Genomic DNA, 144,179 nt, shown 5'->3' with positions numbered 1-144,179 from the left:
CAAAACCTTTCATCTCAATAACATACACAGCATACATTGCTTGCTAAACAATGATGGTAATTTTATGACATTGCAACAATTGTGTAATAAATACTTCAATATAAATGTTCTTATATTTTATGGTATTACAAGATCAGTAAATACATACATGATACAATTAGGCATTAATAAAGACCTGCACCTGGAAACAACAAACAATACAAATATATCTATTAACAATCTCTTTTCATGTAAAAAAGGCTCAAAGAAATATTACTATGTAATAAGTCAAACCGATGAAAGCTTAAAAGTTATTGACAAGTAGGAAGAGGAACTTTTAATGGATATGAACTGGCCTTGCTTATTTATCAGAGCACACAAAACTACTCCAGACCCTACACTTAGATGGTTTCAGCTTAGATTGCTCCACAGAATTCTACCTGTTAATACTTATTTACTCAAGATGCATATTGTTGACAACTGTCTACGTACTTTTTGTAATGCCGAGCCAGAATCTATCCAACATCTGTTTTGGGACTGCAGGGTAAGCAAAAACTTCTGGAAAAGATTTTCACAATGGATTGAATCCAAGTGTCCACATACTGGCAAGATAGATCTTACTTCAGACCTAATTCTTTTTGGCTTTTCAAAACATTTCCATACCGATGTTATTTTTGATCTGATACTCTTATTGGCAAAATTTCACATTTATAGATGCAAAATGAAAAATAACCAAACAACCATTACACATTTCCAAAATGAGGTTAAATATTATTACCAAATAGAAATATATAGACACTTTAATAAAGCCAAACAGACTGAATTCTATAGGAAATGGGCTCCTTATGAAAACCTTTGGAAAATATAAACATTTGCTATTCCAAAACTGTACTAAACATATATCCTGCTTTCTGTCTTCATAAATACTAAAGCTTCTAGTGAGTGTGAATGTGTGTATGGATGTGTGTGAATGATACGTACTTTCTTAAAAAACCCTGGTCATGTATTTTGACTCTTACCAAAACATGATGTACTTCTTCCAGGAAGCAGGAAGAAGTGTTCGTTCGTCTCACTTGAGGTACCTGAGATCTCTGCTTCTTCTTTATGTTTGAGTCAAATTATGTGACAAATTACACTGAAATGATTTGAGAAATTTTTTTAATTGTTTCAACACAGATATTCCGCCCTTTTCTTATGCAATTAAACTTTTTTGACCATGCCCTTTAATTCTCTCAAATCATTTCAGTATAATGGTGACATATAAACTATACACATATTGCATGTGTCATTTTGATTAATATTGAGAATCTTTGTAACTATTTAAAAAAAAGAAATCCTTGCTGCCATTGATCGGTGGGCTGGGATTTTATCGAAAACATTAATTGTCCCTGAAAATTCTTTAACAAAAGATTTATGCTTCAGACATATGCATGGGATACTCACATGGACCATAACGTTTTGTTTCCATGATAGAAGGGTCATTTTATTACATAATAAGTGGTTTCCTAGAATAATATGCAAATCTAGACTAAGGATTTATATCCGTGATACAAACACAGTCTAAACACAGCACATTGCAATAGTCTGTCTATTTCTGTTAACAATCTCCTTTGAAACCACAAGGCTTAAGGTGTTGAAACTGTCTAATACTTTACTGACCCAAATATTGATGTCTCCCGTTAAGGTAACGATCACCTAGTATGGTGACCTATCTTTGGTTATTGGTGATCTATAGCCCATTTTTCTTGTGTACTATTATTAATTGTTATGAATTTTATGATGATATGCTAGTTTTAACATCTATATCTGTTTTTATTGTCCTTTGTCGACAGATTTTAATGTCTATATTTATGTATTACTAATGTGCAACTTGATTTAGTCACGATATGGCTGAAATATTGCTCACTCACTCACTAAGGTAACGATCATAATCTGAATGTGCCACCCAATAACAGCCATCTGACTTAGCCAATCTTTTTGAGATTCACTGAGCTTATGTCATCGCACCCTTTCCACACGGTTTTGGTCCAGTATCAATGATACACTGTCTGGGCATATATTCAGTATTTGTCCTGTGTGAAATCTAGTCATTGACTCATTGTCCTGGTCTACTTGTTAGGGTAACCATTAACTGTTTCGTTAATATACGGGTCACAAAAACATTCCTAACTACTTATACAGGATATATTCCGTAACCTCTGTATATTTGTAAGTGAGGAATCAGAGATATAAGTTCTGTATTATTTTATGTCACGGAACCTTGTCCACCCGATTTCCAGGATAAAACCTACCAGAACATAATCATAGTATAAATGATAATATAACTCCACAAACATGCGTGTCAATGATGTTTTTATTCATGTCATACAAGTTTCATTAGCAACGTTTATGATCAGACGTTATTGACAATGCGCATGAACCTATTATTTTCGATCCTAGCCCTTGCCGCCCAGAATGGGGAAGCGGCCATTGCGAAAGATATCTTGGTCAACGGCTTGCTTATGAACTGTTGTTGAGTGATGGTGGCAATCTGTCTGAAGTTTTGGTTGTTCCTTAAATCATTTCCTGGTCTGTATCCCTGCCTATATCCTCTTCCGACATGGTATGTTGGGTATGTGGCTGATGCCATCACCACCACCAGAACCAAACAAAGAGCAAAAGCCAAGGCTTTCATGGTTGATACTGCTGTCAAAGAAAATTATACAATTTTAGGTTACCATAGGTTTAGGCTATCATACTTTCAAATAAGTTAAAATTCAACAAATGACACATTTGCAACATAGATAAGGGTCAGAGCACAGTTCCTTGTTTAGCATATTTTGACGGTTTGTAGGAACGATGAAGTTACTTAAGCATAGAATGAGAAGCATATAAATATTTGTTTTTTGAAATGAACATTGTCGTCGACAACCAAATATGATTTTGATCTATATTTAAAAACTGATGCTCCAATAATGAGTGCAGATGTTGGTAGACTGGGTGAAAAGACGTTGCTGGTTGTTTGCTTAAAAACTGCTAGCTTATCTAACGCACAGAACAAAGGAAATCATTTTTATCGTGATCCCAGATAAGTCCGGGAGGTTTTGATTACAGGTTACAAACAATCCGCGATTATCCGGCAACAACACATCGAGATTACGTCCTAATCAGAGTGACCGCACATGGTATTACAATGTCAGACAGACGACCGAAAAGGAAGCTAAATGCCCTGTATTAGCTTGTAGTAAATGTGTTATGTACATAAATTGTCGTCAGTTCATCCAAGTAATTTCCTATACCTTGACATACCCCTTTCACTATCTGTTTGGTCAAGACTGCCAACATACAATTTTATATCTTATCACTTTGCAACATGTATGATGATATGCTTTGCGTCTGCAAGTAAATCTACCAACGCTGTTCTTATGTTGTTGTGTCGCTCGTCACGCCGAAGACCCGGGTTCGATTCCCGACATGGGTACAATGTGTTAAGCTCATTCCTGGTGTCCCCCGCCGTGATATTGCTGGAATATTGCTAAAAGCGGCGTAAAACCATATTCACTCACTCACTGTTCATTGTATATTGATATCGAAGTGAAAGTAGGTGGAATCGTATATTGTACTAGGTCATTCATATTATATGGTACATATTGCCTATTAACCTTTATACAAGGGTCAGATAATTCATCGTTGTGTTTTTCTTTAGCTAATAAACAGCACATGTTATTAATGCTTTCAAGCCTGCATATAGTGGTTTGCTAGCCGATAAGTTGATGCATTACCTCGCTATAATTCGGTCTTATGCCCCATATAAGTACGATGTGTACAATGCATGTATACGTATCCAGACAACATAGTGTTACACTGTTTCCCATATTCTCACTTGTAAGTAAAAATGTTCAATAAGAAAGATTCTCGAGAGTCAATGTCAAATAATATTGTCACTCGTCCCCAGCCCATCCCTCCTCGCCCCATGCACACACAAAGTTTATCTTCACTTGTAAACAGCGGAACCGCTGCACTTGTACGCAGATGATTCAAAATTAACATATCGTTGTTAGTTTCAACACAATCAGTAATCAGCATCGGTAGAGCAGGACATGTTTCCCCCTTTAATACACAACTGGTTTACGTTGAATACCCGATTCACAGTGATACATTTATATAATTGTTACTACTGTATATTATTTAGGACCACGCAGAATTACGCTCATGGGTCTAACAACGGACAATAACGGCTTAAATTTGGAGAGATCCCCCTTAACTTAATTCCTGACTCCCTGCGAAAGTAAATAAGTCGCCATGCACTACACATGTCAAATCTTAATGTAGGTCTGTCTTCAGCAACCCATGCTTGCCGTAAAAGGCGACTATGCTTGTCGTAAAAGGCGACTAACGTGTTCGGGTGGTCAGGCTCGCTCACTTGGTTGATGCATGTCATCAGTCCCAATTGCGTGGATCGATGCTCATGATATTAATCACTGGATTGTCTGGTCCAGACTCGATTATTTACAGACCGCCGTCATATAGCTGGAATATTGCTGAGTGCGGCGTTAAACAACAAACAAACCAAACCTAATGTAAATTATACAGTAAGTGCAAGTTCACTCATTGAAGTTATTTGCTGTTTAAATGTTAAAGTCCATGTATTTATATTTTTTCTGTTAAAACAACTGAAACAGTTTCTGATTTTTTTCAGCGAAGGGCATCCCCAATTTAGGTAGAAAGCGTAAGCTTCCGAAATTGAGCCTTGGGTTCAATTTCAGATAAAATATTTTCAATGAGAAAGTTGTATTTTCAGTTATTAGGACCGAGGGTTACATACGGGAAGTCACGGTAAACGTAAACCTTTGTTATTACTTTTGAAAGAGTCAATGGTATTATCGGGGCAAATATGTGTATCTGCAGTTTCAGCTGGCAACAAAACCGTCTTAACTCCACATCTCCGTGACGCATCTACCAGGACAGTGATCTCACCAATAAATCTCTCACGTTATTTCGACATATGTTTAGTGAGAATCGCACAATGAATAAATGTTACATGCCAATTTTATTTATCTCGTGCATATGGGAACATATTATATATCTACACGATTTGGGTGGAACAGTCATGTCAGTGCCAGATTTCCCTGTGAAATACTCCGGCAGTCACTGTAAGTGATCACCATACTTACGAATCTGCGACGATGTAACGAAGTAACGAATGAGAACTTGATTTCGTTTTACGTACAAACGCTCAGGCTGGATATTGTGGTCCCGTTTGTAAAACATTTGACATGTTTATTAATACTCAATCATTTAGTCAAAGATTTATGAATATTGTTTGCAACATCAAAGGATAAGTTTCGTTATGTAAACGGATAACTTTTAAACACATCTATTTTGATTGATATACACCTCACTTGATAATTTGACAGGTTGCTTAATACTCGGTAGAATCATCTGTCTTTGTTAATTTCTACAATCTTGGTGTCAAAAGCGGATGATGTAGGCAATTCCATGACAAATGGCGATTTTTCCATGAATTGTTTGTATTTGAATTGTTTCTTAATATATTTTAGTGCTGTTAAAATTGCGTTTGCTTCTGCTGTGAATATTGAACTATTATCTGGTAGTCGTGATGATATTGCTGGATCCAATGACAGTGGCACTAGCAACTGCGCCACCATCCTTGGATCCATCTGTAAATATAGATTTATGAGTGTCATATGTGTTTGTATTCTTGTTTATAAACGAGTGGATTTGTATCTGATTTCTTTAGTCCAGGAGGCGAAGAAAACAGTTGTTTGAGACCTATATATCGTGTACGTTAATCTTAGCAGCAGAAACGGCAGATTTAATTCATATTCCAAGTGGTGGAACAAGAGATGTTTTCTTATTGTAAATATCTTCGTAAAGAGGATTTAAAAGCTGGATTTGATTGATTAGAATTATAATTTAGTGATGTATTATAAAGATAATTTCAGACGGCTTTGTTTAAGAGAAGGCTCAGCCGCTTCAACAGACAGACTTGAAATAGGAGAAGTGCGAAAGGCTCCAAGGCAAAGCCTCAGGCCTTGGTGATGGATAGTATCTAGTTTTTTTAAAATTACTTTTACTCCAGCACAGACGATGGAGCCGTAATCAAGTTTGGAACGGATCAGTTATCTATTCAAGTGTTAGAGGGTTTTTTTATCCCCTCCCCACTTAGAATTAGAAACTACTTTCAATAAATCGAGCGCCTTCAGAATTTACCTTTAAGGTATTTTATATGCGGTAAGAAAGTGAGATGGCTGTCAAAAATAAGTCCCAAGAACTTGGCCTCCTTTACCACTTTGACAGGGGTGCCTACAAAAATAGTTCAGATCTTTATGCGGCTTATATTTTCTGCAGAAATGTATACAATTAGTTTTTTATTTAGAAAATTTAAACCCATTTTCAAGGGACCGCTTGTGAATTTTATTGAGACAGATTTGTAACTGCCTTTCTATGGCATGCAAATTCTTACCACGACAAGAAGTATTAAAATCATCCACGAAAAGTGATCCATCCCCTGAATCACTTAAAACCTTGGACAGACTATTTATTTTATTACTAAACAAGGTGACAGACAAAATACTGTCTTGTTGGACGCTCTGGTCCTGATGATAATGGTCAGACAGGTTTGAACCAACTCAGACTTGAAATGAGGTAAACGACCTCTCAAACTGCGTCATGCTTGCAGGTAGTATCGTATGCTTTCTCAAGATCGAAGAAAATTGATACTACAATAGAATTTTTAACAAAGGATTCTAAACGTCCGGATTTTGAATACAGGCAGGGTTAAAGGCCGGACAAGCCGCAGTCGGCAGTTATGTCAGCTGAGGTTGACAGTAGCACTGCGGTGCATCACAAAATTCACAGTATTTATGGCAATAGGGGCCAAGAAATTTTGTGAGTATATACACAATATGTGTCATTAAATTGTCTTTCTGCTGTGAGGGATAGGTTTTTAAGGTTAGGACTTCTTCATGCCAAATTTATTGTTTATTTGATATGACTGTAGTGCATGTGCATTGGTGTCACCTATTTTCGTGACATACTGGTAAATACCTTATACACAGTTGTACTTTAGTACTTTGCTTACGTGAATATTTAATGAAATATCAGTAAATGTGCCAGTTTGAGATATTGGGAAAAATATCTTAAGGTTGCTTTATTTTATATTCAGCTTGAACCGTTTCAACGTTTCAAAGTACAACGAATATGATGATGTGTTCAAGTGTATCAGCCAGGACAAGAGAATAAATGAGTGCAAGATAAACCCCCTTTTGTCAACTTTACAACAATACACTGAATTAAAACTCTAACCTTTAGAATAGAAAGGCGAATCTTTTCCTAAAATGTTGTAGTTAGGCATGTGAAAAAATGCAGTATATGGGATAGCCACAAGAGCATGCATGATGCGTTATCTAAGATGTGTCTTTTAAGCCGATGGAAGTTTAAATCACTACAACCGAGTCCGGGGCTATAAAGGATTATGTGACAAAATCTGGTATCATGGTTTAATTGTATCACTGTGTAGATTCTATTATTTTTTAAGGATGTAAATCACGTAACTTCTAATGTAAAATACGTCAGTCATTCAAACCACTATTATTTTCCCATAGATCAACGCTTAAAAACAGTTATCAAGATATATTATACGTATTTGTAGAAATACATAATCTTTACATTGAAACTGCCATCTTGATGTACTATTCTGTATTGTATGCCATGATGTTCCTGTACCGCCGCTGGTGGTTAAATTAATGAGAAATTGTACAGCGCCAAGCGTTCAGTGCGCCAACGAAGTTTTGCAAAGTAGAAATCAAGAAATCCGAATATTTATCAAATTTCTTATTGCTAGAACATATGCATGTACAACAAGTGGTATAATCGGAAATATATTACATGTTATATGCACAACCGGATGCTCAAAATCACAATACAATGCTAATATCCAATATTTGTGTTCCAGCGAGACACAGACTTTTTCAAAGACAATAGGATTAAATTGAGGATTAAATTACACTGTTTACGTAGTGCGTGATATAATCCTTTTCATGTCTAATTAAAAAGAATGAATCTTCAAAAAGGGTAAGCATGCCCAACACTACCGGTAGCACCTGCCATTATTGAATAGTATTGTTTTAATACACTAATCAAGCCAAATACTGACACGTTGCTTAAGGATTATATCCCCTCGCACTTATGAGTTCCAAAGTGGGAAAGGCCAGCCGCAATTGCTCAGGCAGAAGGTAACCTCTTAAACACTTAAAGAAACAACAACAACAAAAGGTTATCAGAATACACTTGAAATTTTCCATTTGTGCCGTTTGGACAATATTCATACCAACAAATGTAATAAGCCAGTGTCAAAAGTAAATAAGTCAAATAAACAAAGATGGCGGATGCAGTAACATTTCAAACTTAAATCAGTACTTTTAAAAAAGGAGAATAGCTTCAGCGCACCCGACTACCCCCAAGTGTGCGAGCAATACTGCTACAAACGTGCAATGTCTGACCTTTTTCCCATGTTGAAGCACATTGAGAAAAGCTTACCTTGTACTTACTTACCTTTTGTAAAACATAAGACATTAATAAAACATATATCCCCGTGAATATATTCGGACGGTGAATAAACATTCATAGTTTTTTTCACATGAACAACTGTAAAACATCTCATTCACTTATCATTGACAACGTTATCATAAAAAAACAGCCGTCATCGGAGTATTTACAGTATTTCTGTGTGACGCCGCACCCCTCGTTATAGTGCAAGTATTTGTGATAGAAAACTTATGATGTTCGGAAACATAAGATCAGACAATAATAGTATTGTGTTATAAATAATATTAAAGGCAAGTTTGATGCTAAAAGCTCGGATCGAAAACAAGTTAATCCGCGACGGTTGTCCGGAAACACGATATTCTTCGGAGTGTTTACTTTTAAATATCTGATGATGATTTTTCAGAGGACTACTGTTTTAAAAAACAATGAATACCGTACAATTAAACCGTACAAACCAAATTCAACACTTGTAAGTAATAATAAAATAGCTTTCATACTATGTGCAATCCACTCTGTTGACTAATCTTCTATGCGCACGAGAGCATGTTACAAATCACGTCGCCACTGTATCAGTTTTATTTGTAACTTGCTAATAATATTGATCGGCATTTTGCACATACAACACGTTTGTAGAACAATACATAGCAATTATCCCCCTTTACCAACAGTTACAAGGAAACATAGTGCTCAACTTAAAACACTTCATTTTGCACATACAATTATTTTATACGAATACATAACAATTATGTCCCTTTACTAATATATACAAAGAAAAACAATGTTTAATACATCATATATACAAATTTGTGTATTTTTTTATATGTCATATATACATACTTGTATAATGTGTATATCTCATCATTCCAAACTTGTATATGCTCTGGATCTTTCAAAAGCATATACAAGCTTGTATATATGGATTTGTTTTGCAGTGCGTTGCTTTCAAATGTTAGTTAATGATGTCTGAATGATGATTTCGTTTACAATAACCAATAGATGACTATTCAAACCAGCTGATCATAAATCAAAGAAAGATATGTGTTCAAGGATAACACAATTTTCAAAAACATGCAAAGATTGTTTAATTCACGTCATACATGTCATATGCGCAAGAGTTGGAGTCCTGCCTTATGGACAATGTCTATGAACCATCTTAATATCCAGCATAGCCCTTTCCGCCATAGTAGGGGTAGCCGCCGCGACGATAGATATCTTGGTCAACGTTTTGCTTGTTGAACTGTTGTTGATTGATGGTGGCATACTGTCTGAAGTTTTGGTTGTTATCTACGTCATTTCCCCCGTATCCCCCATATCCCCTTCCGTATGGGTATGAGGGTTGGTAGAAGGTGGCTGAGACCATCGCCACAAACAGAACCAAACAGAGTGCAACAGATAGGGTCTTCATTGTTGATGATTCTGTCAAGAGAATTGAAAGGTTAACTGGCTGGTCAATCATGATGCAGCGTAAAACTAAATTTCACAAAGTTGGTGTCAAATGTGATTATAATTTGTTTATGTTTGTGTAAATTGGTTTAATATTTTATTCGGTAGCTGAAGCATATGGTTGATTCAGTTGAAGATCATAAGGTCTTCTTCATCAACTCATTGTACCACGACATGAAATATTAAAATCATCTATAAACAATGTCCAATCAATATTTTCGATCAAAACCATGGCAAGGTTATTTATTTGAACACAAAAAAGAGTAACTGATAACATACTACCTTGAGGAATTCCCATTTCCGGATTAAATACGGATCCCACTCTGACTTGAAACTTCCTGTCGTCTAAAAATCGTGCAATGAAACCACGCATGCGGCCACGAAGGCCCGTGTTGTGCTGATCTTTCATACTACTATACCTCCATGTTGTATCATAGGCTTTCTCCAAGAAAAAAGATGGATACAACATGTTGTTTATTAATAAAACCATTGCGGTCAAACGATTCCAATCCCCCTAGATTATCAATAGTGCTCCTTTGATGTCTAAAACCAGATTGAATATCCGTTATAAGATTATTTGATTCTAGATACAAGACAAGGCGCCTATTAATCATTTGTTCCAACGTTTTGCAGACACAGCTAGTTAATGCTATTGGATGATAATTAGAAGGATTTGGGTGATCTTTACCTGGTTTGGGGATAGGACTGATAGTAGCATGGTGCTAAACGTTCACGCCAGCTTATCAGTAATTTCCTTTTTAGATGTTAATGTATCGTTATTATGTTTGAGATGTTGAATACTGTTTGTGGATCCTTTACCGTTTATTTTTCTGATCATATTCCAAAATTTATTGAGGGGAGTACGAGTATACATTTTGGAAACAATCCTTCATCAAGTTCTTCGTTAAGTGTCCTACGAATTCTACGAGCTTTTGCTCTTAGTATTTGAAGCTGTGATAAATTGTCATAGCAATATAAATTAGTCCTTCTGAAAATGATAATATTGGGTCAGTATCATCTTCCCTTCCCTCCACAGAACGCCTAAAAGGCTAGGGCGACGTACGTAAGCGGGTTTCTAGCAAACTAACACCAAAGGGATACAGGAATGTTATACTCTAGTAGATCCAGTGGATCATCAAGATTGGCCCATGAGCCACCACCTTCTGGGAATATGCTCTAGGCAGGGATGTGAAACAACTTTATGAACAGAAGATTATTCAAAAAGTAAATGTACAGTGTGAAGACTTAATAAAAACTTCATACACAGGGCTTGACATGATCAGCCGATTGATAAAACAATGCACATTTTACAACCCGTCAAGGTGAAGTTAGGGTCAAAGTTGTGTTGGGCAAAAGCAACTCTGTTCCTGACTCCAGTGCCCTCAACTACCAGAATCCCTTCCTTCACCGACAAAGGGGCTCAACCCACGGCAAGCGGGTTGCCCAATTCGGTCAACTTTTACGACCAGCAATGGGGTGCTTCCCCAGGTCCCCACGGGAGCAATGTGCAAAGAAACCCAAACAATCCTCCAATGTTGACGAATGTATTCAACCTGAATGAGGAACACCAGTACATGTCCAGACCGATACGTATGACGTCACACTGTTAAATTTGTTTCACTTGCGAGACGTAGATTCATCTACGGATGGTTTAAATATTTCATGTTGTGGCAAAAAGATGAGTACCAGCAAGAGACAGTTGAAACTTAGTCTCAACAAAATTAGTGAGTGAGTTAAAGCTTTATGTCACATCGGCAATATTTCAGCCATATCGTGACGAGAAATTTCACTTATTAATACATATGTTTTAACTGAATTAAAACCTGTCATCGATGGACAGTAAAATTACTAGAATATCACAGATTAATATTTAAAACTAGCATATTTCTACACAAAAAGATTGGATTGTTTTAGATTCTAGGAAAGGATTGAGCTTGAGAGGCTCTCCATCAGATGAGTCGATGACGATAAACCTTGCCCAAGTTTCTTGTTGCCTTAAAACTGAAATATCTTCATTAAATGTAAGAAGATCAGCCTCTAGCCGCTTCTTTTTATCATTTCTTGTGGAACCAGAGTGTGTTTGAGCCATGATGTAGGTAATAGGATTCAGCACCCCCGCTCCCCACCCACCATGGAGTGTCTACAGTGGAATCGAGGCTGCAACACCATACTCCAGCAAATACAACACAAACAGCTACATTTGTCTACCAAAAGAAATGTCCAGCTGCATCGGCCCATGACAGAACATTGGAGACATATAGAATTCGGAGGTTGACATCACCAGATTGGCCCATGAGCCGACGCCTTCTGGCATAGGACTATGGGCAATATTAAGATTTGTATTGATATATTTTCATATTTCATCATCAAAAATGGTCTGATATGATATTTTATAAGTGACACGTATCCATGCGCAGGGCATGGCGTGACCAGCCGATTGATAGAATCGGGCCCATTCTACCACCCGTCTAGGTGAAGTTAGGATCAAAGTAGTGTGTTGGGCAAAGGAACACGTTTCCAGGAACCAGTGCCCTCAACTACCAGACTCCCTCCCTCCACCGACACAGGGGCGCAACCCACGGCAAACAGGTTGCCAAATTTTGTCGCCTTTTACGACAAGCAATGGGGTGCTGAGGAAACATTCTCTCCCCGGGTCTACACGGGGGTAGAGCGATTGGCGTTACCCAGCACTCACCACGAGGAGGTTGCTCTTCATGAGTGCCTGGTAAAGACAGAGGTAAGCCTAACATTAATTAAAAACCCATCTGAAACAAATCAACTTCTTTTTTCAACAAGAATAACCAGTTGAGAAGCACGAATGACACTTACAAATCTATATTTACAAATGGTTCCACGGACGATGATGCAGTTGCCAGCATCACTTTTATTAGATCCAGGACTATACCATCACGACAACAAGATAAGTTTCATTTTTACAGTCAAATCACATGCCATTTTCAGAACTCTCAAATATATCGTAAAAAATCCAAGCATAAACAATATATTATATTTTCAGACTCTCTCTCGTGTCTTGCGAATATTAGATATCTATATATCATGTGAACATCCACTTTTAATCAATTTTTTCACTATACAATGATCTTGCTACTGACCAATACGACACCGTTTTTTTAAACCTGTAGTGGCCATTCTCGTTATACACATGAATACCTATTGAAAGGTCAGATTCATCCCTTGTGATGAAAGAATCATATAACATTTACTATTCCTATTAAATATTACTTTCATGTTATACTGCTCTCAAAATCATGTAGACTATTTGATGAACTGACAATTCATATGAATATCATTTTTTTACATTCATCACAGCACTAATGTGCTCATAAATAACATTTAAAACTTTTGATATGAGAAAGTCTATTTGATTTTTGTAAGTACATTGTGCACTTTGGGCAAACGGAAAATCGACATCAGTCATGGAATTGCCTACTCATCAGCTTTTGACACCACTAAAGTAATCTCTGTTTAACAAAGGCAGATGCTTCCACTGAGTAATAATAAACCTGTCAAACGATCATGTGAGGTATATTTTAATCACAACAGATGCGTATAAAACGTATGTGTTTACATAACGAAAACCAACTCTTCATTGTTAAAAAACAGAATGGTACATTCCTCCAGGGCACATAATTCATAAATGATTGAGTATTAATAAACATGTCAAACGATTTTAAAAAACGGGACCACAAGATCGAACTGGAACGTATATATAACGAAATCAAGTTGTCATTCGTTACTTCGTCTAAAACGTCGCTGATTGGTAAGTGTGGTTGACTTTCAATCCATTTTAGCATGGAAGTGGAACTTAAAGCAAACATTCACATGTTAGTCTTACAGCGACTGTCTGAGTATTTGACAGAGAATTATAACATTGCCATGACTGTTCCACCCATATCGTGTAAATATATCTTTGTTCCCATATTCATGAGATAAATATAATTGACATGTAGCATTTATTCATTGTGCGATTCCCACTAAATATGTGTCAAAATAACATGAGAGATTTATTGGTACGATCAAGGTCCTGGGAGATGCGCCAAGGAGATGTGATGTTAAGCCGGTTTTCTTGCCAACTGAAACTATAGATGCACATAGATGCACCAATTATACCAATAGCTCTTTCTCAAGTAATAACATTAGTATATATTTAGCGGGACTTCCCGTATTTAAGCCCAGGGCCTAATTACGAAAAAAAACCACTTTCTCATTTAAATATTTCATATGAAATTCAACCTAGGGCTCAGTTCGGAAGCTTACGCTTTCTTATCGAAGTAATAAAGTAAACCAGTTGTTCGCGAAAATGGTAAGCATGTCCTGCTCTACCGATTCTGATCACTGATTGTGTTAAATTTGAAAACGATATGTTAATTTTGAATTACATCAGCTGCGTATACGTAGTGCAGAGATTCCGCTGCTTACAAGTGAAGAGCAACTTTGTGTGTACATGGGGCGAGAAGGAAATACCACTTAATATTGTCTGTAAAGGATCTCTCTTATTACGTACAAGTGAGAAATAGAGATGTGAGAAATCGTGTTACATTATTTATATCGTCTCGATACGTATAAATGCTTCAGATAACAGACGCAAATTGCACTCATATTCGGCATGAGAACGCATTTTAGCGTGATAATGCATCAACTGATACGCTGGCCTACCACCACTTACGGTCTATGAAAGCATTAATTGAATTTGCTGTTTAATATCCAAAGGAAAATACAACGATGATTTATATGACCCTTGTGTGCAGGTTAAAGGGCAATTTATGCAATATGTCATGTACATGTAATGTGCATGACATAGTACAATATACAATTTCGCCTAAGACGTTCGAAAGCATTGTTCACATGACCCATGTTTCATGATGACACACACAGTTACTTGGATGAACTGACGACAATCTATGTACATAACACATTTATTACAAATTACTACAGAACATTTAGCTTCCTTTTCGGTCGCCATTGTAATAACATGTGTGGTCACTCTAATTAGGACATTTCTCCATATGTGTGGTTTATCCAAGATGCCGAATAGTCGCGGATTGTTTGTAAACTCAAATTCTCGCGGGGCTTCTCTGCGTAGTATTTGCAAGTTTACTGCTAACCAAGGAATTATGCTCTGACCCGTTTTCTGTCTGAGCGTGTCCGTTGGGGCTAGCGAATGTCATAGCCAAGTATTCTCGAAATGATCGTATTTAATCATATAGGTAAGAAATCCCAGGAAAATACTAGGGTGGCTGCACATAATTAACAGTGATGTATACATCATTCATACTTTTGGAGTGGCGGGGGTGGGGGGCTGCTGGGTGAGATAATGGACTTATGTCTGGAAAGATCAGTAACGGCCCATAAATACAATGTATGTAGCAAATATGTCACGTATTGAATTTAAATTTAACTGAACGTATCATCTAAAATTGTATCCTTTACTTTGACAAACAGATATATCAACCATGAAAACCTTGGCTGTTGCTCTTTGTTTGGTTCTGGTGGTGGCAATGGCCTCAGCCACATACCCAGCCTACCCAACATACCCAATTGGAGGAGGATACGGAAGAGGATACGGACCAGGATACGGGCCAGGAAATGATGTATGGAACAACCAAAACTTCAAGCAGTATGCCACCATCAACCAACAACAGTTCAACAAGCAAAACGCTGACCAAGATATCTATAATCGTGGCCGTCCCTTCCCCATCCTTGGCGGCAAGGGCTGGAATGGATACTAAGATGGTTCATGCACACTGTCCATAACGCAGGACTATAAACTTTGCTAATGTCACTTGTGTTACATGAATAAATAAATCATTGCCACACATGTTTATGAAGTTACATCATCCTTAAACTATCAGTTATATTATGATTTATGTTCTGGTAGGTTATATCCTGGACATCCATAGTGGACAATGGTTTGACAAGGTTCCGTGACATAAATAATAACGAACTTATATCTCGGATAATGCACTTAAGTCTCTCTAACGGCCCCTTAAATATGTTGCAAATGTGTCACGTGTTTAATGTGTACGTAAATAAAAGGAATCATCTAAAATTGTATCATTTTCTTTGACAAACAGAGATATCAACCATGAAAACCTTGGCTGTTGCTCTTTGTTTGATTCTGGTGGTTGCATTGGCCGCAACCACACACTATCAACCCACATATGCATACGGAAAGGGATATGGATACGGGGGGAATGACCTAGTATAGATAACTACCAAAACCTCAGACAGTATGCCACCATCAATCAACAACAGTTCAACAGGCAAGTTGTTGACCTAGATATCTATCCACGCGGCGGCTTCCCCACCTATGGCGGCAAGGGCTGGACGACTGGATAATAAGATGGTTCATGCACATTGTCCATAACGAAGGACTATAAACTTTGCTAATGTGACCTGAATGACATGAACGAATAATCATTGCCATACATATTTATGAAGTTGTATTATCTTTAAATTATCATTTATATTGATATTTATTTATCCTGGAAATCGGATGGACAAGGTTCCTTGACATTAGATAATAAAGAACTTATATCTCGGATTCCTCACTAATATATAGAAGGTTACGGTAAATATCCTGTATTAGGAATAAGTGAGTGAATGAGTTAAGATTTATAGTCACATCGGCATTTTTCAGCCATATCTGACTAAATCAAGGTGTACAGTAATACTATACTCACGCGCAAAAGAAACGCAAGTGGTTTTAAGCAAGTAGGTAACAAACACGGAACCATAAATTGATACGAGTTTAAACATGTAGTGAATCCTGATGGTGTTATCAATGTTTTTGGTTGCATTTCGGAAGCCCCGAGTAAAAACGCAACATAAAAAACGAACCGACAAAACACACCATTTTAATGAATATGTTGGTATCATGCACCCATTTCTCGCGAAATCGAAAATGCACGAACTGTAGTGGGTATAAAACTTTGGCCGATTCTTGGACCTACCACTCCTTGGTCAACAATGCTACGCCTAACTCAAATTCAGAGAAACCAGGCTATCGGACGTTTGGGAGCTGGAGAGTCTGTCCAAGATGTTGCCTGTCATTTCAACGTTAACATAACCACAATTTACCGTCTCCTACATCGATACAATGCTTCACAGACCACAGATGACCTTCCTCGGAGCGGTCGTCCTAAGGGTCACCACACCTCGACAAGATCGGCAGATTACCCGTCAACAACAGCGACATCCGTTCCTAAGTGCAAGTGAAAGTGCTCGACAGACAATAGGAACACATAATCGACACATTAGCCGGGACACTGTGATCCGACATCTCCGTTCCGACAACCTCAGATGTCGCCGACCAGCAACTCGTCCTGTTCTCCAACCACGGCATCGACAAGCACGACTTTAGTGGGCACAGGGTCATCACAATTGGCGTCATCGTGAGTGGAGGAGTTTCATCTTCTCTGATGAAAGTCTCCCATGCAGACGAAAGAGTCAGAATTTGGCGGCGTCGAGGTGATCGTTTCGCTGACAGAAACGTTGTCGAAAGGATTCATAGGGTGGACCTAGCGTCATGATATGGGCAGGGATTGGACTTAATGCGAGACTTGGTACCATGTGCTTTCTGAATGTTGGTCAAGGTCGGGGACACGGCGTCACTGCTCAGCGGTATATCGACCAAGTGATCAGACCCCACGTTGTTGCATTTTATGCACAATATGATTGTAGTAGGTGTTAATTCTGCAGCTTGTAAATATGTTAGTATTTTTAGTGTAGATAAAGTAACTTGTCTTTTCTATTTCAGCTTGTTGATTCAACAGAGGGTTGTGTCATTTGTATTTGCTACTGATAACTTTCTACTGGGTCAAAGGTCAATGGTCTAGTCTATTTTACTTCCAAGGGTGTTTTGTTCCATTGTTTGCTTGTCATTTGGGTTACCTGTTGTGAGCCAATTAGTATACCTTTCAATTCAAATCCCTTTCTCACCTGCCATTGCTAATATTATGCCGCACACACACCTGCACTGCACAGCAATGGATTGAGCATCAAGTAATCAAGGTTAGTGATCATAATTAATCTGTATCGATCTAAACATTATAATTTCAATCATTAGTTTAAATCAAGTACATAAATAATAAAATAGGTTTTAAATAACTTGTAAACATAAACAAACGATAAGTTGAGTGTATGAGGTGAGTGTGATGAGATTAGGGTCTGATTCATGAGTATTGTTTATCTATACATATATTTTATATTTCAATGCATTGTTTATTTGGTATTTTGTGTATTTTGGTATTTCTAGACTTTGTACATATCTCTCTGGATGTATGCATGTATTTATTGATAGTTGTATGAATGAATGACTGAAGTTGTATTTCAGTGTTGCATGTATATGCCGTGATTATATATGTTATTTACAATATTATAATTAATATTGTATCTGTATTTAGGGTCATGTGACTGTCGAATGAGATGACTGGCAGAAGGCATGTTACACTCTCGTGTCACACACAGGGTATGTTTTGTATATAGTTTATCTATATAATATTTTCATGTTGTGCATTCATTGTGCATAATATGATTATGTAATGATTTAATGATTTCCATAGTTATGCGTTTAATAATGTGTAATTATATTGTCTTTGTATATCAAGGTACATCTGCACTGATTAGATATCGAGGCAGAAATATATTTGCGTATCTGCTGTAATGATGTAATCAGTTATTAAGAAGCAGATCGATACTTTACATTTAATGTGTTATTGTACATATATTCTGAAACATGTGATATATTGTGATTTTAAATTGTTTCAGGAGTGTCTTCTTTATGCCTTCAACTGAATAAACTGATATTCTCACAAACCCGTGGACTGTAATCTCTTGCGACTAAGAGTTACACATAAGGTCTACAACATCAACAACACATTTTCCAGCAGGACAACGCTCGTCCCCATGTTGTCAGAGCTACCATGGCCTTTCTGAAACAACACAACATCCGTGTTCTACCGTGGCCAGCCCTCAGCCCTGATCGGAACCCCATCGAACACTTGTGGGATGAGGTTCAAAGGCGTCTGCACAATGTGCGCCCAGTCCCTACAACTGCCGATGAACTACGCACAGCTGCTCTTGAAGTGGGCAGGAGGATACCTAGGGCCTTCACAAATCGTCTGATCCACTCAATGTACAGAAGATGTGTGGCAGTGATCAATGCTAATGGTGGTCACACCAGGTATTGTCTGACATTTTGGGTATTGACCCGAAACTGTGTAAGACCTTAACATTTGAAAAAAACCAATTATGTCATCTGCCTTTTAATCCATTAAACTGTCTTCAGTCAAATTTTTGTCAATCTTGCCCTGTTAGTTGGTTGGTTGGTTTGTTGTTTAACGCCGCACTCAGCAATATTCCAGCTATATGACGGCGGTCTGTAAATAATCGAGTCTGGACCAGACAATCCAGTAATTGACATTGACCGTCTCTGTGGTCTTGTGGCAGAGCGTCCGCCCGGAGAGCGGAATGTTCGGGGTTCGATCCCTGGCCGCATCATACCAAAAGACGTTAAAAGATAGAACTTGTTATTACCCTGTCTGGCGCTCGGCATTAAGGGGATAAAACAAGGACTGGTCGGCTCGGAGTCAGTATACTGTGTCTGAGTGGGGTATTCATGTTAAACTATGGTATCTCAGTGAGCCAGCACTATAAATCGGCATCAGTCCTGGCTAGTACAAGCAGCCACACACACATATACACGTACATGCACGTCGCTATATAAGTGCAATAATCTTGGACGCGACGTTAAACCCAATTTCACCTCACCTCACCTCACCAGTAATTGACAACATGAGCATCGATCCACGCAATTGGGATCGATGACATGCATCAACCAAGTCAGCGAGCCTGACCACCCGATCCCGTTAGTCGCCTTTTACGACAAGCATAGTCACCAAGTATGGGTTGCTGAAGACCTATCCTACCCCGGAATCTTCACGGGTCTGCCCTATTAGTGTTTCTTGTCTTTACTGTTGAACATAAATAACATGCATGTATACTGCATACTCGACTTGCGTTTCTTTTGCGTGTGAGTATACATACATATAGACCATAAAATCTGTCGACAAAGGACGGTAAAAACACTAGATTCTTACAGATATAGATTTGAAACTTGTATGTTACCATAAAAATGTGACTATTTATAATGATACATCATACAAATGGAATATAGATCACCAGCAACTAAAGTTAGGCCACCACACAAGGGACCATGGGGAATTATGGTACATCTGCTTCCTGCATGGTACCCCAGCAGGAATTACACCATCCCTCTGGCCACTGGTGATTATTAGTAAGTTTAAGCCAAAACATTAAAAACCAAAAAGTATTATACAACTACAATCACAGAGAAATGTAAAATATTTGAATGAAATGGGTCTTACGTACCCTTTCAGGAGGACAGTTATTTTATGTTACATCACCCCCCTTTGAAGGAACTGCCACTAACAAACTCAGTTATTAATTCATTTTACCAAATTAAAATCACCTACTTTTTACAATACATAATATCAAAATTCATCAGTTGACTCAATGTCTTTTAAAAACCCAAGAATGAAACGAGAACTGTAATTAAAAAGATCCTCTATGGATGAAACCTGGAAATAATTACCCCTTTGGATGGGAAAATCAATGCAGTCAAGCGGGACATGCTTGACCGTGATTCTTTCATCAACAAGGGTTACAAAATGAAGGATCTTCACCTTGCAATAAATATCCATGTGTATAAAGACAAGGCCAATGCGACATCGTCGCATAATGACCTCATCAAATCTGGACTGACAACCCAAGTAGGTGTAACCGATAGCTGGTTTTATTGCATGTAATTTATTAGTAACTACTTGAGTGTTCCACTTCTTTTGCATTCGATCTTTGATATAGCATGTAATTACAGGCTTTGGGTCACTGTATGGTATTAAAAGTGGTGTCACAGATTTGTTGAGTGCTGCCTTTGCTGCAGCATAAGCCATAGTGATACCTGCGATTCCAGCATGACTGGGCAACCAGCAAAAGATTATGTCGTATTGGCCAGTAGCAATATCATTGCATAGTTCTAAAATATCTCAAATGAATGGATGAAATGAAGAGCTCAATTTTATTGCCTGTAGACAAGATAGTGAATCTGAAAAGATGATGAACCGTTTGAAGCTTGACTGTTTTTTGAATATATTCCAAAGATGTTAATATTGCTTTGCCTTCAGCGGTGAAAATTTAGCAATGTTCTGGTAATCTGGATGATACAGTTTTGGATCCATTAACAACAGCACTGGAGACTTTTCCATCATCATTGGGTCCAACTGTAAAAATGGTGAGTGAGAGGTGTGAAAGAGTGAAGGCTACCTCTGGTATGACAAGTTGCCAAGGAGAAGACAAAAGCCTGAAACTGAAACTGATTCTAGTTATGTTAGTGATTGAGCTAAAATTTAACGTCACATCGGAAATATATCAACCATATCATGATGAGACAAAATTATACATTCATAACAAATATATTTAAACTGTATAAAAACCTGTCACCGAAGGACAGCACAAATGACTAAACTATCACATATTGTATTTAATACTAGTCTGAGAGTATGTTATAAACTATAATTCAACAATACATTATAAAAACGGGCTATTGATCGCCAGCAACCAAGGTTAAGCTACCGTACGAAGGACCGTAGGGACGATACGAAACTGTGAAGATCCGGGTTAGAATAGGTCTTCAGCAACCCTTGCTCGTTGCAAGTGGCGACTTGGCTTGTCATAAGCGGTGACAAACGAGATCAGGTCATTGCATCCCAATTACCTCGCCCCTGTGGGCTTGCCCTCATTTCGCCTACACCTCATTTCGCCTACAATAATTCAAATGCTTAATTGCCTCACCCCTATTATATGAATGGGCATTGTCCATCTCAGGCTGTTGGCATGGAGGTTCAAAGTGAAGTTTTTACAAACCTATGACAACTTCTGACAACTCTTGTTTGACTTGGTCAATCTGTTAATCCTTAGTTGTTTTGAATGTGCAAGTAAATCATGTTTAGTAAATAAATCTTATCTAATAATTAATGTGTAAAGAAGCCAGTCATCGCTTCTCACATTGTTTGTAATTGTTACAATTTGGTTAGTTCTTAGTATTGGTTTAATTAAAGGAAATTAGATGTCTGCTCAATTGTTGAACTGTGTTTGTTGTTATTATTGCATTGGTATATGTGTACCTGACCTATCAGCTTACTAGTCAGCATCAAAATGGCAAATCTTCAGAGAGCGGAGTTTGTAACATCACAAAGACGTGGCCAGCAAGTACTTTATGCAGGCTATAGATACAGACTGAATGTCAAGCGTCAAGTTGCTGTTCACTGGAAGTGTGTCCACACAGGTTGCAATGGTAGATGCAGCACTATTGCAGAACACGTCGTGTCTACAACTCCTCACAACCACCCCCTGTAGAGAATGAAGAACACATCAGACTCATAGGTCGACTCAATCAGCGTGTCCAGACCGACATTTCTCCTGCACAGCAGATATACAACGCAGAACTGGATCAACTTGATGAAGAAGTAGCTGCGACTACCCCTTCTTTTGCAAGTGTTCAAGCTTCCCTGTACAGAAACAGAGCCAGGACTATTCCTCAAGTTCCAGAAACCAGAGCAGCAGTCAACTTGGAAGGAACGTGGACACAGACAGAAGATGGAAGAGACTTTCTGTGCATCAATGACGGGGAAGACGACAGACTACTGGTGTTTGCTACCACTGAGATGTTAGAAATCATGAGTGACTCAGACAGTTTTGTTTATGGATGGTACTTCTTTTTTTTTTGTCCTAGCTTGTGGCTCCAAGTGTATATTATTCATTGTCTTGTAAATGGTAAAATGTATCCTGTTGCTTTTTCGTTGCTTCCTAACAAGACCAAACAGACTATGTTAGACTATTTAGGTTGTTGAAAGACACAGTAGGAACCAGAACTGGTACTAAACTTTCTCCAGAGGTGTTTCAGACTGATTACGAGTCAGTAGTCATAAGTGCCATCGCAGAAGTTTTTCCTGATAGTTATGTGAGGGGTTGTCTGTTTCACTATTTACAAGCTTTGTGGCGTCAGGTAGTTGAGAGAGGTCTTGTACGAGAATACACGAACAATCCAGCAATTCAGTCCCATGTTCGACGTGCCGCAGCCCTGCCACTTCTCCCACTTGACCAGGTACAGAATGCATGGGTTGAGGTGATGGAGCAAGGACCTGATGATCAACAGATTGGTGATTTTAACGACTATGTCACCAGCACATGGGTAGATGAAGACGCTAGATTCCCCTGCCATATTTGGAACCAGCACGACGACACCGGTCCCCGATCCAACAACCATCTGGAAGAGTTCCACTGTGGACTGAAAAAGAGAATGCCCCGATCTCACCCTAACATCTATCAGTTCTTGAAGGAGATCAAGAAGATTGAAAAGGCAGACAGACGCTCCAGGAAACAAATTGATTTTGGAGGATCATGCAGACCCCGAGCTCGTGTTGACAGACAAAGGGACGAAAGAATTGAAAGACTAAAGACACAGCTTCTTAGTGGAAGAAAAACTGTAATGCAATTTCCTGATGCCGTTGGATATGTACTAAAGCTACAGTAATCATGAGTCATTATGATTATTACTGCATAATGTAAATATCAGCTATTAAACAATGTTTGAAGCTTCAAGATTGTCTTGTCTGTTTAACCATCTTTTGGGTCAGTTCATTATTTTAGAGGTAACACAGCACTTGACTTATGTGCAGTCAGCTGTAAATTTGTTTTGATAAGGGTGTAGGCGAAATGAGGTGTAGGCGAAATGAGGACAGCCCCCCCTGTGGGCACTCTGGGTAGATAGGAATGTGTTCTCAGCATCTGTTAGCCGTGGATTGCGCCGCTGTGACCATGGAGGACGGGATTCTGGTGGTTGAGTGCCCTGGAGCCAGGAACAGGTGTTCCTTTTGCCCAACACACCACTTCGACCCTTACTTCACAAAGGCAGTTTCAAAACTTTTCCATCAAAGCAATGCCTTTTCGCTATGAAACATTCATTTTGATGTTGTAAATTTTGCCAAAAGTCCTGGCCTACGCTGCAACATCGTCCTTGTTGACACTCAAGGGCGGGTGGGGAATAGGTGTAGTGAATTATATTATTACTTGCCCGTGAAGAGATCACCTGTTTAATAAACATACAGCTGTATTACACATTGTGTAATACCAAAACGCGTGCTTGTGTACTCTCGGAACACGTTTCACGAACAAATATTGAAAGCTCTCGACATCCCTTGGCTTATTCAAAGACATTGCGTGTGGAGTTGATAGATCACAGAGTGGAGCTTAAGCACACGCGATGACCCCAGCAACCTTGTTGCTAGGGTGACGTCACTAGGCATTGTTTCGCCGATGGGTCTTGCAACAAAATTCCACAAATTACGTCATCGGGTATAGTGACGTTATTGTAAGGTTTGAGGTACAAGGCCCGTTCCACAAGGCGATCGTATTGTAGCGCAACGACAGTCATTAGTCTAAGTTAAAGTATGTGAGTTGCGAATGTCTTAGCCCTACGATAATTTTGTGAATTCTAAAGATGGACCGTTGTATGGTATTAAATTCATACCTTTCAACTTTTGACGTGTTTGAAGTATTATTCTGTTAAACTCAATTGGACTTTGCCGTGGATCGTGGATACTCAACAGTATAATTCTAAAAACGTTGTAAATGGCAAGTAATAAATAAAATACTAAACTCGCTCCCGTGTAAAACCAATTTTATGAAACTCGTGAATAGTTGTGGTATCTGACTCGCTTTCGCTCGTCAGATACCAGAACTATTCTCTCGTTTCATAAAATTGGTATTACACGGGAGCTCGTTTAGTATTCTATATTTATTACACCATGTCTCTACACACAATCTTGTTCATCAAAGAATAACAAACGTGCACACATTTTTACTGCATTTCTACTGTATCTTGACCTCGGTTTATCGTCATTGCATCTGCTGATGGCAATTCATTAATTCTAAACCCATTTGTCATCTCCAAGTGCTTTGAAGGTGCCTGCGGAGTAGTAAAAAATGTTACATGCCTTCGTAACGGTTCACTCCTGGTTGAATGTGCACACAGACAGCAATCTGTCGACCTGCTGCGATTACAGCAGTTTGTTAGCATCAAGGTTGTCGTCTCTGTGCACAGGGCACTAATGGACTCCTGTCAGGGTATCATTAAGGATTATGCTCGTTGTGTCGCTGACATGAGCGAAGAAGAAATTGTTGCTGAACTAAAAGACCAAAGCGTTTCACCTAAAACAGCTGTTGCTGTTCGTGTAACACTGCACATTGTCTTTACTTTGTGCTAACTCTATGTTCCTCCATCTTCTAATCTCCATCAAACTGAACTTCAGGCGCTGTATGACCAGCTTGTATCTACCCCAAGCCCTGTATAATTATTTGGGACTTAAATGGGTATCATCCATTTTGGGGTAGTGCCAATACAAACAGTAAAGTGAAGCTATTAGAGGATTTCATTTGTAACAACCATTTATGTATTTTTAATGATACTTCTTAAACCCATTCACATACAGGTACCTACTCATCTCTCGATGATCTCTTCTCTTACAGACTCTGATCTTCTTAACGAATTTGAATGGTCGGTCCACGATATTAAAACCTGTTACCCCCTTCCACAAGATGGAACTTTTCCAAAGTTATCTAGGCATTTTTTTAAATACTGTCTTCAAACAAATTAGCACCTGCTCTTTTTACTGACGTTTCTGATCCAATATAAATATTCTCTGATGAACTGACCTGTATTCCACTGGAAATCCTCACATCCGTAAACCTTGATTCAACATTGACCGCAAACAAGCTAGGAAGGCAAGAAAAAGTATGAAAGGCAACTGAAATTATGTTTAAATAAAATTCATAAATGGTCCCTTGAAAAAGGTTTTAAGTTTTCAAAAGCCAAGACCAACTGCATTCGTTTTTGTAGAAATTATAAACCTCATAACGACCTTGATTTGATTTTGGATGGAGCTCCTTATAAGGTTTTAAAAGAGGCTAAGTTCCATGGTATCATTTTTTACCATCACTTGCCATTTTTACCGCATATGAACTGTTTAAAAACTAAATGCCTGAAGGCACTCGATATATTGAAAGAAGTTTCGAATTCCAAGTGGGGAGGGGATCAGAAAACCCTTCTCCATCTGTACAGAGCACTCATCTGCTCTGAACTGGATTATGGCTCCACTGTCTATGGTGGAGCCTGTAAGAGTAATTTGAAAAAAAACCTCGATTTTATTCACCACCACGTCCTGAGGCTTTGCCTTGGAATCTTTCGAACATCTCCTACTAACAGTCTTTATGTGGAGGACGATGAGCCTTCATTGAAACAACGTCGTCTAAAATTATCCTTACATATCAAACTAAATCATATTCCAATCAATTTGACCCAGCGTTTGACAGTGTCATTAACTCCCTTTATGGGGACCTTTACGAAAAGTAATCATCTCTTGTCTTACCTTTGGGAATAAGAATTCAACTATATATTGCTGCTGCAAAAATTAATCTTGACACTGTAGCCCCAACCCAGCTTCTTGCTTCTCCTCCTTGGCAGTCAGTAAAGCCAGAGGTAGACCTAACTTTAACTGAACGTCAGACATGTTACAAATCAACTTCTTTCTCAACAAGACAATAATGAATTAAGAAACACATATGATACTTACAAATCTATTTTAACAGATGGATTCAAGGATGATGACGCAGTTGCTAGTGCCACTATCATTGGATCCAGAACAATATCTTAAAGAATAACCAATCTAAATATCGGTAATTCATAATTTCTGCAGATTCTCTTTCTAGAAGGCTTAAAATATGCCATTTAAGCATCCACTTATAATCCAAATCGTTGAACTACATTATGATCTGGTCACTGGTCAAGTCGACATCGTATTTTGTTTGTTACCGAGCTATGTTGGTATCTTTGGTAATACAATGGCCGATGCTGCTGCACAAGCAGCATTCAACAAATCTGTGACACCACTTCTGACCCCATACAGTGATTTTAAGCCAGATATTAGATGTTACATCCGAGATCTAATGGAAAGGAAGTTGGATACACAGGTGGGTATCAATAAGTTACAAGAAATTAAACCAACTATCGGTTATACATATTTTGGTTATAAGTCCAGAATTTGAAGAGGCCATAATGCGACGATGTCGTATTCATGGTATTAGCCATAGCAGGTATACACAAGAATATTTACTAAAAAGTGAGGATCCTCCATTGTGTATCCCTTGTGAAGAGAGAATCACGGTCAAGCATGTCCTGCTTGACTACATTGATTTTCCCATCACAAGGGGTAATTATTTCCATGTATTGATATCAATAGTCTTGATAAGTAACATTCTCAGACAAAAATCGGTTTTCCAAAATGTGCCACAATATTTCAAATTTTGGAACCACCAGCAATTTCATTTTCCTATACGAACACGATTTTATCCAGTTTGTTCAATTATAGGAAAGTGTTGCAGAACGTGGACTTGGCAGCTCATAATGTCAATTTCACTACTTGTAGCTGCCAAGATTCACCATATTGCCACCAACCTGTAGGTCATATAAATCACAGATGACTTATCTATTGTTGAGAATGAGTGAGTGAGTGAGTGAGTTGGGTTTAACGCCGCTTTTAACAGTATTCCAGTTATATCGCGGCGTATCGGCTTAATGTGGGCGGAAAGCCCGAAGTGATGCAGGTGTCAGACGTTTACCACTTCGGTTAAACCCACGAGCACGGGTATGATGCTGACAAACCTAGAAACATAATCGGGGCGAACCGGGATTCGAACCCACAATCAAAGGTTTCTGGCGTGCCAAAGGGACGCAACTCTGGACAGGGAATCGCGGCGCCTCGAAATGGACACTTAGGCTGTAAATGTCATAATGTGAAATGCTGTGTTAGACAATGGTACAACTGAACTCTGTTACGCATGGATTCCTAAACGATATGTACTCAACACTGTACAAAAGGGAAGTAGTTCAGAAGCTATAATTCTTTAAATATAATGCGTTGTTTCAGAGTGCCATTAAGTCACTCTGTGACAATATGTTCCTCTCGTGAAAGCTACATGTACATGTTGTGTACTGCCATAAGCCGATTTGAATTGAAGGATTCCTTATCTGTTATAAGAATATGGACAATATTCTGGTTCTCATGTTGATCCGATCATTTACTCTTTATACCTATATTTATTTTCCTGCCATGTCACTGACAACTTCAACTTCTATATCTATTTCCGTTTCACCTTTCAGCTAAAAAAGTTTCTCCGTTGTCTTATTGGATCAATTGATCTAACGGATCATTTCTCTACTTATGCATAGCTATTTCAGAATGCCCTCACCAATGGGAGTTGGTCCAAAGTATATTAGCCCAACTTTCATCTTCACAAGCATGAAGTATATTGTTGGCGGTGACTGATTGGTTCGCCAGCAATTGATTGATTTTAATTTGAAAACCACTGTCTACTTTGGGCTACAAAACCTTGGCGCAAGTCATGAAATCTGAGTGGGCGATTAAGAATGATTTGCTTCTCTCTTATGCTTACACATATAACTGAAGACCTCGAGGCATAATAAAATTGTATTTCAGAAGGGAAAACGAAAAAAACCTTTACCGTGAATATATCGTTTCAGGTCGGTGAGTTTGATTGTCCTTGAAGATAGGCATAGAAAGTTTCATATATCTTACATGTCGTCCTATGGTTAACAACTGTATGGAGGCGTGTATGGACGTTGGGAACTGCTGGTCCTGTATCGTTCTAAAGGATAAGGATGAACAATGCATATGCAATTATTGTTTGAAAGAATGTTGAAACATAGAAGACAATAGAAGTCAATACATATACATCAACATGCGTTCATTTACAGACAGGGGCGGTCGGTTAGCCTAGTGGTTAAAGCGTTCGCTCGTCATGCTGAAGACCGGGTTCAATTCCCGACATGGGTACAATATGTGAAGCCCATTTCTAGTGTTCCTAGACGCATTATGCTGGAATATTGCTAAAAGCAGCGTAGAACCATACTCATTTACAGACAATGTTACAGACAATCACATGCTGGCATAGTCTGGACAATATTTAAGAGATATATAATGTTTCGTTCTTCACTAGTAAGTTTCATTTGTACAACTCTCGATTCTATTATTCGAGGTAAACATTTTGTTAAATGTTACAATCTTCCCTTTTCAAAAGGAAATTTGAGCTCCAGATTTTCAACATATATTTTCTTGTGAAGGAGTTAGTTTCCTAATTCTAATTTAGTTTGAACGAAGTCATTAAATGAAAGTCTTTGTTGACTGATATGTTTCTTTGACCTCTGACCGCCTCCGTGGTCTAGTGGTAGAACGTCCGCCCGGAGAGGGGAAAGTCCGGGGTTCGATCCCCGGTCGCGTCATACCAAAAGACGTTAAAAGATCGTACTTGTTGTTACTCTGTCTGGCGCTAAGCACTAAGGGGCTAAAACAAGGACTGATCAGCTCGGAGTCAGTATACTGTGTCTGAGTGGGGAATTCATGTTAAGCTGCGGCATATTATCTCAGTGGGCTGGCACTATAAATCGGCATCAGTCCGGACGAGTACAAGCAGCCACACATGCACCTGCATGTACGTCGCTATACAAGTACAATAATCGTGGACGCGACGTTAAACCCAATTTTACCTCACCTCACCTTCTTTGATTCTAGACTCAGTTAATGCTTGCAAGTGTTGTATACTGCTTAAGTTGTTATGTATTCATTGGTGACCTAATCCCAGGGGTCGAAAAATATGCATGTAAGAGGAATGACAATATTTCAACCCAATAGAACGCCAATGGGAAAAGGTCTGATATACAATTAAGTGCGCGAGTCTTTCTAATATGTAATACGTTTTCGGTGCATACTGTCATGTTTGGCCAAACTATTACCATTGACTTTCACATAAACCAAGGCCTGATGTTCGAGTTTTGATGCATTTTCGACAGTTTTGAAGCATTGGTGTTTAATACCAAAGTGCATACTTACATGTGTGTACTGCGGGAACAGGTCTGAATATTGAAAACTTTCAACATCCCTTGGCTAATTCAACGACATTACGCGTGGAGATTATAGATTCCTGAGAGGAGCTTATGCACACTCGATGACCCCAGCAAACCTGTTTGCTAGGCTGACGTCACACGGCATCGTTTCGGTGTGTCTTGCAGCAAAACTTCTCAAATTACAGAGGGAATTGTGCGTGATTGCTTTGTGGTGCAAGACCCCGTTCAATCCAGTTATTGACATCATAAGCATCGATCCACGCAACTGAGATACGATGACATGCATCAACCAAGTCAGAGAGTCTGACCACCCTATCCCGTTAGTCGCCTCTTACGACAAGCAAAGTAGCCTTTCATGCACACAAAGCATGGGTTGCTGAAGACCTCTTCTACCCTGGATCTTCACGGGTCTAGTATGTATGTGTAATGCCCATTAACATTATTATTAACTATTATTTTGAAGGGTTATTTGGTATACTTTAAGATTTGAGCTCCATGCGCGAATGTGGCTGTCGGCAGGGCCACAGTGAACAATGTTACATATAGGTTGGGTCCTCTCAATGGCCAGTTTGCTTGTATAAATGTGTAGTTTCATGAACATTTTGTGAGGACATCTATTGTGTAGAAATGTGATTTCATTTGCTTATTCTTGTCTTTGACCTTGTGTGCTATGGGGTAATTATGGATCGACCTCCTTAATTCCGGCTTGGTTATTCTTGATCTGGTTTAGCTCATTATGGATTAGGTGTTATAATTTCATTATCGGGTTACCCGTGAAGATTCCGTGGTAGAATAGGTCTTCAACAACCCATTATTGCCGTAATAGGTGACTATGCTTGTCGTAAGAGGCGACTAACGGGATCGGGTGGTCAGGCTCGCTGACTTGGTTGATGCATGTCATCGATCCCAATTGCGTGGATCGATGCTCATGATATGAATCACTGGATTGTCTGGTCTAGACTCGATTATTTACAGACCGCCGTCATATAGCTGGAATATTGCTAAGTGCGGTGTTAAACAACAAACCAACCAACCAACCAACCAAATCATTATCGGGTGACAAATCCAATGTATGGTTCTGATGTGATGTCAAATACCAAGGAGAACTGTTTAGCTTTAATATGGATCGACCTACTTAATTCCGGTTTGGTGATTCTGGATCTGGTTTAGCTCATTATGCAATAATTTTATATTTGTCCTTGTTTACTTTGAAAACAGATATACCAACATGACGTCACTGATAGTTGGTCTCTGCCTGGGGGTTCTGGCGGTTCTTGTGTCTGGTCAAAGCGGCTTTTTTCGCCAACCCTTCCTCCCTACAGCAAACTACCGACCCTACAGGCTACACCAACCCTTCCTCCCTACAGCAAACTACCGGCCCTGCAGGCTACACCAACCCTTCCTCCCTACAGCAAACTACCGGCCCTGCAGGCTACACCAACCCTTCCTCCCTACAGCAAACTACCGGCCCTACAGGCTACACCAACCCTTCCTCCCTACGGCAAACTACCGGCCCTACAGGCTACACCAACCCTTCCTCCCTACGGCAAACTACCGGCCCTACAGGCTACACCAACCCTTCCTCCCTACGGCAAACTACCGGCCCTACAGGCTACACCAACCCTTCCTCCCTACAGCAAACTACCGGCCCTACAGGCTACACCAACCCTTCCTCCCTACGGCAAACTACCGGCCCTACAGGCTACACCAACCCTTCCTCCCTACAGCAAACTACCGGCCCTACAGGCTACACCAACCCTTCCTCCCTACAGCAAACTACCGGCCCTACAGGCTACACCAACCCTTCCTCCCTACGGCAAACTACCGGCCCTACAGGCTACACCAACCCTTCCTCCCTACGGCAAACTACCGGCCCTACAGGCTACACCAACCCTTCCTCCCTACAGCAAACTACCGGCCCTGCAGGCTACACCAACCCTTCCTCCCTACAGCAAACTACCGGCCCTACAGGCTACACCAACCCTTCCTCCCTACGGCAAACTACCGGCCCTACAGGCTACACCAACCCTTCCTCCCTACAGCAAACTACCGGCCCTACAGGCTACACCAACCCTTCCTCCCTACAGCAAACTACCGGCCCTACAGGCTACACCAACCCTTCCTCCCTACGGCAAACTACCGGCCCTACAGGCTACACCAACCCTTCCTCCCTACGGCAAACTACCGGCCCTACAGGCTACACCAACCCTTCCTCCCTACGGCAAACTACCGGCCCTACAGGCTACACCAACCCTTCCTCCCTACAGCAAACTACCGGCCCTACAGGCTACACCAACCCTTCCTCCCTACGGCAAACTACCGGCCCTACAGGCTACACCAACCCTTCCTCCCTACGGCAAACTACCGGCCCTACAGGCTACACCAACCTTTCCTCCCTACGGCAAACTACCGGCCCTACAGGCTACACCAACCCTTCCTCCCTACAGCAAACTACCGGCCCTACAGGCTACACCAACCCTTCTACCGGCCACGGATATATCTCGACCACCACTACCTACCACACGGTAAACATAAAGGCCACTACCCTCAAACAGGGCAGCAACAACCTATCTACCCACAACGAGTGAAGCATCAACAAGCCATCTACCCACAACAGGGGCAGCAACAACCAATCTACCCTCAACAAGGGCAACAACAACCCTTCTACCCTCAACATGGGAAGCATCAACAACCAATCTACCAACAACAAGCAATCTACCCTCAACAAGGGAAGCATCAACAACCAATCTACCAACAACAAGGACAGCAACAACAACCAATCTACCCACAACAGGGGCAACAGCAACCTAACTACCCTCAACAAGGGCAGCAACATCCCAGATACCCACCGCAAAATGGCAAAAGCACCAATAAGCAAATCCACAACCCAAATCAGAAGGGTTCAACACCAAATTTTAAGAAACATGTTCATGGCAACTCTAAACTTGGTAAATGATTGTAAACGTAAAAAACGTGACCTTTTCCTGAGTAAACAAATATGAAATTGGCAAAAACTGAAAGGTACAAATGCCTAAAACCAAACATGATATACAAATATGTTTCCAATTCGTTAAAGATGTTATTTGTCATATATTTGAATGAGCAATAACATTGTAATGGCATTATATATTTTTTTATTCTACGGTCAATATTTTGTCTCGGGCAATATACCCCAGTTAAATTGTTTTGCCTCCTGCTGTATACTGTTTGTTTCAGTTTGTGTTGAGCGGCTGGATGGTGGTATCTCCAATGTATGCAGAGCAACAATAGACAAGAATATAATGACCCACTCTAACACAATCCATGCATCCGAACAACAGGGAGATCCGTGTACCTGATACACTGTGACACTTCAGTGTATAAAAAGTTCTTCTTTATATTATAATCCGTTGTCAATCGTACGAAAATTAATGACAGCAAACGGAAAGTTCAACCATATGTTTTATTTTTATCAACACGCAACAGCAATTTCCAATCAATCAACATGACAGTGTCATGTCCTGAGGACAAAGAGACGGTTAAATCTTCTTGTCTTTATACCTGTAAGAAGTTTTATTAAAACTTTAAAAGGTTTGAGACGAAGGGTCGCTGTTAGAAAATTCTATATGCCGTCATTGTTGAATTGAATGCTATTTATTATGGACCCCTGAATCTGAGGTAATAAATGTATGTTGTTTAACGTTGTATACAGCATTGTCACAACGGCCTGTTAATAATTAGGGGCGGTCGGGTGGCCTATTGGTTAAAGCGTTCGCTCGTCACGCCGAAGACTAGGGTTCGATTCCCGACATGGGAACAATGTGCGAAGCCCATTTCTGGGTTTAAGGATCAGCCCAGCCAGGGTGTGAATATCAGAAGCATGAACAAGTAGAATTTGAAACCTACACTTATATAACCTCGTAACCCCACAGATGTCGTTATTGGTATCTATATGGCTGTTTTAGATTGCCCAGACCTGCAATTGAGTCGACCGTACTTTCTACATCAGCAAGAAAACCGAAGACTACATGATGCAAAGCTGTTAGTTGTTAGACACATAAAAATAAAATATGTTTGACTACGTTTGCTGGTAAGATGCTTATGAATTACTTCATTCTACATTTTACGTTATATTTAATGTAACTTAGCGAAAACGTCAGATTGGGTCAGGTCTGTAAACGTACCATGACCCTGCATTTAGAATAGCCTATTGCAGATTCCTCCCAAATGTGATCTGGCCTAAAGTATATTAGCTCTATTTACATCATCCCGAACATGACAATTGTCTATGGACAGGAACTGTAATATTATTGCGGCAATAACAAACAAAAATATTTCCTTTGAAACCAACGCTTTTGTCGGCCTTTCAAATCAGAAAAATGCCATATATTTAAGATAAACGCACTTGCACAATTAAATGAGTGAGAATGCATATTTGTTTGTTTTTTCGTATCCTTACAATTGGAGACCTGAAGGCATCATCGAACGATATTTAAGACAGAAACACGAACAAGACTTCACAACACAGCGACCTTGGACGTCGCTGCCGATCGGTGAGTCTGAGTTTCCTTTACAGCCATGGGTTTAACATACACATATTATATGTCTAGACATATTTCACACCTGCATACAGCTGCATGTTTACATGGTATATTCCGGCTGTCCTTAATCCTTCTAATAGAGACCGCCTCCGTGGTCTAATGGTACAGCGTCCGCCCAGAGAGCTGAAGGTCCAATGTTCGATTCCCGGCCGCGTCATACCAAAAGACGTTAAAAGTTGGTACTTGTTCTTACCCTGTTTGGAGCCGGCATTAAGGGGCTAAAACAAGGACTGGTCGGCTCGGAGTCAGTATTCTGTATCTGAGTGGGGTATTCATGTTAAGTGCAGCATGGTTTCTAGGTGGCAGGGGATAGCATTATACAATCGGCATTAGTCTGGACGAGTACAAACAGACACACACACACACACACGCAATAATCTTGGACGACGTTAAACCAAATTTCACCTCACCTCACCCCCTTCTAATAGAAAAATAATGAATGTACAATTGTGGTTCGAAAAAATGTTTCCATTAAAAAAAATACTGAACTAAACCTTCTTTTGTTGTGGCACCAACAAGAGGCAACAGAAAAACATATACATAGAGGTGCACAGAAATTCATAGACAGTTCCCGAGTTGTCCTGATATATGGGTTTTCCTCCCATTTCCCAATAAGCTAACACGCGGTGATTTATGTACTGTCAAAAGCTGCGCTCAACCACGCTCTCTCACCCACACATATATACACATTTACATTCTTTTGCAGACAATGTCAAGTAGGCACATCTTTATGATTAGTAAGACATCTTAACATAGTTGTGACCATTTGTGCTTCAGTAGTGAGTGACGTTTGTTCTGATTTCGCTTTTTTAGGGAAGATTCAACGGAAACATGTTGATCAATGTGTGATCGTGGTTAATACATTCAAGGCCTCAGTAAAGCTTTCAAAATGTTTTATGGTAGACGTGTGGAGGACATTTTCAAATTTGACACATCAGTGATAAAAATTACGTCCTATGCAATTTCCCAATTTTGACTTGTACCACATGTCCTTGTGTTTTTGTCGGGTGAACAATTGACATGCTTTTGCATGTGGTTGTGACGGGTGCCACAGGGGGCAGGATAGCCACACCTTTTTGCGGACACCTTGTATCATTACAATTTGATAGTGATTCATAAACAGATAGTGATTCATTGTCGCAATAGTACAATCGGTTCGGCTTCTTATGAATATGGAAAGGTTTTGTCGCTTTTAAGAACATTCAAATATTGCGTGTTTTTCCTTCAGAGAAATGGTGGTTTTTTTATCTTTAACGAGTAATGTGAGCTCCTGAATTTCAACAGATGTTATCAAAAATGTTCTTGTGAGGAAGTATGTTTTACATCTTAATTCACTTTAACGATATTAGAAAATATAACCTCAGTAGAGCATTCACAATTTGACATCTTTCTTTGTTGAGAAGCATCTTTGAGTCTATATTCATTTAATAATTGCAAGTGTTATATGCTTGAAGCTGATATTATCGTGCTAGTTTTAGCTTTTCTAGATTCTGTAAGGTGTGAATGGTATTTATATTACCAGTTTGTTATGCAGAAAATGAATGCCATTGTGACGCATTTTGGTCACGTGCTACTTTAGGCATTCCAGCCTTTGGGTATCGCTCGTGGAACAAATGAACGTTTGATAATGATACCAAAACATTTATTGTGAAAATGAATATATTGTGATGATGCTTTGCAAGTAATTGTTCCCCCATGCCTTGACCACAATATCCAATATCGCACGTGTATATGTGTAGTTACATGAACATACTGTAGGATGTCTACTGAGGAGAAACATCGGTTATTTCTTTTGCCATCCGTGTATGACCAATCTGATCAAAGATTCTACTCCGTAATATTCCAAAATGAAGTGAGCTTCAAAACCCTGTGACCTTATTTCTCTGAGCTCATCCCTGCTAAGTGACTTTGGATCTGGTTAGTTATTCTGGTGTATGAAAGTCCAGTTTCAACCCTGGCCGAACTAGGTTGGAATTCCTGGTCTCGATCGTATCGCCACCTGTCCCTTCTATGCCTCTCCTATGGACCAATCAGATTCCACCTCTCGTATCACTTGCATTTGCTTCAAACAAAATGACTGCGCCCAATCAAGACAATCTGATCGATAATCAAGATATATGTTGTGATAAAACGAGTCTTACTTCCCAAAGTGCATCAAATCACGTGAGCACCCTGATTACGCCCTAATCAATTTGAACTAGAACTATTCATTTCAAGACCTGCAACACAAAGTACATGAGTAAAGCAAATTGTGTAAAAAAGTCTTAACTGCTTTCGTGCTGTTTTTCATTGAAGATGTACTCGGTGACAACACGAACATAGGGTAAAATAAGCATTTAGGTTCACGGACTTATACTAAGATGTAAGATTTTGAAAGCATGAAAAAGAAAAGAGTCAGCTTAGCGTCAATGTGGAGCCAAATAGTCCAGTAGTTCAATACATGCATGATATATCATACACAGCTAATGGAATTATTCATTAATATTTGCCCTTTTTATACTTTGATGACAGAAATATCAACATGACGCCATTGATAGCCTGTCTCTGCCTGGCCGTACTGGGGGTTATGGTGTCAGGACAAGGCCCCTTGACCGGCCCAAACTACTTCCCTATAGCGAATTACCGGCCCAACAAGCAACACCAACATTTCTACCCGTCAAGAATATATTTCGACCACCCAGGCCATTTTCCACCGCACGGGAAACACGACGGCCAATATCCCCCGCATGGGAAGCAACATGGCCAATACCCAACGCACGGGAAGCAAGAAGACCACTATCAAACGCACGGGAAGCATCAAGGCCAATACCCAACACACGGGAAGCAAAAAGGCCAATACCCAACGCACGTGAAGCAAGGAGGCCAATACCCAACGCACGGGAAGCAGCAAGGCCAATACCCAACGCACGGGAAGCAGCAAGGCCACTACCCAACGCACGGGAAGCAACATGGCCACTACCCAACGCACGGTAAGCAACAAGGCCACTACCCAACACACGGGAAGCAACAAGAACACTACCCAAAGCACGAGAAGCAACAAGGCCAATACCCAACGCACGGGAAGCAACAAGGCCAATACCCAACACACGGGAAGCAACAAGGCCAATACCAAACGCACGGGAAGCAACAAAGCCACTACCCAAAGCACGGGAAGCAACAAGGCCAATACCAAACGCACGGGAAGCAACAAGGCCAATACCCAACGCACGGGAAGCAACAAGGCCACTACCCAACGCACGAGAAGCAACAAGGCCACTACCCAACGCACGGGAAGCAACAAGGCCAATACCCAACGCACGGGAAGCAACAAGGCCACTACCCAACGCACGGGAAGCAACAAGGCCACTACCAAAAGCACGGGAAGCAACAAGGCCACTACCCAACGCACGGGAAGCAACAAGGCCAATACCCAACGCACGGGAATCAACAAGGCCACTACCCAACGCAAGGGCACCAACAACCCTACTACCCACCCAAAGGGCATCTGGGACCCAAGTTCCTCCCAAAAGGGCAACAACTCCACTACCCATCACCAGGGTCACATCAACCCCACTTTTCAACAAATGGGCACCAGCAACCGCAAAACAGCAAAAACAGAAATAAGCATATCAACAACCCCAGTCAGAAGGTTTCGACACCGAAGACTCCGGCTGATGACTGACAACTCTGAGTTTGGAAAACAAGGGTAAAAGTAAGAACATTTATCCTGTGTAAATACTGAAATTATCACATATGATAATCGAAAGACATTGAAAGAAACCAAAACTAAAAACGACGTAATTTTTTATGTGTTTGAGTACCGAGTACGTATAAAAACACATTATTTTTCATGGTAATGTGCGTGCGGGCTGACGGGCGTGTGTGTCTTGCACGTGTGATAGCATTCACACTCGTTCGCGGAAAGAAAAAAAACTATATTACGTAGCTCTTATGACAGCACTTGCTATTTACAATCTGTAACACAGAATCAAGTACGCTATCAAACCACTGACTGAAAGAATGAGCATTGATCGGGGTTCAATGGTATGCATGAGGCACTGGAGCGTCATCGTTGATGTTGACCGGTCATGTAGAATGGTCTGCGTGGGCAGTCCTCCCCATATGAAATAGACAAGTGACTGCCAACGGCTATATATAGCGGTGTGTACATCTCGAACTATATCAAAATCCCTTTAAAAATTAATCTGCACGTCTTTGTTTTCTTTCAGTTCGTGCTGGTAATGAACGTTCCGCATATACATCCGCATGCAGTCACATGTCTATTTCAAATGGGGAGGACTGCCCACGCAGACCATCTGTCGATCCTCAGTCGGTTTGTAACCACGTGATCAAAACTCAATGATGTTACTTATCGCCAGCAAAATGGCTATTTCTTGAAAGCACACTTTGCAATTTTTGTCATTATTGTAAGTAATATTCCTTATCGGCGGAATGGCTTGTTTTCACTGTATAATTATTAGCACACATGCAACTGTCTTCTTAATTAATAATCGCGATATATCGCTATTCTGTTTCAAGTGACGAGGGCTAGTGTGTGTTAACTGCCAAGCACAACAAAGTATACACTTAAACACTGGATTAGACCAAACAATTACAAATGTACAAAACGTCATCACGCAGACCCGTCGATAGATACTAGTCCTCATTGACATGAGCGTTCGCTCGTCACGCCGAAGACAAGGGTTCGATTCCCGACATGGTACAATGTTTGAAGCCCATTTCTGGTGTCCCCCACCGTGAAATTGCTGGAATATTGCTATAAGCGGCGTAAAACCGAACTCACTCACTCACTGACATGATGCATGTAATATCGCCTATGGTATCTGTATCAAATACATCACCATCGAATAACCATTTCGTGTTTGTTTTATTTTTAGCCACTATCAAAACAGTTAGTGCTTACTTTTTTTAGCTCGGCAGTTTATAAGTCACTGACTATCTGAGCCATTCCTGAGCCTGTTCTAACGACAGCCTTGATATACCTCCAGATTCCTGAGCTGGTTCGTTGTGTGTTAATACGTACTGGCTTGTTTCAGATTCACCATCCCTGACTTAAACCCTATGTCTATGCAGCAAGAAAATCGAAGATTACATGATGCATATCAACACGGCAGTGACTATGTATATATGATTGTTGTTGTATTGAGACTTAATAAAGCATATCTGATTACTTGTGTTGTTTTGATGCTGATTCATTTACTTATTTCGACATCGCAAGTATTACAATGTTAAGTAATGAATAGATGATGACGAAAACAAACAAGCGTATTTTCGATGCGCATCAGTGACAACTTCGGGCGGTACAATAGCAACAGATTATCAGGATGAACAATAGTATCCACAACAGCACACAACAGCTTTAACTCTTCACTGCAAGAGGTGACAAAGTCATGCTCGTCTGCAAGCTCCTCACAGCGATATGTCGTTCGCGGTGCTGTCTAAACTATCGCTGCCACCAGTCAAAACTCCCCACAGTGATAGATGACCACAACCATGCTTGGAGTTGAACTCGCAGCCGATTGACCGTTATGTTTACAAACAAGTGACGACTGTCGTGACGCCGAATACACTTACCCCTGCTAAATTACTTTTTTAGTTTGTCAATTTGAATTTCTATTTCATTAAAGCTATCATGTAATTGATACATTATAAATGTAAGGGAGAAGTTGGTTGGTTTTCCGTTAGTCTGCAATCTCGAACCAATCTGATTATACAAACAACAAAGTAAATTCATGTGGAAAACACGGTCAGTCGTAAACCTTTTCAAAATGAACTATGATGGCATTCCCAAAGACATAAACAAAAGTATGAACGTGACTACATTTGGGGTTAGAGGGCAAATTTCAAGATTCTTGTAATGGCCGCGCCCACACTGGTAACAGCGTTGTTACCGAGAGTGTAACGAAGGTGTCACTCGCTGGGTAGGAGCTTAGCTCGTCTGGTGATAGCTACATGCATATCCAATTAATACATTATTTTCTTAATCCATATTTGTGTTGTGTTATTACTCAGTGTTGTGACAGCATGAATGATTCTATCAAAGGTCTTTTCTTATCAATTGTATAATTTCTACTCAAATGGGCGGCCATTCGGTCAATACAACACATCAATTGAAATAAAAGTCACAAGCTGCAAATAACAGACACACATATTACGATAAACGTCATCATTTGCATTTGGATATGGAATGTCAAAATACAAAACAAATATCAATGAGCGAACGGAGCGAACCGGGATTCGAATCCACAATCATAGTTTCAATGAACAACCTTGACAAATCATATAGATAGCAAAGAAAAGACGCCATATGAAACAGCGTGTACAAAAGAACGTCAGTGTTCACAAGGACACCAAACGCTAAAGGATAACATTCTCAATAAAGAAGACCAGGGGGCGCTGCTTTTAGTATACCATTACGAGTTTAATTGGCTAATTCCGACGTGTATATATGATAAATGCATGTTGCGCAACACGGCGCCGAGGTTCACAATGTATCATTACGTCATTCCTCGTGTACCCACTGTATGACGTCATACACATGTTATAACCATATATTGCGAACTTAATGCATCCATGTAGAAGTTTTATTAAGTTCAGTAAACTACTGGGAAGGTTAAGAAGAGGCCGTTTGCACTTGGAGCCTTCATTGCTTGACTGTCAATGGCCAAGGGGTAGGCAGTCAATCCCAAGTATCGAGGCGTATACAAAGGTAGTCGGTTTATATACACGCACAGTTCTGTTCTCCAACCATGACTCGTACACTTAAAGATGACGTGGTCAGGGTGGAAGGAGATACTTCTGACCAACACGTGTCAGTGGTCAATATACCCTTCTGGCAAGGGACCGCCTCCGTGGTTTTGTGGTAGAGCGTCCGCCCGGAGAGCCCCGGTCGCGTCATTCCAAAAGACGTGAAAAGATGGTAACTCTTGTTACCCTGTGAAGCACTCGACATTAGGGGGCTGGTCGGACTATAAATCGTAATTTACCGTGACGATACAGGTGGTAAGATACTAAATCTGTACGTCACACGTGTGTCGTACAAAGTTGACCTCGTTTTATTCGCTTTGATTGGATAACCGTGACCTCTGTCACATCGGAATTACTTTTTTCATTCATAAAAAAAATCGCAAGACGTCATTAGCTTTCTCAACTATACAAAGCAGAACTAAAGGGATCTCACGAAATCGAGAGCCATTTACACACACTTTATTAAACCAAACAAGATCCCCACGCGCATTTAATTCGCTCTGCATTCTATATTAGTTACACATAGAGCTACTGCAGACATTATATAATCGACCCATGCATATCCATGTGCAATGTCTACCGATGGATCGAGGGTCCCAATGAGCGTGACGCACACGACCACTTTTGCGACTTTCAATTATATTTGACATTAAAGGTAATTAAGCGTGGTAAATTGAAGTCAATTTAAACTATCTGGATAGATATCAAGACTTACGTTCGATGCTCCGTTTGCGCCATTAGTGCCACCATTCGAAGCGTATTTTGTGACATTGCTTCATGAATGAACGTACACGACTCTATGACCAGATCACTAGTGGTGAACATTTCCGATACAAATAATTCAAAAACTCCGTAGAAGTTTGCCTGACTTCTCATTATGTGATCCAAAACATCCCAAATGTGAACAATAACATTCCCTATCTCTAGCGTAAAACGATGTGAGTAGATCACGGTTGTCTTTTCTTATTCCATTGGTGACCTTGCCCTTCGATCGTTCGAAGCTGTCACTAACAATCAAAACAGACTTGATTTTCACGTCTTCAGTATAGGGTGGTACAGTTAACATGAATGTCTTTGTCGAACGCTCTGATTTTCCTCTTCCAAAATGGTACGGACAGGATATAAATTCAGCTGATAGATCAAGGAAACCGAACCATTTTGAATGCACAGACGGGACCCCGGCAGTGCGAGTGACCGACTAGCTGTTGGTCCGATATTCAAAGCGCGGCGGTAATGTGACTTTTCAAATTTTCTTATAGGTGTCCTGCGTACTTTCAACAATGCGCTTGAATAACCATAAGTTGAAGAAATTCTTCTAACAGAATCTTGAGCGTAGGGGCTAGTATGTTTACAAACACAACAGCAAGAGCAAGTTGTTATTGCGTGTGCATAGATATGCCAGCAATGCCCATATTTGGGCATATATCAATATTCACGCACAACCAGATTTTGCAACCGGTTTAGTTTGGTCTGTCAACGAACGAAAGTTATTATGTATTTACACCTATATATAGACTCGTGAACTTTCTGTGGTATCTGACCGAGCGAAAACGAGGTCATATACCATAGAAAGTCCACTCGTTTCGTAGAAAAGGTATCTCACAAGAAAGAGTGTAGTATTCTCTATATATTTTATGCGTAACATTTGATTATTATTGCATGCTGGTAACCTACATTTCTTTGATGTAATGTTTTTGACCGACTGGTCGCCAATATTATTAGGGTAACGCTTTTTTCAGGGTATTATCATTTGCAGAAGCCCGAAGTCTCCCATTAACCATTATAAACTACAGTATCGGTTTTGAAACATTTACTGCAATTAACGCAAATTTCACTGACCCACTTTTACAAATATGGAAACGTCATAGAGAACAAGCTCGATGACGTCACTATTGAACGTGACGTCACTTTTTCCTATCCATATGACGTCACCTAAAAACGGGCGTGATAATGGCCCGTCGTCATGCAATGTGAGGGCATTTCCAAGTTACAGCGGCCCGCTCATTTCTGATAACTTGCGGGCGGTTTAATGATAATTCTATCCATTTCAGCTATAATATAAGGGCAACGAGTTTTTTCCATGGCATTTTCATTTGCAGAAGCCCGAGTTCTCCAATTAACTGCCAGACGAAGGAGGGCAGTTGAAAAGACCAGGGGCTTCTGCAAATGATAATGCCCTGAAAAATAGCATTACCGTTATTATAGCTAAAACCTATGGCACGGGCTACTTGAATTTAATGGATGAAATAAATATGACCTCATCCATGTTGGGTTCATCATTTCTTTGACAACATTACGATAATGACTAACTGATCAGCAAACGGACCATGGCTCTACTTTATGAATAACGTATTTCAGACATACACTCACCGACAACATTTGGCCTAAAGTATATTCATCCTCAAAACCAATACCTGTACCCATGGAACTAAGTGAGACGCCATACAACTGGAACATTGTTTCGTGAGCCAGTAATAAACAAAACACATTCCTTTCATTTTGAAACTAATATTTTTATGGCCTTCCAAATGAGACACCAGCAAAATACTGTATATTCAAGAAAAATATACTCTGTGAGCGATTGAGAAATCACATTTAGTTTTTATTTGTATCGTTACAGTTGAAAACCTCGAGGCATTAGTGAATGATATTTAAGAAGGACACGGGGACAACAGGTTATTTACCTTGAACAACGTTGCAGACCGGTGAGTTTGAACTTTCCTTAGATAGACATAGAAAGTTTCATGTGGCCTGTTTTTGCGGGGGCCCTACCGTCTATTTAGAGTCATATTTGATGTGTACATTCTATGTACTGTTTGTCTTTAAATGCGATATTGAATGGTAATTGAGAACTCAAGGAAACTCGAACAGCAGGTAAAGTAGACTTTCAAAAAGAGTATGCAATTTCTATTTTGATACTAGATTCGATGTAAACATGTTGTTGTTTAAAAGAAATGGGCAAATAAGAGAGATCTTAAAACAAACATCATTCATGTTTCATACCATGCATTTCATATCGGGAAATGGGTGTATATTTCAGCCGTCCCCTTTAAACGGTAATTTGAGCTCCCCAATTTCAACAAATGTCATCAAATAAATAAAAGCGACAAAACACTTTCCATATACATATGAAATCTCTGCAAAAAACAGAGTTGAATATACGATTATATGTGTGTGTGGGGTGGGGGGGTGGGGGGGGTGGTAACGGCCTGTACATCATTGAGCCTGGACCCTGAACACCATTGAGCCTGGACTCGACAATAAAGTGATTGATTTAATGAGCAGCCACATAATAGCGACACACTATCAACCAAGTCCATTATACTGCTTCCAGCAACCACCAGAATTTGCTGTCGATCAGTCCGCAACCCGGAATCCCTAATATCAGATGATGGCAATGACTTTCCCGCTAGATTTAACGATTGGGGCAAACGTCGAACGCACAATCTAAGTATCGCTTCACCATCAAATTTAAAGAGGCTTACATTATCGTTACGTGTTACTTTAGGTCTTCCAGCCTTTGACTATCGTTCGATAGCTTCCTTTAATCTATGCACTGTGACTATAGGAATAACAACTACAAAGCAGGTTGGTTGCAAGTGGTCCTTCGCGCCATGCCAAGGCTCAACATCAGTCAGGATAATAGGATACAACCCAAAGACCTTAAAACATGATGCCCGAGCATGAAATTCTACCCGAGCTATCTGTTTCATACAAATTTCATCAGCTCCGTAGTACGTATAAAAATGATAGGGGAGACAAACTTGGTGGGTGCGATGCATGCTAGTATACTCAAGAGAGTTCCTTCAGCCTTCCCCAAGGTTAGTCAAGATCAGCACTATTGAACCCAAAATTTGAGCCCAATGGAATCTGTTTCGGAGGATCGGGAGATGATCGAGACTGATTACTCTGGCGTTGACATTTTATATTTAAAACAAAGCTGAAACCTTTGACATATTATTCCGGTTAAGGATCATTGGGTCGATGTGCATCTAAACATGATTTTCATCTCACTGGGGAGTGTAAAGATTTCGCCTGGCAGTCAAATTGAAAATGTCAATTTTTGCCCACTCATTGTGAAATGTCCTATTCAGTATGTGTGTGCGTTTTATCATCCAAAACTGGCTCCCACAGGAGATATCGCTTGGATTAGATCAAGCGATATCTACACTGTAGATATCGCTGCAATGAAATTACATCACAATGCTTTGCAGACCATTGTGACGTTACTGGTTACCATGACATCACAATCAAATGACATCACTAATGGCACTGCTACTGAAGCTGTTAGCAGTACTTTTTACACTGAAGACACTGCTAATTACTGTCTACAAATTGAAAAAGTTGGAAGAATGATGTTGGATGATAAATAAAATCTCACCCTCGTGTCTTTTGATATCAAATATATCAACACTTGTTGATAAAAGTGGCAAAAATCCTCGGCAAGCCTCGGAATTTTTCCACTTTTATCAACTCGTGTTGATATATTTGATATCAAAAGACACTCGAGTGAGATTCTCTCTATATATAAATGTTTATTTTGTTGTGTATTGTGGCATATTGTTACACAATTTCAAGATATGAGCTGCATGTGCTACTGTGGCTGCCAGAAGGTAGATGGCAATCATGGTTAACACATGGCTGAGGCCTCTAAATGAGGTTAAGGGTGGCTCAGTCGTCTAAGGCGCCGCAATTCGTTGAACAGAGTTGCGTCCCTTGACCACGCCAGAAACCTATAATTTCGGTTTTGAATCCCGGTTCGCCCTATGGTTCTAGATTTGCCAGCACCATACCCGTGCTCGTGGGTTTCACTAAATTGGTAAATGTCCGAGCTGCATCACATTAAGCTGACACGCCGTGATATAATTAACATAGTGTTCGAAACGGCGTTAAACATAATATCCAATATGGCACGTGTATATGTGTAGTTACATGAACATACTGTAAGGATGTCTACTGGGGAGAAACAGCGGTTTTTTCTTTTGCCATCCGTGTATGACACGTCGTAGCGCCACCTGTGGCTACAAAGAGTTATGTCCCTTCTATGCCTCTCCCATGGACCAATCAGATTCCACCTCTCGTATCACTTGAATTTGCTACAAACAAAATGGCTGCGCCTAATCAAGACATTCTGATCGATAATCAAGATATATATTGTGATAAAACGAGTCTTACTTCCCAAAGTGCTTCAAATCACACGAGCATCCTGATTAAAAGATTTAGAAAATATATGTTGACAAAGAGTTCACATACTTTGCAAATCTTGTAATCGACCGAAATCTGCATGACAATTTCGATTTCGTTGCGCGATTTTGATTGGACTATGCATAGACTCGTTCGTCCAGCCGAAATGTAACTCCATAATACCAACCTAGTTCGACAAGGGTGGAAACTGGACTCTTACAGTCAGTTAACTCACTTGCCTCGGGAAGATTGTTTAGGGTGAAGTAGGACAAGGGCCATTTTTGGCTCAAGTCGGGCAAAATGTTTAGAAATTGTTTAGTAAGTTAATGCATGTGCACTAATCAATTTGAACTAGAACTATTCATTTCAAAAACACAAAATACCCAGGTAAAGAAAATTGTGTCAAAAAGCCGTATCTTAACTGCTTTCGTGCTGTTTTTCATTGAAGATGTACTCGGTGACAACACGAACATTGGGTAAAATAAGCATTTAGGTTCATGGACTTATACTAAGATGTAAGATTTTGCAAGAATGAAAAAGAAAATGTTAGCTAGCGTCAATGTGGAGCAAAATAGCCTAGTAGTTCAATACATGCATGATATATCATACACAGCTAATGGAATTATTCATTAATATTTGCCCTTTTTATACTTTGATGACAGAAATATCAACATGACGCCATTGATAGCCTGTCTCTGCCTGGCCGTACTGGGGGTTATGGTGTCAGGACAAGGCTCCTTCGCTCGCCAAAACTACTTCCCTATTGCGAATCACCGGCCCTACAGGCAATATCAACATTTCTACCCGCCACAAATATATTTCGACCACCCAGGCCACTTTCCACTGCACGGGAAACACGACGGCCAATACCCAACGCACGGGAAGCACAACGGCCAATACCCAACGCACGGAAAGCAGGAAGACCACTACCCACCGCATGGGAGGCAAGAAGGCCAATACCCAACGCACGGGAAGAAACAAGGCCAATACCCGCCACAAATATATTTCGACCACCCAGGCCACTTTCCACTGCACGGGAAGCACGACGGCCAATACCCAACGCACGGGAAGCATGAAGACCACTACCCACCGCACGAGAAGCCAGAAGGCCAATACTCAACGCACGGAAAGAAACAAGTCTACTACCCGACGCACGGGAAGCACGACGGCCAATACCCAACGCACGGGAAGCATGAAGACCACTACCCAACACACGGGAAGCAAGGAGGCCACTACACACCGCACGGGAAGCACGACGGCCAATACTCAACTCACGCGAAGAAACAAGGGCAATACCTACCGCACGGGAAGAAACAAGGGCAATACCCAACGCACGGGAAGAAACAAGGGCAATACCCAACGCACGGGAAGCATCAAGGCCAATACCCACCGTACGGGAAGCACCAAGGCCAATACCCACCTCACGGGAAACAACAAGGCCAATACCCACCGTACGGGAAGCAACAAGGCCAATACCCACCGCACGGGAAGCACGACGGCCAATACTCAACGCACGGGAAGCAACAAGGCCAATACCCACCGCACGGGAGGAAACAAAACCAATCCCCACCGCACGGGAAGAAACAAGTGCAATACCCACCGCACGGGAAGAAACAAGGGCAATACCCACCGCACGTGAAGCATCAAGGCCAATACCCACCGCAGGGGAAGCAGCAAGGCCAATATCCACCGTACGGGAAACAACAAGGCCAATACCCACCGTATGGGAAGCACCAAGGCCAATACCCACCGTACGGGAAGCACCAAGGCCAATACCCACCGTACGGGAAGAAACAAGGCCAATACCCACCGCACTGGAAGCAACAAGGCCAATACCCACCGCACGGAAAGCATGAAGGTCTCTATCCACCGCACGGGAAGCAACAGCCTAACCAGCGTAAACACAGTCAAACTCAGGAAAAGAATATCAAGAAACTCGAACATAAGACCAAGAAGCAAAAATATTATCAGAAACATGTGAAGAATCCCTCCTATACGCAACATGGACAAGAACCTCACTTTACTCCAAAAGGGCATCAGCAACTCCACTATCCTCCACCAGGGCATTATAACCCCATCTATCCCCCACGAGGGCATCATAACCCCTACTATCCTCCACGAGGGCATCAGCACCCCATCTATCCTCCACGAGGGCATCATAACCCCTACTATCCTCCACAAAGGCATCAGCATCCCATCTTTCCACCACAAGAGCATCAGCATCCCATCTATTCTCCACTAAGGCGTCAGCACCCCTACTACCCTCCACAAGGGCATCGGCATCCTCACTATTCTCCACTAGGGTATAAACAAACACCACAGGGACATAAGGTACTCCCTCCCCCAACACAAGGGTATAAGGAGCTTCATTCCCCACCGCCACAAAAGCATCCGGAGCCTCTTTCCCCACCGCTACAAGGGCATACCGAGCTTAATTCCCCACTGCCAGAAGAGCATACCGAGCTTAATTCCCCAGCGCCACAAGAGAATACGGAGCTTAATTCCCCACCACCACAAGAGCATACGGAGCTTAATTCCCCATCGCCACAAGAGCAAACCGGGCCTTATTCCCCACCGTCACAAGAGCATACGGAGCTTAATTCCCCACCGCAACAAGAGCAAACCGGGCTTAATTCCCTACCGCCACAAGAGCATATGGAGCTTAATTCTCCATCCCCACAAGAGCATACCGAGTTTAATCCCCTACCCCAACAAGAGCATACGGAGCTTAATTCCCCACCGCCACAAGAGCAAACCGGGCTTAATTCCCTACCCCCACAAGAGCATACGGAGCTTCATTCCCCACCGCAACAAAATGATACGGAGCTTCATTCCCCACCGCCACAAGAGAATAAAGAAGTCCATTCCACTCTGCAAAACGAACAGACTGTGGATCCAAACAAGGGTATCAACGATCCTTATCAAGTTGAAACGATCAACGCTCCCAGTCAAGTTGAAACGAAACGTGCACGTGGATTATTTGGATAAATATAACACATCCCGAGTGAGTGAGTTAAAATATACAAAATAATAATTTAACGTCGCATCGGCATTTTGTTGGCCATATAGTGACTTCTTATCCTGAGCAAAAACGGATATGAAATTGTCACGTGTGTACTTTAAAAAAATAAATTGCAGGGCATCAAACAAAATACGATGCAAGTTTTTAATGTGTTTTCAGTTCATTTAAAAAATGTATAATTTGCCGAAACAATAACATAACGAACAAAACAGTTAGGGAATGTGAATATTTTTGTGATAATGTTAAAAGTTATAAAGATTTAGAATGAAAATATATCCCATTTTTTTGTTCTGTATAAAACTGTTTGGTCTTCTTCATATGAATACTTTGTTTCGTACGAAATCCTAATGGTGCCACTTTCGTTGCATAATTATTTATTTTTTCATCGACATTTCTCCTTATTTCAATTATTTACTCAAAATTTCTAATTTCTTTCTCGTCACTTCGAGTTTGTTTTTGTTGCTTCGATTATTTTCTCGATACTTCAGTTATGTTCTCGTTATTTCAAGTTCATCTCAAAAACTCAAAATTTCGAGAATAAAAACTTCTCGTTATTTCATTAATTTCTCGAAATTTTGATTTTTCTCTCGTTATTTCTATTATTTTCTCGTTATTTCAAGTTCACTTCAAAAACTCGAAATTACAAGTTTCTTCCTCGTTACCATAATATGTTCAATGGTTCCCCGAAATATCAAGAAAATAGTTGAAGTAACGAGAAAACACTCAAAATCCTTAGTTATTAAATGAACTTGAAATATCAAGATATCAAGGAAATAATCGAAGAAAATAATTGAAAAAACGAGAAAATAACCAAAATTTCGAGTTTTGGAAATTAACAAGATATAACGAGAAAATGATCGAAGTAATGAGAAAAAAATAAAAGTAACGAGCAAATAATCGAAGTAACAAGAAAATAATCGAAAGTTCGACTTTTTCAGAAATAAACATGAAATATATAGAAATTATTTGAAGTAACGAGAAAATATTTCGAGAAAATAATCGAAATAACAAGAAAACTATCGAAATGACAAGAAAGAACTCGACATTTTGAGTTTTTGAAATAAACTGTAAGTAACGAAAAAATAATCCAAGTAACGAGAAGAAAATGGAAATAACCAGAAAATAATCAAAGAAACAAGAAACATAAAATTTTGAGTTTTTTAAGATAGACCTAACAACAACGAAAATAATCGAAGTAACGAGAAAATTACTAGAACAACGAGAAAATACTCGAAATTTCGAGTTTTTGAGGTGAGGTGAGGTGAAATTGGGTTTAACGTCGCGTCCAAGATTATTGCACTTATATATAGCGACGTGGATGCACATGTGTGTGTGTTGCTGCTTGTACTAGTCCGGACTGATGCCGATTTATAGTGCTAGCTCACTGAGATACCACACCGCAGTTTAACATGAATATCCCACTCAGACACAGTATACTAACTCCGAGCCGACCAGTCCTTGTTTTAGCCCATGAATGCCGAGCGCAAGACAGGGTAACAACAAGTACAATCTTTTAACGTCTTTTGGTAGTGACGCGGATCGAACCCCGAACCTTCCGCTCTCCGGGCGGACGCTCTACCACGCGTAATGTCGTTGAATTAGCCAAGGGATGTTGAAAGTTTTCAATATTCAGACCTGTTCCCGCAGTACACACATGTAAGTATGCACTTTGGTATTAAACACCAATGCTTCAAAACTGCCGAAAATGCATCAAAACTCGAACATCAGGCCTTGGTTTATGTGAAAGTCAATGGTAATAGTTTGGCCAAACATGACAGTATGCACCGAAAACGTATTACATATTAGAAAGACTCGCGCATTTAATTGTATATCAGACCTTTTCCCATTGGCGTTCTATTGGGTTGAAATATTGTCATTCCTCTTACATGCATATTTTCCGACCCCTGGGATTAGGTCACCAATGGATACATAACAACTTAAGCAGTATACAACACTTGCAAGCATTAACTGAGTCTAGAGTCAAAGAAGGTGAGGTGGGGTAAAATTGGGTTTAACGTCGCGTCCACGATTATTGTACTTATATAGCGACGTGCATGCAGGTGCATGTGTGGCTGCTTGTACTCGTCCGGACTGATGCCGATTTATAGTGCCAGCCCACTGAGATAATATGCCGCAGCTTAACTTGAATTCCCCACTCAGACACAGTATACTGACTCCGAGCTGATAAGTCCTTGTTTTAGTGCTTAGCGCCAGTCAGAGTAACAACAAGTACCATCTTTAGACGTCTTTTGGTATGACGCGACCGGGGATCGAACCCCGGACTTTCCGCTCTCCGGGCGGACGCTCTACCACTAGACCACGGAGGGGTTCCTCGAGTTTTTGAACTAAACAAGAAATAATGACAAAATGATAGAAGTAACGAGACAGAACTCGACATTTCGATAAAATAACGAGAAAGAACTCTAAGTTAAGAAAAAAATGGAAATAACCAGAAAATAATCAAAGTAACGAGAAACTACTCGAAATTCTGAGTTTTTTAAAAATAAACAAGAACAACGAGAAAATATTCAAAGTAACGAGCAAATAATCAAAATAACGAGAAAATAATCGAAATTTCGAGAAAATAATTGAAATAACCAGAAAATAATCAAAGTGACGAGGAAAAAATTCGAAATTTCGAGTTTTTGAAATATAGTCGAAGTAACGAGAAAATAATTGAAATAACGAGAAAGTTCGATTTTAAAAATATAAAATTATGGTACCAAAGTGGCATCATTAGGCTTTCGTAGTCTCGGTCAATCGTTACATGATAAATTGTTATGCTACCATTGCTGTATATTGCTGTAAAAACGTGTCACGTCTATTGACAGCACGCACATACACACACTGAACTGAAATGAAGAATTCAAAATGTGCCCCACCAACCCCTACCACAACCACTATACATCGCTGTAAGGAAAGTCTATATGAGATTATCGTTATATCTGATACTATGGATGTGAGAAGAGAATGTTGTTTAATGCCGCAGCCAGCAATATCACGACGGCTGTAGATAATCTGACCAGGCAAACCAGTGACTGACAGAATGACCATTGATCCAAGTCATATCGGGGAACAGTGACACGTAATCTGCTAAGTCACAGTGTCTGACTATCCGCCTATGTGCATGGGGATATCCGCCGCCAGGGTGTATCAGTTTGACGTTGGAGGAGCGCCCGAGCGTCATGTTTAATTACCCTCTTGACTCACGGAGGTATTGCTTTGACTAAATATCTTTACTGGACGCTTTGAGATTCACATTGAGAGACCATTTTGACAAGATAAATGATTACTCAATCGTTAAACTAAACTTGATGCACATGATTTTTTATAAAATTGTCACATTAATTCAGCCTTGGGGCATATCATGCATGCGATCACATGAATCAAGATTACTTATCTTTTAGACATGACAAAACACATTTAACATTTCAACATCTTGCTTAATGAGGCCCTTGAAAAACATGGCTTTCTCCAACACCATAATGATTAACATGAAGCCTTAGCTTCGTCGACCGCCTCCGTGGTCTAATGGTAGAGCGTCCGCCCAACGAGCGGAAGATCCGGGGTTCGATCCCCGGCCGCGTCATACCAAAAGACGTTAAAAGATGGTATTTGTTGTTACCCTGTCTGGCGCTCGGCATTAAGGGGTTAAAACAAGGACTGGTCGGCTCGGAGTCAGTATACTGTGTATGAGTGGGATATTCATGTTAAACTGCGGCATGGTATCTCAGTGAGCTAGCACTATAAATCGGCATCAGTCCGGACTATTACAAGCAGCCACACAAACACACACACGTACATGCACGTCGCTATATAAGTCAATAATCTTGGACGCGGCGTTAAACCCCATTTCACCTCACCTTAGCTTCGTCAACAGTGGCACTGCTTAGCATGCATGTGCACAATCTCATTCAAATGACCTTTTATCCTGGGGTTTGTAGAATATAACTTTTTCTAGTTTGGTACCTGATTTGGTTGCAAAGATTATTTGTTTGTTGTTTTACGCCGCATATTTCCGGCTTCTTGATCGCGGTCTGTAAATAATCGATTCTGGACCAGGTAATCCAGTGGCTGACATCATGAGCATCGAACTACGCAATTTGGATACGATGACATTCATCAACCAAGTCAGCGAGCCTGACCACCGAATCTCTAAAGTCACCTCTTTCCACAAGCAAGGGTTGCTGGAGACAAATGCTGACCCGGATCTTCACGGGTCTGATTACAATGCTATCGAAGAATGCTGTTTTTGACACTTTTGTTTCAATTGGCTGTGATTTCTGTTTACTGCTTCAAATCAACCAATTGCGTTCACTGAAGGTTGAGACTAACAACTCTTTTTTTCAGGAAATCCAGGAAATCCCGGGAACAATGTATTTTCGGGGCAAAACCTGAGGACAAACGATATTTTCCAGCCTTTTCTGGAGTCGGTTTCAGCAGCAAAAAATACAAGTTGTTTTTCGAAGAGCATTTCTTGATCCTTCAAACATATATCCCATATGCAGTCAAAATAAGCATAAATTGGTAACTTGAGACAATTTCTACTTAGGAAATAGTTGAAACAAGGATGTTGAAATATACCACTCAAAAGAAGTATATCAAATTACTGTAGTCAATCTGTCATGTCTGAGCCTAAGGTGGTGCAGATCCCTTACTTTTCTATAAAACAACAACTTTGAGGTAATTAAGCTGTTTGAAATAATAATAATAATAATAATAATAATAAACAATACATACTTGAAAGAGGTTAACATGGTTATAGTTTAAATTTCAACTTCATTTGAGTAGTACACGTTGTTTTTACCAGGTAATATTACCTTAAACGTGTTTGTTACCTAAGAGTATGACAAACTTACATCTGGTGAAATAGTTATCAAGTGTACACACGAAGCACGAGGTGAGGTGAAAGGGGGTTTAAGGTCCCGGTAAAGATGATGATACTTTTAGAGTGACATGTGGGTGAGTGAGCAGATATTTGTACCAGTAAGGGCACATGCCAGTTTTATAGTGCTAGCCGCAGTTTTACGTGGATAACCTTCTCATATAACATTGACTTTGGGGCTACCCATCCTTGTTTTATCCCCCTAATTCTGAACACCAGTCAGGGTAACAAGAAGTACGATCTTTTAATATCTATAGGTAAGACGTGACCCAGATGGGATCGAACCACCGACCTTCTCCTCTACCCTCTCCGGCCATCTTCCCCCAGAGCACGGAAACCAGATGCAGTGCTGCTGTCATAAAGATGTGGTTCTGTTTTTATCAAGTCAAAGTTCTGTCTTGACAAGCCAGCTTCTGTGTTCAAACAGCCAAATTCAATTCTTACAAAATCAGGTTCCTTATAACCAAGCTAGGTTTCATTATTGCCAAGCCAGTTTTCGTTTTTGGCAAGCCAGGTTTCATTTTCACCAAGCCAGGTTTTGCTGTTGCCATGCCAAGTTCACTTGCTGCCAACTCCATTTCAAGATTCCATTTCTGCTCCACCCTGGTACAAGGTGCCCTATTAGCATTAACCTCTCTGTATTTAGCGGCCATTGTGAATGACTGGGTGCTCTCTCATCACGATCTTGGATGCAATAAAACAACATAAAACATCAATTGCACACCATTTTTTTATTCAATGGCACCCAAGTAAGACTAACAATCATACATAACACAAAATAAACGGGATGTTTCAATAAATATTCTCTCCAACCTGGATAATTCAAGACACAGTCATCCCCCATATTAACTGGCATAAAGTCCTTCAACAAATCAAACCAACAGAAAAACAAGGAAGAAATGAAAAGAAGAGAGATTGTACATTTATCATGCACTCAATGTGACAGCATGCATATGAAACCCACAAGCATTGGTAAGGTAAGACAAACCAAGGATCATAACCAGGAAAAGACTGGGATACAAACCTACTATCTGCAGATACTGGCAAAAGTCACAGGCAATGATTTTACTCTGTTCATCAAAATAATATTTACTTATAAGAGATGTTCTTGGTCAATGTGCAACATGTAGTTCACACTTAATGTCCTTGACTATTTAGGGTCTGGTCATTTACTCGAGGAAGGGGTTGAGATTGGTGTAACATTTTCCACAATCTATATAATTTTATATTTTTCAAGCCCCGCCCCCTCAATACATATACCACTCGGGTACCTGCACGATTCATACCTCACCCCACCAAGGGACCTGCACGACTCCTACCTCACCCCACCAAGGTATCTACACGATTCCTATCTCACCCCACCATGGTATCTGCATGATCCCTACCTCACCCCACCCAGGTACCGGCACCAATCACTCACATATCATATACTTTGAATAAGAGTTACACTAAAATGTCCAATCAAGTCTAACGGGTGACAGCAAGACATGATACGATATGAGTCTTTACAGTCTAGATGCGACATGCTACCTGATATGATGAATGAATGTCATGTTAAGGTGTGTAAGTCCAACATCACTGGAAAAGAGATCTAAACACAAATAATCAGGCAACTCGAGACAAAATTCAATCAGCAATCACTTGAAAAAATACCACACAACTCCTTGTGACACATGTTCCCACATCATATTGTATAGACACACTACTTCAATGGAACTTCACATTTATACAAACCCTTCAAACAAAATGGAGGTGAGATCTCTTATGAATAAGGAAAGGGCTTGTCGCTTTTATTCTAACTTTAAATCCCAATATGGCAACAGGTTCATTATGCTGCCAGGGATTTATCATGACCTGCTCAGAGGCCGAAATTTGGTACTAAGTCTGCAGCAAAAGTTCATTAAAATTCCTCAAATGGAATTGAAGGTTTCCCAATTTATGTTAATATATATATAATAAATAGCTAATTTTATGGCTTTCCATAAATAACCTGTATTTTAATGATAACAGGATGAAAAGAATAAGTTTGTAATGCTTATTGACATATTATTCCAGTATATGCAATCTCAAAATTCAATGTGTACCTCTGAATGTATGAATATAAGAACTTTAGAAACTCCCAATTTTTATCAAAATAACATTGTTTTTTCCCAATTTGTCTGCCAGGTGCTGTCATGTCCACCAAGTCAGCAAGCCTGACTACCCGATCCTGTTAGTTGCCTCTTATGGGAAGGCATAGGTTGCGGAAGTCTTATTCTAACCCAGAAATTCAAGGGTACCTGGGTCAGCAAATCACTGATATTTTGTACATTATGACTAACGTTAAATAATAACAGTTCTTGAAGAATTGCAGATTTATTTTTGAATTTCAGTTTTATTTTTTAACGGATAGTATTTTTTGCTGTTCAACTTGAACTGAAACATGAAACAAGGACTTGAGAAGAGTCAGGACCGAAGGTTCTAACATTGGTTGGTGCTGATGGCAGTCTGGCAAATGTTATTTATTACAAACACTGATCATAAAAGTGATTTCTGAACTATTGCAGTACTATTGGTTACTGGTTAAAGTACCTTCAATAGGCACCTCAAGCACGTAACCCCTCCCAGCCTTGTGTTTAGTGATGATATGGATTGAACTGATTCTCTAAAATCAACAAAACTGACTTGCACTGATTTGCACTGACTTACCAGTGACACAAATATGATTTGAACTGATTCAACACGAAATGATGACACTAACCTATAAATAATATTCTTAAAGATATAACTTGAACCTACAAGAACTAAATTAACTGTTTTGTTAATACACTGTATGAAGTGCATCAGGAATAACCGGGTCCTTAACCTTTATTGCTACTGTCTTAACATCCACGGACATCCTCAATCTTTAATACGTAACATTCGGATTATGACAAGTTTCACGCTTTATTTTGAATACCTACTTTTTTTATTTAAGCTTTACAAAGTCTCAAAGCTCGAATGATTTTGGACACATCTTTTATCCTGGAACTAATATTGCTGAGAACAATCATGTATAAATCTAGCTATCTGACTGGTCAGTGGCCTTTGTAAAATGGGCAAGCAGGACAGTACAGACATTTTAGAGATACCTCATTTCCACTTAATATTTTCCGAGGAAATAAAATTCATAATGTAATATTTGTAATGTTGTTGTAAGGTCACACTTTGCTAATTCTAATTACTACAGAATTTTTGCTAACCAAGTAACTAGCTTGGGTGTGTTGAAACAAAATGAAATCAATTGGGGACGGGTCATCTAGCCTGCAAGTGTATCCTTCAGAACACCCTGTGAACACACCTAGTTACCCCTATGCAATGCTCAGAGCTCCAGATAAGCTTTTGGTGTTGTGGGTATTTTACCCATGCATTTTAAAATCATTGGGTATCAGTAATTCTATCTGGGTATTCAAATTTCTGTTACCCACTAGTTTTTACACATGTGGGTATTTAAGTTAAATATTTAAAAACACTATTAATCTCGTCCCTGCAAACTGGTGCCGTGTGGTTTCGAGAGCTTTATAGGACTCAAAAATACCACGATACTTCCACAAGAAAGTGTGATGGCAAATGATCATGATGTAACTATCATCGTGGAGTTTGGCAAGGTTGACGGAATGCCCGTTTATCATGTTTATAAATTCAAAATAAGTTGCTTATTTGCTAATCGAACACGCAGGGTTACTTCACAATATTTTGATGATACACACAAGTTTTATTTTTGTAGCGTATCTGAAATGTTTGTTGCGTATTTGATATTCTTGGATTTTATTTTACTGCATATTTCTGCATTTCTGATCCGTATTTTACACAGACACGCAGCTTATCTGGAGCTCTGATGCGATTTACTCATCGTGTTATCACAAAATTTGGATGCAGTCTGCAGGAGTACCTGAGAATCACAAGTGCGACTGTTATTACTCAGTTATGGATTTGGACAGAGGGTAAATCTATTTATTTATGTTTACTTTGACAGCATGAGTTACCGGTGAGGTGTAAAATTAAAAGTAACATTACTGAAATTGTAAATCAAATTTGTAAGATATGTATTTGTAACATTATTGAAGATAAGCTCCATTTTCTGTTTGAATGTACTGTGTATACACTGTTAAGAAATAGGTCTATTCCATGTTATACAAATGTGTAAAATATTATGAAATATACCAAATTTTTAAACTATAACAATAAAAATATCCTTGCAAATTTTGCCAAATATGTTAAGGATTGTATTGATATAAATACGTAACTTGTCTGAACTGTTCATATAACACAATTTTCTCTGTCATATTTTATCATGTATATTTGTACTGATTTGTACATGGCAAATGGCCTACAAGCACAGAATAAAACAGTGTATCAAAACTATTGACCAGTACACCATACAGTACATTATGTCCATGTCTACCCCATTTTCAGTCCCATTGTCATGGTTTCTTTCTTTAAACTCTAGATGCATTCAATCTCATTAAAATCAGATCTAAGTTCTTGCTGCCGCTAAACAAAGATCTGAGGACATCCCAATACGGGTCACATCAGACCGACCTTTGGCAAAATCTCACCGACCAATGGAATTACTGATAAGAAGTCAACATTAGCCAATCAGAAGGCAGCTTTCTCGTGCTTTACGGCACTAATTTCAATTTGGCGACTTTGCTTCGAAACATATTTTGACAAATGCTCACTTAAAAATTTGAAACTTGAACAAAAGAACGTTCCAGATAGGCTAATATATGGTCTAGATTGTATAGATTCAGTTGTTGAACCCATAACTATTGTTCGGAATACCCCGTTTTAACGTTTCAGAGGCTACATGATTAGAAATCACATTCCGACTGTCACTTTCATGATCTGGTAAGTGACGCTCTGATTGGTCGGATGAAAGGTCGTTCTGATGGGACCCCTAATGGGATGTCCTCAGATCTTTGTTTAGCGGTAGCGAGAACTAAGATCTGATTTTAATGAGATTGGGATGCATTGGTTGATACACCTTCACTTTTCCAATTGGGCTGAAGAGGAGAGGCCACAATACACTTCTGCCTGGTTAAGAAGAGTGTGGTTTTATACCATTCCAGATGCAAAATAACATCAAAATCAGAATGTGTGCAGGTTAACGTAGAGGATCTATGCACCCAGAAAGTTCTGACTGTCAAGCTTGGACATCAGTCCTCTGATCTGCATTTGGACACTAATTACATTATATCAAGCATTTTGTGAATATTTTATGTCAAGCTAAAAAAAATAATAGTCTTGGTTCCCAGGGACTGCCAACATCATGATAAAAAAATCCTTAAATATTCCAAGTATAACGGTAGCCAAATACTGTATTCCAGTATTTTACTCATCAAGGAATACATTTATGTAGGGAGACCCTTTCCACGTTGATTGAACATAACTGTTTATTTGGTTACACAACTGTTTATTTGGTTACACAACTGTTCATTTGGATACATACTAGTTTGAACAACACCCCCCAACCCACCCTCCAAAAAACAAAAATAACTATATTTTCAAAAGCCATTGCCTGAGAACCAATTCTTTTATTTGTTAAACCTTACTTTTGTCAGCTGTGGATGTAATAAAACACAATAAATAGAAAAGAGCAATAAATATTCAATTGCCAGGAGTGCATATATATTACTTGTGCCTATGGTATCCCCAATATACAAACTATAGAAATACACCTAACACAGTAGCGATAAACCTTTTACTTACACACTGCTCCTTGGTCAGCTAAGTGCTTGTCCTTTGACAAGTGTCCAGGTGAAAAGGCAAAAGGCCTCCCTGATATGTGAAGAAAGCCCAAAGTGATGCAGATCTTAGTTGTTTACCACTTCGGTGAAACCCACGAGCATGAGTATGGTGCTGCCAAACCTAGAAACATAATCGAGGGCGAACCAGGATTCCAAACCACGGTCTTAGGTCTCTGTCGTGCTCAAGGGACACAACTCTGCACAGCGAATCGCGGTGCCTTAGATGACTGGGCCACCCGTGCCCTCGAGTTTGGCTAAGAGCATGCAGAGATGACTCTTCAAAACATGTCAAACATGCCACCATTGTGAAACTGCACATGACCAGAAATACATGACCTTGTAGCATTACAGGCAAGATAGGCTTTTGTATCTCTGTAAGGAGTTACACTACACCCTAAACAGTGAAGTGATGATGTCGATACAGACAAGCAATGTTCTTCTCCAGATTCTCTCAATGTGTGAAATATCTTAGTCGCCGAGCTAATCTTATTAGTGGAAGCCAACTGGCAACCAAGCAATAAATACAGGTCACAAAATGGTAATTTAGTTTGCACAGGCAACCAAACTGGTTGCTACTTGGAGGGCTGCCATATGACTTTATAAGAAGGGAATGATTATTTGTTTCATGATTATTCTTTGAATGTCTTGATTTGCAAGAACAGATCCATTTATTTCAAACAATCCATGATACACATTATCTTACATGAGGAAGTTGCAGAAAATATAGACCTAATTTTTTATACATAACAACAGCTCAATTACTATAAAAAAAACTGAGTTTTAGATGAGAGCATCCATTTGAAGCAGATCATTTATCATGACAAAAAACTGGATTAAAATATTGTTTCGACATTATGTATCACAGAGAATCTCAATTTATCGCATAATCAGATATTGTGGAAATTTGGTTTCAGTAATGTGTCAGCTCTATACAAACCACATTGTTAATAGTAACCAGTGAATAGAGTAAATAGTGAGAAAGCTGTTACCATGGCAACTGTTACTACTGCTTTCATGATAAAATGACCCAGCCCACCAGGATGACTATGGAAGGTGTGGAACAGGCAGAAATAACTATATACATGATGCATGAATATGATTGTCACATGGTTACTGTAACTATGGCAACTTTGGATCCTAATACTTCATGGCCGTGACATCAGAAGTCTTCAGCGCCCCAGTCAAGGTCATCTCCCCAACCGCCGCCATCTGCCTGGAAATGTAACTACCACAATAAGTACTATATACACCACAGTGTTGTTGGTTCTTCAACGCCATACTCAGTAATATTCCAGCTATATGACAGCGGCCTGTTAATAGTCGTGTCTGGACCTGACAATTCTGTGATTTATATCATGAGCATCCATCTCCATATACGTAATTATATCACGATGATTTGGTTTGTTTGTTTGTTTAATGCCACACTCAGCAATATTCCAGCTGTATGACAGCGGCCTGTAATTAGTCTAGTCTGGGCCAGACAATCCAGTGATTCATATTTTGAGGAATGGTCCAGGCCATCTTGGTACGATGACACGAAATCAACCTAGTCACCTAGCCTGACCACCTGATCCAGTTAGTCAATATGATAATCAACAATTGTCTCAGCAAGCTTCATGACCTCAGCTTATGCTTCGAACAGTGAGAGAGTATTGTTTTACACCACTTCTAGCAATATTCCAGTAATGAGTGAGTGAGTGAGTGAGTGAGTGAGTTTGGTTTTATGCCGCTTTTAGCATTATTCCAGTAATATCACGGCGGGTGACACAAGAAATGGGCTTCACACATTGTACCCATGTCAGGATTAGAACCCGGGTCTTCGACATGACGAGTGAACACTTTTAACCACTAGGCTACCCGACCGCCCCTCCAGTAAACTCATGGTGGGGAAAGCAAAAGCTTTAACCACTAGACAACCCCAGCGTCCCTGTATGATTCAGAGAGTAAACGAGTAGGCTCCCTTATCTTTGTTTGATTTTCTTTGAAAGAAAGAAACATATTCTTACCTCAGTCATAGATTCCGAAGCTTGAGGGACCACAGCAAAAGACAATGACTTTGTGGATTCTGTCTTGGGACTGTCTTGAGCCGTTTCTCTGTTCTCGGACTTGCCCCGACCAGACAACTCACTGAGCGGGTCCTTGTGGGTCACCGTGATTTCAGGCATCATGTCGGAGAAAAAATCTACATCAGTTGTTGTAGATGCCTGTACCTTGATTCCTTTGATATCAAACTCGGCCCCGAGGTCAGACTGAGGTTTTGGAATGGTTGGTTTCATCACAGGCTTCAGTGTGGAAGATGGTTGTTTTGTGGAAGAGTGTTTGGTGCTGGACGTGGAGTTGTCCGTGTGTTCTGTAACTGAGTCTACATTGTCCCATGTCTGTCCCCAGTCCGACAGTTCTGTTTCTACGTGCACAGTAGTGGTTTCTTTATCACCTGACTTCTTAGCTTTCGACTGACCGCCGAGCTTTAAAGCACCTTTTGTCCTGCCTTGTCTGGCATCAGGTTTTGAACTATCACTCATACTTCCTACTGTGTCTGACCAGTCAACATTCGGAGAAGGAAAGGTTGAGCTTGTATCACTTGGTTTGGGAGAAAATGACACAGTGCTTGGCATACTTCGCAGTTCATTTTCTATTTCGTCACTCAATTTATCTTCATCAAGTGTAGAATCTGATTGGTTGACATTGTCATTAGTATCATTTCGATTATTCTCCCAATCTGACCAATCAGATTTCTCCTCTCCATTCTGCTCACAACTAGTAACCTTGACATCCATATCACTGACCTTGACTTCCTTATATGTCTCATTGTCACATGTGTCTCCTTCTACTTCAACACCATCCACATCACCAACAATTTGAGCCTCTTCAGATACAGTGTTTTTATCTGAAAACATAAATGTTTTATCTAAAAACTTAAATGGAGCAGGCGTGCCAGCATGGAGTGGAGTGGAGCGGAGCGAGGTGGAGGGGAGCGGAGTGGAGTGGAGTGGAGAGGAGTGGAGCGGAGAGGAGGGGAGGGGAGCGGAGCGGAGTGGAGTGGAGTGGAGTGGAGTGGAGAGGAGTGTGCACCAATGTGTTACATAACCTGACCAGCTGTCTACCCAATCAGCTCTTACAACAAGCATGATGTACCTGGGACTTATTCTGACCCAGAATCCCCACAGGGCTTATCCTTGAAAACAATCATCAAAATCATCAGTTTTATTAGTATATTCTCACTCATGTTCTGCAAGGTGAGGATTCACATTCAAAACATCTGCGACAATAATTGCGCAAATATAACAGTCACACTGATCATGCTGATGTTGCGTCTAATTTTTCCTAATCCAACCAAGGATTCACCTGAAGCAACACAATGAGCTTCTGTGCATTGTGATCTACATCAGTATTCATGAACATGATAAACATTGTCCTTCATGTCACGGGTTGCTTAAATCTGAGGCAGGTTATTGTGATTTGAAACCTCTAATTGACCAATCAGACACAAATCAAATTGCGACACTCTAAACCTATTAATCCAGACAATCTACTTTGTCTTACTGTTTTCAATTTCCTCTTGTTCTCTTTGCTTCTTCTTTCGCTCTTCTCTCCGTTGACGAGCTTCCTCTCTCCTTTTCTCTCGTTCCTTTCTTTTTGCCTCCTTCTCTTCATTCCCTGAGATCACAGCTCCATTACTGCTGCTGAGAAAGATGAAATAATGTCCTCTACAGTAACCATGGAAACAATAATCATGGCAATATACAGTCAATTCTCGTTAATCCGATACTCGTTAATCCGACACTCGGCTTTATCCGACACAAATGATGGGAACTGATTGATTCAGTGCTATTTATTCCCGTTAACCCGACATTCTCGCACTCTGACTCCGACACACCTAATTAGCAACGAATTACCGAAATCACACATTAATCAGTCTCATTAATCCGACACAGTGGTCAGCTTACTCCGTGGTCATCTGCCCGCGAGTACACAACCCCGTGTTTTGACACGCACTGGCTGCAGAGATTAACTTGGGAAATTAACAGGAAAAGCTATTCAAACCTGTATGTACAAAGCTATACAAATGTAGTTTACAAATTGAAGCCAGATAAATGTACATGAAGCCAGTTTAAAATACGAACAGGTATGTAAAACATGGTCGACTCACCATGGTCGACTGGTATGTAAACAGGAAAGCACGGATGACTTTATTAATATTCAAAGCCTGGCTACTGATCTTGGATCGGCAAATGCGATTGGTGCGACGCCACGTGGTATTGCTGTTAGACAACGCCCCATCCCATGCTACTGTCGACACAACTAATGTGAAATGTCACTTTTTGCCACCAAACACCACATCGCACATTCAGCCACTGATGCCGGGATCATAAAAAATTTCAAGCTTTATTATAAGAAACAGCAAATGAAATTACACCTCAACAATGTTGATACTGAAGAACCACAAGCCCTAGGCGTCAAGCGAGCAGGGGACTTTGAGAACTAATGTGCCTTCAAAATGTGAAAAACAGAAAACACTGACAGACTATTTTAAGTAGATGAAGCAAGTTGTTAAGACAGTAGCGCTTGCATTTACACGAGGAAATGTGTGTCGTTGATGTGATAAATTCAGTGAGTAATGTCTCTATTGTTATGTATAAATGAGAAAATTATTATTATTTTTGCAGTGTCATTAATTTATATATTAAGGAATGAATGAATAAACAACATAACAATATAAATATTTTGTTTTTAATGATTTTATTACAAGGTACACACGGTTATTATCTCTCGTGAAGACGTCGGATTTTCGATCACAAATCACTTAATTTTGTTAATCTGACATACTCGTTAATCCGACACAATCATGTGCAACCAACGATGTCGGATTAACGAGACTTGACTGTACAGATATGCAGCCTTCCACATGACACCCAACAGTGTGAAATGTACATTTTTTGTTCAAACACACAAAGAATGTCTAAACGATGCAGCCTTTCAAATGATGCAAACCATATGCATCATATGCACTGACAAAGATTGATGTTACAGATCACGTTTTAATCCCTGACAGTGTCAGCTTGAAAGCGATTAATAATACAGGTACCAGTAGATAGAAATACAGACAGAATTTACATATGATCATCAACAATTCTGAAAAAAATACATCAAAAGTTAATGATTCACTTTATCATAGAAGGCATCGAAAATTTGACCTGCAGGGCATGAAGATAATATCTTGTACTCGTTCACTTACCCTGTTCAATTTTATAAAGTTAATGTTTCTCAGTTTTTATTTACAGCAGACAGAGTCTCTGCAATCTACGTTCATCTCCGCCCATACAAACTCGCTGAACCATGTGTCTTGCACAGTTTTTCTTTTTTTAACAGAAATACTGTTTTTGATAAATTTTCCTTTTTCAACCTGTTTGTTAATTAAATCATGTTTTTTGTCGTTAACCCCACATTCTCTATCTGAACCTTCCGTATGTCAGCCACTTCCCTCACAACATCAATCATCAGCTGTTCACTATCGCTTTGCCATTTGGGGCGGTCAGGTAGCCTAGTGGTTAAAGCGTTCGTTTGTCACGCCGAAGACCCAGGGTCGATCCCCGACATGGGTACAATGTGTGAAGCCCATTTCTGGTGTCCCCCGCTGTGGTATTGCTGGAATATTGCTAAAAGCGGCATAAAACCATACTCACTCACTGCTTTGCCATTTGAGCATCAGTAACGAGTCGCTTACAATCAAATAATGAATGAAATTATCTCCCTTTAAGATCTAGTTTCAATACCTGCTGTGCAAATGCACTTCCTATTTATTTATACAACAGACAGTGGCCAAGTATGTCTATTTATGATAAATGAGAAACATGTATTTTGTTGTTATTACTTGGAACATGAGAGTGATGATAATATACTTTAGGTTCGAAATTATTTTGCATATTTTATTGAATGAATTACTAGGAATGAAACATATATACCCGCCCGGTAGGACGAATGTTTCTTCAATTCTTCTCACCCTGCACATGATGCCACTTGTCAATACGAGCGGACATGTGGATTTTTCAAGCCCTGTATACAACGACTATGTCTCACATGGCAATTATTATGTCCAGAGCTGAACTGGAGTGAGTGTTGGGTTTTACACTGCTTTATGCAATATTCCACCAATATCAGATCAGGGGACACAAGTAAAGGGATGCACAAATTGTACCATGTGGGGATTCAAACCCGGGCAAACGCTTTAACCACGAGGCTACCCTACCACTGCAAACTGGAAATAGGATCGTTTGTTGAGCATAGTCCCTTTGATGAAAGTTATTCTACAAAAAGACTTGGTTGAATGTTCAAGCTGAATGTGTGCATCTCTGTGTTACCCCTTACAGAATACCAGACAGGTTGAACATTTACAATAATTCTTTCAGGTCAACTATCAATTAAATCAACAATTTGCTGTAGACACGCACAAACCATCCTTTCATCAGTAGCATGAATCATCATCTAGAAATGATTATCTGAACATCACCAAACAGCTTACCTTAGTTGTGCCAGATCCTTGAGCAACATCTTTTTACCCATAATGCCAGTGACATTCTGCAACTTCCTGTTCTTCCCATCCTCGCTATCATGCTGCCCAAACTGAAATCACAACGCTACACGTTAGAGTTGTCTGGGAAAATCTCAAATTAGCAGTGTTTCACTCCTGATTTGATTCCTCTCTGGTGGATGATCTCACAAACCCTCCACCAGGGGTCATGTCAGGTGAGCTTACTAATCAGCCAATCAGCATCAAGGCTTCTAAACTCAGCACTATGAAGAGAAGCATTTGGAACAGCACCTCTAATTTCAGGAGCTGGTAAACAAACGACAATTCAGAGGGTAGAATTGTGAAAAACAAAATAACACCCTGTCATTTTTTGGGGGTGGACTGACCACCATTGAAGGAACACTTGTGTTTTGTGGCTTTTTTCTTTTGTTCATACCATTATTTCCAAATCGGGGACACTATTTCAAGATCGACAACAGATCATGTTGAAAATCAATTGTGACAATTGTGACAGCTGACATCTGAGTGGCTAAAAAACATACTCATCCTTAATTTTCATTAAATGTTCATGGTTCACTCATTGACAGAGTCAGTCAGATTTACGCCACTTAAGTACTCCAGTTATATCAGCTTAATGTGGGAGGAAAAATTCGCTGTGCAGGGTTGCGTACCTTGGGCACACCAGAAACCTATGATTGTGGGTTTGAATCCCTGTTTGCCCTGATTATGTTTCTATGTTTGTCATCACCATACCCATGCTTGTGGGTTTCACCAAAGTGGTAAACATCTGAGACCTGCATCACTTCGAGCACCAAAACGTCACTCTTAATTGTAATAAAGAGGTTGTTCATCCATAAATTCTTCTCCTTACTGAGACTGAGTAAGTGAGTGAGTTGGGTTTAACGCCGCTTTTAACAGTATTCCAGTTATATCGCAGCGTGTCAGCTTAATGAGGGAGGAAAGTCCGAAGTGATGCAGGTCTCAGACGTTTAACACTTCGGTGAAGCCCATGAGCACGTATGGTGCTGACAAACCTAGAAACATAATCGGGGCGAACCGTGATTTGAACCCACAATCATAGGTTTCTGGCGTGCCCAAGGGACGCAACTCTGCACAGCAAATCGTGGCGCCTTAGACGACTGGGCCACCCGTGCCCCCCGAGACTGAGTAAGCTTATCACTGCTTTCAGGAATATTCCAGCCATATCAGGACACAAAGACAGGCTTCATACATTTCACCAATGAAGAGAATATGTCTGGGTCTTCTCAAAACACTTTGTAATAAAGTTTAATGCAAACATCATTGTGAAGCTAAGTGAAGTCATGTTATATGTATCCTAATCAGCATATAGAAGCACATTTGTTAGAACTACTATCTACTGAAAATTACCCCAATGGATATATTTCATGGCTGTGTACTCAATGTCTCATATGCTATCCGCAGAGCATGTTAGTGAGAGAAAGAATGAAATCGATAATTATTGAATGATTAATCATATTGATAATAATGACCATGGTAACTAGCGGACTGGCTGGCTTATATTTTGGTATTGGTTACAGTCCACATCAGTCCCAATCAATCAAATCCTACCATCAGATCTGCCAGTGTTTTGTTTCTTAGATATCAAGGGCTACTGGGGACCTGTTCTACCCCGAATCCCAATGGAAGTCCTATATTCTGACAAGCAAGGGGTACTAGGGACCTGTTCTACCACGAATCCCAATGGAAGTCCTATCTTCTGACAAGCAAAGACTACTGGGGACCTATTCTACCCTGAATCCCAAGGGCAGTCCTATATTCTGAAAAGCAAGGGCTACTGGAGACCTATTCGACCCTGAATCCCAATGGAAGTCCTATCTTCTGACAAGCAAAGACTACTGGGGACCTATTCTACCCTGAATCCCAAGGGCAGTCCTATATTCTGAAAAGCAAGGGCTACTGGAGACCTATTCGACCCTGAATCCCAATGGAAGTCCTATATTCTTACAAGCAAGGGCTACTGGGGACCTATTCTACCCTAAATCCAAATGTAAGTCCTATATTCTGACAAGCAAGGGCTACTGGAGACCTATTCTACCCTGAATCCCAAAGGAAGTCCTATATTCTGACAAGCAAGGGCTACTGGAGACCTATTCTAGCCTGAATCCCAATGGAAGTCCTATATTCTGACAAGCAAGGGCTACTGGAGGCCTATTCTAGCCTGAATCCCAATGGAAGTCCTATATTCTGACAAGCAAGGGCTACTGGAGACCTATTCGACCCTGAATCCCAAGAGCAGTCCTATATTCTGACAAACAAGGGCTACTGGGAACCTAGTCTACCCTGAATCCCAATGGAAGTCCTATATTCTGACAAGCAAGGGCTACTGGGAACCTAGTCTACCCTGAATCCCAATGAAAGTCCTATATTCTTACAAGCAAGGGCTACTGGAGCCCTATTCGACCCTGAATCCCAATGGAAGTCCTATATTCTGACAAGCAAGGGCTACTGGAGACCTATTCTAGCCTGAATCCCAATGGAAGTCCTATATTCTGACAAGCAAGGGCTACTGGAGACCTATTCTACCCTGAATCCCAATGGAAGTCCTATATTCTGACAAGCAAGGGCTACTGGGAACCTAGTCTACCCTGAATCCCAATGGAAGTCCTATATTCTGACAAGCAAGGGCTACTGGAGACCTATTCTACCCTGAATCCCAATGGAAGTTCTATATTCTTACAAGCAAGGGCTACTGGAGACCTATTCTACCCTGAATCCCAATGGAAGTCCTATATTCTGACAAGCAAGGGCTACTGGAGACCTATTCTAGCCTGAATCCCAATGGAAGTCCTATATTCTGACAATCAAGGGCTACTGGAGACCTATTCGACCCTGAATCCCAATGGAAGTCCTATATTCTTACAAGCAAGGGCTACTGGGAACCTAGTCTACCCTGAATCCCAATGGAAGTCCTATATTCTGACAAGCAAGGGCTACTGGAGACCTATTCGACCCTGAATCCCAATGAAAGTCTTATATTCTGAACAAGCAAGGGCTACTGGGAACCTAGCCTACCCTAAATCCCAATGGAAGTCCTATATTCTGACAAGCAAGGGCTACTGGAGCCCTATTCGGGAGGAACCCTTACATGTGAAGCAACACCGTGCCTGGTACCAATAAGCGTTACCATGCATATTGCTAGTGAAAAAGCGGCGATCCAAGAACATTATACACATGCAGAAATGACAGTTGCCATGATACCTTTACCTCTGACATCTGAAGCACAATGAAAAGTGAAAAAAATAAGTCAATAATTATAAAAAAATCCCCATCATGCATTGATAACATAATCAGCACACATGCATATTTTGTAAAAACATTTATTTCCTACAGACATTTTTGTAAATCAATCGTGACAAAAATAATTTGTTTGCTTCCTGAATCTTCACATCAGGACCTAAATTATTCATAAAACAAGGAAATAATTCAGTCTGACTTGTTTCAGTGAGTGAGTGAGTGAGTGAGTGAGGTTTAAAGCCGCTTTTAACAGTATTCCAGTTATATCACGGTGCGTCAGCCTTATGTGAGAGGAAAACCCGAAGTGATGCAGGTCTCAGACGTTTACCAGTTCGGTGAAACTCACGAGCATGGGTATGGTGCTGACAAACCTAGAAACACAATCAGGGCTAACTGGGATTCGAACCCACAATCAAAGATTTTTGGTGTGCCCAAGGGACGAAACTCTGCAGCACCTTAATCGCTGAAATCGCAGCGCCTTAGACGATTCGGCCACCTGCGCCCACACTGCCTACTTGAACCATTTAGACTCAAAGGACAAAACCCAACTAAACATAGAGGTAAGATGATGATTTACAGCCATGCAATGAATAAAATCATGTAGAAATGAATCAAGTATGCTTTATATGCTATATATATTAACAGGCAAACAAGACACCCCACCATGCTCATTCCATTGTCCAAATCAGGTTGCTAACTGACTTACCTTGGGCATTCCCTCTGTGAAGAACTTCTTCCTGGCACCGCCAATAATGATGTCCCCTCCCAGTATTGGCACAAGGAAGGAAAGACCATGTAAGCTTGCTGCCACGATGTTGTCGTTTGTGTCTCGAAGACCGAGGAGAAGCTACAGTGGCAAATGAGAGAGTGAGTTGAACTAACAGTGCTTTAAACAGTTGATCAATTATTTCTTTGTGTATCTTACCTATTGCTATAGCACTGCGTTAGTTACAAACACTATTCCCCTTTGAACAGACAATGCTTTTTTAGAAAGTTGTAAATATTTATATTTGGGATTACACTTTCTCAGTAAAGTACAAATTTTGTATTTTTGGAAGAGAAGTCCCATCGGGGATTCGAACCCACACTCTCAGTGTGAGGCACATAATCGCCAGCACACAAAGTGGAAGACTTATTGGCTGTCATCTTCCCAAGGCCAGTGAGTTAACTGACTATAAAAATCAAGTTTCCACCCTTGCCGGACTAGGCTTTTATTATGGAGTTACATTTGGGCTTGACTAACCAGTCTATGCATAGTCCATTCACGATCGTGCAATGAAATCGAAATCCGGTTCATAAACATCAGCACCAATCCGCTGTAACCCGATGGCAATGGACCAAGTTACCCAATCCATTTAGTCGCCTCTTACGACAAGCATAGGTTGTATGAGACCATTCATCAACTGCTTGATGAAAAACTACAACACATGCAACTGACAGTCCTCAACACAGCAAGTATTCCACAAGCAATCCCTCACACACAAAAACAATATGCAATTGAGAAGTACCTGAGGAAAGACTGTTTCCTCCAGCGTTTCCTTTTCAAACAGGTCAACATAGGCGGCAAAGTGAGTGAGTAGGACCAGTCGGATGTGAGCATCTCGGATGTGGAATATACGAAATAGTTCTGGAATCACATGATCCTTGAAGAGTTGAGCACACAGGATCGGGGAGGTTTGATTGATGCGGACTGGAGGACGAGATTTCTCTGCAACAGACGTTGATAAAGAAACTTTACATACGAATCACAGCATGTAACACAATAATGCAGACACAATTGATTTTGAACAGTATTTCATTGATATTTCTGTTTGTCAGTAAAATACAGCAGGAAGACCCAGAGAATCAATCAAGGATCATAATCAGTGAATCTTGGATTCAGGATCTGTCCTAGAACATGTAGAATGAGCAAGGGAAGCATCAATCAAGAATCATAATCATTGAATCTTGGATTCAGGATCTGTCCTAGAATGAGCAAGGGAAGCATCAATCAAGGATCATAATCAGTGAATCTTGGATTCAGGATCTGTCCTAGAACATGTAGAATGAGCAAGGGAAGCATCAATCAGGGATCATAATCAGTGAATCTTGGGATTCAGGATCTGTCCTAGAATGAGCAAGGGAAGCATCAATCAAGGATCATAATCAGTGAATCTTGGGATTCAGGATCTGTCCTAGAATGAGCAAGGGAAGCATCAATCAAGGATCATAATCAGTGAATCTTGGATTCAGGATCTGTCCTAGAATGAGCAAGGGAAGCATCAATCAAGGATCATAATCAGTGAATCTTGGGATTCAGGATCTGTCCTAGAATGAGCAAGGGAAGCATCAATCAAGGATCATAATCAGTGAATCTTGGGATTCAGGATCTGTCCTAGAATGAGCAAGGGAAGCATCAATCAAGGATCATAATCAGTGAATCTTGGATTCAGGATCCGTCCTAGAATGAGCAAGGGAAGCATCAACATGCTCTATTTATGCACAATGGTCACACCTAAGAACACTAGGCTTTCCATGCCCCGAACAATACCTTGCCTTGAGATCATGTTTGTTTGTTTGTTTTACGCATAATACCAGCTGTCAGAGGCCTGTAGATAATCAAATCTGTGCCAGGAAAACCCATGCCATTGTAATGGACAGTGAGTAACACTAAAACACTTTAAGTCACTTTTAGAGTGTTAACTGATGATAAAAGTAGAGTTTCCGCCCTTGCCGAAATAGGCTGAAAAAACTGAGTTATATTTTGGCTGGATTAACCAGTCTATGCATGGTCCAATCCAACGTTGCATAATGATGACAACATCCTGTTCGTAAATTAACTGACGTACAGATTTAGGTCAATCACCAAATTTGCAAAGCATGTGTAAAGCAAAGCAACTACGTGTCGACAGAAATTTTCAAAGTCTTTTTACGTTTTCAATCAGTAATTTTATACTTCTAGAGGTTAGACCTGTTTTATTACAAAATAGATCACTGTGGCTGGGTGCCACCATTTTGTGGTTGAAGCAAAAACAAGTGACATGATATGTGGAATCTGATTGGTCAAAAGGAGGGACAGAGAACTCATAATAGCCACTGGTGGTGCTATGATCAAGCCACAAAATTCCAGCCCATTTCGGCAAGGGAAGAAACTGGACTTTTATAGTCAGTTAACTCCCTTGCCTCAGGAAGATGGTTAAGAAGGACTACAAGACATTTTGTTTTAGGCCATAATTGTTAATTAATGCACATACAGGGAAGGAAATTAACCAAGAACATCTACCAGCACAAATAGTGATAACACAGAGCAGTTTTCCCCCAAATGTGTAAAATTGCCCTGAGGATAAGTTTAACACTGACAAAACTGGTCTGGGCTAGTGGTCTAGTTCTAATTTCCATCCCTGAGATTTATTTTGGGGGACTGCTGTCAAGTACCTGTGATGAACAGACTTGTCCCGACGGTAGATATTACATCAATATTGAAGTACATACCTCTGTAAGGTGTTAGTAAATTAGCCAGCAGAGCCTTATTGGCAGTATCATCCAGCATGACAAAGCGGGACAAGAGCGGCACCGTCAGACGCTTGGCCACCAACTCCTCTGGGAGTGAGAGAAGTCTTGGCGTCACATTGCTGCAATACAGGAGACCAAGTTGTAACAGCTGTATGGTGATGGTCAGGATTCTACTGCACCAGTGACTTTCCCTTAAAGTTTGAAGCTACATATCTTTGTCAGGTAAAATAACAGCTGGCAAAAGTTTAAGAAAAGCAAATGTGATTCACATCTGAATGATGTGGGTGTTGAGAGATGTTTCAATAAGAAATAGATTACACAGTTTAAAAAGGTTGGAGACAGTAGGTGGCTGCAGTAAATGAAAGAGCTGTATGCATTCCAATGCTCTGTATGTCAGAATAATTTTATTGGTCTGTCTGTTATGATAGTGCTCTGGTCATAATTGATGATTTACCCAAAGAACTTCTTCTTTTCTTCTTCAGACTTGGTTGTCACATTTTTCACAAATCTTAAAACATCGATGAAATCATGTCTGCAAAAGAAGCAAGGCTACACTTAGACTCTGAATCAAATCAAACTGAAAATACCGTTCTATACCTAGTGCTGTTATGTTGTCCATTCCTCTAGGATTCATATAAAATCCCCAAAGCAAACAGCTTGGGGTTACAAGTAAGGATGCAGTATTCCATGAGTAACGTTAACTCCCCGTTAAACAGTTATTTCAGTTGTATGAGAAGGATCCCAATGTGGGAGGAACGGCCAAAATGACACGTCTCAGACATTTACCACATTGGTCAATCCACCATCACGGTAAGGTCAAGACTAACCTAGGATCATAATCAGGGAAACAAGGGATTCAAATCCCTGATAAAAGGAATCCTGGCGCAGCTAAGGGGAGGAAATGATTATACTTGGCCACTAGTGAGACAAGGAGGGTGTACCTAAACATTCTGTCATTTAGAAGTGACTGTACTCGAGGCCTCTGTTCTGGGTCAACATTTAAACATTCGTCCTGGACAAGTAACTCAAACGTCTTTGTTAGATCTCCTGAAACAGAGAGTAAAAATTAATTCCAGTGGATGTGGATATTTTGTTCCACCAATGAATGTTGATTAATATAACAGCCAGCAAAAGGATTAATATTTTATTATTATAATACTTTATTCATATTTCACTAGTCCTCGAGTTTGTAGCTTGTCCGACTTGAATGAGACAAAACTGTTTACTATGTTTACATTTTCTACCAGTTTCAATATTTTAGCCTTGAAAACTGGTTCAGAATCAGCCCTCAACATGCTCAAATGCTACTTGTCACTGAGGACTACCATTGGATTTTCACTTGTCCTGATCACAATTTAGTAGTCTCAGGCTTTTAGACTAGCATGAATTTCGACAGCTATGTAAGTGCAACCCAGTATAGTGGTGCACACAGTCCTACGACTACTCCTGCTGGTCGTACCTAAGTCCTCCAGTCCTTCCTGCAGCTGTTCTGCCAGCACACCAAAAGCAAAAACATCTCTAGCATGGCCATACTCCTCTGTTGCCTTGACTACCCCTTGCTGGAACAAACAATTACCAGACAAACATTATGCACTGATTGTAATTAAGCAGGAAAGCCGAAGTCGTAACCCCCCATGTTTAAGTTAAAAGATTATGGGGTCTCTAGACTCAAGTTCCCTTGGAAAAGGCCTCAAAGAACCCAGGGCCCCATTCCACAAAGCAATATTAGCGCTAAGATGATCAACTCCCATACTTAAACATAGACTTGCAACAATTGCAGTGCTAAGACCACTTTGTGGAACTAGGCCCAGTATCCCCCCACCATACTGATTCAGTTTTCTCATATCTGTGGGAATTGTTTAGTATTTGTGTCATAATTCTAATTTTCAAACAATGATTTTAGCAAGAGGTCACAGAGTTTTTAATTTCCCTCAAAATTAATCACAGACACAAGTCTGAAAACATATAATTTAATAATTTTATCAAAATTGTAAGTTATAAACATTATCTGTCTTTATCCATAACACTCAATCCCACCGGTGCTCAAACACAGAGTTCCACAACACACAGGAATAATACATATTTGACACGATTTGTATAAAATACTCCTATTATAAATCATATTTTCGCATCTGATACAACATGTCTTTGAGAACTAGTTCCTAGAAAACCATCATAGGGACTGCAACAGAATTTTCTTAATGTTCTATAAAAAACATGTTTCAATCAACTATAATCTCCTGGTGTTATTTTGTGTTATCATTATCTTGTAGACCAATCTCAATTAGTCTGCGGCAACTAATGGGATTGGGTGGTTCATGCATGTTGTTGTATCCCAATTGAGCAGATCGATGCTCATGATGTCAATCACTTGATTGTCTGGTCCAGACTCGATTATTTACAGACTGCCATCATATAGTTGGAATATTGTAGAGTGCAGCGTTAAACAAACAAACATTAAAATAAGATCTATTACTCCGATACGATGTAAGAAGATCTGAGGACACCCCCAAAGGAAGTCCTGTCAGAACCATTTTCGAAAACAAATACAATCAGGGACTTCCAACTACCAAAAAATAAAGCTGTGTATTGTCGATAAGTTACACACCCTGTCTCAGCTCAGTGGAATCTACTCCCAAAAGGGAGTACCACGTGAGGTATATTTGTGTTCTGTGTGTATTTTTATGTGTAGCAATCAAAATTTCTGAACTGAGGTGTTAAACATATGAAGTCAAATCATTTAAAAAATAGGTGACATCTGACTGCCTCAAGGACTTGTGCATCCTTTAGTTAAATTGGGCAGTCAAAGTTGCTGAGGGTTCATCTGAAGCAACCTTCTATGCAGGTGTCCTCATATCTTGAACATGTTGATGCAGAGAGGTATCGTGTCAGTGTAAAAGATCTGATTTTAATGAGACTGTCTTGTAAACAAAACCTAGTGAAATCAAACTCATGCTTGACTCTAAGTTGTGAACATGAGTGAGTGAGTGAGTGGAGTTTTACGCCGGTCAACGATATTCCAGTTATATCACGGCATGTCAGCTTGATGTGGGAGGAAAGCCCGATGTTGTTCATCAGAAAGGTCACTTTAGTGAACGGGTGTGGTGCTGACAGACCTGAAAACTGGGATTCAAACCTATAATCACAAGTTTCTGGTGTGCCCAAGGGACGCAACTCTGAACAACGAATTGCGGTGCCTTAGACGACTGGGTTACAATTGCCTTCTCTTGTGATCATGACTCTCAAATTTTTACTGAGTCATCACGACACACACTTTTAACAGGTGAACAGTACATCATGATAACATCATGTATCATCCATATAAGGCTTAAAAAAATAAAAGAATTGGTTCTCAGGCAATGGTTTTTGAAAATATAGTGAGGGCGATCGGTGTCTTTTTTTAGGGGGAGGGGGGGGGGGGGGGGGGGTTGATGGTGGTGTTCAAACTAGTATGTAACTAATAAACAGTTATGAAATCAATAATTAAATGTGTACAATCAACCTGGGAAAGGGCCTCCCTACATAAATGTATTCCTTGATGAGTAAGATACACGAATACAGTATTTGACTACCACTGGACTTGGAATACTTAAAGATCTTTTTCTTGTTGTTTAAGTGGAAACAAAAGTGAAATGTGCAACTGACTTTATGATGATGTGGGCGGTGCCTGAGAACCAAGAAATTTTTTTTTTTAGCCTAATCATGATCATTTTAACCTTTTCCTCAGGGGACACTGTATCCTCATTCCGGAATGCAAGACACTTGTCCAGAAACTCTGCAGTGGCTTCCTGGAACTTGCAGGAATGTTCAAGTCCGCCGAGCCTCCACGTGCCATCAGTCGTCACATACACCGAGGAGAGGCACACGTTGTTGTGACTCACACCCACCTAAAACAATGCCATTATTGAGAGGTTAAGATTTGAAGTGGAATTTAATTTTCAATGCCTGGAAAATTCCATTCCCAGTTATTCAGGGTACTATATCACGATTCTATTATGATAAACATCATGGACTCATTCAACACTAAAGCAGTATGTGCCGAAAACCAATGAGCAGAGGTCTTTTGTTTGTTTGTTTGTTTGTTCGTTGTGTAAAGCTGCTGTGAATACTAGAGTCTGGACCAGACAACCCATAGTACAGTCAAACCTCGTTGTGTCAACCTCATGGGGACCTGAAAAAAGTTTGAGTTACAGTATCTGGGGTTTGATACAACCAACAAAGAGAATTTTTGAAAAACATTTGTTATGAAAGATTATTACCAGGTCTGGACGCAAAAATAGATTTCAAGGCATATATAAATTTCAGTGTCAAAGCTGCTGGTACTGAAGGGGTGTATTATCAATCTCACTCTCCCCATCTGGACTGACGTTATTATTTATGTCATATCTCAAATAAAAGTGTGGGAATGGGGGCATTAAGTTTTATGTTGAACTGTTTGAGTCATGAGGGAATTTTACGCTTAATTCGGATACTTGTGACTCCCAAATGAGTTCGAGAAAACCGGGAATTTGACACATCCAGAGAAGAGTATAACTGACGATAAATATTGAAGAAATTTGCAGGGACCAGAAGTTGAGATCGAGGCAACCGAGAATTTGACACAGCACGGCTGGTGTCAACCGATTTTTTATTATCTCCCTTTATGAAGAATCGTCATTTGGCATAGGTAAAATGTGCGGTTCAAAGAAATTTCAAACTGTGTAAATGCAGCTTTTGGAATATAACAACGTTTTGACATAGGTCAGAAATGATACGATGTAAAAAATATGTAATGTGTTTGAAAACAATATGACTTCCTTGTGAGTGCACCTACACAGGGTGCTGGTAGTGATGTTCCAATGATCATAATGAATGCATGATCATGATATAACCCTGTCAAGGTGAGCTAAGAACCAATGACTGATAATATAATCCCACCCGATTTCCAACACTAGGTGCTAGGAACTTATTTTGTCCTGGAATCCCCACAGGGCACAGGGCTGTGTACTCACTGTGTCGTGGAGGAAGAGCAGCGCCTCGAGGACACTGTGGAGTCCAGCACATATCTCAAGTGGGTGCAGCGAGGTCAGTGTGTTTTCCAGGGGCTGGACCCGCTCGGTGACCAGGTATGAGCCATCCGAGTTCACGCCAGATGCAATGAAACGAAGAAGATTCGGGTGCCGTAGTGTCCGTAGGTTCTGGAATGAAGAAAAATATTCTTAATTGCATCATTTCCAAACATCCTGCTGGGATATCAGCATGATCAGAATAATCCTTAATGCATTTTACTATTCAACATATCAGTCATACATATCACCCAAGTCGAGTCATATATATATTTCTGTCTTGTCTAAGCCGAGCTAATAGTTGATATATATTAAATTGAAATGACAATATTTCGGCACAGACTTGTTCCTGGCAGTAATTGCAAGGAATTAGGGCTGGAAGAGTCCAAAATGAGTACCTGTGTACCCGACATCCCTTCATCCTATAACTACCCTGCACGGATCCTTCTGTAGGCCTCAAAATTTGGATACAAATATTTGGAACAGTTTTACCTGGCAAAAACTGATTAGATACATAAACATATAAAACGATCATGAATACACTGAAGTTGACTGCAGCCTTATCTTTCCTCAAATATATAAAAGCAGGAATGCATGCATAGTCAGAAAGAAATGTGAACTTTAGCAACTAGGAGTGTAACCATTGATATTTTTATTGCAACAGTTCTATTGTCATTAAACAATATATCACGTGACTAACATGGGTCCGGGAAGTCATGTGGGTACCTGGGTCCTACTCAGGCCCCACCCTACCAAGTACCCGTCACAGCCCTACAAGGCATCATCTCAATAATGAATAGTGACATATTTCACAATATGACTGCGACCTGATATCGTGCATATTTCTATAATTCTAGGTACCTCTGCTAATTCCAGTAAATGTTTACTGAAATAATTTCAAAAGTGTCCTAGCATGCCTAAAAAACATTACTTGCATAAACTGTATGTATACTCCGTGTTTCAGTTAACCTATCTCTAAGGCAACTGGAGGATCAGTTTCTATTATGATTAATGTACAATATCTTTGTACAGGAGGGAATGATATAAAATTCACATGTTAACGAGCAGACTGGTTCCAGGGGTTTTCAATGTTGTCAAGTATAATACTGCAAGAGGCAATAAACCTGAATAATTTTCGATATTCCTTCACATGTATTTCTTTCAACAAAGACACATGTCATTATTATATGAAACTGGTATAACCACGTCATATCAACGAACTCAATAACGGAATAGGTTAACATTTAGTCCAGAAAAATGTACAAGACTGAGCAGAAGTCCATGATGTTTTTGTTTTTTCGCAGCTCATGTTTATTCTACTGTTAATAGTATTTGCAGATTTCAGCAATCACTTGATGTGATGGTCAGTATTATCAACACACTTTGGTTGCTCTCTGTAGCAAATCCACTTCTTTTCTGTCCTTCCGTTTGTGTCGAAACACAGTGACAGTCGATTCATCTTTCAAGGATGCGAGACGTAAACTCCAGTCAGTCTCCGAGGATGTCGGGATAACGTCACCCCATTTACAGTTCTCTAGAATGCTATTTTCTGCACCCATTTCCAATTTATTGAAACGTCCGATCGCCTGACAAATCTTAAATTTAGTCACGGATCACATTATTCATGTCATTTTCACCATACACGTTTGACTGACACACCTGTGTGAGCCGGAACCACAACAAGCGACATCTGGTAGGATTTACAGTTATCTCCCCTTGGGTGCGTTTTCGCGCAATGCTCTGTTGTTTCCATTGCCTGGGCACAAGGAACCTTCAAAATAATTACAAATTAAAAACAATATGATAATTTTATTTACACACAAATAAAGGGTTATAATTATTTACTTTATAGATATATGTATCGTTATTTATCGACGAATATCATAAAAAGATTCATTATTTTTAACAAATGATTAATACAGATAATGACGAGCTAAACCTCTTATCTTTGAATATTTACTGTTATTTATGTGGGTTGGTCGCGATTTCACACACCTGTCAGATAGGTCGTCTCAACTGAATCAACATGGTCAACGCTGGTGTTGTAGCGACTCTTCTTTTTGGAGGTACGACCTAGCTAAAGATAACCTTGTTAAAGAGCTGTTCAAAAGATGATTACTAAGAGACGTATTTCGTCGTTTAACATTATTTCCATTCCTCTATTCACCACGTAAAGCGGTTATATTCACTTGTTCACCCCGGGATTAGAACTGTTTTTTTAGCAGCCAAATGTAAGAGGCAGCTGACGGGATCGGGTGGTCAGGTTCGCTGACTTGTTTGATGCATGTCGTCGTAGATTTGCGTAGATTGATGCTCAAGATGCCAGTCACTGGATTGTCTGCTCCAGATACGATCATTTATAGACCACTTCATATATCTGGAATACTGTTGAGTGAAGCGTTAAACAACAAACAGATAAACAAACAAACACACTTAATAGATTGTTCGGTTCGCGGGGCGTATAGGGGTAATTTAGCGGTCAAAGCCTTCCGTCGTCTCATAACAAAATTAACATGAAGGAATAGTTAATTTCATTACGTTTCCAGATATGTTTTTATCAAAATAAATGTTCTTTCCTACACAGGCAAACAGCGTTTAAAAATTCTTTAAACAAATAATGCACGTCGGTACACGTGGTCCTAATACTTACAGAAGTATTACCCCAAATGCTGATGCCCATCTATATATGACACGATCTTCAATTTTCAGGCCTGCTTGTTACAGCTGATGAGGATGCAAGAGGTAAGACGGATAACGGATGATGTTGTGGGTACCTTTGGGGCTCACTGAATATTTGAAGAAATGAAGAATATAGTTTTGAAATTCATTAGACAATCAAAAGTGTAAAAGAGGTCAATCACTCTATTGGATACAAGAAACAGGGGTCAATCAATTCCACCATAAAGGCCACATATCTGGTCAAAACGGACCAGTGCAATATCAGATTGAAAACAAAGATATATTTAGTGAAGAATGAGCGAGTGACTTTGGGTTAACGCCGTTGTGAACATTATTCCAGCCATGTCACGGCGTGTCCGTTTAATGTGGGAGAAACGCCCGAGGTGGTGCACGATGCTCACAAACCTAGTAAAATAATCGGGGCCAACCTGGATTCGAACCCATAATTATTGGTTTCTGGCGTGCCCAAGGGACGCAACTGTGCACAGCGAATCACGGCGCCTTAGATGACTGGGCTTCCCGTGCCCCCGAGTTTGACTAAGAGCATGTAGAGATCAAAACATGTCCAAACATTCTTCTATGACTTGAACATGTGAAATTAAACTGAGAAATATGCACATGACCAGAAGCACATAACTCCGCACGGTGACTTAGGCCACTGGGTCACCTGTGCCTCCATATAATTGCCTCCAATATATGTTGTTGATTGTGTCTCATCGGACTAACCCGAAGGCGTGAGACGTTGCTCATTTTATCAACCATTAGTTTGCCTGTCCCAGATTATTGACCGGTTTCCTTGATAGAGTTGGAATATTGCTGACTGCCGTACCACGTTTTATTCGAAACCCACATTCTATGCTATATCAAAGTTTAAGATGTCTTTCAATATTGCACTTAACGATGACCATAATTACACAAAGACAGGATCTCTCATCTAGCGCGACCTGATATACTTATAGGCTTATAGACACTGAATGGTCGCCGGACCGCCTCCTTGGTCTTGTAGTAGAGCGTCCACCCGGCCGCGTCATACCAAAAGATGGTACTTGTTACTCTGCCTGGAATTAATGGCCTTAGGGGCTAAAACAAGGACTGGTGGGCTCAAAGTATTCATGTTAAACTGCGGCATGGTATCTCAGTGAGTCTGGTTTATTAAAATCCCGGTGCAGACAGACTTCATTTCGTTCTGGTGTCAAAGCACGACACTTGTTGATCTTATGTGTGAGTGAGTGAGTAAGTTTGGGTTTTAGTGATGCGTTGAACAGTATTTCAGTTTTATCATAGCGTATCAGCCTGATGTGGGAGTAATGTCAGAAGTGATGTTGGCCTTAGAATTCGTCAATTTGGTGAAACCCACTCGCGTATGGTGCTGACAAACATAGAAACATAATTAGAACGTATCTGGGATTCGAACCCACGATCATAGGATTCTGGTACGCCCGAGGGACGACGTGTTGGACCTACATTGCTCCGAATCATATTCTATATTCTCTAAGTATGTCACATTTGTAGAGACGTGACACAGGCGTTACCAAACTGAAACACCATAGGGGCCCTGTGCAAGTCTATGGCTATTGTATCCCTGCTCTGTTAAGAACTCATCGACGACTTTTCAATCCAATGCCGCAATGTATGCCTCGGGTCTCTGAATCGATCAGGACCAGGTGTCCCAAGGATTGTTGAAGCGCCTTTAAATGGTCTTCAGAGAACTCCAGCTTCCCATCAGCTCAAACTTGAACCCACCCACTCTCGTAAAAGAATCATCATTAAGATAGGAAAATAATCCTAACTCAGTGAGAGTTGATGAAGATCAAGATGCCAAGTGACGAGGATGACAATCGCTGTCTACTGTGTAATTCTGCAACGTTTTATTACACGTTCCAATTTGGGAGAAATTTGATTTGTTGTTTTTTAAAACAATTATTACTTTTTTAATCCAGTATAATCCAAACAAAATTTATAAACTGCCATGTTATATCAGTGAAAATTTTGTAGATACTAAATATACATAGGTGCACTGATAATCTAATAATTTACAAGAAAAGGACTGGCACAGGCAGATTCCGATTGTGTATGCGTATGAGTATGTATTCACATTTAATGGTTTTAACCTTTTCTATGTGTTCTTCTCAAATACCTTGTGTTGACATTTTAATTGTGGCGCAAATCATGATTGTTTGACATGAAAAGACAAATGTTATATTTAAGATGCATTTTTTTCATTATCTTACTCTGAAAAAAGTTGTGTCATTGAGACAGACTGCCAGTAGGTCTGACATTAAATTTATGTCACTCAAGTGAGATACATATTTACATTTTCAGATAAATGCAGTATTTAATCACTCAGTACCTAATAAATGTACATCTTATTTGCTACCTGGTAGGGTTGGGACGGGTAAACTCGGACGGGTAACAGGACTACCCGGACCCGTGGTTAGTCACCTAATACATTGTTTCATGCCAAAAATTCACTATTACTAGTATTAACTACATGGTTACACAAGCCACTTATGTTCGCATTTCTTCATGACGTTGAACGCATTCCTTATGACATATATGTTTGAATAAAGATAAAACTTCTGTCAACTTGAGTGTATATGCATCACCAGATCGTTTTATACATTTCCTCGGGCTACAGTCAAACTATTCCCAATCGGACATACCTATCTCTTGAAACCAACATCGGGTATCCGGGTAGGGTCGGGTAATATGGGGTGGGTACCCGGGTAGTAAACTTGTCCCAGCCCTACGACCTGGTATTGTGGCCGGGAAAGAGTGAAAGGAGAGGTGAGGTGAAATGGGGTTTAACATCGCGTCCAAGATTATTGCACTTATATAGCGACGTGCATGTACGTGTGTGTGTTTGTGTGGATGCTTGTACTAGTCCGGACTGATGCCGATTTATAGTGCTAGCTCACTGAGATATCATGCCGCAGTTTAACATGAATACCCTACTCAGACACAGTATACTGACTCCGAGCCGACCAGTCCTTGTTTTAGCCCCTTAATGCCGAGCGCCAGACAGGGTAACAACAAGTACCATCTCTTAACATCTTTTGGTATGACGCGGTCGGGGATCGAACTCCGGACCTTCCGCTCTCCAGTGGGGCGCTCTACAACTAGACCACGGAGGCGGTTAACGGCGAAAGGGTGCCATGACACGTAGAGGGTACGCAGAGGAGGCCAAGGTACGTATGGGACGCAGAGTATCGGGTGTTGTTTAACTTCTTTTGAGCAGTATATATCGTGTTCCAGTGCAGCGTTCTGCCCCTATATGTGGCAACTGCAAGTCCATCTCCAACCCCCGGGACTGTAGACTCTTCAAACAATGCCACCATCATCAGGTACGGACAACACACACAAATATCATTTGATTTGTGAGCACCAGCATCTTTCCCTAACCCACCTGAATGAATGTATATATTTCATCCCAGTTATGTGAAATGTCAATTTATATTTAAATTTTGCCTTGTAAAAGCGTGAAAGAGTCACGAGTTTGAAGACATATGATAGGTACAGACAGAGGATTGTGGAATAAAATACGTAAACCGAGAGAAGAGTAAAGAAACATCGGGAAGTTTCTTTACAGTTACGTTTTACAAACATTGTGGCAATTTCGAGACAGGAAACTTAATGTTTTGGCGATTTCGCTTCATTGTTATGACAATGACAGACGATTGATGATGTGGGCTTCTTGGGCACTCTCATGGATGACACTCCGCAAGTTGAGGTCATCTCCAGGGCACCTTGGGGATGACAACCGTTCTCAGGTTACCCCCAGGGGATGTCTTACCTTTGCTTGTGTCCCTGACGGGTGCCACCGGTGGGGCAGGACACGCTCACCTTTTCACAAACCCCCGGTATCATTACTTTTTTAAAGTGATTCATAAACACACGCTCAGGATATAGTCGGAATCGTACAATCGACTCTGCTTTATGCAGAGATTTTATTGGATATGGAAAGTGTTTTGTCGCTTTATTTACAAATACTTCCCTTGAAATCAGGCATGTTCCTTATTTCTTTTGGTTAGTATATACACAATACATGTGTCATACCATTTTCCTGTTTCATGACCAGTCGTCTATAGCGCCGCGATTCGCTGTGCAGATTTGCGTCCCTTGGGCACGCCAGAAACCTATGATTGTGGGTTCGAATCGCGGTTCGCCCCGATTATGTTTCTAGGTTTGTCAGCACCATACCCGTGCTCGTGGGTTTCACCGAAGTGGTAAACGTCTGAGACCTGCATCACTTCGAGCCTTCCCCCCACATTAAACTGACACGCCGCGATATAACTGGAATACTACCAAAAGCGGCGTTAAACACAACTCACTCACACTCTTGTTTCATGATCAGGTCTGCGAGACGGAAAGGGTTGGGAATCATTACAACCTCCAGTGTGCGGACAGAGACGTACGTATGAACAGAGCCATGATGATATGACAACCTTAGTCTAACTGAACACCACGGACGAGACATGTTAAGGATCCTTTCACCACAGTGGAAATGTGAAATTATTAGGCTATGTCAAGCTTTGTAATATTGGCCTTTCTTTCCGTTCTTTGTGTGATTATGACACAAGGTACAATACTGTGGCTACGATAACAGAGGGGCGGCCATTACATAATCTGGGACGGGAGGTTGGGGAGCTGGGTTGATTGGGTTTATGTCCCATAAGATGAACGCCAAAAAGATGTTGTCCTCCAGGTTTACCCTAAAACATAATCTGTTCACTGGACATGCTAAATGTTCTGAAAAGACATTGTGTTGTGGGTATAAAGAATGTTGGACTCTCCCTTAAATGGTTCCTAAATGATCGGTCCCTTAAACAGCTTATAAATTCCCATTCGTCACCACTCGCCCCTTTCCGTAACTCGCTATTCGGCTTGTCCCGGAAATAACACGAGTTGGTCACGAATGATAAATTCCATGACCCATACATGTGTAGTGTATTTACCTACACTTCCACTGCCTGAAGATCCAGGTTACAGTTGGTCTTCAGCAATCCATGCTCGTGGTAAGGGATGGTCAGACTTGCTGACTTGGTTGGTGCGTGCCATCGTTTCCCAAATGCATGGGTCGATGCTCATGATATCAATCACTGGATTGTCTGGTCCAGACTCGATTATTTTCAAAACGCCGTCATATAGCTGGAATATTTCTGAGTGCGGCGTTAAACATAGCAAACTAACAAACAGACCTACACTTCATCAGTTTTGGTTCGGTGTTGACTCACGATCAGTTATTACATAAACGCTTCCTGAAAACGGCGTGGATCGTTGCCCTTAATATCAATCACTTGATTGTCTTGTCCAGAATTGATTTTATATAGACAGCCATGCTTGCTGCAATATTGCTGACCTCTGCGTCAAAATAAATTCGCTTGGTTGCTTGTAAACAGAAATGCCAGGCAATCTTGAACGAGAAGAACAACAGGAAGAGGTTTTTATTTACACTGTACTCCAACATGGATTGCTGTTCGGACGCCTTCTGCAACACTCACCTGTTTAAAGAAGGTAATAATAATAATAATAATAATAATAATAATAATAATAATAATAATAATAATAATGTTTTTTTAACGTTGGGGCTAGAATTGTTTTGTGCACTTTTGTGCACTTTTGTGCACTTTTGTGCACTTTTGCACACATTTATTTGTCTGATAATCCTCTTGTGAAGCATGTCAAGACTCATGATGAAAACAAGGCATTCCACATTTTTCGAAAACGAGCCAAGGATGTGGGACATAATCTCAATGTCGGTGTTGATTATGTTGATGGTTCTGTACTGCTGGACGGTACAGAAATGAGTGTCAACCAAGCGAAGTGCCATATCAAGTCGGCCCAGACTCAGTTTTTCTATCTGAACGACCACTGCATCGAGTTTATGTGCAGTGTGTTGAGAAGATCAGCAACCCCGCAGAGTCCTTCGCTTGAATAAGGTCGGCTGGCCTGAAAAGTGAAATAGAAGGCTTTCTGTTTGCTGCTCAGGACCAGTCACTTCCCACTCGAAACCGTCAATCTGTGATTTTGCATCAAAATGTGAATATGAAAATTTTATGTAGATTATGTAATGAATTTAATGAGACTGTCCAACACATTGTCAGTGGAATTCCAGCTTTGGCACAAACACAGTGTCTTAAGCGACATGATAGAGTGGCTCCATCATTTTATTACCGTCTTCGCTATGTTTGTGGTTTTGACACAGAAGTCCATATTTAATCCACGTAAACCTTATGCAAGACAGTGGCAATATGAGACTCCTCCCTCTTCCCGAAGAGTTTTAATTCATAAATATAAACACATGCTGAATAATACAAGTGTCACGAAAGAAATAGGTTCATACACGTAGGTACTAGTAATTATTTCAAGATAACGGACATGTGTATTATGTAATTAATTATGAAATACAATGGTACATTCAGCTTTCTATTCATTGAAATGTTGGGCCTGTTTTCTTATATACTTCACAACAACAGAAGCGGTCACCACGACGGCGGTCACCACAACATTAGAAGCGGCCACCACGACGGTGGTCACCACAACAACAGGTATATTGGACATTTGTAACTATGTCTCGATACACTGATATCATGTCGTGTGTTTATCATCGCAGACTCTGGGACCGCCAGTGGCGGTTCCGGCCAAAACGTGATCCACAACATCATATGCTTTTCGTTAGATCGTGTTCTCCGCCTCTGGTGTGTCTGGTCCAGACTTGATATGTGGCGATCTTATTTCTGCTTCTGGCGTTAGACCACCTATATTCCTTCGCTCGCCCACTCTCTTTATCCAACGTGTGCCCCACACTATATTCCAATTGACATTTAGCTGTAACTTCCCGAGTCTGGAGCGGACAATCAAGTGGACGATATTATGACGCCGTCGGGGTACGATAACATGCAATTAACTAAGACTTTCCGATGAATTACATCACCTCTTATCCAGTTTACTAGGGCCCAGTTCTACCCCGGCATCCCAACAGGGAACTTTTTCAGTATGCCGGCTGTTAAATATACTTAGTTTATCTTTGACCCAATGCAAAAGCACCTTACTCGAAATATGTTTAAAACGCAGCAATTCATACATTAGAGTTGCGTCCCTTTGTCGTGTCAGAATCCAGTGATCAACGATTCGAATCTTAGATTCGGCATGACCATGGTCCTTGTCTGTTGTACCTACCCGTGCTCTCGGGCTTCACCAAAGTGGTAAACGTCTGACACCTGCATAACGTACGACTTTTTTCCACCTTAAACTGACACGCAGCGATATAGTTGATATGCTGTTCAAATTAGCGTTAAACACAACTCATACTTTTGATCTCACTCACTATTTCGCCAATGTATTAGTGCCATTTTGAGACGTTTAAATACCAAGCGCACACCGGTAACACATTCCTTCGAGATCGACGTTTGACCTGATGGATGACTCATTGTCTTTGCCATTTCTTACACCAAACATTTTCTACCGATTTTGAGACTATTTGATTTGTAAACGTAAGCGTTAATGTTTGCGAAGGTACTCCATGAGCTGAGTCAAAAGAATGTTTGCTGTTTTAAAATTAGTTTGGTAGATGCCAGTATCAGGAATAAATATGATACCTTGTATTGGTCGGTCGCCTCTGAGTACTTCTTCAAACCTTCGGTACGAAAGTGCCTTTTTGATTAATATCGCAGTTATCTCCAATTATCAATTGTTTTATTTACTGTTTTGCCTTACTGCTTTGTTTTTCTGTTTTGTTTTACTGTTTAGTCTAACTTCTTTGTTTGACTGTTTTGCCCTACTGTTTTGTTTGACTGTTTTGTCTTACTGCTTTGGTTGACTGTTTTGCCTTACTGCTTTGTTTGACTATTTTGCCTTACTGCTCTGTTTGACTGTTTTGCCTTACTGCTTTGTTTTACTGCTTTCTTTGACTGTTTAGTCTAACTTCTTTGTTTGACTCTTTCGTTTGACTGTTTTGTCTTACTGCTTTGGTTGACTGTTTTGCCTTACTGCTTTGTTACTGTTTTGCCTTACTGCTTTGTTTGACTGTTTTGTCTTACTGCTTTGTTTGACTGTTTTGCCTTACTGCTTTGTTTTACTGTTTTGTTTGACTCTTTTGTCTTACCGCTTTGTTTTACTGTTTTGCCTTACTGCTTTGACTGTTTTGCCTTACTGCTTTGTTTGACTGTTTTGTTGGATTGTTTTGCCTTACTGCTTTGTTTGACTGTTTTGCCTTACTGCTTTGTTTGACTGTTTTTTTTTACTGTTTTGTCTTACTGCTTTGTTTGACTGTTTTGTTGGATTGTTTTGCCTTACTGCTTTGTTTGACTGTTTTGCCTTACTGCTTTGTTTGACTGTTTTTTTTGACTGTTTTGTCTTACTGCTTTGTTTGACTGTTTTGCCTTACTGCTTTGTTTAACTGTTTTGTTTGACTGTTTTGTTGGACTTTTTTGCCTTACTGCTTTGTTTGACTGTTTTGCCTTACTGCTTTGATTTACTGTTTTGCCCTACTGTTTTGTTTTACTGTATTGTGTCACTGTTGTAATTTACTGTCCAGCTTTACTAGATTTCATTACTGCCTTGTTTCACTGTTTTACTTTACGGTTTTACTTTAATTTCTTCTTTGTTTTCAGGAGTTCCCTGTTTTGACAAAGTTGGTATGAACTGTCAACAGAAAGAGGTCGACATCTGTAAAAGCTTCAACGTAGGCCAGAAGTATTGCCCGAAAACATGCAAACATTGTTGACAGTTGAAGTTATTAGTGACATTGTTTATCAATATATTCCTCATTTGTTGCTCATTGAGGATACACAAGTAAACAACTCACACACATTACGTACATTATCTTTTGTTCATTTTCAGTACATCGCAATGAATATGCATTAGTGGTAAAGTGACATTACGTTTGGGGTGTGGTCGGGCAGGGAATGCGGGGGTGGAATGGATAAGGGTGTGGGGTGGGGTGGGGGGCATGCGTTACAGCTTCGTCTTCGGATTGGATTCTTGCACAGGCTTTGATTGTTTGGTGTTTAACGCTGCACTCCAACTAGGTGAAGGTCATGTTACCAAAGGCGCAAAGTTTAACCTTTCCATGTTTCATGTCATATTCCAGTTCGTATTGAGCAACAATCAGAGTACTAATAGTTTTTAGAGAAATGTATCGCGTGGGGCTTCTGTTTGTTTTACGCCGCACTCAAGCTATATGACTGCGCTCTGTAAATAATCGAGTCTGGACCAGACAATCAAGTGACTGACATTATGAGCATCGACCCACGCAATTGGGATACGATAATATGTTTCAACCAAGTCAGCGAGCCTGACAATCCGATCCCGTTAGTTGCCTCTTACGACAAGCATGGGTTGCTGAAAATTAATTCTAACCCGGATCTTCATGGGTTGCTGGTGGATAAAATCGTAAATGCCAAGGGCGTTCATCACCTGGTTTTTCCTCCACGTTTAGCTGATACTACGACGCTGTATTTAACGGTGGTAAATCCGACTCACTTACTATAAACGATGGTTATATTATTCTGACCAGAGTAGAAAAGCAGAACAAATCAAAAGGCTTCCCCCAAAACTGATGTCAATTGAAAATTGCCAGTTGCATTAATTTGTTTTATTTGTTGTTTACCCCACAAACAGGAATATTCCTACTTGATGACGGCGGCCTGTATATAATACAGGCCTGGAGAGTATAAGAACCAGAGATTGATATTATGAGCAACGCTCCACGCCGTCCATCCGATCCATTAAGTCGCCTCGTACGAGATGCAAAGGTTTCTGTGGAACTATTCTAACAATTGTGTATTTAAACATAAACTTCAAATGTACCAAATAGTTATAATCATCGGCCTGATGCCATTTTCTACCTTGACATTTGTAAAGTTCCCTGTGCCTGTGCCTGTTCCTGTGTTCGACGGTCCCCGACACCCCAATTCCCACCCCCGGACTAGCCCCTTCCGCTCTGCCAGCTTCCACTTCCGGTACCTTGATGGCTGTTGCTGACACTTGAGGACCATCGGATGTAGCTGCCCCCGTTGCTGACACTGCTGCTACCATAGAAGAATGCTTGGAGCAAAGTTGATTTTGTATATCAAATCCGATTACGGCGAATTTAACCCACTTCATACCCTTTGGGGGGCACGGGAGCTCACTCATCTGAGGCGTCACAATTCACTGTGTAGAGTTGCGTCCCTTGGGACTCCAGAAACGTATTATCGTGGGTTCCTTTCCAGTTCGCCCGATATGTTTTCTCTGTTCATCAGCGCCACACCCGTGCTCGTGGGTTTCACCAAAGTGGTAAGTGTTTGAGACCTGCATCACTTCGGAATTTCGTCCCACATTAAGCCGACATGCCCCCGTGGTATTACTGGAATACTGCTGAAAACGGCGTTAAACCCAATTCAATCACTTACCCAATATTCCCAATTCACATGTGTATGGTCCCCATTTTTAGAAACCCCAATTAGTTCCCTTTTTTTAGAAACCTAATTGTTTTTAACATTCACATTGTCTTGTTATCGGTGAAGTATCAATCTGCCTAAAAGCTGTTTCACGAGACGCGAATGGTATCCTTGGAATTTTACGTCACTATTAGCTGATCATCAAGCACATCCCGCCGGGCGGCACAGCTATAAATGGGCTGCACGTGTTTCCAAAGGAACTATATTTTCGGATTTTAAGTGTAACTGACAGCAGTCCATTCAGAAATTCTATTTTCAGAAACAACATTTTGCCAATTAACAGTATATTTATTTGTCCATTAATTCGCGACGTGGTAGAATTAGGCTCTCATTTTCTTTCCATTAACGTCAAACAATGATATATGAGAAACCATTTCCCTTGACGTTATAAAGGAGGATCAATGTTAGGTGAATAGACATTGTTTTAGATAGATCATTTTCACCGTCACATTGAGAACCCTTTTGCTTATTTAAGAGAGCACTTAAATACTTCCATATCGGATAAAAACTCAATTCTGTAAGTTTGGGGGCGAGGTGTCGAGGTTTACCATCCGATAAACTATTTTCATGATGTCTAAAGCTTAAGTAAATAAATAACAGCCCTTATCGTCATGTCTTACTTGGACATAGAGATTCAATATCGTTATCGAGATAGATTATCGAGACAAATCGCAACAATCCAAAGGTCTTCTAAGCATATGTTGGTGTTGGTGGTTGTGTTGATCTAAAACTAGGGTGATTATGCATGTGTGAAGAGCTACCATGGATTGTGTGATGTCACCATTTTCACAATTATAGTTTGTGTTGAAATTTTGAATTCGTCTCTTTGTCCTTGATGTGATTTTATAGGTTCGTGGAGGCCACCATGTTGTTTTCCCGAATTTTTACCGGCTTTCGTATTTAAACCGCAATCCTAATTTTATGTTCTCTTTCAATAAAATAAAGGCAGTTACAGGAAGAAATAGGCATGCAGCTTCCCAAGTATTTTATTATATGTAGCCAACCGGACATTGGCAGACTTTTTCAACGGGCACGTCCGTAGCCCCCCAGACTAACATATCGAACAGATGTAATGAAAGACGAACATATTTATAACATTGGTGGCAATTTAATCAGCAGGTGCCGTCTTTGCGCACACGTACATAGCTAGTTAAAAATATCAAATTATCTGCTTATCGCACAACACCTTTGTTTTGAAGGTAAACATGGATGTAATCCATAAAACGGTTGCGATTTACACCGAATTCTTCCCAAGTATTGTGAAACAAATGGTCACTGTACCCAAATGAATGAACAATAAATAGTAAAGAAAATTTATTTTGTCAAAGTACACAGTCATTCGCGCAATCTGGTTTGTCGTGTTTTCCCGGTAACAGTGAGTGAGTGAGTGAGTGAGTTTGGTTTAATGCCGCTTTTAACAATATTCCAGTTATATCACGGCGTGCCAGCTTAATATGGGAGGAAAGCCCGAAGTGATGCAGGTCTCGGACGTTTACCACTTCGTTGAAACCCACGAGCACGGGTATGGTGCTGACAAACCTAGAAACATAATCGGTGCGAACCGGGATTCGAACCAACAATCATAGGTTTCTGGCTTGCCCAAGGGAGTCCGACGCAACTCTGCACAGCGAATCGCGGTGCCTTAGATGACTGGGCCACCCGTGCCCCCTCCCGGTAACAATATTTCTGTATGTTGCTGAGAGGTGTGCGTGGTAAGGAATGAATGAACGAATATGGCCATGCGGTAACCGTAGCTAGCTGAAACTATGATATAAAAGAAATAAACTGGCAAAGCAGATGTTTTTCTTTCCCTGACTGGCGTTCAACATTAAGGGGCTAAAAAGGGACTGATATGCTCGGAGTCGGTTACTGTGTCTGAGTGGAGTATTCACGTTAAAATGGGGCATGGTGTCTCAGTGGGCTAGCACTATAAAATAGCCATTAGTTCGGACTAGTACCAGCAGCCACACACACACACACACACATTTTACATGGCCACAGTACATTCAGAAGCAGAAGCAGAACTAGGACCAGGTGTGTCATGGTGTCCCTAAGTACTGAAATACGGTAAAGTACGGTTATAACGAACTCAAAGGGACTACAGATTTTAGTTCGTTATAAGCATATGTACAGCATAACTACAGCAAATAGTCGGGACCAAAAAAGTAGTTCGTTATATCCGTCAGTTCGTTATAAGCGTGTTCGTTATAACCGTAGATTACTGTATAAAGTAAGATAAACGAAACAGACGAACGTAATAAAGAAAGACATCTGTTATGATGGACCCGGAGTCGGCTGAAAGAGGATCGGTTGGTCACAATGTGTGGTAGGCTGATTGGGTGTCAATGTATCATGGGTGGCATTGATTACATGCTTGTTGTCGAAAAGAGACCCGTTTCATTATCTATTATACACATATATCGTATGTCCTCTGTTAGACACCTGGCTGTCTATTACATTCTCGCAGGCCGTTGATCCGCGTCTATTTTGTTTAATGCAGGCAATGTGGCAACTACCTTTTACCCACTTACCGAATTCGACACTCATACAAAGGGTGCAGGAAACGGTCATTATTAATTTAATATTTACAACGTCGATAAAATACCAACAATGTTTGTAAAAAATTCAAAATAAAAATGAAGTATACACGTCTCAAATATTTATTCAAAATGACACCGAGTTATTTTAGAAGTTCATCAATTATCAAAACGCCACATCAAACGAAACGATTCCAAAGATATTTTTGCTCAACCAAATAACCACTCATGTACTTGATAATCGATACACCTGTCAGTGCTGATAGTGATTGCAGCTTTACTGACAGTGTTTCCCTCTGGAGTCATACTATGGTAATCAGCTGGAGCACGCGCGAGCTGATATCGATGACAGGTATATCTGCCATCGACTGCTGATAATTGACAGGTGTGAATCAGACTGTAGATGCGGAATGTATTGGCCGCCAGAAATGGGGAATATTTCTCACCTATGGATGGTTGAAATAGAAAAAGCATTATTGTAATATTTAATATAGTAAGGCTTGCGATGGGACTGATTTGTGGTGCAAGATCAACCTAGGTCCTCACTATTACATTTGTTTATTAATCTGTATTTTATTTTTACTCGCGTGTGACTGTCTGGGTGTTGACCTTGGTGCTTGCATCTGTGTAGTTCAAATGGCTGATGGAGGCACGGGTGGCCCAGTCGTCTAAGGCGCCGCGATTCGCTGTGCAGAGTTGCGTCCCTTGGGCACGCCAGAAACCTATGATTGTGGGTTCGAATCCCGGTTGGCCCCGATTATGTTTCTAGGTTTGTCAGCACCATACCCGTGCTCGTGGGTTTAACCAAGGTGGTAAACATCTGAGATCTACATCACTTCGGGCTTTCCTCCCACATTAACTAACATTAACTATAATACTGTTAAAAGCGGCATTAAACCCAACTCACTCACTCAAATGGCTGATGGACCTTGGCTTAACCTAGGACTAGCACCATGGAAAGACGACCATTGATCTCGTGGAAGGCAAGTTGACAACATTTGGTTCGCGCGGTTCCTGTGCAGCTCCGCAGGCCTTCCCTGGTGACAGCGCCGTCCGTGGGTCTTTTTTGTTGCCATCGTGAACATCAGACACAGGGGCCTTGCAGAAACTGCACACATTTCCGATTACAGTCAGCAGCACTGGTTGACGTTGGCCAAATCTCGTATCTATTTCACCTTATCTGAGTCTACCTCAATCCCACCGATGCTGATAATGTAACCTAAAATCTTGTCCTGGGGAGATTTCTTTAATCCAGACACGAAGGCGTGTCAAAAACCTTTCAAGACGCTCTAACTGTTGTGTACGGGAAAATATGATCAGGTCATCCAAGTATATAATAACGAATAATGTGTGTACTTATATTGCCCTGAACCCATAACACAAGGTGCTCAAACCGCTAACATTATTAGTTAATGGATGAATGCGCACTTGATTCATTCTCACTGGGGAGTATAAAATCCAAGCTACCTGTGAGGCGCTAGAAGGTTAAAAGCCAATATTATTATCATTTCATCCTACAGGGTACCCATTCCAAGCAGGGTGAACAGAACAAAGTCACCTGCCTTAGGAGACACCACATGTGGAACATGTGCTTCAATGTGAGGGAACAGGGAATCCCTAGAAACTCTCAGTCACCCATCCAACTATTCTCCACGTCCTACGTTGCTTGACTTCATCTGAGACCGCCTCCGTGGTCTAGTAGTAGAGCGTCCGCCCAACGAGCGGAAGACCGGGGGTTCAATTCCCGGCCGCGTCATACCAAAAGACAAATGGTACCTGTTGTTACTCTGACTGGGGCTCGGCATTAAGGGGCTAAAACAAGGACTAGTCGGCTCGGAGTCAGTATATTGTGTCTGAGTAGGGTATTCATGTTAAATAAATAGCACAATAAAATCAGCATCAGTCCAGACTAGTACAAGAAGCCACACACTCACGTGCATGCACATCGCAATAACGTCACGTGATTTGTGACCTGCACATGATACAGATCTGGAGATGTCATCCATCCAAGCGCTGCGTCACAAGATGCTGGCAGGGTGTGGGGTGTTGGACGGTAGAATCCCAAAGGTCCTTCTGTGACAGAGAGTTAACTGACTATGAAAGTCCTGTTTCCACCCTTGCCGAACTAGACTGGAACTACTGGGCTCGATCGTAGCGCCGCCGTAGCGTGACTATTACAACAGACGTCCTTTCTATGTCCCTCCTATTGAACAATCAGATTCCACCTCTCATATCACTTGCATTTGCCTCAAATAAAATGGTGTCGCCCACAATTTGATCGATAATCAAGATCTATAATGCAATAAAACTGGTCTTACGTCGCGAAGTGCATCAAATTACGTGAGCACCCATCTTCCCGAGGCAAGTGAGTTAACTGATTAGAAAAGTCCAGTTTCCACCCTTGCCGAACTAGGCTGGTATTATGGAGCTACAATTTGGCTGGACTAACGAGTCTATGTATAGTCCAATCAAGATTGCGCAACGAAATCTTATTCCGGTTCGTAAACTGTCATGCAGATTTTGGTCGATTGCAGGATTTGCAAAGCATGTGCACCGCCAACTCGTTGTCAACAGATATTTTCAAAATCTTTGCATGTTTTTAATCAAGGTGCTCACGTGATTTGATGCATTTCGCGATGTAAGACCCGTTTTATCACAATATAGATCTTGATTATAGAGCAGATCGTCCTGACTTGGCGCCGACATTTTGTTTGAAGCAAATGCAAGTGATACGAGAGGTGCAATCTGATTGGTCCATAGGAGAGGCTAAGAAGGGACATAACTGGTAGTAACCACTGGTGGAATTCCAGACTAGTTCGCCAAGTCTTTTAAAGTCAGTTAAATCTCTTGCCTCGGGAAGATGTTGGTACACATGCTTTGCAAATCCTGCAATCGACCGAAACTGCACGTCAGTTTACGAACAGGATCTCGATTTCGTTACGCAATTTTGATTGGACTATGCAGAGACTCGTTAGTCCACCAAAATATAACGCCATAATAGCAGTCTTGTTCGGCAAGGGTTGAAACTGGACTTTTATGGTCAGTTAACTCCCTTGTCTCGGGAAGATGTTCTGTGAAGGCTGACTTTGATTTGAGAACGAATTTTGCAAATTCCGTGTTAGAGTGCATGTGTTTTGAACACGGCCTCCACTATAGTAAGACCATATCTACTGTCACCTACCATAACTACAACCACACGTATTTAAATAACGGTGGTTGTGACATGTATCAGTACGATATAACACTCACATACATGTTACAATCACCGTAAAGACCCGTGAAAATTCCGGGGTAGAATATGCATGCCGTAAAAGGCGACTATGCTTGTCGTAAGAGGCGACTAACGGGATCGGGTGGTCAGGCTCGCTGACTTGGTTGATGCATGTCATCGATCCCAATTGCGTGGATCGATGCTCATGATATTAATCACTGGATTGTCTGGTCCAGACTCGATTATTTTACAGGCCGCCGTCATATAGCTGGAATATTGCTGAGTGCGATGTTAAACAACAAACAAAACAAACGTTATTTAAAGATGTGTGGTTGTGGTTATGGTAGGTGACAGTACATATGGTCTTACTATAGTGGATGCCGTGTTCAGAACATTTATGACTTGTGTAATTGTTTGTTGTTTAACGCCGCACTAGAGTACAAGTATGCATGCTTGTGTATGCACGTGGAACTGAAGCAAACATTTATGCGTGGCAACCTGGATGCGTTTGTTTGTTTGTTTGTTTAACCCTGCACCCAGCGATATTCCAGCTATGTAACGGCGGTCTTTAAATAATCGAGACTGGACAAGACAATCCAGTGATTGATATCATGAGCATCGATCTACCTGATATGATGATATGCATCAATTAAGTCATGATCAGCGAGCCTGACCACCCGATCCCGGTATTCGTCTCTTTCGACAAGGATGGGTCGGTGAACACCAATGTTTAACCCGGATCTTGACGGGTCGAACATTTATGAAGCTCGTGTTGGAAGAGTCGTGACCGAGATGTATATTATTCACTTACAGAAATGTCTCGCAGAGGTCACATTCTAGGATTACAAGTGAGATGAAGGCACTCAAATCATAAGTTATTTGTTTTGCATCCATACGTTATGATTTCACAAAGTATTATTTCGACGCCTGAGTACACAAAGCTACGTTTAGGTGAGTAATGAACACACAATAAATTGGTATCTTGTGGGACTCATGTTGTGATTAATTACAATAGAGACACATTTACGATCGTTAGATGCCTTCAGAAATACACTCCCGTAATGAAAGGTACAGAGCGGGGACTGGTGTAGAGACCTCTGTATACTGGTTGGTTTGTTGTTTAACGCTGCACACAGCAATATTCCAGCTATATGACGGCGGTCTGTAAATAATCGAGTCTGGACCAGACAATCCAGTAATTTACATCATGCGCAATGATCCTCGCAATATGGGATCGATGACATGCATCAACCAAGTCAGCGAGCCTGACCACCCGATCCCGTTAGTCGCCTCTTACGACAAGCATAGTCGCCTTTTACGGCAAGCATGGGTTGCCGAAGATCTATTCTACCCCGGGTCTTCAGGTGTCTGCGTACACCAACTACATCAACGCCGTCATCTGAGACAGCACTGGTGCCAGACACAACCTATGCAGGAAGGGCGGCATTTGAGGCTGGGGTCCAAGAATGTAAGATCAGTTTAAAATTTTCTTAAATTGCGTTGGTTTTGTTTTTGACGAAAGCTAATACCAAAATGAAACAATTGAAATCATAATAAGTGAGTGAAGTTTACGCCACAATCTGAGTGAGCGAGTTTGACGTCTCAGCGGTCATTTTATCAGTCATTTTACGGCTCCTAATTAAAATATTTCAGTTATATCTCAGCGGATTGTACATGATTGAGCACCCGTGGGGATTCCGGGTTAGAATCGCTCCTCAGCGTACTTTGCTTGTCGTACGAGGCGACTTAATGGATCGGATTGTCAGGCTCGGTGACTTCGTTGGTTGACAATGGATTGTCTGGATCACACTCGTTTACTTACAGTCCGCCACAATATGGCTGGAATATAACTGAGTGGCGTTAGATAACAAGCAAGAAAAGAAAAACATAACCGAGTCTTTACCAAGCAATGCATTGACTTTCAGCATGCGCGATGACAAGAGCCAATCACAGAGCCTGACCACCTGAATCTGACACGGATTCCCCATGAGAATCACCTCTTTCCTCCTGGTATTCCCTGACACCATTTCCTACTCCAAACATGTCGTGTCAGATTAACATAGTCAACTCTAGACGTTCATAACGGACAAAAGTTCAATCTTGGAGCAAGAGGTGTGTTCTTTTGTTTGTTGTTTAATTGACCGCCTCCGTGGTCTAGTGGTAGAGCTGTCTCTGAGTGGGGTATTCATGTTAAACTGCGGCATGGTATCTCAGTGAGCTCGCACTATAAATCGGCATCAATTCGGACTAGTACAAGCAGCCACACAAACACACACACGTACATGCACGTCGCTATATAAGTGCAATAATCTTGGACGCGATGTTAAAACTCATTTCACCTCGCCTCACCTTTGGGTTTAATTAGTAAAGTCGTTTTTAAGTCGCCGAGCCTGACCCTCGTATCCAATTGTAACCTCATCTTTCGACACGTTTTTTTTAACTCCCCACTCAGCAATATTCCAACTATATGACGGTGGCCTGTAAAAGATCGAGTAAATCATCATTTAATTCTTGTTTTTTAATTAGAGATTGAGTTAATTGATACATTTTGATAATATTATGTACATGTATTGTTTGTTTGTTGTGTAACGCCACACTCTGCAATATTCCAGTCATATGACAGCGGTCTGTAAATAATCGAGTCAGGACCAGACGAGCCAGCGATTAACATCATGAGCATCTATCTACGCAATGGGGATACGATGACAAGCATCAACCAAGTCACCGAGCCTGACAACCAGAGCCCGTTTGTCGCCTCTTACAACACGCATCGTCGCCTCTTACGGCAAGCATGAATACCTATTCTAACCCAGATCTTCACGGGTCTGGAGCATTCAGAAGCAACATTATGGTTCACAGAGTTGTTTACCTCCCATTTAAACAATATTCCAGTTATTTCGCGGCTTGATGTAGATCTTTGACGTTTTCTGCTATGGTGAAACCAGTTAGCACGGTGCTGACAAGCCAACTGAAACATCTGGGATTCGAACCCACAAAAGAACACTGTTCTAAACAGCGAATAGCGGCGTGTGGGACGACAGGTACTCCAGTGTCAATCTTAGAATCAATAATTGGCGCTTCATATTGCTGATTAATACACCAGTGCTATATCCTATTTCACAGTTAATGCACAGGTCATGTTTGCCGTGTGATAGGTTCTCGAGTTCTTATTAATGGCTGTTATCAAATTACAGGTAATGGTCTAGTGGAGCAAGCGTAGGGCAGAAACAAGCAAGGTCAGGAAGGACGACTTGGCCTGTATCAGATCAGGAATTATCCCTACCACAACGCTACACAATTATTTCTGTATACTGGAGGACAGAAATGTACAATTCTGCACGACAAGTGCGTGCCATGGCAAAGTTCACTGAGAGTGCCAGTTTGACGATGTGAGGTCGTCAGATTTTCTTTGAAGAGCGGCCTTTGTGGTGATGCAGCTGAGCTGTTCTTGTTAGCAGAACATTAATAACGACCCGTTTATACTTCTATAATTATACCCTCGATATATTTCTTGATAGTTGGAATATGCACGTGGAGCACAAGCTAAACATGACGGCGTGGCAACCCTCGATATCCTTCTGTTTGGTTGGAGGATGTAGGCATGTGGAGCACGAGCTAAAAATGACGCCGTGGCAACCCTCGATATGCTTCTTGATGGCTGGAATATGCGCATGGAGCACGAGCTAAACGTGGCCGCGTGGCAACCCTCGATTTGCTTCTTGGTGGCTGGAATATGCGCATGGAGCACGAGCTAAACGTGACGGCGTGGCAACCCTCGATATGCTTCTTGGTGGCTGGAATATGCGAAAAGGAGCACGAGCTAAACGTGGCCGCGTGGCAACCCTCGATTTGCTTCTTGATGACTGGAATATGCGCATGGAGCACGAGCTAAACGTGGCCGTGTGCCAACCCTCGATATGCTTCTGTTTGGTTGGTGGATGTACACCAATGTAGGCATGTGGAGCTGAAGATTAATGTTTATGGGTGGCAACCTGGATACGCTTGTTTGTTTGTTTAACGCCGCATTTAGCAATACTCTGACGGCGGTCTGTAACTAAACGAGTATGGATCAAACATTTCCAGGGACTGACACCATGAGCATCGGTAGATGCAACTGGGATACGATAAAATATCAAAAAGTTCACACATTAAACAAGTATGCGTATTGACAACCCGAACCCCTTAGCCGCCTCCTTCGACAAGCATGGGCTGCTGAAGACCAATTTCAACCCGGATGTTAACGGGTTACCTCGAGACGCTTCTGGATGGTTGGAATATGTAGGCTACAAACTTTTGGTTGCTGCTTTAAAAACTGAAAAAAACATAAACTGTGAAAGAAGAAACCGAGCAATTTTATTTTTTTACACAACACTGCTTTTGATGGGACTGTCAAGTCCAATGAACAATATATATTCTGGAGTATTACCTGGGGTCAACTTTTCCGGGGTTTTTCTGGAACAAAGCAACCTACCCATCCCTCCTCCAACTCACAACCCCCACCCATTCGACCAGAATTATATTGACCATTGTGTTTTCAAACGAACTGTCTTTTCCTGACCACATTTCCACCCCCAAAATCATTACGCTGCCACCTCAAATTGGTTCAATCTCACACACCACATCTGGAGACACTAACGACTATTGCGTTCTTCTCGACGACTACTCCACGTTCTTAACTCCCTGCCCATTTCTGTTCTGCCAGTCTTTGACGTCGGTATTGACTTTTCAACGTGACCCCCCGTTAGGTCCATACAGTGAGGGGACTGAAAGCATGTCATTTGGCAGATAATGCTCATAAGGTCACGCTGAATCGGTTCTTCAAATGGAGAATATTCAAATAACGATCTTCGTTGGGCGTGGTGACATGTATTCCCCGACAGTCGGTATCGTGACAGCAACCTAGTGCAACCACAGCGTCTAGCGACGGCGTCATGTCCAGCAACCAGCTGCAGCATATACCAATTGCCTTTTCTGTCTGTCCTGCTGACAAACGTGGTATATGACTGTTGATTTCAGGACTCGAAATGCATTGACGAATATTGTGAGCATTCATATACTGTTCCAAAAAAGAAACGCAAAGACAGATTTGTGTGAAGTATGAAAATACATTTATACGAGGAACCGTACAAGGTATTCAGCCAAAATGTTGTGGAGAGAACACTTGGTGATTGTAGTCTCGGTTATCGATCCATAGGAAAAGCCCAAGGTGGTGGTCAGCATGTCCCTCGTTGGAATCGTTAGCGGCCTGACATTTCCTGCCCATGGAAGAGACGAGAATGCGAATCACGACGAAGGAATCTTGATTCGTCGCTGAACCAGACATCTCTCCATCTAACGCCAATACATTACACCTCTTCATTCTGCACCTCTTGGTCCGTTAATTTTACTTTTGTGTCCAAAAATATACGTATTGCATTTTTGGGGTAAAGTATATTACCTATATTACACATTCTGTGATCATGTTGCACGAGTACTTCTACTTTTAGCGACAAAAAGTCGTTTTTTTTACGGGATTCTGTCAACTGTAAAGTATTATTTAATTTGGTAACACTATATCGTGTTCGAATCCTAAATTCCATAAATTTGGGTGTGTTTTCTATTGCTCGTCAGAGTATTTGTAGTTCATCAGAGAATCTTATGCATTCGAAACACACCAGACAAAAGGGACAATACATATCTCGGATTTGTTATAATATTATATATATCCTAATTGGAAACGGACTGCTTCACTTCATATACTCCGCTTGTATCATTTTCTATTCCCGTCATTTAACGGCGGTGTCCACAAAGAAGCCAAAACACATTAATGTATATTGTTGTAATCTTATCGTGTTTTATATAGCTTAGTTCCTATCTTAGTAAGCACGTTTCAAGAAATTCTTACGCAAGATAACAAGACAGTCTGTGACCTGTTCATGAAAAGAAGCGCCTCCCACGGGACACCTCGCGCACACCACGCCCGCATGTCACGTGCATACCTTCTCGGTAAGTGAAACATGTAATTGTATTTGATCTTCCATTTGATAAACTGATTTTTGCCAAGAACAGCTTAGTCACACCACCACAGGGTCGCTCTTCAAAGAACATCTGAGGACCTCACACCGTCAAAATGTTGGAGGACGACTTGTGACTACGAACGACTGTGTCAAGGTCATAAAATACCGTCATGTTTTGATTTTCTGTAGAAAGGATTACTTGTTTGTTGTTTGAAGCCGCATTCAGCAATAACCCAGCTGTTTGACGGCAGTCTGTAAATAATCGTGTCTGGACCAGACAATCCAGTGATGATTGACATCATCGACTTACGAAAATGTGATAAGATAACATTTATCAAACAAGTCAGCGAGCCTGACCACCCGATCCCGTTAGTTGCCCCTTACGACACGCATCTGTTGAATAGAAGTTTAGTTATAAGCCATGTATACACATGTAGGTAAGTTGGCAATGTCCTTAAGAATTAAGTCAGAGTAGCAACATACCATGCAGTGGTCGGTGATTCATTTTTGTGATATGCATTATTTGGAATGTCCTGCTTTTGATTTCATGGAAATTCGATCAGATGTGAAGCAATTGAACTTGAGTTTTTGAAGATAGCAAATAGTGTCATTCAACCGTGCTGCTATCACCCTACACTATAGCATGGAATTCAATGGATGATTGGTTATAGTTAAAGGGCGGGGTTACTTCCATTAATTTCATGACGCATTTTAGGCCAGGTGTCGACACTCGCATCATTTTAGTGACGCATTAATTTTACGGTTGACGGTAATTCTTATTTCTTTACCTTCTCTTTACCTTATTTTACTTATTTTTTTTAAATAATCAGATATACCAATGATTGATAGTATGAGTAGCGATGGATGCCTTCGAGGTACGATGAGACGCAAGTTATCGAGTCTTACGACACAAATGGAATTCTGACCATTAATTCTAACCCAACTTCCGCTAGGGTAAAGAGTATTAAGATATGATTTTAAAAAAGATCAGTGTTCACAATGCCAGTTGTTCTCTGAGCACCTGGCTGGCATGGACAACAGAACGTGATTTTGATTACTTTGTTTTGCACCAATTCATAATTACATTCTGCAATAGACCGCCTCCGTGGTCTAGTGGTAGAGCGTCCGCCCGGAGAGAGGAAGGTCCGGGTTCGATCCCCGGCACCGTCATACCAAAAGACGTCAAAAGATGGTACTTGTTGTTACCCTGTCTGGCGCTCGGCATTAAGGGGATAAAACAAGGACTGGTCGGCTCGTAGTCAGTATACTGTGTCTGAGTGGGGTATTCATGTTAAACTGCAGTATGGTATCTCAGTGAGCTAGCACTATAAATCGGCATCAGTCCGGACTAGTACAAGCAGCCACACAAACACACATACGTACATGCACGTCGCTATATAAGTGCAATAATCTTGGACGAGACGTTAAACCCCATTTCACCTCACCTCAACATTCTGCAATAGCATCGATAATTTGACGACACCAATAACATTGTTGGATTTTTGATACTAAAAGGAAATGGAAACAAGTAGCACAATTAAAGCATCAACTTTCAAACAGCTCAAATTCTCTCTACAGTGACAGTAAATCATCGGGACATTATTCAGCAGAGAGAATTATTTCGATCGAATATACCTTTATGATACATTAACTGTGCATGCATATCGAACACGTTTTATTGTAACTCGCATTTTCCACGTGCTGGAGGCGTCTAATTAATTTTGGACGTGCAAAACGTGTTTGTATCACAACTTCACATTTAGTTATCTAAACACATTCCAACTCAATTTGTAACCATGATTACTTTCAGTGAAAGTTGGTAGCGATGACAGGGAGCTTCGGTTCGTTGCGTGGTATGCGGGATCCGATTGCATTCCTAGCACGGAAACGTAACGCACGTGCAGCACAGTCTGAAGTCCACTTCATGGGATATGTATTTGAGCCACGTGATCAAATGAAGACATCTCATTGGACACGAGTCTTTGTAGTTGGGTATGATTGCTATTCAATTCACACAGCAAGGGTCAGTGAGTGTGAGTGTGACGGGTATGGTACCTCGAAACATAATCGGGGCGAACCGGGATTCGAACCCACAATCATAGGTTTCTGGCGTGTCCAAGGGACGCAACTCTGCACAGCGGATCACGGCGCCTTAGACGACTGGGCCACCTGTGGCCCCAGCAGGGGTCAGGAAAACGAATGGTTGATATAATCAACAACGGCCCACGCCGTCGACGTACCTTGACACGCAATCAACGAAGTCACCGAGCTTGACCCACAGATCCCCTTTAATAATCGCCCCTTACAAGCATAGGTTCATGGGGGGCAGTTCTATCTATAGAATGGGGCGGTCGGGTAGCCTGGTGGTTAAAACGTTCGCTCGTCACGCCGAAGACCCGGGTTCGATTCCCGACATGGGTACAATTTGTGAAGCCCATTTCTGGTAAATAATCGAGACTCGACTAGACAATCCAGTGATTGATATCATGAGCATCGACCCACGTAATACAACTGGGATACGATGCCATGCATCTTGCGAGCCTGACCACCTGATCCCGTTAGTCGCCTCTTACAACAAACATGGGGGTGTTGAAGACCATTGCGAACTATGATCTTTATGGGAGTAGTATCGAGGTAAACCCAGAATATTATAAAGAGTACTAAATACTTTATCTATAAAAAGTACGAAATACTTTATCTGAGCCCCTTTCAAAAGTTCCATCCCCACAATTGTCGTAACTCCCATTCTTTAACATAGACCTGTAGCACTAAGATCGCTTTGTTGAATGGGATAATTATAAAAGTATCATTTTCTAATATCGGCTAGGTAATGGAGTATATGGAAAGGTATTGGACGTTATCTGAACGCCTCAACCTCATTTTATATTTTCAAAAATTCTACGTGTTGTCCTACTGGGATATAATAGCGAAGCAGTACCACTAAAGGCTTTTTAATTGAGGATCGGATGGATACAATGGTACTTAACGACTGAATGCACCAATTCTCATCCAATTTCCTACTTTGTTAAGTGCTCCAGTGATTGAGGGATGATCGATTGTTCTGTCTTACTTTAATGAGTTCCCACCTACTCAGCATCCTCATCCCACATCCTTATTTTCGGTCTTGGAAAAATGGCCCACCAAACAGTTCTGAAAACTATTCTCTTATTACGTCTAGATGTTCCCGGCAAAAATAACCTGAACACTCTAAAATACAATGGCCGTGTCATAATATAGCCTGAACCTCGGCAGTTGTTGACGCTGTGTATGACAGGGGATCTGTGCCCGGTTCAATTAACATATCCCCAGAACAGCGTTAACCACGGCCCCTACAATCAGCCTACGATTTAATTATCAGCAAGGACGTTTTTCAAATCTGTATTCCTCTAATAACATGAACGATGACATTCCCGGGGACGTTGAATGTATGCCGCCATCTGTGTGTGTCAATAGTCAGAGGTCATTCTTGCAAACATTCTGTTGATTTAACTTTCATCTTTCACGTTTTTCTACTTGCTCGAACTTTTTAGATCTAAATTTGATGGGTACTTCGGCCGTTCATTAAATACGTTTTAAAAGCCATCATTTTCCTGAAATATATCACCTTGAAAAATGTCCCCTAAAATGACGGATTATGTGATATGTATCGCCTCGGACTGACTGGTCAATTACACGGTTTAGTGTAAGAAGGGTATGAGTTTTGACTCAAGTCGCTATATAGTATATCCTCTTCACGTTTCATTTGCCATTACAATGCTATCAATTCTGCTATAGAACCAGAGAAGTATATAAGTACATGTATGTTAGATGATAAATCGCTTGTTTGGGCATTATGTAAATTCAGAGTGTCATCACACAATTTCAATGTAAATTTTAGACGTATACGTAGATATGAAAAAAGAGAACTTGAAATGGGTATCTGTAAAAAATGCCAAGTAGGGGAGACTGAGGATAAATTGCATGTTTTATTGGTATGTAATAAGTGTGAACATCTCGGAGAAAAGTATATTCCGATGTTTAACAATAGGCATAAAAACAAGATGTTAATGATCTGTCTTATGAAATTATAAACCCAACAACTCTGCTGTTATACATGTATGTTCATAGCCATATTGTTGAAACATCTGTCAGATATATATATATATATATATATATCATGCATATCACGTGTCTCAACAAATGGATGTGAGTGTGTCAACTGTACAATGGACTGTGGGTCTTAAATATCGAATATAATGTCAGTCTGACTGCTATAACAGTTTGTTTGCAAACTAAGATGATACGAGGCCTAGGGTTGGTCAAAAAGTTCTCATCTTCCCGAAGCAAGAGAGTTAACTGACTTTAAAAGTCCAGTTTCCACCCTTGCCGAACTAGGCTGGAATTACTGGGCTCGATCGTAGCGCCACCAGTGGCTTTACCAGTTATGTCCCTCTAAGCCTCTCCTATGGACACATGGAGGTGCACATGCTTTGCAAATCCTGCAATCGACCGAAATCTGCATGACAGTTTACGAACCGGATTTCGATTTCGGTGCGCGATTTTTATTGGACTATGCATAGACTCGTTAGTCCAGCCAAAATGTAACTCCATAATACCAGCCTAGTTCGGCAAGGGTGGAAACTGGACTTTTAAAGAAGAAAAGTTTTAAGCTTGCCAAACTTTCAAGTATGGGACATAACAAAGTAAACTAGTCAACATAGTGCATTGTGTCAGTAGTCCATTGCAAGTGTATTGGGTTCGTTGAGGCTGTTTGTATATTAATGACAGTCAGTTGAACGTGATAGGGGTCCAAATGGACACAGAAATGAAAAAGAACGAGTACCGAGCAGTCATCAAGTTTATTTTACTTTAGTGAAATGTACTCCCAAAGAATTTCATGACCGCATGTCACAAGTGTATGGGGATAAGTACCCCAGCTATTCCGCTGTTAAACGTTATGTTTAAAGCTGGGAGAACATGCCTTGATGATGCCCCAAGGTCTGGACGTCCCTTAACTTCCATCAATAAAGATTCAATCAGGGAGATGGAAAAGGTTATACTGTTCTATACTGGATCTATTGAAACTATTATTCATAAACATTTACAGATGAATAAGATATCTACTCGTTGGGTTCCAGATTTTCTAAATTCTGATCTTTAGGAAAATAGAACTGACATTGCCAGAGAAACTTTAGATCTAATTGAGGAGGATTTCGTCAAATTAAAAAAAAGAAAGATTAGCAACGGGTGATGAAACATGGGTCCACCACTATGACCCCGAGTCAAAACTTCAATCCATGGAATGGCACCATTCCACCTCTCCGGCACCAAAGAAATTCAAGTCTTCAAGATCAGCGAAGAAAGTTATGGCCACTGTACTATGGGATGCAAAGGGTGTGATCCTTGTTGATTACCTAGAAAGTCTTAAGACGATCACTGGTGCCTACTATGCTGATTTGCTTCATCGCCTGGGAGATTCTATCAAAGAAAAGAGGCAAGGAATGATGACTGCTTGAGTTCTACATTTTCATGACAATGCCTCTTCCCACACCTCTCGACTTGCAAAGGCTGCTGTGCGACAATGTGGGTTTGAAGAATTTTCCCACCCTCCATACTCACCAGACCTGGTACCCAGTGATTTCCACCTGTTTCATAAACTGAAAGAACGTCTTCGTTGAAAGCGCTATAACGACAACGATGACCTCAAAGCTGCAGTGAATGGGTAGTTCAGGGTGGCTTTAGGAAAGTTCTCCCTGGCTGGAATTGAAAAGCTTCAATATTGACACAATTAGTGTCTTGAAAAGCAGGGAGATTATTATAAATACTTTCATAATTGTTGCTTTCGTTTGTTAGACTTGGAACTTTTTGACCAGCCCTCTTACTTGTATACTGTATATAAGAGTATTTGTTGGCACTTAGAAGTCAGACCTTGATGGAGTTTTATGGACAAGTTCTTTAAGTATACATACACAACGTTTCATAGCTACTTCTTGCCCCTTTTCGAGTTAAGAAGTAGCCCCTAAACATTATATATGTATAATAAAGTAGTTGTTGTCCATAATACACCTTGTGGTGATGCTGTATATCAATCTTATCATTGACCTGTAAGGTTTCACACCGTCAAATTAGGGGAAAGTGTGAATCACACATTTTCTAATATTAATCGATATTTGCAAAAAATATTAATTGTCAAGCTCATCACAACTCTCGAGGATCGCTTCCAGGATCATCGTTATTTATCCCTGCAAGGAGCTCACCCACTCTCTGGGCCAACCCACTTGAATCGATGTGCGCGGTAGTTTTTCGACTCAGAAATCGCCTATGACGTGAACACGTCGTTTTCAACCCTACTTGTCATTGTAGCAAGATCCCGGACGATTCCGAGTTCACTGAAACCGTATCCGGAAAACGAAACGAGGAAAAAATTATGACGTAATTACAATCCACACGTGAATGCACCATCCGGGTCCTCAGGCAGCAATGGCGTAGTGATCTTGCAAGGTTTAACCGTAAACCGCCTTACGACCGATCCCTCCACATTTTCGTAGCTCGAACACACATGGCAGCATTTTCTTTGGAACGCTTTATGTTTTGGTAATCGAAATTAATTTAATATGGAGCAACATTTGTGTTTGGCGACTGTAGCCAGCTTGTGTCATGTAATAGTCTCGTGAAGTATATATGACGGACCGCCTCCGTGGTCTAGTTGCCATGAGAGCGGAAGGTCCGGAGTTCGATCCCCTGGACCCCGGCTGCCTCTTACCAAAAAGACGTTAAAAGATAGAACTTGTTGTTACGCTGTCTGGCGCTCGGCATTAAGGATCAAAAACAAGGACTGGTCGGATGGTCGAAGTCAGTATACTGCGGCATGGTATCTCAGTGGGCTAGGACTATAAAATAGGCATCGGTCCATTTGCAATGTCACATAGTTTGTGTGACAGTTTATGTTTCACAGTTTATGTTTCACAGTTTATGTTTCACAGTTTGTCAGCATCATATCCGTGGTGGTACACGTCTGCATCACTGCGTGCTTTAGTCCCACTTCAACCTGAATAACCGTGATCTAATTGTGTAGATGGACGCTGATGATGCGAACAACTGGATTGTCTGGTCCAGATTTGATGATTTACTGACCACTGCCATATAGCTGGAATATTACTCAGTGCAAACAAAAAATCAAATAATTGATCCAATTTTTATCATATTTATTTTATAGTATTTGTCCATCTCGGGTTGACTGCTGTGATATGCGCCTCTACACCATCAGGTAGGAAGATATTATTGCGCAATAACGTCAAGAACATTTATGCAACAGATTTCATATTAACCTGGCAGAATGAAAGCTCATTTCACTTCAAAATATCGAAAACTCTTAACTTAAAAGGGTAAAATATTATGATTCCAAAGACATCGAATGTTTATCTTTGGAAAAACATGTACAGGACACTCTTTAGAAATCTCCAATCTGCTTGCTACATTTACAAAGTTCGAAACCTCCGGTCTTTCAAGATTGCATTGAACGCAGTAAATATGTCTTAGCTATGTGTCAATCGCATTAAAAGCAGATCTTTTACTCCGATACATACCTGTCTGCGTCAAGATGTGAGGACGCCTCGATAGAAGTTCATTTTTTAAACTAGTCGGCTTTTATTTCTTGCCGTTTTGATTCGGAAACTTTGATTTGTGCCAAAGAAAACCGCTTCAGAACACACATATACATTCGCTAGTACATCCATGTGCATTTGGATGTCAATGCGCTCAGAAACGACAGGGTTAAAAAATATCCACAATATAATAGCGCGGCTTTGTTGTTTGGCAGGCGGATTTCCTCGATTATATTCGTTTACAAGATATAGAAATCAGATATGTTCGTCTGAATGCTCACTCGTATCGAAAGCGAGAAGCATCGATGCTGATCAGAAGGTTCACCTGACGAGATTTCCTATGGGGTGTCCTCGGGTTGCAAAGCGCTAGGGTGTCGGAGTTAAGGATCAGGCCTTAATGAGATTGGCCTGGGCTCATAACATAACAGAAGGACCTACACTAGCCTGTCTGGCAGACCCTGGAGAAGAAATTGTTAAATAAATCTAACTCACGTCAGGAAAGATGTGGCAAGTCTAGATTGCCTGAGCTCTAAAATTAAGCATTGATCTGGGTTCCATTGGGATTTTATATTTCATTTTATAGATACATGTATTTTTAAATAAAATAACTTTTTTCTCGACCCATACGTGCTAACATACATATAGCAAGGGTAGTAGAGTAACCTTGGTATATATGTATTTGCTCTTCTCGCCGAAGACCCGGCTTCAATTCCCAGATGGACACAATGGGTAAAACCCCAATTCTCATTCAAGCAGTCACAGTGGTGTTTTAGTGAAGTAAAGAAATATCGATCAGTAACGAAGACAACATTGTCAGCTGTTTCTACAGGGCGTTTCTGTAGAGTGCGCTCCCTACACTGAGTTAGATGTACCCATTTTGGGTACGTTGTACAGACATGTCTACAGATGATTCCTAAACATGCACTACATTCCTATTTATCGAGAAGTCGGTAACCAGGTCTAGATAATGCGAAGACGAGTAGGAGTGCTGACGAAGTGTGAGTGGCGTATGGGTCACAACCCTCGCTGTTCTAACCTTCCGGCTCAAATAATTACCCTAACTGCTCAGGCATAGAGATTATTTCGGATGAAAGGTCACAAGACATCATCCTTTTTGAAATGTAAAAGTGTTAAATTTTTATGAATATTTTTTAATTTGTAATTCCGGGTCAAAGCATGTGACACTATGGCGCCGAAATGTCACCTAGCTACCAGGGTCCGCTGACGTGGAATAGAATCTGAGATTGGTCCCGAATATAATTCTTTGTTCTTTGCATGTCCAGGGGCTTTGCCACACTGGACTTTCCTCGAACATCCAGCTGACACGCCGTAACTTACATGTTTTGTTTGTTTGTTCGCTGCTTAACGCCGCACTCAGCAATATTACAACTATATGACGGCGGTCTGTAATAATCGAGTCTGAACCAGACAATTCAGTGATTGACATCATGAGCATCGAGTCACGCAATTGGGATACGATGATATACGTCAACCAAATCAGCGAGCCTGACCACCCGATCCCGTAAGTCGCTTCTTACGACAAGCATAGTCGCCTTTTATGGCAAGCATGGGTTGCTGAAAACCTATTCTACTCCGGATCTTCACGGGTCCGTAAATTACATGCAATACTGTTGAACACGGCGTGAAACCTGACCCTGTCGTAACAGTGAAAAGGTCATTGTGACCAATTACCATCATGGCTAAGCAATATTTGAGGCGAGATGGAGGGGGATATAACTCACATACTCTCAGTATATGTACCTTACACGAGCTGATTCTAAAGTACAGGGCCCCGTTCAACAAAGCGACATAAGCTCAACGACAGTCGTAAGTCTATGTTTAAGTATGGGATGTACGATTACCTTAGGGCTACGGTAGCTTTCTGGAACGGAACCCAGGTCCGTTGATTACTACTATGTAAATTGCTGGGCAAAAGTACACACATACTTGGATTTGAAAATTGGATTTGACTCAAACATTACGAACGTTATTAAAATAAAACGTTACACGCTTAATACAGCCGCCGAGACTGCAAACGTCAGGTCCAAAACAAACTTTGATAAACATATCAAATACTTCACCATCAAACATGGGTGTGTTCTTTCTTTTCCCCAGCAGTTTAGCTTCAAATTAGTAACATCGGTTATGGGCCGGAAACGCCATATTAAAATATCAGATAGTTCTCGGAAAGCCGACCACCGATTCTGCTGTTTGAGTGAGTGAGTGAGTGAGTGAGTGAGCGAGTGAGTGAGTGAGTGAGTGAGTGAGTGAGCGAGCGAGTGAGTGAGTGAGTGAGTGAGTGAGTGAGTGAGTGAGTGAGTGAGTGAGTGAGTATGGTTTTAGCAATATTCCAGCAATATCACGGCGGGGGACACCACAAATGGGCTTCACACATTGTACACATGTCGGGAATCGAACCCGGGTCTTCGGTGTGACGAGCGAACGCTTTAACCACTGAGCTACCCGACCGCCCTGTTGGTACCAAGAACACCAAATCACAGACATAGCCGTGAGTGCAGTGAACCGTGATTATCTTGCGCTTCAAATTACAAACATTTCTTCAATACAAATTATCCACTACCGCATCAGACTCGGGTGCAGTGACCTAAACGGACATGAATTCGACAGATTTATACATTTTACATTTTAAACATTATAACATAACATGCTTAAATAAGGTAAGGAAATTGATGAGCTGAACTCCTGTGTTCTCGTTGTGTTTGCCTGGTTACGGGAGCACAAAATCCCGAGTCAATGAACCGTGTCTGAGCCCTTACTGGTCCCGGGAACGCCAAGGGGATTTTTCCTCCTGCATATCAAATCTGGAGGTACAATATCAGAAGGTACAAGTAAACTGTCTTTGTTCATCGATTGATGTCAAAACTGAATGGCAAACATTGCAGACCATCTCTTACAACTATCCGCGTGAGGAAGTAAAGTTGGAAAAAATATTTACTGGAATTAACAGACTGATCGTAGCATGTAATTCGATATCATATGGATTGACAAAAATGTGCCAACTGGAAATGAGTTTTGCATGCCTGATTATTTCCAACACATTGATGCCAAGGTTTCCTGTTGTTTCATCGCAGAGCTCCACAACGCATGGCTTTGTCTCCACTGCACGGGGGTGGAGGACCCATCTGAATGTAACGCTTTCAGACTCTGCCAGGAACCTATGGTAAGGATATCATAGCCTAAGATTGTACCCTTTGGTTCTCTTTACTTACTTTTGGCCTAAAAGAGGACCAAAATTAAGATAAGACTGCCATCTGAGTGAGGGTACCGAGTTTGATGTTTATGTCGTAGTAAGCAAAATTCTCGTGGCTTGTAAATACAGTAAAGTACGGTTATAACGAACTCAAGGGGACTACTAATTTTAGTTCGTTATAACCGTAGTTCTTTATAAGCATATAAACTAGTGTCCAAAAGAAACGATACCACCTGTTTGCAACGACATAAAAGAAAAACTAAACAATGCAGAAGTTTAGGATTGGTGTTATGCTTTTGAGAAATCCTTTCACAACATCTGTACAAAAATTTCATTTCAATAAAATCTGTACAACCAATATGACAAGCCTTTAGAGATGGGTGGGGTCGAAAAATGAACATTTCGTTAGAGCACTGATCACAGAAACAACGGGAAATGTCACACCACACGTCTCAAAGTCAAGTCAGTAGCGGGTATGTCCACCGTGAGCATCATTACATGCCAGAACACGCCTACGGACTGATGACGTCAAACGTCTGATGACGTTGGGAGTGATGCGTTGCCATTCCTCGAGGAGACATCGTTCCAAGTCCTGGACGTTGACTGGAGGCACACGGCGACGTCGGATTTGCCGATCGAGGTGGTCCCATAAGTGCTCGATGGAATTCATGTCCGGTGAACATGCGGGCCATGGCAAAACCTGTACGTTGGCGTTGGCAAGGAAGTTCTGTGTCAATCTTGCTGTGTGTGGCCTTGCATTGTCATGATGGAAAAGGAGTCCACGAGGCTGTTGCTGAATAAAGGGCACCACAACAGGCGGTAGGATGACATCAAGATAACGCTGTGCATTCAGGTTTCCACGAATTACGACAAGCATCGTTTTGACGTCACCACATATGCCACCCCAAACCATTAACCCTCCACCTTCAAACGGCCGGACCTGTTGGATACAGTTAGGCGCCAAACGTTCACCAAATCGTCGGTATACAAGCTGCCGTCCATCGTTTCTGAAGATGAGGAATCTGCTCTCATCAGAGAACATAACACGTGCCCAGTCCCGCAGTTGCCAACGTCGAACTCGCCTGGCCCAGATCAGTCTGTTGTTCCGGTTTCGAGGCGTCAGGAGCGGTCCGCGGTAGGGATGACGTGGCCGGATACCATACTGCCGTAGTCTCCTGTAGACGGTCTGTCGACTGATCCTGTGTCCCAGTGCTGTAGCCGCCGTGGACGTCGCTGTTACGGTGCGGTTCCTCAGGTGTAATACCCGGATGTAACGATCTTCGCGGGGCGTGGTTACTCGTGGTCTTCCACTCCTGGGCCTGTCTGACGTCTGACCTGTCTGACGTAACCGCTGCATCAACCTGGTGATAGTGATGCGTGCGCAGCCCAACCTTCTGGCGACGTCGACGTGTGACGCTCCTTGTTGGACCATTCCAACGGCTCTCTCTCTCTCGATGGCTGTCAAACGTGGCATATCTTGTGTTCTTTTTGTTGCTGTGATATCAACGTGTCTGATCAGCCGTTTTATACAGTTTTTATGCACGTGCAGAACATGCTAGAGAGGGAAATGTCACTTTCACTAAATTTACGTTTTTTCCCGGAAGTGATCACGTATTCCCGGTATTTTTTATCGACTATGCTGTGTTTGGGATGTGCAATACGAATTGGCATGTTTTCATACTAGACAATTCACTTAGTAAAAAACAATTTTGAAAATAAGTTGGTATCGTTTCTTTTGGACACTAGTTTATACACATAACTACACTAAATAGACAGGACCAAAAGGGTAAGTTCGTTATATCCGTCAGTTCGTTATAAGCGTGTTCGTTATAGCCGTAGTTTACTGTAATCTAATGGGGACACGTCAACCAGTGGTTGAAATCATGAGCAATCTTTAACGTCTCGGAGTGTGGTTCCCGGGTAACCTGTGAGGTTCCAGACCGTCAGGGTATGACCATCCGATCCTCATTTTAGGTAACTGGGAATGTCATACGGGAACACGCTGTTTTGGTGGAGACTAATGGGTCTGTATTGTTGTAGCATTGCTACACGGCGCTACAAATAGAACATATCCATGGCACTTTGGTAATTATATCAATAGAGCTTGTTAGTCTAGATATATCGACAGCCCAGCGACCCGTTGATGTCTTGGGTATGCTAGAAACCTAAACTTGTGGGATCGCATCCCGGTTCGCTCCGATTGTGTTTCTAGGTTTGTCAGGACCATGCCCGTGCTCGTGGGTTTCTCCAAAGTGGAAAACGTCTAAGACCTACATCACATCTGGCTTCCCCCTACATTGAGCTGCGTTAAACCAAAGTCACTCACTCACTCATAAAAAACGAAAGCATGTACGAGGCTTGGACAAGTTCCATCAGCCATTTGAGTGAGTGAGTGAGTTGGGTTTAACGTCGCTTTTAACATTATTCCAGTTATATCACGGCGTGTCAGCTTAATGTGGGAGGAAAGCCCGAAGTGATGCAGGTCTCACGAGCACGGGTATGTTGCTGACAAACCTAGAAACATAATTGGGGCGAACCGGGATTCGAACCCACAATCATAGGTTTCTGGCGTTCCCAAGGGACACATCTCTACACAGCGAATCGCGGCGCTTTAGACGACTGGGCCATCCGTGCCCCGAGGCTTGGACAGAAGAGAGGCACTTATTTGAAGTGAAATCCTTTGATGTTGGTGCTGTCCTATTGTAATACTATAACACCTTAGCACGTTAACGAAATACATCTTTTGGTCTTTAGATAGTGTGTATAGGGCCTAAACACATTTCTACGCTGTATTTAAGCAGTAAAGCCATTTCCACATGTCAAGCACAAGGTAACAGAGGAAAGAAAAATGTTTCACATTTTACATGTGAAAACAGAACCGCTTAATCCAGAGCTCATACAGCACCAATAAAACCGTCAAAAACACAGACACAAATGGCCTCTTTACATAGCACCTTACATTGTATTACCTGCTGTAAAAAAATAAGTCAAGACGGAAATTGCTTCACTTTTTTGATATACCGTATTCGACGTAATAAGCGCCCCGCCCTAATAGGCGCCCACGGAGATATTTGCTAATATATTGGCTAGTGAACAAACCCAATTAGCACAATACGCACTCGTGTGTTATATGCACCCTTAATTATAGGCAAATAAATTCTGGAAAAATATATCTGTCGTATATAAACATTTCAGGCTGTCAGCATAAACCACCAAATTTATCTTTTAATATTGTTTTTTTTCACCAAAATAATATTCTGATAAGAGCCCCCTATTTCTAATTTTGAGAGCGCCCTGGTCGCCTATTACGTCGAATACGGTATGTTTAAGCTGGCAAAGTCCACCTACATCTTATTAAATGATTGTTTCGTATAGCAGTTTATTTACTGGCTCATATTGAACCATATTGATAATATATGTTTATTGTTCCTCACTAGATCTGCTTTGCCTCCAGCTACGTCTCTCCATCAGGACGGGTTCTCTACGACATGGGCTGTAGCGATGCACTGGTAGGAACATGGCTCTTTCTGTCAACGGTCGTAAGGCACTTGCATCAGAATCTTAATGATGGCAGTTGGTAGTTGAAATCCATATGTCAGTCCTGTCGTGATTGACACTACAGCGTCTAAATGCCAATAAGGGACCGATCATTTAATTTTCAGAGGGGAGATAATTGGCTTCTTGGATTTTCTATGGAGATAGGATACGTTTTTAAATATTTATTAAAACTATGTGACTAAATACTTTTTAAAGAAATACACCTTGGGACAATGTAATTTTGTGGCACACAGCTTCTTTTTTCTTCAATAGTCTGAAGCATAATCATTTCTGAAGAATTTTCGTCCAAAGAATTTTTTGCGACAAAATTCCAGCCCCCGCCCACTAGAATATGCAATTGTCGGTCCGTAACAAAAAACGCACATGGATAACGCACTTCAAGAATCGACGGAGACCAATATTTAAAATATCTTGTCAATGGGTAATATAAAATACAACTTGATATCGAGCAATGTATACTAGCGTATAAAGGCCACGCTTGTCGCCAGGTTGTGTTATGTCAACTGATCGTCACGTGAACCACTGAAACTAGTGAATTCAGTTCCAATATGGATGCCTCCCAATGCTGTTCCCGAGGGCGTATGTATGTTGGCTATCTATGTCTATCTGCACGTATCTATAGTTTCATCTTTTCCAGAACCAACACGTCGTCTGAATGTTTCAGAATCTGGCAAAGATGACCTTTGCGCCAAGTCCATCGTTGCCGGCGCAGATGACCTTGCCCGCGGGGTCTGACCAGAATCGATATCTGTGTGACCGGCTGTGTTTTTCTCATTTCTGCAACTACAGACTGTGTCCGAGTTATAGTACGTATGAGGTTACCTTTACTGAATCCCTCTTAATCCATTAGACAAATGAAATATCCTATTTATTATATCCTTTCTGTGTAGTTGTCTGCCAGAAAATTGAATAATTTCATTACAATTGTAAAACCTTGAAACGTAAATTCTCCATACCTAACGCGCAGGACGTTTCACCACCAGTTGTAATTGCGACTTATAAAGTAGTTCCGTGTTTGTAAAATCTTAAAATATATAAAAAGCAACAAAACATATTCATGGCCACAAAAATTCTTTATCATTCATTTGGATATGATTATATACAAAATCAGCTTAAACAAAAAATATTCTTGAAATCTACGAGACAGCTGTTGGCAGCGAAAGAATACACGCTGGTCAAGTACCGAAAATGGCGCTTTTCCAACCGAACAATCCCGATTGGCGAGTCAAATGAGAAATTTACAGTTTATAACAAAACATTTTCAAGAGAATAACGAACGGTATGAAGCGATATTTACTCCATAAATGACAATCTGCCATTAGTTTGTATTGTTAATGTTGAAATAACGTCAGCAAACTCCTGGTCAGCAAACAAACAAATCATATGATCATATGGTCCCTGGTGTCCTTTGTATGAAAACAAGCATCGCTGTTTTATACCTATTAACTGACACTCGTATGTATGTACATGGCAGTGTTATTACTCATTATTCTGGCAAATAATTTATTTTAAATCCTGCGAGTCCACATGACTGGATCCCTTCCCGATCCCCTCTTGGAGTAGGCCACAACTGTTTCATATGAACTAGCATTGTCAAATTGGCGAATGATATCGCTATGTATCATTACCAAAGGGTTTCTCTGGCTAAACTACAGAATCTCAGACGAATATTCGCTGTGTGAGCTGCACTGACGTCAGTCATCCTAACCGATGTGAAAGAATAAAAACATGTTCCGCCCACGAGGTATGTCAATTGAAGTATGACAATGTATTAAACTTGGGCGCTTTTATGTTACTGCGTTTAAAATACAGAGAGCAAACAATAACACCAATCTCATTTCAAGAACAGGTTTTTTTAATCCTGCCGAGAGTGCTGGCAAATTTCGTAAAAGAGGGCTAATCAAAATGTAGAGAAGCCATATTTGACTTGTCATTCAAACACACATGGTAAGCAAGACGTTTCTTTTATTTCACTTGTCTTCATAAGAGTTCACTATACGTTGGGTTTTTTCAACTTTTATCATTTATATCAAACTTTGGACATACCTGTATAATCATTCAGCCCACGTAATCATTAATAGAAGCCTCATTTTGGTCCGCTATAATAATTTTGTGGATGGTTGTCGTGATATGACAATCTCTTCGCAGTTAGGTGAATGTGTTGTATGCTTTATAACTACTCAGAAAGTGTTTCCCGATAACTGTCAAATCTGCAGTACTCACAGGCCCTACGGACAATAGCCTCAGCAACATTTAGAATCCCTCAGCATCATTTAGAATCCTCTGTCGCTGTGTTACCGTTGCCGTTTGAAATACAGGCATTGTGTGTATGTTGTTTAATGCCGCACTCAGCTATATTCCAGGTGTAAGACAAGGCAATCCACTGATTGGCGTCATGAGCATCGATCCAAGCAACTGGGATACGATGATGATAGAATAGGTCTTCAGCAACCCATGACTGGTGTAAAAAGCGATATGTTTGTCGTAACAGGCGACTATGCTTGCCCTAAGAGACGACTATGCTTGCCGTAAGTGGGAACTATGCTTGTTGCAAGGTGCGACTGACGGGATCGAGTGGTCAGGCTCTCCTGGTTGATGAATGCCATCGCATCCCAATTGTGTACATACATGCTCATGCTCACTGGATTGTGTGGTCAAGATTCGATTATTTACAGACCGCCGTCATACATCTGGAATACTGTTGAGTGCGGCGTTAAATAACGCGAACATTTTAACAACAGCGTTCATAGCTGACATATTAACATGTGTTTGTCCTTGCCTTCAAGACGTGCATGTATCGGACTTACATCAACGACCTCTTGGAGCTTCGGTACGCGATGGGCTGCATGTCCAAGCGGGTGTGTACATTATATATCGTACCTACGTGTATAACGGTAATGGGTGTACGTGTCTAAATGCGGCTTCAGGTTTCCAAATTTCCAAACTCCAAAATGCATGCTAACTTGTGTCGTTGTTACTGGGTTCCACAGCATGTCTTTCATATGTCGACGCCATTCTGTAGCAGATGTAAGTAATAATCATGTGATATCTACGCAGTATCGGATGAATCAACATAGGTTTGACAATCATTCACACGTGAAAATGGTGTTTGAAACCACTAGAATGTTGGTCACAATATTGTGTATCTCGGCAACAGTTTGTCCAACTTCACAAACTAGTTTGCAAACTGATTTATACAATGTTATGAAGTAAGCTCTCAATACCATTAGACCCATGAAGATCCGGGGTAGAATAGGTCTTCAGCAATCCATGCTTGCCGTAAAAGGCTTATAAACAGAAGCATCAAAATCGAGTTAAAAAACATGATTGTTATTGTTGTTGTTGTTGTTGAGAAAAGTGATATTTTCATCGCATAGAACATAAAACTTGATATTTCACTGCAGTGAGCATAAGACTTGATATTTCACTGCTGTGAACATAACACTTTGACGGAACTATTGTCACACAAGAGTTACCTGACCTCAAATTGTCTCCCTTTATCGTAAGTGTCTGGCCCGTTGCTGACTTTACGTTAGTTCCATATTAACAAGGCGTTAAACATCAAACAAACAAAACAAAACAAATAAATAACTTTCATGCCATTTAAGACGAATCGTTGCTTTCGGATTTATATCTATTTTGCATTTCATCGGTACGATTTTGCACCAAACGGACTGTAGGTGGCGTGAACCGACTCACTCACCCCCTCACTCACTCACTCACCCCCTCACTCACCCCTCACTCACCCCCTCACTCACCCCTCACTCACCCCCTCACTCACTCACTCACCCCCTCACTCACTCACTCACCCCTCACTCACTCACCCCCTCACTCACTCACTCACTCACTCAATCAATCACTTTGCAGACATGCGATACACACGAGGGAAGGAGACGGCAGTTAACTATTGATTGTTGTGATACGGATTTCTGCAACATGCTGTCTGCAATAGGTAGGTTGTGTTAGTTTCTTGACGCACGTAGCTGATATCTTTGAAATATATATTTATGTAGCAAATGCGATCGCTTGTAAAAACGGGTTCGATGTCTGCGTTGGTAAATTTTGGCAGCGATACCGAATTGCAGTTTGATGTGGACAGGTGGCCTCGTGCGCCACAATTAGCTGTGTAGAGTTGCGTCCCTTAGCCATTCCAGGACCCGCAGATCGAACCCAATGAGTTCACAAATTAGAATTACCTATCAGTGTCTACCTCCTGTATTATCATTTCTCTCACTCGCTGTCTCTTTCTCTCTGCCTCTATCTATCTCTCACTCCCTCTCACCCTTATCTCTCTTATATCTATTTCTGTCTCTCTCTCACTCACCTCTCTCTCGCTGCCTCTCTCTCTCTCACTCCCCCTCTCTCTTTCTCTCTCTCCATATAAAAATGAACTTGAGCTGGAATGAACAACACCTGAGTGTTGATTATACTATCTCCAACATACATTCTGTTATCTTTGTTGGTTTTTTTAATCTGTTCAGGGGTACCATTGACGTCTACATCTACAACATCGACAAGTGATTTCACTACTGTTGACGTGAAAACTACAACATTTACCCTAATCACGACTACAACTACTACCTTGATGCCGACTGTAACGACTTCAACAACAACGCCTTCTACAAGTATAACAACCACTACACCGAGCACCACACAACGAATAGCAGGTCCGACGATTTCAATGCGTCAGCAATAACCATTCGGCAGTTGTGCATTATGCAGAAAAGGATTTCTTTTCAATTTTTAATAGTTTTAATTCAAATAAAATTCTTAAATAATTAAACAACGTAGAAGTATACTTTGAGTGATGACTAAGCGCCAGTACAGTTCAAAGTTGGAAATACTATCGCTAAGTTATGATATTTTCAATTGAAAATCATATGATAAATTCAACTGATAGGTATAGTTTTTATATTCAAAATATTCCAGGAAAAGCTACAGTGTTACGGTGAGCTACAGAGTTTGGTGGGTCTTCTTTTCATTTTGAATCACATTTCACTCCTATATCAAGTTTTACATGTATGATGCAGTTGCAAACGTATTCTCTAAAGATGCCATTACGCCGTCTATTTCAATGTTATTCCAACCCGTTAAGATCCGGGAAGAGAATAGGTCTTCAGCAGCCCATGCTTGCTGTAAGGGGCGACTAACGGATCGAGTGGTCAGGGTCGCTGACTTGGTTGATGCATGTCATCGTATACCAATTGCGAAGATCGACTCTCATGATGTCAATCACTGGATGGTCTGGTCCAGATTCGATTATTTAGAGATCGCGGTCATATAGCTGTCATACTGCTGGGTGCGGCGTTATACAACAAACCAACCAAATCAATGCTCTTCCACAGATGGGCCGTTGTGCTTGTCATGTCAGTCATTCAGTCAGCGGAAAGGATGCTCTACTCTATCAACTTGTGGGTCGGACCAGGTCAGTCAAGATGTTAGGGAACGACCATTTGATAATCTGGGGGTGGGGGCCTGGTTTTTTTTGTCGCGATTAGTTACTTTTTTCAGCTACAGCTACAAAACAAGTTAGTTTTGTATTCAAAACTAGGAGCCTGATTTTTTTAAAAAGAAAAACACCTTGCAACAATTTCTTTTTCAATAGTCTGAAGCATATTTTTTTTCAAGAATATCGAATGGTCAGGCCCTCATTTGAAAACATCTACAGTGAAACCTGGTTAGTCCGGACCCCGTTTCTACCGGTTAATGAATGGTACCGGGATAACAGGGTTTCACTGTACGTTTAAAATTAATTCTGATTGTATTTATACTTGTGCCTTTTACGAATTATTTCTTCTTTTTACCTTAGTTTTTAATAAAATTTCCGCAAACAAAATAGGCATGTTTTTTACCTGTAATATCTTCTCCGCAGATGTGTTATTTTTCTGTGAACCAATCGGGAAAGGGGCTGACGTATTCCGCGGGGTGTTCGTCGAAAACAGTAAGTACGGTACTCCATGACTTGGAGCATGAGGCAAACGGGAGGCCAAGTGTTCTAAATATCCGACCCCGCAATTTTCATTTCATTTCAGTTGCATTCCTTATGTGTACCAGGATCCGATGATCCTCAGTTTGAATCTCTCGTTCACACTGATTATGACCCTCGGTTTGTCTGCTGGTGGGTTTCATCAAAGTGATAGATATATCTAAGACATGTGTCACTGTCCTCCCACATCAAACTGACCGCCTCCGTGGTCTAGTGGTAGAGCGTCCGCCCGGAGAGGGGAAGGTCCGGGGTTCGATCCCCGACCGCGTCATACCAAAAGATGTTAAGAGATGGTACTTGCTGTTACCCTGTCTGGCGCTCGGCATTAAGGGGATAAAACAAGAAGTGGTCAGCTCGGAGTCAGTATACTGTGTCTGAGTGGGGTATTCATGTTAAACTGCGGCATGATATCTCAGTGAGCTAGCACTATAAATCGGCATCATTCCGGACTAGTACAAGCAGCCACACAAACACACATACGTACATGCACGTCGCTATATAAGTGCAATAATCTTGGACGCGACGTTAAACCCAATTTCACCTCACCTCACCTCACCACGTCAAACTGACACGTAGGTATATAATTGAAATACTGTACACAGTGTCGCTAAGCCCAAGTCTCCCCAAGCGTGGAAACCCAACCCGACCGCTTTGCTGTCAATTAGTATTTAGTTGTCATTGTATTCAGGTGTCTGTATTGTCATGGCAATACATAATAAAGGTTGTTTTTTTGTTTGTTTGTTGAAAAACGCCGCACTTAGCAATATTCAAGCCATATGGCGGCGGTCTGTAAATAATCGAGTCTGGAACAGACAATCTAGTAATGGCATCATGAGCGTCGATCTGCGCAATTGGGATCGATGACATGCATCAACCAAATCAGTGAGCATGACCACTCGATCCCGTAAGACTCCTTTTACGACAAGCATAGTCGCCTTTTACGCATTTTAGGGGGTTGATAGCATGAACAACGAAATAATAACAGTGGGTATATTGATAATCCACACACTGGATCATTCTGAAAGCGCTACACAACTATAAGCCCGATGTGCTCTGAAATGTTACTCTCAGCTCCCTGGGGAGTATACAACCCAATCTACCTATGAAGCGCAAGAAGGTTAACTGTCAAATACTACCAGGTACCTATTTTCTACTGGGCGAACAAAGCCATACTTTGGACAAAATATTTCTTGCCTAAAGAGACACCGAATTTCGAAAGTAAAGTGTTTCAGTGTTGTGCAGGGGGTCTAGAAAATCTCAGGCGGCCGGATTGCACTCGGTCACCCATTCTTCTACGCTCCGCGACCAACGTTGCTTGTGACCTTGCCATTTTCACAAGGCCACGTCCGTGCCAATATGCGAGGACATGCGATCAACCAGGAGGCGTATGCATCAAATAATTCAATTAATTTCCTGGCGGTTGACCCAGCGTGTGTTCAAGGCATGGGCTGATTCAAGGATTATTGTACAATGCCCTGTGTTCTTGACCGGGGTCAATATCACCGAAGCCCTACGGTCAGTAAATACGTTATCACACCATATGTCATTTACTATAACGTGTTTATGTTTTCTAATGTAATATCAGTTTTACCATGGGGTATTATTGGATCGTTTCATCATCACAGTAATGCGTTTCTTCACCAGCTTGCCACCATATTTTAAATTGATGTCGATGTCATCCCGTGCGGCATTTGATTGGCAGCCGCGTTGTCTATTTTTGACAGTCCAGTTCGGAATGAAAATGTATACACACGTTTGACGAGAGGCACTGTTTAATACGCATTTTTGCCCTTCAAAATCTCTCAAATGGAATCCACTAAAGGCAATTAAATTAGAACATATGTAAGAGAGGCTCTCTATTTTTAGAAAATATGTGGGCATTTCTTAACATGAAATCACTTACTCGGGTTTCCTAAGTATCCATTAGTAGCTGCAATGCTGTTAACGAGGGGGTGAAAGTGGCTATGGGAACAGACTGAACGTGTTCACACAAAGTACTCGCTAAACTCTTAGTCTATAAACGAGGTCCTTCTTCTGTGACTAAATCTAACTAAAAGGTACCCCATACACCTGAAGCAATGAATATAATGGCTCACGTAAATCCTTAAAAGATTAGTTGTGGTAAGGACTTTGTTTAATTTAAAGAAAACTTTGAAACACTTGAATTGCTGACAAAGAACATTTTTTTTCCAATTTCAGTAACATAAGATCTTAGTGCCCGCTATCGCTACGCAGTTGTCTAAAGACACGCATTACGGGTCACGTCAGAACAACTTTTCGTCCGAGTGGTCAGACCGTCGCGTTCGAAGTCGCGAAAGTGAAAGCCCGAATGCTTTTTTTAAAGATTGGCACGTGGTTTTCCGAATGACAGTTACGGTCTGTGTTATTGACGCCGAATGCAACAGCACAGTCTATATATCGTTTCAATGGAATAAACATGATTAATAGAAGAATCTTTTCATATCCCGTGGGAAGTACTACATACAAACCAATCTGTCTATGAATCATTAACGAATTTTGTTTTGTTCAGTTTTTAAATTTTGAATCAAGAACTTTGTCCAACTATTTTTCAAAGCGTGGTCTGGAATGGAAGTCGCCATTTTGAAACGTGTGGCGAAAACCTCGAGAAAGCTGCCTTCTGATTGGCTCATGTCAACATCCTGCTAGTCGTTTTAGTGCCATACTCACTCACTCACTCATCATCAGTTCAGCAGATAGTAGTTCTGAAAGTCTCAACTTGATGACACAAATCAGATATTGATTTCTCGCATAATAGGCCCCAAAAGATTCATATAATTTAAAAATAAATCAAAATTACATTCATCTCGTTGTTCTGGATCACTGCGATTGCGAAATTTAAAACATAACATATTAAACACGCCTAATCGTGATTGAAATCGATTTTCTGCGAGCCAGGTGACTGGAGTATTGACACTTGAATTGCAAATCACTAATAAACCCCAGCCCACGTAGGAATGCTGTTAAATGTTAAATGTTATCTTTATAATAATTCTCTAAACCAATGTACTTGAATCTGTTCAATAAGAAGAAGGAAGATAGAATATATATCAACTATTCAGTAAAATAGTGACAGTATTGAATACATATATTTATTTCTGTGTGATTATTTTTGACGACATTAGGAATTTATATTCAATATATTTAATAATAATATTTAATTTAATATTTAACACAAACAACAGCCCCGGACAATCAGAACGTGTGCGTCAACAATGGAACTGGTGACCATACCCTCTGCTTTGCCTCAGACCTTGATGTTCATGTAGTTTGGATTTAAACTTAAATTACGGACACAAAACAAAATTCAGTGACAAAAAGCCCAATCAATTCGCAATGAACCTTCTGAAATGCTTCTGTGTCAGGATATGGACTAACTGGCAGCGCTTTACGTAATGTGATATAAGGTGTTATACAATATCTTTTAAATGTAACAAGTTATGTTATCATAAGATAACATCATAAGATGATTTCTGCAATAAGTTTCAGTGTGATACAAGGTTAGAATCATGAAACTATCTTATTGTGGAGAATGTGCAATAAATAAAACTTAAAATACCTTATTATTCTTGTATTATACTCACTTAAGGAAAATTTCATTCTTTGGTGGTGATCCGTGAAGATCCGGTTAGAATTGATCGTCAGTTTGTTTATTTGTTAGGGTTGTCTGCTGTAACTACTGAACTATGAAGTTGTTTGACGACACTTTGAGCAAAGTACACTGTATGCAATTAAAGACGTCGCTGGGATATTTCTGACTGCGGTGTAAAACAACATTCACACACCCAAATACGTCGCCAGAGTCATATATTTTTCTGTATGTTTTCCAACATTCCTTGAACAATATATCTATTCAGCTTTGCAGTGGATTTGGAAGTACACTCATTGGAAAGAGATCTGATGAACTACCGAGACGCCTTGATCCCCCCAGTGATATGAAGAGAGACGCATCCCTTCAACGATGCTTTCAGTGTTGCGATTTCAACTTCTGTAACTACGATCTGTGTCCGTCCATCTTTCATTCAACACCTGTGGGTCAGTAACTTAAGATGATATGATTGTCAATATTCCGTACTTGCTGGTTCCTACTGCTAAACGGGGCACAGTAGGCCCAGGCGTCTAAGGCGCCGCAATTCGCTGTGCTGAGTTGCGGCCCTTGGGCACACCAGGAACCTATGACCATGGTTTCGAATCCCGGTTCAGCCCTATGATATTTCTTGGTTTGTCCGCACCATACTCATGCTCGTGGGCTTCAACAAAGTGGTAAAGATCTAAAACATGCATCACTTCAGCCTTTCCTCCAACATCAAGCTGCTGACACGCCGTTATAAATGGAATACTGCTCAAAGCGGCGTTCAACCAATTTCACTCACTCGCTCTCTCTTACTGTCGTATTCTTTATGAAAGGTTTCACTCCGAAACTCCCGTAGTGTGCATGTTACATCCCTAACATCACCAATACCACATATATATTAATTGCAATTTAAAGTGAGTGAGTGAGTTGGGTTTAACGCCGCTTTTAACTGTATTCCAGTTTTATTGCGGCGTGTCAGCTTAATGTGGGAGGAAAGCCCGAAGTGATGCACGTCTCAGACGTTTATCACTTCGGTGAAACCCACGAGTACGGGTATGTGCTGACAAATCTAGAAACATAATCGGGTCGAACCGGGATTCGAACCCACAATCATAGGTTTCTGGTGTGTCCAAGGGACGCAACTCTGCACAGCGAATCGCGGCGCCTTAGGCGACTGGGCCACCCGTGTCCCCTGACAAATTAAATGACTTTAACACTCAGGGTTCATTTTAACACACAGGGTTCATTTCAAAACACAGGGTTCATTTAAACATTCAGGGTTCACTTTAACACACAGAGTTCATTTTAACATTCAGGGTTCATTTTAACACTCAGGGTTCATTTTAACACACAGGGTTCATGTTAACATTCAGGGTTCATTTTAACACTCAGGGTTCATTTTAACATTCAGGGTTCATTTTAACACACAGGGTTCATTTTAACACACAGGGTTCATTTTAACACCCAGGGTTCATTTTAACACACAGGGTTCATTTTAACACACATGGTTCATTTCAACACAGGGTTCATTTTAACACAGGGTTCATTTTAACACAGGGTTCATTTTAACACACAGGGTTCATTTCAACATTCAGGGTTCACTTTAACACACAGAGTTCATTTTAACATTCAGGGTTCATTTTAACACTCAGGGTTCATTTTAACACACAGGGTTCATGTTAACATTCGGGGTTCATTTTAACACACAGGGTTCATTTTAACATTCAGGATTCATTTTAACACACAAGGTTCATTTTAAAACACAGGGTTCATTTTAACACCCAGGGTTCATTTTAACACACAGGGTTCATTTTAACACACAGGGTTCATTTCAACACAGGGTTCATTTCAACAATCAGGGTTCATTTTAACACAGGGTTCATTTTAACACTCACGGTTCATTTTAACACACAGCGTTCATTTTAACACTCAGGGTTCAATTTAACACACAGCGTTCATTTTAACTCACAGGGTTCATTTTAACACACAGGGTTCATTTTAACACTCGGGATTAATTTTAACACTCGGGGTTCATTTTAAAACTCAGTGTTCATTTTAACACACAGGGTTCTTTTTAACACACAGGGTTCATTTTAACACACAGAGTTCATTTTAACATTCGGGGTTCATTTTAACACACAGGGTTCATTTTAACACACAGGGTTCATTTTAACACACAACGTTCATTTTAACATTCGGTGTTCATTTTAACACTCACGGTTCATTTTAACACACAGCGTTCATTTTAACACTCAGGGTTCAATTTAACACACAGGGTTCATTTTAACACACAGGGTTCATTTTAACACACAGGGTTCATTTTAACACTCGGGATTAATTTTAACACTCGGGGTTCATTTTAAAACTCAGTGTTCATTTTAACACACAGGGTTCTTTTTAACACACAGGGTTCATTTTAACACACAGAGTTCATTTTAACATTCTGGGTTCATTTTAACACACAGGGTTCATTTTAACACACAGGGTTCATTTTAACACACAACGTTCATTTTAACATTCGGTGTTCATTTTAACACTCAGGGTTCATTTTAACACACAGGGTTCATTTTAACACGCAGGGTTCATTTTAACACACAGGGTTCATTTTAACACTCGGGGTTTCGTTCTTCCTTTTCTGATGACTGACAAGTTTAGGGATGAGGGGAGAATAGGAATGTATGTTTTGCCTCTGTTGTTTTTAAAAAAAATCAATATGGGCTTCTTCCTTCCTTATCCCAGCCACCCATGCTTGTTTCTTTGGTTTTCATTTTAATTCCTAAGATTTCCACTAATATAAGACACCCTAATATAATTAAAATAAGTAATTGATCTAAAATATGCTTTAATAGTTTTGTTTTTTCTTGGTTTCAGGATGAAAAGATGCCAGGTGCGGAAAGACAAAGAAGGGTATTTCAATATTGCTCTTCAGTGTTAGATACATGTGTATGAATATCATCACTATACAAATTTATTCTTCATTAAATGAATTGATTTTGAATAGACGTTTTAAATACGTTTTTATTTTACAACTTTCTAGTTTCATTCAAGGCGAATGATAAAATGAAAGTAATTATGGAAGGTTGTGAACAACGTTTGAGTGAGTGAGTTAAAATTTAACGTCACATCGGCAATATTTCAGCAATATCGTGAGTACAACGTTTGAAGTGCAACGAGATGACTAGTTGTTTATCATGATGTGTGTGAGTGAGTGAGTTTGGTTTTACGCCGCGTTTAGCAATCTTCCAGCAATATCCCGTCAGAGGACACCAGAAATGGGATTCACAGTTCACAAATTGTACCCATGTCGGTAATCAAACCCGGGTCTTCAGCGTGGCGAGCAAACGCTGTAACCACTGCCTAGTTTACCATGAAGAAATTACATGTAGAAACAAGAGTTTGCAGTAGTGATACCAATTACATGGACAAGTAAGCTGTGTTACTTGTCTCACATCAGCAAAACAGCTTAAAGCATGTATAAAACCTTAAAGATTACGCGTAGGCATTAGTCCCGTAAATTCCCAGACAGTTTTTGTTATATCAGAGAGAACTCCTGGCGGGACAATAATGTTATTTTCATCTCCTTACACTATTTCAATTGTTGTGTAATTGCAGTAATGCACGGGTAATGTGTTATGACAAACGCAAGAAGTGCTTTCCACACATTACGGGTGTTTAGACAGTAATCGCGTCACCACAGAATCTATTTGCCCTCTGTCCAAACCACATCCACGCATTTCGAAACACGCCCAGTCTCGTGGTCTGTGCATTCTCTTCGCGATAATTACACTTTTCCATTTGCTAGACTAAATGATTTGGGAAGTTTCCAAATTCGCATCAGTGATAAGCTTTTAATCGCCGAAACAGCGGGCAGAAACGACCACTTCCGCTTCGTCAAAGCATACCAATAGCCAGCGCTGTGTCGGATTTTAGACGCCTGCTCATTTGGTCATTTTCGAAATATATGAGCACATTCCGGTATCTGACAATCCAATCAGCTAGACAGACGCATTGCATTATTAGCCCTATGACGTGCAATTGTGATTTGTAATAGTTCTATATAACTGTCTTGTGTTGAGAGGTTCGGACAACATTTTATCGTGATTGACCACTGATGTTCTGATTTCCTATAGGTTTAAGAGCCAGGCTGGGCTTGTTCGGAAAGCAATTTACTGACCGGATAGGTGTGCAATGTCCTTCCCGAGAGAGTAATTGTCGCAATGAATTCTCGCTTTTGATCAAGGTCATATAATACCATTCGTGCAATACGCTTGGACAGTTAGTGTGATTTCTAGCGGCTATCAATCAGAGCTACAGCGGATCTTAAGGTAAGACTAATTCTTTTGGTATTCGTTGATGGTGTATGATTATAAAGAAGTATTTACTTGATATGGGAATTTTATAAAATTTAATGTCATATTTAGCACATATTTTGATATTTGCTTTAAAGTTTGACATTTTATTAATATTTTGTTATAAGACGAAATGAAACAGGTGTAAATGTGTGCATTGTTATAATGTATTTTATGTAATAAGCATTGTCGACTAGCAGAGTTACGTCTCTTAGGCGTATCAGAAACCTATGATCAAGGGTTCGAATTTTCTCAGCAGTTGATTGTTTGTCAGAACCATAACCTTACTCGTGAGTTTTACCAAAGTGGTAAACCTCTAAGACCTGCATCACTTCGGCCTTTCCTCTCACATCAGGCTGTCACGCCGTGATGTAACTGACATAATGTTTAAAGCGGCGTTACACAGTGATTACACAGTTATTGTCCATCAGTTAGATGATAAATGTTGGGTTGTAGTTTGTAAGGAATTCTGTCAGCACCTGAGCTCGTAGGTTTGTCAAAGTGGTTAAGATGTCAGAGATGTGACACTTTGGTCTGCCTCGAACATAACACTGACCCGACCTCCTGATCAGCAACTGTTCAACCAAAACCAAACCCTCTCACTCACTAGCATCTTGACAAATGTCTGAAACATGGCTTAAATGTGACATTTTAGTACTTGTTAATATATCTGTAAGTGGCAATTTAGATGTGAAGACGTATGTGTATTGACGTATGGATTTAACACTTCGTTGTTCTGCTTGCACTTTTAATAAGTACCGAAACAGAAAAATAGACAAATTGAAATCCTGGAGTCCACTCTGTGTTTCCTTGTTGACAAGTCCACTCAAACTACACGTTATCTATGCCCATCCCGTGAAACTAATACTGAATCCTTACTTCATGTATAGTGGGACTGCAATCATGTTAAAGAGTTTGGGGCCAAAGTAGAATGTTTTCTGAATGCAAAATGTACAAAACAATTAACATTTTACAAAATGCTCTGTTTTACTTTGGTCCAACTCTAACATTCTATTAAATCACATCATACTGACATGCCCAAAACATATACTTTTTTCAAGTATATAGAAAAACAAATTGTCACTTGAAAACTTTCTGAAGACTTTAGTCGATATATTTCGGATAGAGAAATCAAATGTACGCAAGAAACAATAAAATCAGACAATTTGACAGGAAATGGAAATATTTTGCAAATAACTGTCTTGTGAAAATGTCTCTCTATTTTGAGCATGGACAATTCCCACAAGTGTGCTGTATGGATTTAGCTTCACACATAGTTAATGATGATCCCAATAAAGCATGGCAAGCGCAGCCTGCTGGTTTCACGACTTGTTAACATTATACTGTACACCTGTATCCTGACTAGCCAACTACAGTTTGCTGTCTGTATAGGTATGTAACCTGCACTTAATAAGTACAATATCTCATGTCATGTTACTGAATGTGAAAATATGTAACATCATATACTGAATTGAATAAAAATATCTTTTTAAAATTGCGATATCGTATCCGACTGAATTCTTCCATACTTACGATATCGTATCCTACTGATTTTCCCAATGCTTGCAATATCATATCCTACTGAATTAAATAAAAAATATATATTCGTTTTTTAAAGAATACTTACGATATCGTATCCTACTGATTTTCTGAATACTTACAATATCGTATCCTACTGATTTTCTCAATATTTACAATATCATATCCTACAGATGTTTTCCATATTTACGATATCGTATCCTACTGATTTTCTCAATACTTATATTGTCGTATCCTACTGATTTGCTCACAATAACGCATTCTATTGATTTTCCCAAGACTTGCAATATCATATCCTACAGATGTTTTCCATATTTACGATATCGTATCCTACTGATTTTCTCAATACTTATGATATCGTATCCTACTGATATTCTCAATATTTGCAATATCATATCCTACTGATGTTTTCCATATTTACGATATCGTATCCTACTGATTTTCTTAATACTTACAATATCGCATCCTACTGATATTCTTAATACTTGCAATATCATGTGCAACTGAATTAAATAAATAATATAGATTCTTTTATTAAAGAATACTTTATTAAATCGTATCCTACTGATTTTTTTCAATACTTACAATATCGTGTCCTACTGATTCTATCATTACTTACAATATCGTATGAGTTTTCGAGATTCACATCAGCATTTTCGTTCGGGAGATACTAATATTCTTCCTCTCGTTTTCTTAAATCAGTGCGTCAAACAGGTACTGTAATAACATCCATCACATATCGTCACGCGAGACTCGTCATCAATCAAGCAGATTGCTCCCCGACATCTGAATCCACTCAGATCGACAAATTTTGAATTCTCGTAAACACAGAAATGTGACATTTACCCTGATGAATAAGCATGAGCGGAAAGGTCAGGGGTGAAGGATATGTATAAGAATAACACGTAAATCACGTCCACGACACATATCAGTGATCTCTATCAGGAAAATGAGGAAATAATTAGGTAAGCGAACGAAAAACACTGCAGCGATCCTCACGTTCGAGTGTTTTTTTCGTGCAAAAGCTAAACTGCCACGTAATCATGTTTAGCTCGTGCTCCACGTGCATATTCCAATCACCCAGAAGGCATCGATGTTGCCACATGCAACCCATACTTGTCTTGAGAGGCGACTTACGGGATCGGGTGGTCAGACTCGCTGACTTGGTGACATGTCATCGTATCCCGATTGCGTACATCATGATACCAATCACTGGATTGTCTGGTCCAAACTCGATCATTTACAGACCGCAGTCATATAGCTGGAATATTGCTGAGTGCCGCGGTGAAGAAACAACAGGCAGTAGTTTTAATATATTGTTTTGTTTTGACCGACTGATTTGAACCTGAAACATACATATTTAAAACAAACACGGTTAAAATATCACATCTATCAATGTGGTTTTGTACATGTAGATATTAGAGCCAATAAATATGAATGTCTTTTTTCAGTTTATAGCAGTGATGAAGATCGCACCTGTGCTGCCTGTGTTCATCTGCCTGTGGGGTGAGTAGTACCACAGGAATTTTGGTTTGTTTGTTGTTTAACGCCGCACTCAGCAATATATTCCAGCTATATGCCGGCGGTCTGTAAATAATCGAGTCTGGACCAGACAATCGAGTGAGTGACATCATGAGCACCGATCCACGCAATTGGGATCCGATGACATCCATCAGCCACGTCAGCGAGCCTGACCACCCGATCCCGTTAGTCGCCTCTTACGACATGCATAGTCGCCTTTTGTGGCAAGGATGGGTTGCTGAAGATCTATTCTACCCCGGATCTTCACGGGTCTAGTACCACAGGAATCTACAGGAATCTACACACTTTTGTAAATGAGTGGGTCAGTGAGGTTTACCAATCAGCATTGTGTTCCATATATACTAATCCAAAGAAGTCACAGAACACCCGATTGTTTCATGCCATGGCAGATCAATTATAGAACATGACACAATCGGATCTTCTTTAACTTCTTTTGAGTATAAGTATATAAATGGCATGTAAATAATCAAATCACCGCCAGGCAGACCAGTGGTTGGTTTATTACCTCGATATATCGTTTACAGTAGCGTTACATGCTTACCGATTTCAAATCGTTATTTGCACATTTACACTGGTTTGCCATTGGCACCATACTAGCAAGGATAACGTAAGTCCGAACACATCCTTTAGTTTCCTTCAACTGGGATTCTTCTCAGCGGCAGGCTATTGTTTCTGTTACCGTTTCAACGTACATTTTTTGCATGAAAGGAAGAGGCGGACCTTTTAAAAAAATTAAGGCCACGCAGCATTCGGCCTTCAACCATCTTTCACTTTCTATGGTTACAAGAACATATTGCAATTATACCATACCTTATAATGTTCATATCTTTGTATTTTTTAGTACGCTTCCTGCATGACGAGATTTGTTTCGATTCTGATACAACATGCTCTTCTGATATCGTATGGATATTTATTTTAATAACTGACATCGTGAATGTCAGACAGGTTGATATACTTTCAACCAAATTATGATATTATAAAACCTGAAATTCTAAAATCACAAAATGCATCCTCCTATAATAGGCTGTATCCTCGAGTGATCCCGCTTCTCATCGTCACCATTGGGCATGACAGTAGTTGAGCTGGGTTTTTTCTCTTCCAGCTGGATCAATGGCTTTCCTAGATTTTTCCGAGCGAATGATCCCGACTTTTCTACTTCCGCTTTTCGACCATAACGACGACGGTGTTCTTAGCAACGGTGAGATCGAGGAAGTGAAGAGTCACCTCCCTTCGTTTGGATTCAACAGTGGGGAGACGAGGCTACTCATGGCCACGGCCGATAAGAATAAAGATGGCGTGTTGAATGCTTCCGGTAAGAAACGTTTTTTCATTAAGTAATGTTGTACTTAAACAATCAAGGCACTTGTTTCAATTATGGCAAGGCTGTGCAGAGTTGCGTCCCTTAGGCGTGCCATGATCCTGTGATCATGGTTTCAATCCCAGTTTCGCTGTGCTTATGATCACTCTTGGCATCAGCTTCATATCCGTACTTTTGATGTTCACAAAGTGCTAAAAGTATCTCAGATTTGCATCACTTTAAGCTTCCACGACAGCTCACACGCCGTGATATAAACTGAACTACTGATAAAACGGCGTAAAACACAACTCACTCTTGTTTCATGAAGAAACATCGTTTGTATAAAAGGATATTTTTTCTTTCAGAATTCAAAGACCTATACCAGCTGATCATGGCCGAGCAGATCCTGCGACTGGAAGAGGCCATCAACAAATAAGGTTCGACCCCAGCATCCCTGTTAAACATCTCCCGCTTGACCTGTCTCCTGGCGACCTGACGATGGTTTGGCTTGTCACTCAAACACTTGTCTGAGTGAAATGTGCACTTAGAATAGCTCTACCTACCAATATGTATTTTTGAATAAAATAGTATTTGTACAATGCATTTCATTTCGTTAATGGACGATTCCACGGTCAGCAGACATGCGACATACCCCATGAGACAGTCGGAAAGCCTTGTGGTTAACTCACTAACAACGAAACAACCGGGTGGGTTATTATCATAATCGGGAAAAGTTGGGATTTGCACCCAAGACCCATGATCCTGGCACGAAAAAGGGACGTAACTCTATACCACCATCGCCACCAAATTCACATGACACCAACATCTGTACATTACATTTTTTTTAAACAGTCTGTTAAATAGCCTTGCATCCTGTTTATTTCGTTCAGATATCACCGTTCTTCAAGATTGTTCCTGTAGAGTATCGTACCTTAGTTGTTCCAGACTCGGCTGATCGTGGGGGGTTCGAATGTAAGTTGGGTTTAATAAAGCCCCTTGACAGTGGTTTTGTTCTATCACGGCGTGTCATGAGCTGTTGGAGGAAAACTCCGAGTGACTACACAATTTTAGGGACCGACCATTATTAGTATGGAAAGGGTGAAAGGGTTTTTCATCTTAGAGCCAGTAAAACTATTCTTTTTTCCCGTAAGGAAGTGTTTTTTAAACAACACATTTGTTTAAAACATCCACGATGACCAACACACAAATTAAATAATTAGGCAAAATAAACCTAAGGCATTTTTTTATATTTTAAAATACCAGGTTTCCCCAAGAAAATGTTTGGTCTCTGATGACTTTACTACTTTGTCGAAACTTTTGAGAACCAGTTTAGTGTCAACTGACCAAGGATCATAATCGGTGCAATCTGGAAGAAGAACCAACGATCATGGAATTCTGACGTATTTTGGTACGTCAAATTGCGCCTCAGAACACTGGGCAACCCCACAATGGGGAATCGTGCTTTTAATTTGGGTTACAGTCAGCAATATTCATACTACATCACGACAGCCTGGAAATGCCAGTTACCCAGCCTGGCCGAGCGGTCCAAATAGTCGCCTCTTATGGTGGTAACGGATTACTGGTGGGCATTTCTAACCCGTGTCCACATTGCGTATTATTTTAATCGAGAGCAAGAGGGACGACAACAAGTTGATACGGTCTAGCATTCAGCGTTCCTATATTTTTTTCAGGTTCTGTGAATGAGTCAAACAAATGTTTTCTCAATTCAGAGGTCACTAATGTTCCAGCTAAATCATGAGGACCTGAAAAGAATCAATGCTGGACAGGGCAGTCCAGTGCTAGAATGCATACGCAACGATTAAAGCCATCGAGATGCCTTGACACGCAGCAAGCTGTCACAGAGCCTGACGTGTATTCCTGCCCGGAATTATCACGAGTAGGTTCGTGAGCCGAAGACTTACTTTGCGAGGTTCCCTATAAGAAAAATAGGGCGGTAGGGTAGCCTAGTGGTAAAACCATTCGTCACGCCGAAATCCGGTGTTCGATTCTCCACATGGGTGCAATATGTTAAGAAGCCCATTTCTATGACTTGTACCTTCCAGCGGGGCCTCTTTGAGTGTGTCTTCTAATGACAGCTTTGCAGCAGTTGTCACCAGAATACTGAACTTTCCACTCGGACCAGTACACTCTATATTTTACCAGTTCATAATGACTTCACTTGGGAATCTTACGTATGGTCAAACTCATTTCGCCGCAAGACGGCTCTTTTAATTGTTTGCTTGTCCTTATCAACTTTGCTAGAATAATAATGTTTGCTTCTTTGTTTGTTTGTGTGTTTGTTTGTTTGTCTGGCTTTTGCTGTTAAACGCCACACTCAGCAATATTCCAGGTATTGGTGGCGGCCTGTGAATAATCGAGTTTGGACCAGACAATTCAGTGACTGAAACCATGAGCATCTATCTAAGACGATACGATGACAAACATCCGCCATGAGAGTCTGACCACCCGATCCCGTTAATCGCCTCGCACGGCAAGCATAGTCGTTTTTACGGCAAGCATGGGTTGCTGAAGACTTATTCTGACCCGGATATTCACGGGTCTGCTAGAACAATGAGAAACGCCACATCAACATATACGCACATAAGTGTCAACTAATAGGTTGTAGTTCAGTGCTTGTGTCATACCAAACACAAAGTGGACCATGTGTGCATACAAAATACAGGCATTGTCTTTTTTGTTGTTGGTCAAAGTACTCAGCAATATTCCAGTTATATGACGGCAGATTGTAAATAATAGCCTCTGGACCAGACAATCCAATGATTGACATCATGCGCCTCGGTCATGCGATGAAATCTTTAGCAAAGACCCAGGCCGTTGGGGTACGATGACACGCTATTAACCAAGTAACCGAGTCTGTCCAGGGGCGGTCGGGTAGCCTAGTGGTTAAAGCGTCCGCTCGTCACGCCAAAGACCCGGGTTCGATTCCCGACATGGGTACAATGTGTGAAGCCCATTTCTGATGTGCCCCGCCGTGATATTACTGGAATATTGCTAAAAGCGGCGTAAAAGCATACTCACTCACTCACTCACTCACCGAGTCTTCCTCACACGACCTTCATGTGTCATCTATTCTAACCCGTGAAGATTAGAATAGGTCTTCAGCAACCCATGTATGCCACATGAGGCGACTATGCTTGTCGAAAGAGGCGACAAACAGGATAGGGTGGTCAGGCTCGCTGACTTGGTTGATGTCGTTGTATCCCAATTGCTTGGATCAGACCGCCTCCGTGGTCTAGTGGTAGAGCGTCCGCCCGGAGAGCGAAAGGTCTAGGGTTCGATCCCCGGCCGCGTCATACCAAATACGTTAAAACATAGTACTTGTTGTTACCCTGTCTGGCGCTCGGCATTGAGGGGCTAAAACAAGGACTGGTTGGTTTGGAGTCAGTATACTGTGTCTGAGTGGGGTATTTATGTTAAACTGTGGCATGGTATCTCAGTATGCTAGCAATAAATCGGCATCAGTCCGGACAAGTTCAAGCAGCCACACACATGTGCATGAACGTCGCTTTATTAGTGCAATAATCTTGGACGCGACGTTAAACCCCATTTCACCTTACCTCGGTGCACCAATTGCGTGGAGCGATGTTCATGATGTCAATCACTGGATTATCTGTTCCAGACTCGATTATTTACAGATCGCCGTCATATAGCTTGAATATCGTTGAGTGATGCATTAAACAACAAACAACCAGAAGCCCCACGAGATACAGTTCTCTTAAAACATTTAGTGCTCTGAGTATTGCTCAATACGAACTGGAATATGACATGAAACATGTAATCTGCAATGATAAGGACAACCCCGTGACCATTAAACCTGGTTAAAAGCTCAAAGTCAGAGCGCCTACATAATTGGTGAATACGTTATACAAAAGGTAAGCCAGGTACTTTAAACCTGTATAATAATAACATACAATTTAAACATCTGGCAGTGAACGATCTTTTTGATTTTTTAAATTTTTTAATACTTTAGGGACACTAGATGTTTCGGGAACAGATTAAAATACTCCAGGTCAACAGAATATCAAATGGTGGGTCGTTATATTTTAACTAACAATTTTTGTTTTTTTTGTTTCATTCCCATTTTGAGTCTCAGCGTCCGTTACATGGCTGAAACATCGCTTATGTGACGTTTAGGTTTACCTCGCTCACTCATTGGCATACGAGTCACGCGACTATTTCAGGTTAGAATTAGTATTCAGCAACCCGTGCTTGTCGTAAGAGGCGACAGACGGATCGGGTGGTCAGGATCGCTGACTTGGTTGATGCATATCATAGTATTCCATTTGTGTAGATCGATGCTCATGGTGTCAATCATTAGATTGTCTGGTCCCGACTCGATTATTTACAGACTGTAGTCATATATAGCTGGAATATTGCTAAGTGCAGCGTTAAACAAAAAACAAATCTTACCATTTTTTTATACTCTGAAAGGCATGCTTGTTTTGGAAGGTTTAAAATGGGAAAACACTGGGCTAAAATACCTGATTTTACCCTTTCGTCTCCGGGCATAGGTCTCAACTTTGCACAAGCATCACATTAAAGCATTTATTCCGATGTAATTATTGTGTGATCATGGAAAGTGTTTTGATGATGTTATCTATATCTATATCTTCTCAAAGACACTGATTTCTCACAGACACAACTATGCTGCTTCTCCTCTGCTTGACGTGCGTCGGTCTGTGCGCTGGACAAAGCCTTGGGTATTTTTGTGACTTCATAAAGCTGACGTAAAATCTCTAAAATGTGACCCTAATCAAAGTATTCATCCGTCTTCAAATTTCAACAATTTCAATTTTCGAGGTTCATTTTATAAGAAGATTTTGTGATTACCGTCGTCATGCAACATCTAGGTATAATGGGTCATACCAAAAGATGTTACCCGTGAAGATCCGGAGTAGAATAGGTCTTTAGCAACCTATGCTTGCCGTAAGAGGCGATTATGATTGTCGTAAGAGATGACTAATGGGATCGGGTGGTCAGGCTCGCTGACTTAGTTTGCACTTAGACGGAACCAAGCCGTTAAAATGGCCACGAGAGGGGCACGAGCATTCGTGACCAACTCGTGTTATTCCGGGACAAGCCGGACTCGTGCCCATCTCATGGCCATTTTTGCGACCGGGTTCCGTCTTAGCGCAAAGGGGCATACCTAAAACAATTGTCAACTCGTTGAGTAATGATTCACATATATTTCCCCATATATTATATATATTTCAGATGCAATTTCAAGCACATCGGGACATGCAGAATTATACAGTATGATTGACCACATTTAACTGTGTCTTGGGTATATTTTTAGATGCAAGACATAAGTTAAATCAAAAATTGTTTCTGAGGAATTCTTTGACGAATACGCGCATTCTGATTGGTTTGTCGTATTTTCGCACATAACATTCATCGATAGGGGGACGAGTCTTCTTGCAGGTTACGGAAAGGGGCGAGTGGTGACGAATGGGGCACGAGTCGCTATTCGGCTTGTCCCGGAATAACACGTGTTGGTCACGAATGGACGCAATGCTGAATATGATAAGTTGTGTCAATCGACTTGTACAAAGGCAGAGATAACGTACCGTGCAAGGATCAGCGCTGGCAGGTTGAGAGGTAGTTTCGGTTAACGACACTCTGTATTAACGACAAACAGTATTTCAGTTATATCACAATGTGTTGCCTTAATATGGGAGGAAAGTGCAGGTCTGAGACGTTTATCGCTTTGGTGAAACGGATATGGTGCTGACAAACCAAGAATAATAATCAGAACTAATCTGGGATTCAGACCCACGATCATCGGATTCTCTAACGCCTAAGGGACGTAACTCTGAACAGCGAATTGCAGCCTTAGACGATCGTGACACCTGTACATGGATTGTTCGATGTCTGCAATAAAAGAATAACATATTTTCATCGCTTTCAGAAACGAATACGGCATGTACTTCGCCGTGTACTTCGAGCGTCAGTTTGACACTAACAACAATAAGATGGCCGACCTCTCCGAATACCAGGCCGTCTTCGACTCGTACGATCTAAGCAGTACGTAGAAACAATTGTCATGTGTCAGTAGATGTGGTAATTGTTGGTAGCAGCAGATAAAAGAGCTCTATACATGTCAAGTGACATTTCCAGAGTTTTTTGGACGGTATGCGACAACAAGAGTTCTTGAGTTACCCGCCTTTGTTCACGCATGTTCGTGAGGTAACAGTTTCTAGAAGGGTGGCTGTACGTATATAAGAGCGAGCCAAGGGCGATTCGAGGCCTCCTACTTGTGTTGCCACTTGACCCGTGAAGATCCGGGGTAGATTAGGTTTTCGGCAACCCGTGCTTGCCTAAAAGGCGACTATGCTTGTTGTAAGAGGCGACAAACGGGATCGGGTGGTCAGGCTCGCTGACTTAGTTGCGTGGATCGATGCTCATGATGTCAATCACTGTATTGTCTGGTCCAGACTCGATTATTTTGCAGACCGCCTCCATATAGCTGGAATATTGCTGAGTGCGGCGTTAAACAACAAACAAACAAAACATATTTGACCTCTTGTGTTGCCTTTTATGATTGTAAACCAATTTAGTTCTATACGTCCCGATTTCTGGGTTCACCGTCGCGTTCCTACTTGAGAATCAACTCGCAAACAATCTGTCCATGTTTGAGTTCTTTTCTTGTGATATTGAGAAGCAGCCAGGCCCGACCCTGGAGGAACAAATAATGGCACTGTTTCGCAAAAGGAGGTGAGGTGAGCTGAAATTGGATTTAACGTCGCGTCCAAGATTATTGCACTTATTTAGCGACGTGCATGTGCGTGTGTGTGTTTGTGTGGCTGCTTGTACTAGTCCGGACTGATGCCGATTTATAGTGCTAGCCCACTGAGATATCATGCCGCAGTTTAACATGAATACCCCACTCAGACACAGTATACTGACTCCGAGCCGACCAGTCCTTGTTTTAGCCCCTTAATGCCGAGCGCCAGACAGGGTAACAACAAGTACCATCCTTTAACGTCTTTTGGTATGACGCGGCCGGGGATCGAACCCCGGACCTTCCGCTCTCCGGGCGGACGCTCTACCACTAAACCACGGCGGAGGCGGTAGCAAAAGGAGGAAAACAAGGAAGACATATGTGCCATAACAGATGATAGCCATTGAAAAGAAATCCTATTCACTAGAGGTGATGTGTAAAGATGTTAATAGTCAAGTGGGGGCACGGGTGGCCCAGTCGTCTAAGGCGCCGCGATTCGCTGTGCAGAGTTGCGTCCCTCAGGCACGCCAGAAACCTATGATTGTGGGTTCGAATCCCGGTTCACCCCGATTATGTTTCTAGGTTTGTCAGCACCATACCCGTGCTCGTGGGTTTCACTGAAGTGGTAAACGTCTGAGACCTGCATCACTTCGGGCTTTCCTCCCACGTTAACCTGACACGCCGTGATATAACTGGAATACCGTTAAAAGCGGCGTTAAACCCAACTCACTCACTCACTAATAGTCAAGTGTCTGAATCACTGAGTTCTTTAACGGAAGTTCGAGAAGACAATAAGCAAATAAAATCTGATTTGGAATCCCTCACAGCCCGTTACAACGGGATAGAAGACAGTAGATGACAGACTGCAAAGTACAGAAGAGGAGATTTCCGAAATGCACGTGATGAGGGAGCGTCTCAACAGCGTCATGGAGGCCGTTGATAGGCTAGAGGCATATAGTAGGCGGGACATGTCATCATAAGTGGCATCTCAGAGTTCACGGAGGAAACAGCTGAAGATTGTAAACAAAGTGTGTTGGAACTATTGGACTCTGTTACTAGGGATGACACCGTCTCCGGGTACGAGTAAGCGGTAAATCATGACCAGTAATTGTCCGATTTGCCGGCAATTATATTTAAATTAATGTTCTAAAGATGCCAGGTGATCTCAAAACGCCTAATATCGGGGTTGCAAATGATCTGACAAGAAATCAACGTGACAAACTGAAACGTCTCAGACAGGAGAACAAACGCGGAAACTAAAAGGTAGGTAGGCTATTCATTGTGGACAACGAGGACAAGGCTAAGTCCAATTCGTTCCCAGCCCACACAGCCGCCTCC

At 40.8% G+C, this 144,179-nt stretch overlaps 7 protein-coding genes across 9 annotated transcripts; 6 read left to right on the top strand and 1 right to left on the bottom strand.

Moving 5' to 3' along the window:
• The first annotated feature begins 26,970 nt into the window (after window positions 1-26,970).
• On the top strand, window positions 26,971-32,637 carry LOC139459460 (collagen, type I, alpha 1a-like). Its single transcript, XM_071240905.1, has 2 exons — window positions 26,971-27,099; window positions 31,372-32,637. Exons 1-2 carry the CDS (start codon window positions 26,971-26,973, stop codon window positions 32,635-32,637), a joined length of 1,395 nt encoding a protein of 464 aa, XP_071097006.1.
• A 4,513-nt stretch (window positions 32,638-37,150) lies between these two features.
• Window positions 37,151-38,290, top strand: LOC139459369 (uncharacterized). Its single transcript, XM_071240829.1, has 2 exons — window positions 37,151-37,670; window positions 37,851-38,290. Exons 1-2 carry the CDS (start codon window positions 37,151-37,153, stop codon window positions 38,288-38,290), a joined length of 960 nt encoding a protein of 319 aa, XP_071096930.1.
• An 8,942-nt stretch (window positions 38,291-47,232) lies between these two features.
• LOC139458886 (uncharacterized) lies at window positions 47,233-49,548 on the top strand. Its single transcript, XM_071240321.1, has one exon. It carries the CDS (start codon window positions 47,233-47,235, stop codon window positions 49,546-49,548), a length of 2,316 nt encoding a protein of 771 aa, XP_071096422.1.
• Window positions 49,549-55,183: 5,635 nt separating this feature from the next.
• Window positions 55,184-80,241, bottom strand: LOC139459610 (protein-associating with the carboxyl-terminal domain of ezrin-like). 3 transcript variants are annotated; one of them, XM_071241180.1, is made up of 14 exons: window positions 79,960-80,241; window positions 78,524-78,709; window positions 77,249-77,419; window positions 74,992-75,091; window positions 74,474-74,579; window positions 73,987-74,064; window positions 73,512-73,651; window positions 71,549-71,748; window positions 70,747-70,887; window positions 70,005-70,019; window positions 66,756-66,856; window positions 63,779-63,918; window positions 62,242-63,122; window positions 55,184-61,448 (listed from the first exon to the last, which is right to left on the bottom strand). In XM_071241180.1, exons 1-14 carry the CDS (start codon window positions 80,134-80,136, stop codon window positions 61,395-61,397), a joined length of 2,490 nt encoding a protein of 829 aa, XP_071097281.1. In that variant the 5' UTR covers window positions 80,137-80,241; the 3' UTR covers window positions 55,184-61,394. The 3 variants fall into 3 exon arrangements, with proteins under 3 accessions (XP_071097281.1, XP_071097282.1, XP_071097283.1); XM_071241181.1 differs by having other exon boundaries at window positions 63,779-63,915; XM_071241182.1 differs by lacking the exon at window positions 70,005-70,019.
• A 360-nt stretch (window positions 80,242-80,601) lies between these two features.
• LOC139458885 (uncharacterized) lies at window positions 80,602-89,981 on the top strand. Its single transcript, XM_071240320.1, has 7 exons — window positions 80,602-80,643; window positions 81,287-81,319; window positions 84,512-84,600; window positions 85,611-85,667; window positions 86,656-86,770; window positions 87,736-87,804; window positions 89,869-89,981. Exons 1-7 carry the CDS (start codon window positions 80,604-80,606, stop codon window positions 89,979-89,981), a joined length of 516 nt encoding a protein of 171 aa, XP_071096421.1. The 5' UTR covers window positions 80,602-80,603.
• Window positions 89,982-103,336: 13,355 nt separating this feature from the next.
• On the top strand, window positions 103,337-127,841 carry LOC139459459 (uncharacterized). Its single transcript, XM_071240903.1, has 12 exons — window positions 103,337-103,431; window positions 110,638-110,688; window positions 114,118-114,206; window positions 117,674-117,745; window positions 118,459-118,600; window positions 119,450-119,538; window positions 120,581-120,652; window positions 121,662-121,746; window positions 122,276-122,461; window positions 123,140-123,219; window positions 123,667-123,735; window positions 127,656-127,841. Exons 1-12 carry the CDS (start codon window positions 103,362-103,364, stop codon window positions 127,839-127,841), a joined length of 1,191 nt encoding a protein of 396 aa, XP_071097004.1. The 5' UTR covers window positions 103,337-103,361.
• Window positions 127,842-131,362: 3,521 nt separating this feature from the next.
• On the top strand, window positions 131,363-136,657 carry LOC139458884 (uncharacterized). Its single transcript, XM_071240319.1, has 4 exons — window positions 131,363-131,697; window positions 134,712-134,766; window positions 135,905-136,114; window positions 136,465-136,657. Exons 2-4 carry the CDS (start codon window positions 134,724-134,726, stop codon window positions 136,533-136,535), a joined length of 324 nt encoding a protein of 107 aa, XP_071096420.1. The 5' UTR covers window positions 131,363-131,697; window positions 134,712-134,723; the 3' UTR covers window positions 136,536-136,657.
• Window positions 136,658-144,179: the final 7,522 nt, after the last annotated feature.

Source organism: Haliotis cracherodii, unplaced genomic scaffold (genome assembly GCF_022045235.1).
Source record: "Haliotis cracherodii isolate W230 unplaced genomic scaffold, xgHalCrac1.p SCAF_13, whole genome shotgun sequence".
Taxonomy (NCBI): Eukaryota; Metazoa; Mollusca; class Gastropoda; order Lepetellida; family Haliotidae; genus Haliotis; species Haliotis cracherodii.
Note: the sequence above shows the minus strand (reverse complement) of the source record. Positions and strands in the feature narration are given on the sequence as shown.

Bases quoted from the DNA above. Each gene is read 5' to 3' on its own strand.
- LOC139459460 (XM_071240905.1), top strand. From the start codon at position 26,971: ATGGCCGATGCTGCTGCACAAGCAGCATTCAACAAATCTGTGACACCA. The intron at 27,100-31,371 runs GTGGGTATCAAT...TCCTCCCTACAG, and splicing joins AAAGGAAGTTGGATACACAG to CAAACTACCGACCCTACAGG.
- LOC139458884 (XM_071240319.1), top strand. From the start codon at position 134,724: ATGAAGATCGCACCTGTGCTGCCTGTGTTCATCTGCCTGTGGG. The intron at 134,767-135,904 runs GTGAGTAGTACC...TTTCTCTTCCAG, and splicing joins TGTGTTCATCTGCCTGTGGG to CTGGATCAATGGCTTTCCTA. The intron at 136,115-136,464 runs GTAAGAAACGTT...TTTTTCTTTCAG, and splicing joins TGGCGTGTTGAATGCTTCCG to AATTCAAAGACCTATACCAG.
- LOC139459369 (XM_071240829.1), top strand. From the start codon at position 37,151: ATGACGCCATTGATAGCCTGTCTCTGCCTGGCCGTACTGGGGGTTATG. The intron at 37,671-37,850 runs GCCAATACCCAA...GGAAGCAACAAG, and splicing joins AAAGCACGAGAAGCAACAAG to GCCACTACCCAACGCACGAG.
- LOC139459459 (XM_071240903.1), top strand. From the start codon at position 103,362: ATGAAAAGAAGCGCCTCCCACGGGACACCTCGCGCACACCACGCCCGC. The intron at 110,689-114,117 runs GTAGGAAGATAT...GTTTCATCGCAG, and splicing joins ATGCGCCTCTACACCATCAG to AGCTCCACAACGCATGGCTT. The intron at 117,746-118,458 runs GTAGGAACATGG...TGAATGTTTCAG, and splicing joins TGGGCTGTAGCGATGCACTG to AATCTGGCAAAGATGACCTT.
- LOC139458885 (XM_071240320.1), top strand. From the start codon at position 80,604: ATGGTCAACGCTGGTGTTGTAGCGACTCTTCTTTTTGGAG. The intron at 86,771-87,735 runs GTAATAATAATA...CAACAACAGAAG, and splicing joins CACTCACCTGTTTAAAGAAG to CGGTCACCACGACGGCGGTC. The intron at 87,805-89,868 runs GTATATTGGACA...CTTTGTTTTCAG, and splicing joins GGTGGTCACCACAACAACAG to GAGTTCCCTGTTTTGACAAA.
- LOC139459610 (XM_071241180.1), bottom strand. From the start codon at position 80,136: ATGGGTGCAGAAAATAGCATTCTAGAGAACTGTAAATGGGGTGACGTT. The intron at 74,065-74,473 runs GTACACCCTCCT...CTTCTTTTGCAG, and splicing joins CTAAATGACAGAATGTTTAG to ACATGATTTCATCGATGTTT. The intron at 63,919-66,755 runs GTAAGCTGTTTG...CATCTTTCTCAG, and splicing joins AAGGATCTGGCACAACTAAG to CAGCAGTAATGGAGCTGTGA.
- LOC139458886 (XM_071240321.1), top strand. From the start codon at position 47,233: ATGACGCCATTGATAGCCTGTCTCTGCCTGGCCGTACTGGGGGTTATG.